The sequence below is a fragment of the Dermacentor silvarum genome, chromosome 2, assembly GCF_013339745.2.
Source record: "Dermacentor silvarum isolate Dsil-2018 chromosome 2, BIME_Dsil_1.4, whole genome shotgun sequence".
In the NCBI taxonomy this organism is placed as follows: Eukaryota; Metazoa; Arthropoda; class Arachnida; order Ixodida; family Ixodidae; genus Dermacentor; species Dermacentor silvarum.
Window position 1 is genome coordinate 123,631,735 of NC_051155.1, and position 144,179 is coordinate 123,775,913.

Here is a 144,179-nt window from a genome sequence, read left to right on the forward strand (position 1 = left end):
TTTTGCACCGCCGTATTTCATCATGTATGCGTATACATCATGTATGTATATCTTGAAGGTCTTGGCATAGTGGATGATTAGCGTGTTGTGTTGCCAACCGAAAAAAGTGACGACAAGTTTCCGTAAATCTTAGTGCATGAAAAGTTGGTTGGCGGGACTCAGCAATTACCAAAGCACTGGCAGATGCACGGGGAACGCCAAGACATATGCGAAGGCTTCTGGCCATTAATCTTTTAATTGTTTCTTCTAGATTACGCGATATTCCATGTAGTACAGGGGCAGAGTATGCTATTCTTTGTCTAATGATCGCCGAGTGAATGCGTAATAAAGAAAAGGTTGAACTACCCCATCTCACTCCAACAAATCGACGAAGTATGTTGATTAGGGAGTTGACTTTCTTCTCTAATGCTTTTATTTGGGGAGCCCATGATAGTCGTCTGTCTATAATAATACCTAAGAACTTGTGTTGTCGCACAAGTTGCAAACGCTGAGAGTCTAGCACGAGCTGGAATCTCATGAGGCATTTCCTTGTAAAAGGAAGTACAGCAGTTTTCTCAAGGGAAATAATCATACCTCTACTTCTCAAAAAATGATTAATCACTGTTAAGCCAGCTTACAACTTTTGCTGAACGGCTTGAGTACTCCTGTCAGATGCCCATATGCACAAGTCGTCTGCATATAGTGAATAATTCAAGGTAGCAGGCAACATATGGGGTAATTCAGCCATAACACAGTTAAATAAAAATGGACTGAGTACACTACCTTGTGGAACGCCTTGATTCACTTTATGCCCTGTGTTTTTGCCATCAGCAGCTTCAATATTGATTTTCCTGTCTCTTAAGAATTCCGCAATCCATCTCAGTGTTCGGCCAACTATGCCCAACTGAATTAACCCATGCAGTACGTGAGTGTGGCTGGCTGCGTCAAATACGCGCTTTATGTCTAGAAACACTGCAATGGTGATTCTTCCACAGCTCCTCTCATGATCTACGTATGTAACAAGATCTAAAATACATCCATCGTACACCGGCGCCTGCGGAAGCCCGCCATATTTTCGGGCAGTGCGTTGGTGTATTCTGTCCACCACTGAAGCCCAGCATCAATCATCTTTTCCATAAGTTTACAAACGCAGCTTGTTAGGGCGGAAAGAATCTAACGATAAAGGAGTTTTACCCTGTTTTAGTATCGGAAATTCGGAACCACTCGCGCAATTTTCCAAGAAGGAGGAAGACATTCCGATGTCCACGCATCATTCAGTAATTTTAATAAAGTATTTGTGGCTACAGGACGCAGGTTTTTCAGGGCAGCAAATGTGACCCCGTCAGGTTCAGCTGCTGTCCTCTGGCGGCACGATACAAGTGCGTTCTTTAATTCTTCTAGTGAAAACGGTTGATCTAAGTCATGATGATCGCTCTGATAGAAAAATTGATCGATGCTTTGATCGACTTCTTCGACAGAATTACTGTATTCGGATGTGTTTGCTGTTGCACTTGGGCGTGTAATAAGCTGACAAAACTCGTTTGCAACAGTTGTTTCCGGTACTTTCTGGACTAAAGCTAGAGCTCTGAATGGCTGTTGATGCGTTGCTGGTACACTTAAAGAGCGCAGAACATCCCATAATTTTGATTCAGGTGTAAAGGGAGTGAGTGAAGTGCAGAATTCCTGCCAGCGCTTTGTACCTACTCGCTCCAGCTGCCGACCCATACGATCATACACCTTTTGACATTCTCGGTAATCTTCAGGAAGGCCCGTGCATCGATATTTTCTGTCAGCTCTGCGTCGTATAGCTCTGAGCCTCTCGTATTCAGAGTCTACACCAGCGTAACCATCAGGAATCTTAACAAATTTTGAACAAAGGTTTAATTTTTCTTCTATAAGTGATAATAGACTGTCTGTATCACTGACAGCATCAGCTTGACTTGTAATGTGATATCGAAATGCCTGCCAATTTGTTATTTTTTAGAGCGCCGATAAGTCAAAAATCGTAGTCTAGGATGCTGTATTAGGATAGGAAAGTGATCGCTACCCCTTGTTTCAATGTCTGTTCTCCATGTTGCTCCACATGCAATATCGATGGAGCAGAGCGTGAGGTCGAGGCAGCTGGAGTAATTAAAACCCCGTAGGAAGGTCACTGAGCCGTCATTCAACAAACACAGACCACTCTTCTGAATTGCCTTTTATAGCTCATTTCCACGACGGTTGCAGTAGGCGCTTCCCCACATGACATGGTGTGCATTGAAATCTCCGCAATATATTACATCTTATGTGTATTTTTGAAAGAGGCCCGTCAATGTGGAAAATGAAATATTTGTAGAAGGCTGTAGAAAAACACTGATAATAGTGATATTTACTCGGCCAAACCGAACTTCGCATGCTACGTATTCTGGGATGTCTGACGCTGTAGCACTTAATAGCGCTGACGGCAGGTCTCTTCAAACACAGATCATCGCTCTGCTCAATCCTGAAGGTCGAGAGGATGTATAAACAACGTAGTTAGCTAGCCGAAAAGCGTTGTCTACACCGGCCTCTGTAATACATAACACTGGAAAGGGGAACTGAGCTACAGTTTTCTAAAATCCGCACACTTAGAGCGAAGACTATTCGCATTCCACTGGAATATGGCGACATTTTGATAACAATTATTCATGCCCCGTCTGCGCAGTGGCTGACGTAGCGTTTTGTAATATCACTTGTTCCATCGACAATACGGCCTTGACCTCCGGTAGGTTATTAGCCTGTGGAAGTGCGACAAGTATGGCTTTTAAAGCAGAAAACAACATTGGAATGACAAGTTCAGCGATAGACGCTAGCTGAGGGGGTCCCCTGTTTCGTTACATTTATGGTTGCGGTGTGCTTGTATTCTGTCCTTTGTTAGTCACGTGGTTGCTCTTCTGACGAGATCCTTCCTGAGGTTCTTGTCGAGCTTGATGTTGGCTTGGTGATGTCCCAAAACTTTGTCCGCGGTTTTGTGGTCCCCTTGCGACTTTCGCGTATGTCATAGAGGTGTCCTGATGCTTAGGCACTTGTGGCCGCGGTGGTTGCGCTGGCTTCATCGTATTCTTGTTTGGTTCCGGTGCACCACGCTGTTGGGTGCGACCATAGATAATGTCATGTTGATGTTGAAGAGCTGCTGCTTCATTCTGTGGGCATCCAGAAACTGATGCAGTGTGGGGTCCGTTGCAATTCACACACTTGGGCTGTCTTATAGACTTGTAGTCTTTGTGATCGTGGTATTCTGCACATATTTTGCAGCGCCTTGTTCCTCGGCAGTTTTTCGCTAAGCGACCAAATCTCTGGCAGTTATAGCACCGCCTGGCTGGCCCCAGATATTCCTCAACTGAATGACTAGTGAAGCCAAGATACACTCGCTCTGGAATTGGTCGGTCATAGAGGAATTGCAAAATCACACTTCTCACTGGGCGCGATTCCACAGTGCCATCTTCTTGGCGTATATAACGGGTCTGGCGTCTAGCTGATGTCACTCCTGCCTCTCTTAAATATTCTGTTAATTGTTCTTCTGTGTATTGTAGCGGGACATGTCTGATTTTGCCCGCATTTCCTATGTATGACTCCGGAATAAATGGCTTCACTAGTAAGCCAGCTACTTGCACACACGACAACAAACTCTTGGCTGAGGCGAGAGAACTCACAGTCACTGAGAAACTTCCGTCTTGGTTCACTCGGAAAGAACTTACTTTCTCCTTTGCTAGCATAACGATTTCTGAGGCGACCACATTTGGGTTTACTTTCCAGAACGTTTTCGTTTCTTCAACTGGTTGAAATACCACAGGAATACCCTCGAACCTTCTTTTCTTATATGTCACAAGAGTGAACGGATCTGCCTCCTCATGACATTCAATCTCAATATCTTCTTCTTCGTCGCGAGAGGAGTACGTCGATGTTTTCTCATTCATGTACTCGTTCTGATCTTCGACTCTCACATTTTTCGCACTGCTTGCTTCGTCCGACATGCTCTCAGCTTTCCTCGTCGCATCCAAGACGAGTGTCGGTGGTCGAATGTAGGAGACCCTGGCGGCTCCAGGCTGGCTCACAGGCTCGTCGGTTCCGAAGCCATGCTGCGGTAATGGCGGCCCTTGTCACGCTTGCACATCTTCGTTGCTACCTTGCCCCTCCGCCATGGTGGCAGTCGAACGTCAGCGCTTGGTGTCGTCGCGCCGCTCACCGGTATCATAGATCGCAGCCGACGATGTCCTCGAAGCCGTAAGAAGTTTACACGGCTGGCTAATACTGATTTGCAGGGGCACAGAAGGCAAAGCGTTGTTCTCCTATCACTTCGTCTCCTTTCAAGTCAAATTCTTGTGGATGACTGCAGCATGCTACCTCGTCCAGGTACAATTCATAAGGCTATTCTAACTATTATTGCATTTTTCCTCCTTTAGGCTTGCAGCAAGGGGAAATCAAGACCACATTATAGTCGCTGCTTGCTTGTGGCTTCTGAGGACATGTATAAAAGGGTTGGAAAATAAATATCAGTGTTTGAAAAGAATGATGTGTTTCGCTAACAGCTACATACATTTATATCCCACTCATGTTCAAGTTTACATCAGGACACTACCAGAAAATTTTTAAAAAATGCTGGAAAATGTGGGTAAATGTCACCAGGATGTTTCTCGGGCAAGCAACAGAAAGTTGGAAAAAAGTTACAAGGATATTTCTAGGGCGAACAGCAAAGAAGTAGGAAAAAGTTACTAGGACGTTTCTAGGTCAAACAACAGAAAGTCGGAAAAAGTTACAAGGGTGTTTCTAAGAAGTATAAAGATGCTCTGCTTTTAATGTTTGAAGGATGTTCATTCATCCTTTAAAGGAAGTTTGTAAATAAAATTCTAATTCAATATCGGTGGCCAATAGTCGACAGGATGTTGGTATGAAGTATTTAGGAAGTTTAAAAACGGTTTGAAAACTTTCATAGACCGTTGGTAGGTTCTAGTAACATTTGTCTAAAAAAATTAATTCAAAGTTACTAGAAATTTTTGTAAGGGAGGGGCAGCGCAACGTCCAGTCTTAATTGAATGACCAAGTCGGGGTGTACGCGGAGTCGGATCTGATGCGGCACAACAGCGTCGCTTCCGCGTGAGTAAGTCCATGGATCACACAGGTTTGGTGCGGAGTCTTGTGGATCGCCCTAAAGTGATTACAGATTGCACACTTATAATTCAGCAAAATCCTTGGCGCTCTCATTCTTGGGACACATGTACGTCAGCGCTAGGCATGCAAGAGCGTCAGCTTTTTCGTTTCCTTCAATTCCTACGTGGGATAGGATCCATTGGAATTATACGTTAAACTCCTTCCTCATTAGATCTTTGTGCTAGAGATTGCCTTGTAAACATCTCTCGAGTTAGGCCAAGATGTAATCGTTGTAATGCTGACTTTGAGTCCGTCAGCACCACGATATCTCATGCAGAATAGGCCCGTAGTTCTCGCAAGGCCGCGGTAATTGCGGCGCTTTGTACTGTTGTAGGCGAAACTACGCTATCCAGGTGGCGAGAACATGATACATCAAGGCAGGGTATGCACAATGCCGCTGCGCAGCTATCTGTTTGTGCACACGCCGGCCGGTCTGTGTACGCTTGTAGGTGGCTTTGATACACTGTGCTCAAGTGGTCCAGTACAAGGAACTTAGCTTCGGCAATTGGAATGGTGCATTTCGCACCATTCCAGTGGTCACATAAATGTGGTCACCGTCAAAATATTCCCCATTAGGCACAATACCCTGGTTGCACCTACTTTTGATTGCTGGAAGCACCCTTGAAAGTCTTCTGTTAAGCGCTTCAGCAGCGATATCCGCTTCCTTTTGAATTTTCGTCACATCCCCGAAATGCCGCCCCCGGAGACCAGTGCGCTCAGCAACTTCAGCTAAATGGCGTACTTTTTCGTAAGTTTCGTCGCCCTTGAAAACCCTTTGCAAGAATTTTATTAGCCGTCGTCTGAAGCGTTCCAATCAATCCATCATTCTTTTCGTCGCAGTTTTTGCTCAGGAGTCAGCAGTTTCGGCACCATCTTGGCGCAAGCCTTTTTCGTTTCCAAATGTTCAGTCAGAATCCGGTGAACGGCCGACTTTCCCAAACCAAGTCCTTCAGATATCATTCTAACTGTCATTCAGCAGTCACTGAGCACAACAGAACGAACACACAAATCGAAGAGTTCATCTTCGCGCGATTTGGAAGGGCATCTTGATTTTGCATCGTCCTTGAGGTCTTCACGGACTTCCCGAAAAACGCTGAACCTGATTTAACTGTTCTTTCTTTTATATCAGCTTTCTCTTTGCCATAGGCCTTTTGCAACATACGACGCATTTCTGCGCCATTCTTGCCCAATTTCACAAGAAAATTGATATTGGTCTTTTGTTCCGTCTGTTCGTCGAGCTCCATTTAGACCAAGATTAAAAAATGTCTCAGTTTCGACCGAAATTCGAAGCATCAATTGCGATAGCAAATTAGTAGAGAGCTATTCGGAGTAGGGATAGTAGTTTTATCGGCTGCTTAAACTTGGACACATTCGCTTACTAACTGAATTAACAAGTGTGGTGTCAGCGCGCACAAGCAAGCATGAATAGATCACACTCGGTGACCGCAGACAACCACTGCCAAAACGCTGGCAGCAAGCGCAGCCGCCGCAGCGAGCGAAGATTCGTGCGGTCTATCGTTTCAACGGAAACTGAGCGGCGAATGCACAGCGCATACAAAGGTCAGACCCGTGCGGAGATCGCTTTCAAGATACAGTGCGCGCGACAACACCGACAGCCCGTACCGGCGCAAAGTACAAGGGCAGTTGTTGGCAGAGTAGAAGCTGCCCCCCTCCCTCCCGCGCTGCCTTTCCGCATTCCTCCTTTCGCGTGGGAGATTGAGTGGCCAGTTCCCCTTGCGCCCGGTTGCAAGATACGCATTTGGTGCCGCAGCACAGCGTCACCCCTCTCCCTCCCTCCCATACCGCCCTCTCCGACCTTTCGCGCGACGGAAGTCGCGTTTGTTCGCCGTGCGTTCGCTCTCCGTGATAGCGCGCGTCCCCCGTGCGCTTTCACTCGCACATACGGCGCGCGGCGACGATTTTATCGCCCTTAGACTTTATACGGAACCTCACGGCAACGGTAGAAATCCGCTTGAAGTGTCGATCCATATAATTGCTATCTCAATAAAATGAGTTGCACAAGAAAGTGCAGGCATCAATTTCAGCCTTGTCATACAGCAGTCAGGTTCGTAATAGAGGTCATGAAACTGGGTCTTTTTTTAGTGGAAAGAGTGAGAGAGCGGCGCCGCTGCACTTTCTCCCACGTTTTTGATGACTCATTGCATAAACTATTGGGACAGACCTCGTATAGTCTCAAACAGATGCGTTGGAGCCTGAATTAAGTCACGCCCTAGCGAAAATTATAATAGAGATTTGCGATGAGCAGTAGTCGAACAAGGAATGTCGCTAAAGCCAACGTTTCAACAAGGGGACTAGAGTCTGCCAGTGCCAGGGTCGTCGGCGGCGAGCGGACCATGCTGCTCATCACTTCAAGCCTCCAACTGAACTTCTGACTTGTTTGAGTACATATTTGCATTAACTTTATAATATTTTTATGTGTAAGACATTCATAACTAGGATAGGGAGTTTATATTAGCCCATTACAATTGTTCATTAGTTTTCTGCCAGTACAATAGTACTGCATTGGGCACATGTTAGCCTAAGAACGCTAAACCACCTCGAGCGCCTGCATCGCGCCCCCAAGCAGTCTAGTCCATCCGCGCGCACATACACACACACGCACACTCACACGTGGGCTCATCGAATTCTATGACAGTGTCGTGGTTGACTGTCCGGCTTCTGATGAACACTCGGTCACCTCCTAATCATCTCAGCATGATTCCCAGTGTACGGCGTATACATTGCTCCTCCATCGAGAAACTCCTTCTCCTTCAGGGTCAAAGTCCAAGTGCACTCCTCGATTTCACCGACACCAACTTGCTCAACGAGCGTATCTAGTTCTGCACTATACCATGTACGTCCGGTGGTGCTGTGTGCCATTTGTCACGACTACGGATAATAATCTTTACTTCCCTCTCCTTAGTTCGATGTGGTTTAAGGTGCCTTCACCTGGGAAGCAGTTACTGCGCAGCATATATCCTTATTTTCTCCAACCCAAACAAGAATCTCTCTTGACTGTATACTAGTCGTGAGCCGGCCGAAAACTAGGTTCAGCTGTGCGTCCGTCAAATGTTTTCAAGCCATTGTATATGTATGCTTAGAGGTACACGAAAACAAATTCGACTTCTGCAGCCTTTCAGTGCGAGCGGAAGTCACGTCAACGCTCACTTAAACCTTTAAGAGCATGGCGGGGCCAAACGCTCTTTTGGGCGGTTTGCATGCGTCGATCCAACTTAACGCCAAGGTCGCTCGGAACGTCGCGGCGTTACATGGATGTTTTGCTACGTGATACTCTTACAGCCACAATCTGTATCCAAATTGCGTATCCCGCTGAAGAGTCTGTGGCTAGTGGGAGAGCAGGAGGACGGGCCGCTGAACGGCAGCTTCTTCGAGAACCGGTTGTAGAATAACTTGACAAGAAAAAGAGAAAAGAAATTTTCACTGAGCCCCTAGTCTAGACCTTTTCTTTCCATATTGGCATTGCCTACCAGGTCTCGCCAAGAACGTTACGGACGGGCTCAGCGAGAGCCTTAAGAAGAGAGAGAGTCCGGGAAGTGAGAAAGTCATTCAGAGAGGTTAGCTGCAGTGCTAGGTGAAATGTGCTGAGTGTGCTGATGCAGGACTCATTCGCATAGGATGCGTGTAAACTTCGAAAGTCTTCCCGTGGAAGCGAACACACTTGAAGACTTGAATTATGCAATAATTACTAGTTCGCTTGGTATTGAACAGTGTTAATTCTTAATTCATGATCTTGCCGAGAAATGGTGAGGCTCAAACCGGCAGCCGAGGCCGCGAGGGAAGAACCCGTTGTGCCGGTGGGAAACCGGCCCGGTGCGCTCGTAAGGTACACGCCTTCATTAACTGGGGAGCTTCTAATTGCAGCACCTAATTTTTAGAACTAGTGCATGTCTAGTTTCGCACAAAAATATCAATCCGAACTCTCTGTATATATGCTTACGGCTATCGTTTTACAATGCAGAAGACACTTATAGTATAAGGAACTGCTGCACCAAGCGTTATGCCATTTGGCTCAGCTCCAATCCATTATCATTTACGACTTTTGAAAAACTATTCACCGCACCCTCACCCCCACTTTAACACCGGTGTCACACAGCCACTTTGGATTGCGATTGAGCCGGATCCGGATCGAAATACTCGACGGCGATTCGCTTCCTCCCGCATCTTGCGCAAATGAGCCAAACGCGACTGAGAAATCCGATCCAGATCGATCGCGATCGAGAATACGCCGAGTGACACCCGTATAAGACGTCTGCCGGTGTGTGCAGCTGTCCCCAAAAGCATACGCACCGCAGGCTCGCCGAAAAAAGTGAATTTATTCGTAGTTCACACGCACAAACAGAAATTGACGACTGCACTGGAAAGTTCGCAATACCAAGTTCGAACTGCAGACCTCCATTTCAACTTAAGTTCATAGGAAGAAAAGCAAATCGGCTTTAAATGGCCCCTTACCAGGCCACATGGCAAATCTTGGTTATATGCTGATAGTTGTTACGTGCCCTCTTGGGAGCTTTCTACCGCAACAATTTTTGTCAAATTGGTTCATTAAAAGCCGAGATATAATTTTTTTTAGTGCCGGGGACTCAAGATTTCAGGAGGCAAGCGTCATCGCCAACATAGATACTCTCCACTTGCCCCCGTCTAGCCTCCGCAAACGAAATTCCTTCCCTGCGATATCGCATACCGAAGCTGGAGGATCGCGTAACGCATACATCACGGGCCCCGCCTTCTTTCTTTGTTTCTCGCGTTGTTGCTGCGTGACGCACTTCCGGTGACGGTCTAGCACGCGATTTTGCGCGCTGTACACGAGAACACCTGACTAGCGGTATAAGTCGATGCTACAGGAACACTGAGGCAGACGCAAGCGGATCACAGAGCATGATCGCGCGCTAGAACACGGTAAAAAATGACATGGTTTCACTCTCAGTGCGCGCGACTGCACGACGTGGGAACAAGCAGAAGAAATGGAAGTACATCTCTCTTGCTACGATGCGAAGCAAAACAAGAACACGTAGACATACGGTTTGTAGGTTTTATTATTTCCAATTCGTTATATTGAAGGCAACAGACCCAACAAAGAACTGATGTTGCGTTGAATATTTCTCAGTCACGTGACACTGTTGTGTGACCTCAGAGCACTGCGAACTACGTAGGCGCACTTGTGCGATTGACGTCGACTCTCCGGCTGGGAGCGCGGCGCCCGCGAGAGCCCTCGCACGGCGTTTGGTTTGAAAGTTCAGCTCTTTTCGCGGCGCGTAGCGGTTTTTTTTTTTTTTTGGCTACTCTCCTCCCACCTTTCCAAGAATTGTCATATCGTTTTTCATTGCTGGGTTACAGTGTTGTAAACTCGATAGTGTCGTTTTCTGGAAATTTCCGACTTTCAACAATTTTACAGCGTAAGCTGTTATGGGCTCATTCCAATAGCTGTTTCGGTTCGCGATGATGCCGCCGCCGTAACCGCTATCGCCGGAAATGCGATAAAATTCGCGATTACCGCCGGGATCGAACCCGCGCCCGCTGCGTGGGAGCCAGATACTCTACCTCTGAGCCTCGCAAGTGCTTGCTATCGGGCAGCGGAAAAATGCCCTATAAGGCAAGCGCTCAGGGGCAGACGACCCGAGCCTCCACCAGTATGGTGGCGCCATCTAGGTAAAGCACCTGCAAACGCAGAGTGCGCAGGCGCAGACAACGATATGAGACTCAGATGAGGCGCGCTATCAACGCGATCCCGAGCTGCCGAGCCTCCGCCAGTATGGTGGCGCCATCTAGTTAAGGTGCCTGCAAACGCAGCATGCCCGCCACGGAAATTGCAGTTGTAAGGCTTGATCGGGCTCAGCAGACTGCTGTGCAAGAGCATTACAACTGAACTGTCCGCCCGTCGACGCCGGGCGGACAGTTCAGATCGTTCTCGTCAAAACGAGGCGAACAGACTGCCGCGAAGACCCTGTTGTGCGTGGTGCCCAAATTGGAGCTACTCTTGAGCCGCTCCACCAGCTTACGCTGTGACTCTGCTGCGTGTGCCGCGGAGGCCTGTGACTTTTTTTAATTAAAATACCTACGGCGTAAATCGAAAATTCGCTACCAACAGTCACCAGGTTTTGACAATTTTCGTTTAAATGCAACAAACTTAATCAAACTTGGTGCAGTCGTTGCTGCGAAAAACGATATGCCTCCTTTCTCGTGTATTTAGATAGGAGCCCCCGAGCTAAAACTTCCTTTTAAGTCCCTTTTATGGCGCTAGCACCTAGCGACATTGTTTCTCAAGGAGCACACCGGAAGTGTGCCTCAGGCAACCGGCAGGTGAGGTGTCTCCGAAACCGTGAGAACAATAAGAACCCATCTAACAGGAGGTAAAGAGCCGCCAGGGTGGCTCAGTCAGCTAAGGCGTTGCGCTGCTGAGCACGATATCGTGGTATCGAATCCCGGCCGCGGCGGCAGCATTTCGATGGAGGCGAAATGCAAAAAAGCCCATGTGCTTGCGTTGTAGTGCACGTTAAAGAACCCCAGGCGGTCAAAATTAATCCGGAGCCCTCCACAACGGCGTGCCTCATAATCAGAACTGGTTTTGGCACGTAACACCCCAGACAGAACAGGAGGTAATAGTTCAAGTGAAGAGTTGTACAGCATAGATATGATATAAAGAGCACAAGTTTAGTTAAGGAAAGGGCCAATTAGCCGTCAGGTCTTTCTCATTATCATGATTACCTATCATCATCAGCAATGGCTCGAGCGTCGTCTTCTTGCACAACTGGTTCGTTGGCGCCCCTCCGCGCGAACGCGGTCGAGCCACTACTCAAGCGCTCGTCAGCTGGCTCCGTTGCCGCTCATCATTCCAGCGTAGAATTTCACTTCTATTCTGTCGTCGCAGGCCGCGTTTACCGGGGTATGAGCCATTGATCGTGTCCTAACGCGCCGACACGTCGTCATTCGCTCGCTCCTCTGGATGTGGTAGGAGAATGACGTGCGTTACCTAGGGGCTAGCGCCATTAAAGACACTTAAAAGGAGCATTAAGGTCGCCTGCGAAATTTTTTTAACAGCCGAGCTGTTTAAGAAAGGAGCCTACATGCAAGCGCTGTTTTAACAGCGCTTGCATGTAGGCTCCCTATGTTTAAGCTCTTGGTTGCGCCGCGTAGTGCGAACAAAAACTGCTCCTGGCGATGACGTCACCGCGCGTTGCAACCACCTCGCGGAGCGGCGTGTGCTTCGCCTCCTCTCCGTGCCGTGCACATGTTGCCTTGACATACACTTTAAGAAGTATTCCGGGGAAAACGGGAGTAACTGCACAGGTAGTCCAAAAAACGGCACTTTCGTCCCTCAAGGGAGTAACTGCAGGAGTGTGGGTGGCGTGTGCAAATTTTGGAGAGTAAGTGTACGATCGCTGGTCCGAAAGAGAGCAACGGCGAGGACGAACTGCAACAGTTACTCCCCATGCACTTAGCTGTTTTCGTCCGTCTCGTGGAGTGATGCGGCGAACGCGGTATATCATGAATAGTTGGAAGTTCGTGTACTGTCTATCTGAACTAGATGTAAAGCAGCACTTTGCATCTTCGTGAGAAAATTGCCTAAAATTTAAAAGGTGGAATCTGAAGAGCCGTGCACTTCGTGTGCGTGCACACCATATTTTATAAGTGAACAATACGCATTAAGCGCGCAATTAAGTCATAGATAGATTGCCAGATTTTCTTGGCCAATAGTACCTCAGGAGATCCTTTCGTTCCAAGGAGATTATAAACTTAACTGAAGCGATGTGTAGCTCAAAAGGGGCACGCTAAGTGATAGAAGTTGTCCTCTGTCGTCTTGCGTGCCCCGTTTGCGCTCGCTACACGAAGATCAGGTAATGTCTCAGTTTAAATCACCGTAACAATAATCGGACAGCTTTCTTTATGTAGTCGCTTAGATTTGTAAGTATGCGCAACGTTAGACTCTCCCGGCGTAGCATACAGCAAATGCCGAGTCTCTTCTGTTATTGCCGCACCTGCGTTAAGCTGGTTAACCTCAACTCGCTAACCTGCCTTGACAACCGAGTTGCCATGGTGAAGAGAAAACTATGAAAGAGGTTGTTTCTTTTTGTGCCGCAACTGGAAGTGCTGTCAGCTGGACTAAGTGCCTAGGCTTATGGCACGGCAGCTGGCCACAGACACCCGGCTATTTTTGCAACATAAATTGGAGCGTTATCCCTGAAAAATACCTTGGGGTGCCATTGCAACATTATCGTGACAGAGCAGAGTATTGGAGCGAAGAAATAAAAAGAGTTAAAGACCAGGCAGAAAAATGGGGTGGGCATAATTTCTCGATGTTTTCAAGAGCTAGTGTGTGCAATTTGTTTTTAGTTACAAAAGTGTATTATGTACTACAAGTATTATGCATGGCAAGAGTTTCGGTGCAGAAATTTCATAGAGTGTTTGCAGTATTTATATGGGGATCTACTTGGGAAAGAACTAGCCGATGTAACTTGTTTCATTCGTTGAAGAATGGGGGACTCGGGCTAACACATTTGTTTTTGAAACAGATCGTAAGTAGGTTCTTTTTCTTACGGGATCAAAGTGATATATTTCTGCGTACTGTTATTCAAGTGAGATTAAGTTCTTCCTTGCCTGAGTGGGTTGTTTCGTCAAGAAATGAACGAACACCAACGCCAATCGGATTTCTGAAGGAAGTTGTTATGTCATTTTCATTACTGAAAGCTCATTTTTCGAATGAATTTTTGTCTTCTGTGACGCGAAAGAAACTCTATCGGGATCTCGTAGATGTTTTCTTACCGCTTCCTGTATATCGCACGATATACAACTTAGGACCTGAACGGAATGTTTTGAAACGTGTGAAAAATATGCCTGTTAGACCTTCAGCTAAAACATTCTTTTTTCAATTGCATTCTGGCACTCTCCCTGTGAAGCCATGGCTACAAAGTAAAGGCATATTTGTTCCGTGGTCTGTTAACTGCATCATATGTAACAAATCGGAAACTATCGAGCACATCTTCCTGGATTACCATGACTCCGTTTTCTTGTGGGACGTTCTCAAACGAACTCTGAAAAAAGAACTGCCGATAAGCCCTTTCGGTATTAGTTTCTTGCCATGCGCAGACGCAGAGGGAGTGCCGGCTGACATGATAATGCTTTTGTGTATGAACAGTGTGTGGAAAACGCGCATGGATGTCAGGAATGCCCGCGTAGATGCAAGGTCGGCAAGGCAACACCTAGTTGAAAGTCTTACGTACACCCGGGATGCTCTAAGGCACATGATTGAACCACCAGAGTGGATTCAGGAGCTTGACGTTTTGGTGTCTGTGGTGGCCTCTTTGAAGACCTTTCAAAGTAGCACAGTCTAGCCAAATCATGCGTTAATATTGTGTAGCGCCAAGTGACCTGCTTTGTATTTGTACGGGTGTATGTATTGTTGCAAAGAAGGTAATAAAAAAAAAAAAGGCTGCCATGGTGAAGTGGTTAGGGTACCCGACTTGTAAGCGAGAGGACGTGAGTTCGAATCCTACTTGCCGGTGCGTTTTTTTTTTTCGCCCAGTAATTTTTTTATTAGCGAATAAATGGCTAATTTAATTAATTCCATCTTCGAGGAGCATCGGAAAGAATAACCGTTACTCCCTTGAGGTGCATTGGAAAAGAGCAACTGTTAGTCCTCCGCATGGGGAGTAATAGTTCATCCCCTCTCACTTACCCCCTAAAGGGAGGAATGGTTGTGGCAGATCAGTTCCTCCCCTAAAGGAGTAACCTCAATACCCCATTTCCTCCTTTTCTTCTTAGAGTGTATGACGGACGTTAAGGAGAGGGAAGGAGAGCATGCGCGCGCTATGCTCGGGAGAGACAAATGGAAAAGGAGAGCGAGAGAGAAAGAGAAATTGTAGCAGCACCAACGAGGCAACGCATAGAGCTACTGCCGACGCCGTCCGCGTTTGCGCCGAACGCTCGCGGTGTACGTGACTGCAGCAGGCGCCTCTGCGGCGGCTTGGCAGGTTTCCACAAGCCACGCCCCGGCAAGTGTGGAGCCGCAGCTTGGCTAGGGTGGCTAGAAGGGGAGGTGTGAATACCGGCGGCGCAAGCGTGACCCCTCAGCGCACCGATGCCGCAGGGCGGCGCTGTTGACCGAGGCGCGGGAAGGCACGCAACCGAAATGAGCGCATCGCCAGCCTCGGGTATCGCGCGCCGTCTGCGAGCGTCATGGTATACGTCTTTATCATGAAATCAACGTTTTATCAGCCCACATCACTACTCCTGTGAGATTTTACGGGCCCAGTTCGCATTGCGTCGATAAATTCAAACGCGTTTTTTTTTTCTTCTTTTTTTTTTTTTTTTTTTTGTCCTCCGGATCAGGATCATAGGGGCTGGGGGCTCTGGAATAATTTCGACCACTTCGGTTTCTTCAACGCGCACTCACACCTTACGGCACACAGGTGCCTTGCATTTCGACTCCCTCAAAATGCGACCGTCGCCGTCGAGGTCAGCAGTAATTACCCTATGCACAAACCTGTCCGTACGTACGACCTGTAAACTGCAGTCATTACCCGATTACTTCTCGACGTACAAACCATTTTGTGCCAGCGCTTGAAGACGTGTAGCATGTCCTTTCGACGCTCAAATAAGCAATTTACTATGATTGCAGACAGCAACAGATCTGATCATAAAATCGTTTATTTAAGTGAGGAAAACAACTATATGGGAAAATTTGATCTACAACACGCAATATTTCAGTGCTTTTAGTTTATTCTCAGTGCCCTGCTGAATGACACCTTTAAGCAAAAAAATGAATCCTTGTTACGCAATAAAAACGTACAACTGATGCTGTCAGGGCAGCAGAATGCTCTAGGCAACCAATTTTTGGCACATCACCAATTGATCAACTGCATAAACTTTGCCACAGCTTTGGCATGCAAACGAGTGAGTTCGTTTTCAATAAGGGCATTATTTGACCAGCTTGCAGAATGGTTCTGATACATATAAAAGGCCCCCAAGGTCCCTTCTGTTTGTTCCTTAGATTCCACAACGGTTTCGTTGCGAAGCTGCCCAGCCAAGTAGATGCTACAGCTGGCAAGTCCTTCTCCAATGAAGAACACTACCATTTTGGTTAACACAACAGGCGCAGCATTTCGTTCAATGCAAACTCTGCAGTCCAGTAACGAGCAATGTTTTGTTTAAACTTTTGCAGTGACCACAGTTCCAAAGGTCGCTTAAGCTCGATAATGAACAATTCTTCTGCGACTGGACTGGGCATTCCATCGCGCTGTATATTTACAGCCTCCACGTCTGCCGGTGGGCATGCATTCCCCCGTCTTGTCAATAGACAAGCGCCGCTTCTCTTGTAAGATAATAATAATAATACTTTATTCGTACTCAGAGAGTCGAATATGTAGTCCAGGCATACAGGGTTATAGTAGGCGGAACTGCCTATACCGGAGTGGTTTGCGTGCCGAACCTGGGACCCGTGGAGCGTGTGAGACATCTCTTCTTTTTCTTTCTTTCGTCAGAGTCCTGCTAATGTACTTTGGCAAGTTCGGAAGTACTGTGGGCACGGCATCTTCTGAGAGGGCAGGAATGTGACGTGGTATCAAGACTGCAGTTCCATTAATAAAGTCGCGAACGATAAACCTAAGGGGGGAAAAAAAAAAGGCGGTGGTGATCAGATTGAGCTAGCGTGAAAGGCCTCGTGAATAATACTAGGATGGCAATTGGCAATGCCACGACGACGCTGTGCAACACGCTATGTATCGCGAGAAACGCCACAAAACAGGCGACGAGACCAAAACTGACGGCGAAGGCACGGAGGCGAGGCGAGGCCGGCAGGCCGGCGCGGCTATGCTTCCCGCGCCGCAAGCGGTAGCGCCATATTTCCCCTGGTGGCATCGGTGCGCAAGGGGGTCCCGCGCGCCTGCAGGAAAGCGTCGCCGGTATTCACACCTCCCCTTCTAGCCACCCTAGCTTGGCCATGACTTCATCAGGAAATAAAGCTCGGAGCCACCACGACGGCGGCAGAACTCTCGTTGACTCTGTGGCAATTACATGTAGCCTTGACCAACGTTACAGATTACCTCTTTCTAGTAACGCTGGCCTTGACATGGGACTACCAAAGAAGATCCGGACACCCGAAGAAGACGCCGCTCATCTTGAAGCGCGTCGCGCGGCCAAGTGAGAATCTGCGCGTCAGAGGCGCGCAGATTCTCGCAGATACCGTGCCTAGCAGCACTTAGTATTTCCTATAGCCAAACTTAGCCAAGCCTAGTAAAACCTGGAAGAAGCCAGGTCAATCACCAGCTCCGCTGTTTACTCCAGCCTTGCACCACTAGTGCAAGCTGCCCACATTTTTTAAATACTTGACTACGAGAAATTTAGGTCATTTCAGCGTTTATTCTTTCTTTCATTTTTTCTTAGTGCTGATTCTCTCAAGGAAGGGGGAGGAGAGAGAATAGCACACGTTGTAGAGAAAGTTTGCCCTCAGTACACATCTTTTGTAGGATATCATGAACTTTTTTTTTTTAATGCGAAAGCATATATGGCTAATGGGGCGAAAAATCCGGCGTACTTGTCGGCGTTGGCGTGACCACGATGTCCGAAATGATTACGAACCCTTGACATTTAGTGTTAAGCAGGGCGAAGTTAATTAAGAAAGGCACTAAAACTCACGACCTTCGGTGGCAGTCGAACGCACGACCTTTGGTGTCAAGGCGCAGTTAATTAAGGTAGAGTTAAGACACACGAACCCACGACCTTCGGTGGAAGTCGTACCTTCAACTATCGTGGGAGTCGAACCCACGACCTTGCGTTGTGCGCACCTTGTGACTAACACCGTTGGTCACGTCGCGGCGCTTCTGCTGACGTGACCGCGGTGCTTTCGCATTCATCCACGTAGGGATCACTTAGTGCCCTTGAGCTTTTTTTTTTTTTTTTTTTTTGTCCACTGCAGTATGAAGGCAGCTTCCTGCGCCCTCCAATTACCCCCGTCTTGAACTAGCCGATTCCAAGTTGTGCCTGCAAATGTCCTAGTTTCATTTCGCCTACTTTAGGAAATTGTCTGAATTAACTTGCTCATAGCTGTGTCCTTCCACAATCGGAACGCCTCCAAGGGTATGGTCAGAGCCCGACGAACGAAACTCTTTCGCAAACAGAATTTATTTTTCGTAAAACCTGACAAAACATTCGTAAAATCGTACAAGAATCACACAAGGAAGATTCGGGAGAGTACGTTGGCAAGCAAACAGATGACCTGCCTTTCCCGCATCTCTTCCTAAGAGAAACAGCACGCTCCACTAAGGGGGGATATTCGAAGAGTCGAAAAGCCCTCCTTTACTCTCCCAATAAAGACGACGACGAGGAGCATCTGATTAACGTGGTGGCAGCACCGGCGTGCGATGGCCGCGCATCTTATGGCGACAACCCTGCAGGCATCGTGAAAAAGAAGCCAAGGCGTAAGTAGAGACATGCGTGCCGCGTCGAGCACCCTCTGGCCGTTCTTGGTCGCGGCGGCTCTCGTTCCGCTGGCGACGGCCACCTGGGAGCGTCAGCTCGAGCCCAAACTGTTCATCGAGGAGTACCCGCACCAGCTGGTTCGAGTGTTCCCCGCCGACAACATAACCGCCGTGCCGGGAGAGTACCTGAGGCTTCTCCTTCTTGACGGAGACTATGTGCTCGTCGGGGGCAGGAACTACCTCTACAACCTCAGCATTCACACGCTAGATCAGGTGAGACCGAGACCCAATGGTGCACTGAGCCTAGAAATTGCTCGCCTAGAACTCGGCGCCTCGGCGTTGCGCACTTTGTGACTGGTTTATATCGCAAGGATCGAGTATCATCTCTTCCTTAATTCCAGAATTGGGATACGGGGGACACCGCAGTCGAAGGCTTTGGATTAATTTCGACCACTTGGGCTCCACTAAAGTGACAGTTTGGGCTTGTTGATGATGAGTGCAAAAGTAGTGACTGGACACATTTAGCCCCGAGTCACGGTTGACACTTTAGTCCTCACCTGCAGCGCGCTACGCGGACGTCTACCACCACGTGGGCTCTTTAACGTGCGCGCAAGAAGCGGTGCACGTACGTTTCTAGATTTAAAATGCGGCCGGATACCGAAACTGCGATCTCGTGCCGAATATAGCAGAACGCCATAGCCACCTGAGCCACCGCAGAGGGTGACGCCAGAAAGAAGAAAACGCTATTTATTTGCGGCGATGCTTCGTCCGCATCGCCATTCTATTGGTACAACCGGTGATAATGAATGTGCAGGAGGTGAAGTGCGGGCGTGACCCCTTGAATGAGAAGGATGTGAGAAACTAGGCAAGGCCAGAGCGCTGGCCGCGTATACCGTGGGGCCTTGGTCCAGCTTTCCCAAGTAGCGTTGCGAGAGGCGCGGTGGAATGGTGATGAGCGTGCATGGGGGCATATCAAGTATGTGTAGAGAGCGTCGGGGTGGCCCCCACACATCTGGCAGGGTGGGCGGCCGCGAGGCTGATCAATGCGGTGCTGGATGACATCATTGGGAAGGGCCTGCCTGATGAGGGAAACATCATGACGGGACATGGAACGGTGCGGGGGAGGGAGGGTACGCGCGTCCTGACGCAGTACTTCGATCGAGGGTGCGCGCGACGACGCTTTCGGTGCTCGGCCCGCTGCGCCCTCGGGAAATAAGTGTCCGTCCATGATATGGGGGTGCCCGGTGTACAGGTTTCACGAGCTAGGGTATCAGCTTGCTCATTACCCGGGACCCCCCGGTTGACCAGGTACCCACTCCAGCAGGACGTGTAGGGAGGGGTGAGTCTGCATGTAGGAAGCTATTGTCGCTTGGAGGTGAGCGGTTGGATTCGAATGCCCGTAGGGTACTTCGGCTATCGCTGCGAACAGTAATTGTCTGTGTCAAGGGAGGGAAGGCCAATGGCTTCTGTTATGGTGTTATGGCGAGAACTTCAGCGTCGGTGGGGGATGGGACTGCTTCGTGATGACGCACGATGTTGTCACGTGGGCCAACAACAGCCGTGGTGGTTCTGCCCGCGGTATGAGCAGCCTCCACATACACGAGAAAGAATCTGATGGTTCTGATGATCACCAGATCCGCTTTTCAGATGCTTTTCACGTACTGCTGTTCTTGCTGTGCTGTTACCGAGGTCGTGCAAGCGCAGGGCGTCCCTTTTCGATGCAAGGACTGCGGGCTGCTCTCGCCACGCGCTGTCTGTTCCTTCCGAGAGTACAAGTGCCTCGATGTTTCGATGCTTTTCTGCTGGTGCTAAGCACCAGCATTTCTGCAACCGCGTAATCCGCGCGGATTTCCAGTTTTCCTCCAGAGTACGAGAAATCCCGGGGCATTGTCTCGGAGATCTCGCGGTGCGCGCTACGCTCGGGGTCGCTCTAGACGCGGGCCTTAGACGAGCATTGCTAACCGAAAGATAGAGAAAGCAAATTGGCAAGACATTTGCAATGGTCCGCATGGCGTGAAGCGCTATCCTCCAGATTGATCCAGGTCAAGGCGAGAAAACAAGCATGAAATGGCGCATTTCTCAGTGATAGTAGACAACGAATGACTCTTGTTTCAATGTTAGCAAGTATAAAGTTTAGGTTAGGACAGTAAGTCCTGGCAGTGTCTTCTTCTGCCCGTACGTTCCCGGGGAGTACCTGAATGGCGAGTGAGCGCGCCAAGAGGCCCGCGAGAGCTAAAAATGAAGTACTAGTTAATACGTGCATATTTGACCCTGCAATTTCGTATGAAACTAAAAGAAAAAAAAAACAGTTGACGCGACTGCATGAACTTAATTTTCCTTTTTTCAATTTTATAGCACAGCGAAGGCTCCTAAGGATCCAGTAGCGGGAACACTGTTGCGAAGGCGTGTATACCCACGCCATCACACGGTACTCGAGTTTGGACACATTATTGCACAATGAAGGACGACAGTATGGACATGGTCAGTGCGTTAACCGCCGAGCGGAACTAGGTCACATAAGCTGGTCGCGGTTAAGACCGCAGCGTTTATTTTAAGCGTGTACCATGTTGAAACCACAGTTATACTTTCTTTCGATCGCTTCTCTGTTGCCCACTCTTGAGCGATGATTAGATGTCCAGGGGTGGGACTGCCCAAAGTCATTTCAGAGCAATTTTTGGAGCAAGTAAAATTGCGTTTGGGAGCAGATTGGAGCAACTTGGAGCAGAGTAAATTTCATTTTGGAGCAGGCCAATCTGAATTTTGGTTGAATAATGGAATATGGCAGCACACTTCGAAACCACGATGAAACAGAATAAACCAACACAAATGGCGTAGTAGAAGCACGCTTTGTAGCTATAGCGTACTAGAATATGGAAGAGTGGGTCGAGCGCCGGCACGGCGTTTGTTTTCCTGTATAAAGCCGAAAACCTCAGTGTAACTACAATCGAACTATATACTCCCGCACCAATGCTCATGATGATAGCTGAACATGTTCTCAAATTATGTGGTGCAATCGACGCGCTAACAATTTCTTGGTCACCATGCACATGTTACCGCAGACCCAGAGAGCCGCAGTCAACCCTGGGTTGGTATAACGTAAAGCTATTCCAATCTGTTTATTGCGATATCAATTATATGGACACTCCAGGCGCATTTATGGCGTCGTCGTCGCCGTGATATTCCGATAAAGCCCAGGGGCGACAACATTGTCGCCGCGCGTCGTATGCTCAGTGTTGCCAGATTGGGCTATTTGTAGCCAAGTTGGTCTACTTAAAGTTTTGTTTGGCTGTGTTGGCTATGTGGCTCTTTTTTGGCTACACTGTTATGTGGATCAGAAATCGTAAAAAAATCGTGTTTCAAGACTCGCGGTACGTTTGCTGTTGGTGCAACCTTTTTCTGTTGGTTTCCACATGTGTGTCCATGGCGAGGCACGATGCGATAGCTTTTGTACTTTTGTGCTAGGATCGCATTTCTACATCCGCCCGTTACAGAGGGAATTAAGAGCACCATACGATCATCATCAGCATCAGTATAATCAAATTATGTGACATTTGGTGGTGTTTATACAATTCTTAACCTTCAAAATGTGATATGAGGGACACTGTACCGTAGAGCTTCGGTTAATTTTATACCTTAGCCACTGGGACAGCATGGTGAATGATTTGTATGTGATATTTTTTGTTCTGTGTGTTTTACCTATTTAGTCAGCCACGTTACATGGGCGTGTGCTTGATACTTCCATTTGTGATATTTTTTTTAACTTTTCCTGCTGTGCTGTGACTAAACAAACCATGTGTTTGTCTAGTCAAACACATGGTTTGGCCGTGTATTTGATGTCCTCAAATAGCACTTTAACTTTTAAATACAAAAATGTTACTAGTTTGTTTCCATGACTCATTTTATTGCAACTTTATGCTAGCAGAAATGATGGCTACTTTTTGGCTACAAGCTACCGAGGCCCGACTGCATGGTTGGCGACATTTGGGCTATAATATCCGTTTCTTGTGGCTATGTCAATCTCCGCCATCTGGCAGCGTATGCTGTATGCGCAAGTGAAAGCGCGCGAGGGTGAGCCGACGATGGCGGTTCAGTCTCGACTGTTTTCACAACAAATCCGTGCAGGGGCGGGGCCTCGCCACGATGAAGTATCACAATTTCCTTTTTTTTTTTTTCTACCTCTCTGTTTTGCGGTGTGACTAGGCACAACTGTGGCTGCTGTTAAGGGATCGATGGTATTCCTAAAATAACGCATCATTGTTTTGATGATCCAAATATAATCTCACTATCAGGGAGGGAGCAGTTACCTGACTGGAGCAGTATTCCTTTAATTGGGGTGTTGCTACGCTGCGCTCCGCAACACCCCAACGACCACCGCTTCGCGTCGGCGCAAGGGACCGCGGCGGAACCGACCGCGCCGCCAAAGAGGAAAAAAAAGAAAATGGTGATACGTCATCGAGGCGAGGCCCCGCCCCTGCACGAATTTGTTGTGAAAACAGTCGCACTCCTCAGTTTCGCGCGCGCAAGGGGGGAAGTGCGTCGTTTTCGGTCGCGCGCAAGGCACCGTGGGGGGAGGGGAGCGTTCTCCGGCGACTGCCGAGTATGGCGCGGGCCCTATCTTGGAAGCGATCTGCGATGGGAACAGAGTGCGAGTGCTCATAGCTTTGTGCACGCTGTTTTTTCACCGCTTAACTAGAGTTGAAGCGAGAGGCAGCACAAAGGTCAATTCGCTCGCTGCTTCCTCACTCCAGCGTTTAGACAGCCAGTTTCGGCGGTCATCGAGTGAAACATGTTCATGTTTGCTTGCGTTCGCGTGGCACCATGCTTGTTAATTTAGTTACTATCTTTACTTCGTAAGCTGTCTACTAAATTGCTATCGCAACCGATGCTTCGCCTGCAACTTTTTATTCCAAATCCGCAATTAGCCTTTCACGATGTCAAAATGTCTCAGGCCTCGCCGATGTGGGCATAAAGACAGATTGGAATATTTTTACGGTATACTGGCCCTGGGGACAGAGACGGCCGCCAGCTGAACTCACGGCAGCGTGCGCCTCCCCAATATCGTTCGCTCGCAGTGCCCTAGGCCCGATTTTCGTTATTTTGCGTCTCCGCTAGGGAGCGCCGCGCCGTTCGGCCCACTCAACCGTATTCTATAGTACACAATAATACAGCCGCCCTGGCCGTTCCGACAGCGCCGTCGCGCGGAATGTGAACGGCCGCACTCTTTTTCGGAGAAGGAATCCGCTCGCTGTTCACGACCACTGCCGGAGCACACATGCCGAAACCGTTCTGGCGCAGCGTGGCGCAATTTCGGTCAATTTTTTGTTTGGCGCATGAATCTGCGGTAGTATTAAAATGGCGCAATTGGCGCAGGAGTCCCACCCCTGGATGTCCAGCCAAGCGTACCACGCCAGTATAGTCGAATAGGTTTGCCATCAACTACTAGAACAGCGCCAGGTGTCACATGCAGCAGAACAGTTCTAAAACCCTTTTCACGGGGCCGCTGGAAGAGAACCTCCCAGCCAGGAAAAGTGTAGCGCGAACATTTTGCAAGCTTCACGCGTATCCGGCTTCAGCTACGCTTTATCCGGGATTACGCATCATCGAGGCCCGCATGTATGCGGTTCTACTGTGTTCCACACGCGGCTGTAGATAACGCGCCCAAAAACCTCGCAGGCAGGCAACATCAGCTGGCCGGCGTCCGGCTCGAGCAACCCCGTGTGCACAGACCAAGCAGTGCCGACCGACCTCAACTGTGCCAACTTCATCCGCGTGGCGCGGCACCTCTCGCCGCAGAGCCTCCTCGTGTGCGGCACGAACGCGTACTCGCCGCGCTGCCGCGAGTACAAGTACGACCCTGTGCATCGCAACTACACATGGAAGACGGACGTGGACGGCCAGGCCATCAGCCCGCAGGACCGCAACAGTAGCGCAGCGGTGCTGTTCGTCAGCAACAGGCAGATCGCTGGCCTGTCGGCACGAGCCGGCGTACCCAAGACACCCGCCGTGCTGGCGGCGCGGCCCCTGCGGACCAGGCCAGAGGACGCGACGCAGTTGGCCGCCGACGCAGAGTTCGTGGGTGCGTTCGCGTTCGACGAGCACGCTTACTTCTTCCTCACGGAGACTGCGCCCGAGAAAGACCACTGCGGTCCTCGCACCTCGGCCACGGTGGCCCGGGTGTGCGTCAACGACCCTGGCGGCGCCCCACCGCACGACTTCATGTGGACCACGCTGCAGAAGGTCCGGCTTCACTGTTCGCTGAACGGCACCAACCCGTTCGTCTTCACTGACGTCGCGGCCGTCAGCCCGATCATGACCCGCTGGAACAAGGCGTTCGTGTTCTACGCACTCTTCCGGATTCAAGGCAGCCCCTTCAGAGGGTCGGCCGTATGTGCCTTCGGCGTGGACGACCTGATCGCCAACATCAACGACGGGAAGCCCGGCCGCGAGAAGTGCCCGACTCAGCCAACCGTTGTCGGCAACGAGACACAGTTCTTCCAGAATAACAGCCCGCTGTCCCACAACGAGGTGCACAACTACCTCAGCGAACCCATGTTGGCACACGTGGGGTTCGACTACCACTACACCAGCCTCTGGATCGACCCGCAGGTACGCACCGTAAACGGGAAGCGCTACGATGTGTTCTTCATCGGCACTAGCCACGGTCACGTCATCAAGGCCATCAACGTCGGCCAGAACTCCATTTCGACTGTTGTCATCGAGGACATCATAGTCTTCCCCGGAGAGGACCCTGTCTTGGACCTGAAAATCGTGCGACGACCCGGCTTGGTCACTCTTCTAGTGACCACGTACCACGAGCTTGTGTCTGTGCCACTCGACAACTGCAACTGGACGGTGCGCACTTGCACCCAGTGCGTCGGGCTCCAGGACCCGTACTGTGCCTGGAACAAGGACACAACTAAGTGCGAGAGCCTCGTGGATCAGCCGGCGCCCAAGAACGCCGTGCAAGAAGTGGTCAGTGGCCACAGCCTCGAGTGTCCGGACGAGTTCGCCAAACACATGAACAACATGAAGTTCCCACACGGCAGCGACCCATGGACCATCGACAACGCGGCTACCAGTGGTCGCGGAGCGCCTCACCTGTACAGCGCGCATACACTGGGCTTTGCGATTACCTTCTGCATCATGGGTTCCATCGTCATTGGCTTCGGTGTCGGCTACTGGTACAGGCACAACCAGCGAAAGGACATGGCTTACTTCAACTACCGATGAAGCAAGGCCACCACTCAAAAGAGACAAAGACAGTTGCGTGCGCGTGTGTGACTACCAATTTTTTTTTTTATTTCTCGGTTTTGGAACAAGTCACATTAATGCATTGACAATAAAAACGCCCAGAAACTCAGGGCCAAACAATCCTCCCCACGTACGGTTACAAATCAAAAACATGCTTTTGCTATACCCAAAAGGCAAAAAGACAAGACTACAAAAGAATCTGGAGTACAGGAGTCAGCCTGTTTTTAAACTTGTGTGTACTTCGCGAAATCGCCAGGCCCGCCCGGCATGCCTTCATCGTTTTATTTCGTTTGACCAGACTACATTTTGTCGAGCCACGATCGGCGGGATGTCCAATTGTTCTCTCGTTTAAGGAAACAAGCGCGCCGTTTGTCCTTCGAAACCGTTTTTTTTCGCACAAGCGCGAAGAAGTTGGGAATAGCGCGCCTTCCACACGAAGGAAAACGCTACATCTATTACTTTTTGCCGCGAGTAAAAAGTGCTATGTGCTTCGGTCATTTGTTCTCAGGTGAACAGTATTTTTCCCGTGCTGTCACCGCCGAAACGCAGAGACCTCCGGCTTAAAGAAATTTGAGTTTGTCGGCGTCTTCCCCTCACTTAACGCCAGGACCGAGAGGGAGTTTGGCAATGGAACCTCCCAAGGCTGACGCATGTTTAAGTTCCGCAAGTAAAGAACAAAGAAACAACCGCAAAGAAGGAATCTGGAACGGAAAACCACCAGAGGAAGCAACTTTTTAGCCTAGGCTAAAATGTATTGGTACTTAAACCCACAAATTCTGGCAGTGTTTTTTGCGACCTCGTACCGGAAACAATCTTTAAAAGCAGTAACGTGAACTTGCGCGAACTGCCTACCCAACCCCAGTGTCTTGACTGCCCCAACCCACCGTACCAGACATCCCGAATAAAAACACTGCCTTACGAAAGGTAATTCCACCTGGTATTGTACTTTCCATTGTGCATTCCAAGCAAAGTGCCAAGTATGCTTTTCTCAAAATGATGCCCAGTGATTAGCTGGTGGCATCATATCGTAGAGAGGAATGAAACATTGGGAGCCACATCACATACGCACCTCCTGCTCACTGTCGCACAAGACAAGGCTGTCTCGCACACTCATTTCCAGTTTGTGTTATGTACAACGTCCCACAGGTGTACCAGCAGGCAAATATGCAGGCACAAGTTGTTACTCCGGTGAAAACATCCGCCATAGATTGAATGAACCTTCAACTTGTGTATAAATTATGTGATGTGGGCGTTGTGACAGAGTCGCTGTCAATGAGACCTCTTTCCCCTCTCCCACTGATGGACTGAATGTACAGGTGCGCCCAGAGTTACGAGGAACACAAATGATGGTAAAACAAAAGGTGGGGAGTAGGCGCCTTTGCCATCGAAAGACCGCAAGGTTCCAAAGTCCTTCCAGTAGCACACCAACTCTCAAGCAATAGATAAGGCACATTCTTGGCATCGAAGAGCGAAAATGACCATAATGCACCAGCGATGGTCGATGGAAGTGCGCTCTTGCCTCCTTCTCAACACAACCATTCGCGCGCGTCTCACTACTACAGCCCCTCACACAACTAAAGGAAAATAAATTCTGCAGTGCAAATTGTGGCCTGCACAGCGCCGAATGAAAGAAAGAAAAAAGAATGCTTCAAATATCAGGTAATAAATACGGGCGAGTCCCGTGACTACTGAAGTAGCTGCTAAAGATCACCGACGCAAAGGGGCTAAGGAAATTGACAAAGATGCAATTTTCAGAAGACGCCTTGACCCAAAAGGCACAGCTTTCCACAAAGCAAGGCCACAGCCCCTTGCCAAACAGGAAGGGCGAAGACTAGATCGAAAACACTCTGCTCATCACGGCTTGGAACACCACTCTCCGAGAGAGTTGCATCAGTTCGTCACTGGACCCAACCAGCAAAAGCCATACTAATGTGGGTTTGACGTGGCATTCCACTTAATCTAGAACGCAATCTCCCATTCCTCCCTGCACATGGCAGCAAACGAAGCTTCCTCATCGCGTGATCACAGACTTGATGGCAGACAAGGGAGAAAAAAATATTGGAACCACCCAGTGAGAATGCAATGAAAAAATTACCTGCAGGCTGTTTGGGCCATACATATATATATAATATATACATACATACAACCGCACGAAGGCGACACGTGACCACCTGCACGAATGAAGGCGCAGTGACGTACATACATATATTACAAAGAGGAGGATGGGAATTTTCTTGCTAAATGAGGTTGCAAACAACAGCAGTGATCCCTAGGAACCCATTTGCCTTGAATGCAGAGTCAAGTCAAACAAGCGTGCAGCATGTGGCTCCCCCCCTCAAAACACCCCAACCAACAGCACTCCTCCATAAACGAACAGCTCCCCCACACATCCCCCTGAAGACTATCCAGAGCTCGGGTTACGTGGGAGTCGGAACTCCCACGTAACCAGTCAGACACTCCACTGTGCTGACTGCAGAGCAACAAATGCTTCGGTCATGGCAGCACTGCCAGATGAGACGCTAAGAGCTGTAGTTGCTGCAGTGACAAGTTGATAGTCCAAGCTAGCAAAGCCAACAGACCGCTTCCTGGCTCTCGACAAGCTTCCGTGGAAGAGGGGCAACTGTTGCAGAGCTAGCCCACATTCTTCCAGCCCCCACCCACTTTCCAGTCATCCGCCACGAGACAGCACTAGTCCGGAAAGGAATAAAAAACCCAAAGGAAGAGAGGGGTACGTGTGTGTGTACATAAGCGCAGCCCCGGGAATACTTCCCCACTGTCATGGTCCCTAGCCCCCCTCCTCTTTGCAGAAGGAGAAACCTGCTTGTCCTGGCCATAAAAAAATTAAAAGAAAGACGCCGCCTTAGTGTGCGCGTGGATCGTTTTTTTTTTTCTTTGGCCACGGAAGGTCTCTGCTCTGATGCGTCATGTCGCATCGACGGACAGAACGAGTTTTTTTTTTCCTCCCCCAACCCAGCCCCTAAACCTTTTCTCTCAAAAAACACTTTCACTCAGTCACTATGCCTTGTGGAATTAAGTCATAATTTAGACACATCAAAGGTTGAAAAACAAAATTAAAGCTATACTTGCTTTTCAACAAGTTTACCACCTGAGCCCCTCGACCACGTGCGGCAGAGCTCTTGGCAAAAAGGGAAACAAAAGTTGTAAGTCAACTACAGTCAGCACCCCATTTCTAACCTTGCAGTTTGAACAAATCATCCCTTCAACCCTTCGAATGCCAAAATGCAGCTACCTTGAAGTCTGCACCACTCAGACGTACATACAAGCTTTGTTCATTTTGCCAATTTAAAAAATTCCTAGCTTTACTGTACACCTAGCAAAAAAACGAAAGAAGAAAAACAGCAAATCTACGAGATAAATCTCCGCCGACTCTCTCCACCCTTCAACATAGGAGTGGGAATAAGGTCCCCCAGAAATGCCAAGCTCAGAGACCCTCACTGCAACCTAACTGGGACCTTCTTCCTCCCTCCATCATTCCGACTTACGGTAGGTCGGTCGCCTTGGATACAGCGCACTTTCTGGCAGGCAAGGCGTGCCTGACGGATGTGCCGCACACTTGCACCACAAGTCTTGGCACCCCAAACACACAAGCTTGTAGGTGTTGTGTCCCTCTGGAGTGTGCTGACTGTACTATGTGGGCACCTGCCTCGCTCACAGCGCAAGTCTCGATTACGAGAGGCCCACAACACTGTTAGAGCACACTAAACACACACAAAAAAGGTGCACAGCCACAGAGCAGCACTGGAAACAAGACACCTATAAAATGCTACATAAAAGTCTAAGAAAAAGAATGCAAGGAACATCTATCACACTGGAACCTCGTGCACGTTTGTCCACTAGCATAATGCAGGTACCAGGTTTTTTTTCTAGTTTTTCCGAAGTGTGCTCGCAACACTAGAGGCACAAGGAGAGCCAGTTTCATTTCTCCGACTGTTGAAACAGTCCTCTTGTAACAAGCTCTCTCACAGCCTCTGGCAAATGTTGAAGAAGCAGGTGAAAGTTAAGTGTCCCTAAAGGAGGGTAACTGCGCTGCACCAAGAAAAAAAAAATTAACAGGAGCATATGCACCAGCATCCAAAAAAGATAACAGCTTTCGAAGCACAAGACATGACTATGTGTGGCTTACAAGTGACCGCGTAGAGCGCAAGATTATTAATAAAGCATTTCTGGCACATTGAGAGGTGCCTCTTGGTCGCACAGTGTACACTCCTGGCACACTGGGTAACTGGTTTATGATAGCATTCCATCCATTCCTGCATTGTTTGAGTAAATATTCAATGCTTGCATCACTATGTTCTGCTCGAAGCACAAACGTGGTTACCTCAAGTCAGTTAATCGCTTAACTCCTACAGTAGACACAGGAGCCTCGCAACTTGATTGAAAATTTTAAAAAATGGAACCACACAGCAGCAGCTGAAAGCTGCAACACCTTGCTTTTGGAACATCGCAAATAACAAAATGTGCAAAAAGTGCACAATCAACAAGGCAAGGATGGAGACTCAAGGACTTTCCATCGTTGCGTAAGCTGATGTACACGGGGAGATTTAATGGCGATGTGTACTTGATAAAGCTACGCGTGTAGTATTCTTGATTCCTTAGAACTTCAATCATGCAGCAAAGTGATGTACGTACTTGTAGCTATGGAGCATAGCTACGGAGCAATGCATGCCAATGTGAATCTCAAAAGGTGTAGGCGGAAGTTCAACACTTCACTCACTTTTTAAATATATGTGCATACCATTGAGGCCAAATCGGCAGCAGGAACTCGAGTCTATGCAGTAGGTCAGGATTACGTGGTGAAGACGTGCTACTGACGTATGACCCTAGAGCACAAAAAATGAATTCAATGCCTTCCAAGAAGAGTCTCACATAAGACTTGCAAGTGGAAAACACAGAAGCTCAGAACATTACTAACAAATGCAATAGGCATGCACACCCAGAACACACATACAGAATAAATAAAGAGAAGCGTAACCTTGCATTTCAGATGGAAGACAAGCCCACAACATCGGAATTCGCATACTCATAATGCGGCCTAGGGAACCGAACAAACTATGGAATAGTGTGTAAGAAGCACGTTAATACCGACAACGTGCAAGTAACCATATGCAGTAATATTGAGCCCAGTTTTTACAGGGCCCCCAAAGAAATAGCGAAGGGCGCAATGGGTCTTACAGAGTGCATTACTGTGACCATGAGATCCACAGTTGCAAGGCTATGCTGAACGTGGGCAGACTATTTGAGAAAAATGCCTTTATTGGTAACATGCCAATGAGCATGTTCAGGTTCTTTCCTGGTGTAAAAAGTTGCCTTTTCAATGTGTGTTCCAGGTACAAAGAAAAAGAAAATTAGAAACAAGCTTCTCTTGTGGCCAGCCGTGTTATATAATATTGGTCTGCAAAAACTGGCTGCTACTGCTGCCCAAAAAATCTGCAGTACCCCTTTCCCAGGCAGGAGAGGCTCCCACAAAGCATCCTCGTGCCCCAGAACAGTGCTAAATGTTTCAAAAGCAGCACTTCAAAAATGCCTAGGCATGGCAATTTGCTGCTGACTGCACAGGATGACAGATGTCTCATTTGCAAAAATAGGTACTGCGACTTTTTCCCATAAAACAAGGCTGCAATAGCTAGCACCTATACTAAAAGAGGAGAAAAAAAAAAACTTTACACACTTTGAGGCAAATAAAAGTAAAAGTGATGAATGCAGACTTAAACAAGGACAGAAAATGGGAGTAGGAAGAAAAAGAAAAACTGATAATGAGCAAGAACAGAGAGGTTTGGGAAAGTAAAAAGTGGAGTGACGTGCCTTAGCAAATCTGTCCACGCACCGCTTTGAACAGGAAAGGGGATGGGCTATCTTACAAGTACGCACACATAAAAAGACTATATACGTGTATGCCTAGACGGCAGCGGGTGGTGCAACGCAGCAATAAAAAAAATTTAAAAAAAAGAATGAGAGAGAGGAGTCAGCGCAGAAAAAACATGTTCGGGGGGTCCCCCTTTCCTCAGCACGACAAAGGGGTAGTCGCTTCTCGAAGCCTACAGAGCAAGGGCCGAGGCAATGGCCACTGCAGTACACACGGATCACAGCTGCTGAGTGAGATGGCAACAAACAGGGTGGGCGGGAGATGGCAGCATGTCAGGGGCAATGAGGCCTCGTTGCAACATACGTGCATCATCGAGAGACAAATAAAAGGCCCAAGCCTTCCTTTCTCCCATACCAAAGTTCCATTTGTTGCCCCTGTCGTGCAGCACCGATAAAAAACACTCTGGCTCTAGCCTCGAAGTTGCGGGCCTTCTTTTTTTCTCTCTCATGTGCCGCCCACCACTGGCTCAAGAAGAACGGCCTAGGCCGTGCACAGCAGTCGTGGTTGAGAGGGGAGGGAGATGCGCTGACAGCACTGACGGGTGGAAGAAGAGGAGGAGAAACTGGCGTGGGGAGGCGTGTTGGCTGGTGGAGGGAGAGGCCTCGCAGTGCGCCGCCCCTCAGTTGCCCCACCAGTCATTGGAGGCGCTGCTGTAGTTGCCCCCGTAACTGTTGGGCCGGTAGCCGCCCACAAACTGGCTGCTCGAGCTGCCGTACTGGGGTGCGCCGCCGTAACCGCCGGGCCCACCGCTGCGGCCGCCCATACCTCCTCCCATGGGAGGTCCACCCATGGGACGATCGCGACCTGTGCTGCCGCCGTACTGACGGTAGTCACGGCTGCCAAAACCACCGGAGGAATACCGGGAACTGCACAAAAGAAAAAAGAAATTGCAGCCAGTTAGAGAGTCCAACACTTAGTTCAGAGGAAGTAGCCACTTGACACTTCCACCTTATTCACACAGCTCACAAATACAATAAGCGAGCATGCTGTTTACTAAGCAGGCATCTTATCGAGTTTGTTATTAACAGGTTAGATGGTTACTGTCCTGCCGACGAAGGTCATCATCAACATATCCTGTGGGATCACAATCACGCCATGGCATAGATGGTATCGGCTGTACTGAGGAATGTTGTTTAGCAAGTTTACTGGCTGCATGTGTTTCAGGTGCAATAAGGGGGCACTTCTGTACGTGTAGATTTTGAATGCATTTCGTGCAGATTTGTTTGAGACTCTCGTCAAGAACTTGAAGTCTGAAGCAGTAATAAATGGCACGGACAATGACGAGCTTTGGAAAGGTGCCAATGAACCAAGCTCTTCAAATGACAAAGACTGAATAAATATGTTACTGTTTGCTGCTAGCGGTCATATTATTCTGCTTAGCAGTCCGAGTGCAGTTTAAGGCTTTAGTCAGTAGCCGTAAGCTTGCCTCGTGTAAGCCTCAAACCCTGCAAAAACTGGCCTTTTGCACCTGCTCCAGCGTTTTGAGAAACATTCCTTTTTAATAGCCTCGGGTTCCCTTTAACAAATGCAAATAAATCAGCAGTTTGCATGCAAGCATGGAGCCACGGCTCAGTTACACTGTAGAGATAAAGGGACAAGGTGTTACCTGCGTCCCCCAGAGCCACCAAAGCGGCGCTGGTTGGAGGAACGTTGCTCTGCCTGCACTTCCTTGGCCAGGCAGGCTAGCCAGTCCGGCAGTTCCTGCTTGGTTTCTGTTATCAGTTCCACAAGGTCCAGGGCCATGTTGCGGTTCTTCTCATTGAAGAAAGACGTGGCCAAACCTGCAGCAGCAGAAAAACAAAAATATCAGGATAAGTACGAGAAAATCTAGGAGTGTGCAATACCCAAGTATTACCGAATCGAATACAGATAAACGTGGATGTAACTGAATGTAATTTTTCTTTATATCCAGGTTTTCGTTACACATAGTTTTCGAATAAAAACTAGCATAGATCACACAAAAACAAAATGCAGACGAATGCAAATCCAAGTTAAGGGGGCGGACCCGGGTTCTAAAATGGTACAAAATAGGCGAAAAATTGATTTCCAGAAAAATACATTTTAGGAATCTTTGGGCCATCAAGCATCTGCCCTCAAATTATTAACACTGATTGCAATCGGTAAATAGGGAAGGAAAAAAAAAAAAGCTTTCAAAACGCCACGGGAGCCACGAAACTACTTGCAACAGGAAAAATCTGTTCAGACTTCCTGCGCACGCAGCCGCCAGCTGACCACCGCCTTCTTGGGCTTGTTTTGTTGCTGTTTTTTTTTTGTGTGCATTTTGCGCCAGCTCAAACTGAACAACCGCTATTGCTGCTTTTCCAAAGGGAGGTTCCGGTCTTCTGATTGGGCGGAGAGAGTGCGCAAGGCGAGCCGTATTGGGTGGCGAGCCGGTGCCACCCATTACGGCTTCGGTCTAGCCGTAATGGGTGGCACCGTATTGCGCCACCCATTAAATGGCTAGACCGAAGCAGCCATTTTGCTTTTTATTTTTGTTTTGCGTGCGCCACCGTCTCAGTCCTCCGTTGCTCCAAGTATTTGATGGTCGCCTGCTATGCTTGCGCTCGCGCACAGTGTTTTCGTCATGTGGTGACATGTCAGGAGACGCTCGCCTAAAGAAGATGCGTCAATCTTATCGAAAGAAACGAAAGCGTCCATAGAATGCACGGCTGAAGATCGTGGACGACGTTGCGCTGCCTGAACGGCCGGAACTACCTGTTGCGTCTGAAGCGGCGCATCTACCGACGCCATTTATTCTACTGGGCCTAGCTGGGGCACATCTGATATTACCGGATCGTCAGCCAGCGCCTGCAGCGGCATTCAAGACTGCATTGATACGGCATGCTATTCAGTGGGGCGAGTAGGCCGAGCACGCGAGAAGTGCAGCAATTTTGAAGAAGTGTCTGGCATCACAGTGCGCAATGGAGCGGAAATTCCAGCTGCTAGTCGCAAAAGCACCGCAAGTCACAAAATGAGCATTTAGACAGTAGCAGTGCTGCCACTGACGAACTGAGAGTTGGAGCAATTTTTGGAGCAGTGAAATCCCAATTTTGGAGCAGTTTGGAGCATCCAGATACAAATTTCGGAGCACTTTGGAGCTAATAAATGCCAGATGCTGGACACGTCCTAAGCTATTTCAAACACTTAAAATTGACAAGCGTAATTCCAGAAAGTATTTGCTTGCTGTAAAACAATGTTGCTCTGCCTTTAAATACACGAGTGTCCCTTTAAGGGGGGACGTGGGTTCTAAAAACTTTTTCTTTAGTTTTGGTTCTATCTGAACTAAACTTCACAGTTGAGATCAATGTTTCACGCTGATTTCAAATCTATAATTAATTTTTTTGATAGCTACTTTAGTTCAGAAAGTACTAAAATCTGAAAATGAATTTCATGAGTACTTCTTCGGGTTTTTTTTTTTTTTGAAATTTCTCCTTGTCAAAGGCAAAAAGTAAGAGCATGACTTTAATGCCAAAGACTTGCTCTAGGGGGTGATGCTATTTGTATTTGTTTGAAAGCATTATAAAGGTAAGAAAGGAGACCAACATTGACTGTGAATATATTTTTCTTATTTTCACTCATTGTTACTTTTGATTGTAATTTATAAAATGATGCTAGAGTAATAGAAATAGCATCACCCCCCCCCCCCCCAGATCATTTCATTACGAATTCACTGATACCAAGCTTCTTATTGTCACTCCACAACATCACAGAAAAAATCCCCGTAAGACCGAGTGCGGTGTGTAAAAACATCGAACTGAGAAAAATGCATTTGAAGTTTAGACAGCTGTAACTTTTTCTAGAATCCAGCTACAGCAATATTGTAGCTCTATTCAGCATTTTGTAGCTCTATTCTTCACAAGAATGACTATACTAAATATATGACTGGGTACTGTTCCATAAATCTGGGGAAAGCTTATTATATAGCCATGTACTGCCCCTAAACAGCATGAGAAACTACATTTACTTTACCACTTCATGTGCAAGTCTCAGTGGCCTGCACGCTAAATGAATACAAAAATTGAATAATAAAGTAGCCTTTCCATAGACAAATAAACTTGCACAATGTTCAAGTCAAAATTGATTCCCAATTTTGACCTAAATTGATTATAGTCATTCAACAACACTTCGCTCTGCCAGGGCTGTATATGCAGGGTCCTTTGCTACTACCAGCCTGGCCTGAGCATGAGACAGCATCTAGACAGTAATGAGCATCTAGACAGTAACGGGCATCTAGACAGTAATGCTACCAGCCTAGCCTTGGTAGCATTACTGTCTAGATGCTCATTTCGCGACTTCCGAAGCTTTTGCGACTAGTAGCTTGAATTTCCACTTCGTTGCACACTGTGATGCCAGAAACTACTTTAAGATCGCCGCACTTCTCGCGCGCTCAGCCGACTCGCCCACTGCCATATAAACGCAGTCTTGGATGCCGCTGGACGCTGGCTGATCATCCGATGACATCAGATGGGCCGCAGCTATGCCCAGTAGAATCGACGGTGACATTAATGTGCCGCTTAGGACGCAACAGGTGGTTCTGGCCGTTCCGATCGTGCCGACCGTTCGGGCAGCGCGCTGAATAGTACGCCGTATCAACGCGGTCTTGCACTAAATAGTATGCCATATCGACACAGTTTTGAGTGGCGCTGCACGCGCTGGCTGACGATTCAATGACATTAGATGGGCCGTAGCTATGTTCAGTAGAATCAACGGTGACGTTAGATGTGCCGCTTCGGACGCGGTGGTTCCGGCCGTTCGGGTAGCGCGCCTTCGTCCGCGATCTTCAGCCGTGCGTTTCATGGACACTTTCGTTTCTTTCCGTAAGATTAACGCGTCATCTTTAGACGAGCGCAAGACGAAAAGACGGCGCGTGAGCCGCGTGAACGCAAGCGTAGCAGACGACCACGAGAAACCTGGAGCAACGGAGGACTGATATGGCGATGCACGCAAAACAAAAATAAAAAGCAAAATGGCCCCCTCGGTGGTCGTACCAGCCAATGAGAGGCGCGAGACGGGGGGGGCTTGCCTTGCGCGCGCTCCGCCCAATCAGAGGCCCGGAACCACCCTTCGGAAAAGCGGCGAGAGCGGTCGTTCAGCTTGAACGGTGCCATTTTGAGCTGGCGCAAAATGCTCACAAAGAAGACAGCTACAAAACAAGCCCAAGATGGCGGCGGTCATCTGGTGGCTGCGCTGCGCCCACGGCACCTGCGGGACGTTTGAACAAAATTTGCCTGCCGCAGGTGGTTTCGCGGCTCCCGTGCCATTTTGAAAGCCGATTTTTTTCCTATTTACCAATTGAAATCAGGGTTAATAATTTGAGGGCAGGTGCTTGAAGGCGCAAACATTCCTAAAATGCGTTTTTTCCAAAAATCAATTTTTCGGCGGTTTTTTACCATTCTAGAACCTGCATCCCCCCTTCATTTAAATGAAGACAACAAACCTGTTCACACAGTGTGCTGTAAGTTTAGTGAAGCTGCTCAGATGTTGCCTTTTACATCGGATGATTTTTTTTCATTGACAGCTGACACTTTGTTATGTTTTCAGCAAGGCTCTAGCATCAGTCAGAAACACCTGGCCAGACAATGTCCAATGCTTCTCTGAGCCAGGCCAGCCTTGATGAGCCCCTCGTAACGTTCAGTCATCGCTTCAAACAACACCAGGTACTTTTCAACGGTCTGTTTTTACTCGTAAAGCTGAAGACTCTGTTCAGCAACTGGCTGATTCACAACTGGCGTAGACCGATTATTTCGACACCAGCAATTCAAACATGCTCGATTATTCGGATTACTTTGAGGCACCATCACTGGCCCATAAATTTAAGGTATAAGTACGACCAAAATTTCGGACACCTTAAGGTATATTCTATATAATTCGGACTCTGCCTGCACGACTGCGTGCTAATTTGACCTCCGAGTTGAGCGGAAATAGCAATATTTTGGTGTTAATACGTCGCTGGCATCGCCGCAGCATGGTGGTCGGCCATGTTGCAGACACCTCCTGGAAACCAAAACTAGCGAAGCCTAGTTAATCCAGCACCGGCCGCGCCCCAACCGTGAGGCAAGCAAACTCCGGTAAGCCGTTCGGGAGTGCATTCGGGTTGGCTCCACGCGTCCACCGCTTATTAATTGGCGTGTTAACTAGCAACAAGGTCGCAGCGACTTAAGTTGTTTAAGCGGCACCAACTACACCCTCGATGTCTCCGCCGACGAGGACAGTGACTTTCAAAAAACAAAAACTTCATTCGGCTATAATAGCGCGGTCGACTCCTGCGCGGCGATTTTGTAGCCATGCATTATACAGTATAGACCACTTATAACGTAACCGCTTATAGTGCAGGACCGGATATAGTGCGGTCTTTTCAGACTCCCGTTAATTTTCCCATAGCAGACCATGTATACACGTATCGCTTATAGTGCAGTTGCGGGAAACGAAATACCGGTTACAGTGCGGCTGCCTGGGAGTACGGAAGGCAGCGGAGACGGCGAACGCTCCCCTCAAACGGGCGCCCCAAGGATTGCTAGAGGAAGAAAGAGAGACGAAGTGGAGGAGAAGGACACGTGGTGCGAACGAACAGCCAGTGAGGCTGAAACCAGAATCTTGAGTGCGAGTAGTGAAATATCATGGCGCGCATAGCGAGTGAGGGCCACGAAACTGCCAAGGCCGGACAACGCTCGCTTCACGATAACGGCAGTAAACGAAACTTCAAGGAGCGGGCGGTGCCGGAACGGCACGGGGAAGGGCGCATGCAGAAACCACGGAATGTGAAGGAGGAGGGCAGCAGGGAAGCGGATTTCGCCTCGGCAACTCCGCCGCTTCGGTGGCTCCCCTCGCCCTCCCTCGTACCTCCCTCACTTTCGATGGTCACCGTGCGCGCTTGCCGCCGTGCAGGCGCCGCCGCTACAGCCGGCCCGGCGCCAGCTCCCCGAAGTTTCGTTTCCTGCCGTTATCGGGAAGCTGGCGTTGGCAGGCCTGAGACAGCGCCTCTGCTTCCCTCTGCGCCGTAGCCACAGCGTGCAAGGTCAACACGTAGAGGAAGCATAAAGGAGAAAGAAGGGTTCACTGCCATTTTCTACGCGTGGCTACGGTAACGTGGCTGAGACGTCGGCACGTACACGCATGTTTCGGCACAACGCAGTATCGGCGACCTTGCCATTTGAGAGAGGGTGAAATTTCCGCCGTATTTTCTTTTATTTTTTTTTTCGCACGCGACATTGGGGTCTCCAAGCTTTTACTCTATGGTGGTGCCGACGCAATGCCGGTCGGAGGCGCCGCCGCGTGATTTGGTTCGAATTAACGAGATTCGACTGCAAATTGAATGCAAACGTTCTAGCCGCATTCCTCGACTGTCGCACACGCGTGGCGGCTCGGTGTACATGTTTTGCATATGTGCGGGCCTTGAAAATTGTTGCTTTGGTTATACTTCGGATATTTGCGACTCCGGCGACTTACGTTATAAGCGGTCTACACTGTATGCCGCCCTTATCATCCACCATTTTCTGCCGGCTGATACCATATAACGCAGGCGGAACGCCGCTCTTATACCACTGAAGAAGCGCAAGGAGCGGCAGCGGAAAAGGCATCGCTACGAAATCATCGTCCTGTTGCCAAAGGTTAAAGATTCGGTGCATGCATTAATTGTACTTTCGTCTATTTGTGGCGACAGCATAACAATGGTAGAGATACGGACTGACCAGATCGTAGGCAAGCGTACATGCGCGCAAGACCCACGTTGACCAACTTCGGCTTTATTTTTGGACGATCCCTTTCTGGGATACTTTCACTTTCGCGACATTTCGTGCGACTAGCACTGGACACGTCGACGGATGATAGCGTTCCTGGCACACTACCAAGTATGCCGACGCTGACGCTAGTGATGCGAAATCCCACGAAAGCGAACGTATCCCCGAGAGTGGTCAACCGAGAATAATATCTTTTTTAGCCACTGCCGGAATAAATTCAGTTATTTTCTGGCGAATTTGCATATTTCCGGCTCCCAATTATTTGTACTTCTAGGCGGTTCCCATCGAGCCCGAATTATCAGTCACCGTTCGATTTACGAAGCTGCTTGAGTCATGCGCGCTACGCACGTCTGCGGGCCACTCCGGCCACACGTAATGCACAGGCACTAATTTTGGTGCACTTCGGCGCAAAATTGTGTATTTTTATCAGGATGGCGCAATCTGGCGCAAGAGTGGGAGGACTGCAGTAGTGCTACCAAGGCCAAGCTCCCAAAAAGGCACAAGCCAGCCAAGGACCCTGCATACAGCCCTGGCATGCTGTAGAACGAAGTGCTATTGAATGACATAAAATCAATTTAGGTCATTCAATAAGTATTCCATGCGTGCTTTTGACTTGAACACTGTGCAAGTTTATCTGTCTTTGGAAAGGCTACATTATTATATAACTTTGTATTTATTTAGCTTGCAGGCCATTGGAACCTGCACATGAAGTAGTAAATGCAGTTTCTCATGCTGGTTTAGGGGCAGTACATGGCTTTATAACAAGCTTTCCCCAGATTTATGGGACACTACCCAGTCATATATTTAGTATAGTCATTCTTGTGAAGAATAGAGCTACAAAATCATGTCATTAATATTGCTGTAGCTGGATTCTAGAAAAAGTTACAGCTGTCGAAACTTTGTGGCGATGCGAGACTCATGCGTCCCCCAGTGTTGTTTTCCCCGCATGGCCATGTCTCCTGTAATCCGGCTTTGCCGCGTGGCTTTACGGCGGCCGGTGTGGTCGCAGAGGATTACGGGAGATGGCACTAGCAGTGGTGCAACAGCCAAAATAGGTTTTGGAGCAATTTTTGGAGCAGGAAAATCTAAATTTGGAGCAGGTTACGGGGAAAAAAATTGTGTGTGTTGGAGCAGTAAATCCCAAATTTGGAGCAGTTTCACAAAGAACGCTTACTCATAAAACACCCTAAAATTTACCCTGCATAATAAACGCACCACCCAACTTTTTGCATTGGATTTGTGGGAGTATATACGGCAATTCACATTAGCAGCGTAGGTGAGAGCAGGGGCGTGACGTTCAGAGCGCGCGTTCAGTTTCGCCGTGCACGGTTCAATTAGGCCGCGCCTGGCGAAACTGAACGCATGCTCCGAACGACCTCGATCGCGCGTCAGCAGTGCACTGCGCACAACTTTTTCCGCCAAACATGGGAAAAGCACACATGCATTTCTCCGTGAGTGGTTCCCCTTCGTTTTTTCGTTCTTTCTTTTTTTTTCTGACGACGTGTCGCGATGTTCCGGCGGTAGTCGAAACATGCAGCAACTGTTTGACAATCTTTTGGTGTTTCGGCGGTGGCTTCTAGTTTCGGATACTATGGACGTCGGATAAAATGTCATTTGCTGTCGGATTATCAGGGTCCATTGTAACGAGTCCACTGTGTGTGTGTAATATACGACGAAAATCACGGGACACACAAAATTAGTATGTATATACCGATGGCTCTAAAGAGCCATCGCTAAAGAGCCATCGCATACGCAGAGCCATCTCATTGGCATTGTAGAAGTCTGCCACCTCACGGTTGCTGATAATGCGAGGCAACCTTTTGGCCACCCACAAAGCAGAGGCATCGCTGAGGCGGACTCGCAGCTAATGAACTCTACCGATGACACCGTTCCGGCTCTAGAAACCTTGTAACCAGCCGTTACTTGCCTTGAAGTCGGCGTGGCGAAAGATGCACTTAAAATCCTTGGCTTTCTGCTGCAGGATCGCACCACTTATGGGGACATTTCGTGCCCGCGCATCCAAAAACCATGTAAAAGCTGCCTTGTCCACAAGAGCATGCGTATATGTCAGCCTTTTTTCTTGCAACTTGTGCCCGACTCCAGTGTGTTGCGGATACCATCTGAACTAAAATTGTTGATAGGGAGCTGGCTGGGATGTTGAACCGAACAGCGACACCCTTCGTCTCGCCCATGGAAACCGCATCCACAATTGCAAGCTTGTCTTCCAAGAGACAGAACGTTGTGCTTCCTGACCGCAGAACTCATATTCACAGCAAACTGACACCACTAACAATGAGAGCACACCTGTCGCCAGACCGAGACAAGAGTAAGCTTAAACAGCGCCAAACCGAGCAGGCATAGTAGCGACACCTGATGTAACAATTCAGGGTGTCTAGAAAAATTCCAGAATGCAATTTCCCTGACTATTTTAGCTAAAACTACCTGACCTATACAACAGATGCCATTTTGTGGAAATGGCGTCCGTGAAGCATAAAAGCGTAGAAAAAACCCATTGCATTGCAGAGAAAAACATTTATTGCAACTGCCCTCATTCTCGAAATGCACTTCAATTACGATTTGAGAGTTTATTTCGTCCTGTAGGATGGAAGCTTCAAGTTGCGCTTCAGTGAGCACCCTTTGCTTTTTTTCTTGCAGCTCTTTAAGGAGGGGGGTTATCCTTACCTATTTTTCAGCCAAACATGGTAAAAGTTTGCCTGCTTGTTTACTTTCTTTTGATTTTTAAAAATGCAGTTATTTTTTCTGTAAGTTCATTATTTCATTACATAATTAGGAAAACAATGTCTTTTGTTCTTACTACCATAGACAAATAACCGCCACACAAAAATATACAAGTGACATATGGATCAATAGCAGAAAGCACGAGACTCACAACAAAGGAAGCACTTTTATTACTGGGTCAATATTTTTTACTTTATAGTACAGTAAAAGCTCGTTAATTCGCACCTCATTAATTCAAACTAAGTGGCACAGTCCAGCCTTGCTTTAAAGAGCCCCATGTATCGAAAAGCTAGTTATTTTGAACGCTAATCCGGCCCGCCACGGATAAATTGAACTGCGCGCCGCCGTAGCCAGCTCTGCTGTTAAGCGACACATGGCGCGACATACACCATCATCATCGCGTGTTTTTAGGGGGCAGCACTTACGTTTATTCGCAAATGTTCTGCCGCATCGTCACGGAGAGCAGGGATACGCAGTGCGTTCGGTGGCAACCCCGAGATCGGCCATTCTCTCCGTCGCCAGTGCAATCGCAACGTCTAAGCCTACGAGTGTGCCGTTGCTCTCTTTTGTTCTGTATGCGTCCGTCGGAGACCGACACTGCTCGCGTGCCGCTGTCGCCGCGCGGAAAGTAGCGTGCTAAAACGTTGAAGGAGAAATTGGAAATTCTGCGAAAGTGGATGCAGGGAAACAGAGTAAGAACGAAATCGTCAAGAAGCACGATATACCAAGAAGCACGCTGTCGACATACATCCGGAATAAGAGAACGATTGAGGACTCCTACGCGGCTGAAACTTTCGCCAAGGATCGGAAAAGGCTTAGTACAGCTAAGCACCCGGACCTGGAGGCAGCGTTGCTCACATGGATAAAGAAAAAACGGAGCCAGGATATCCCGTTGAGTGGCCCCATCATCGCAGTGAAGGCGGCCGATTTCGCGCAACGTCTGAACCATCTCTGACTTCGCCGCTTCGGACGGATGGTTTCACCGCTTCAGGGACAGACACGACCTCATTTTCCGTAGTGTGTGCGGCGAATCCAAAGCCGTAGACACGGAAACCTGCACCGTGTGGCGGAATGGTGCGCTACTAGACCACCTGAACAGGTATGCACCATCCGATAATGTTAATGCCGACGAGACCGCCTTGTTTTTTCAACTCTTATACCCGACAAAACGATCACTTACAAGGGGGACGTGTGCGCAGGCGCCAAACGTTGCAAAGAGTGTGCGACGGTGTTGCTCGGGGCCAACATGACTGGAACAGAGAAGCTCCCCCTATTTGTGATAGCGAAGTCACAGAAACCTCAACGTTTTAAGAACATCCGCACGCTGCCGGCCGACTATGCAGCAAATAAGCAGGCCTGGATGAAGGGCGAGCTTTTCAAGCAGTGGCTGAGGAAACTCGACCAAAAATTTGAACTCCGCAAGAGGCAGATTCTCCTCCTCGTCGACAACTGCTCGGCGCACAAGGTGGAAAACGAATCGACAGCCATTGAGCTCGTTTTTCTTCCGGCTAACTCCACTGCGGCTCTTCAGCCTATGGATCAGCGCGTTATAAAAATTTCGAAAAGCTTTTATAGACGCCACGTTCTCGAGAAGTTGCTCCTGTGCTCCGATAATGAGAAAAGCTACACCTTGACTGCGCTCACAGACCTGCACGTGCTTGTGCGTGCCTGGAATCAGGTAAGCACAGAAACAATTGCAAATTGTTTCCGGCACTGTGGTTTCGGAGCCCTTAACGCAGACGCTAATGAAGTTGAAGAGGATGTCCGCACACCAGTTCATGTACGGGAGGTGCTCGGCGATGTGGACTTCAGCGACTACGTGAATGTCGACAGCTGTGCGGCAGTCTGCGGTGCCGTGACCGATGATGAAATCGCCTAAGTCGTCTGCGAGGACGAAAACCCAGCAGTGGACGATGCCGACGCGAATGATGAAGATGATGTTGGTGAAACACGCGGTATGACCTTCGTTGGCACAGGTGATGGACGAACTGAATCACGCCCGGCTTTTCTTCAGTTTCGAAGAAGGCGAAGACGACGCTTTCCGGCTCATTCGAGCTCTGGAAGATAAAGCGGCAGCAATCGCTTTCAGAGGCAAAAAGCAAAAAACTATTACGGACTTTTTTTGCAAATAAATGTACCCAGAGGTCTTCTACCTCTTTCTTTTGTCATCATTTGTGGCCTTTTCTTAATCACTTTCGTTAGTTCGAATTTTGGTTAATAAGAACTCGTTAAGTGTCCCCATGAAATTCGAATTAACGAGCTTTTACTATACACTGAACTTCATTGTTTTGAACATGAACATGCATTGGTCACACAAAAGACAAAATTTAAAAACTTACAAAAAAAAAAACTTGAAGTGCTTCCTATGTTGTGTGCTCCGAACATCTAGCTTCAAGCTGCAAAAGGAATTATATTCTATCCGTAATAGCTACTGATGTATTACAGTACATGATTGCTGGGTGTGCAAAATATTTTGAGAAAATGAAGAAAACAACCAAATCTCACGCCCTATAGTGTTTCCTGCTGCTCTCTGTAGACGCTGTATGCACTGCGAACCATCTTCACCATCCTGTCGGTAATGTCTAATTCAGCTACACTACCTGTCGCCAAGGCCGCATCATGCACCTACTCTCTGTGCTATGAGAGATTCTTCTTTCAAATTCTCAACAAGGCACTGTTTGTTGACAGAAAAGCCTCTCTACCGCAGCGATTCCGTGAGATAAGCACAAGTTTCACAAAGAACTGCAGCTCCTTGTGATCATGAGAACATGTTTTCCCACAGAGTATCCAGCCTCTGTTACTCCCTGTCAAAATGTGTCAGTTGTTCCTGTGTAGTGATTTCTGAGTACACCTTAACGTAGGAGCGATGGGCTCACTCTGCTTGCAAGCCAGTCATTCAGTGGTGCTCAGTAGGCACTTCAAGTGCCAGAGTAAGCCGCATGGGGCCTGGCTTTAAAGATAATGCAAAGACAGGGTCCAAACAGCCTGCACCCACAGCCAATTTGTACTTCAGCGGCGCACCACCATTTTCTGTGCACAAGTCTTGACAAATGACATGCAGCATTTTTTCAAGTTCAACATTGCAAGCTGTGAAAACTTTTTGTTCTTTCAAAGCTCGTTTTCTGCCGAAAATCGAAGGTTGAATGCGGCTACATTTATTGCATTTTCCGGTATGCTTCATCAACTTGGCAATTTGTGTCTGCACCATCGAAAACTTCCCTTTTCACAATTCTTGACAGCTGTGAATGCAGAATGCTCTCTAGTGATGCTGAAAGGAATGGAACCATCGGTTTATCTGTCTGAAATTCTTGCAGAAAGGGTTTCAATTCCTCAGTCAATAGAAAGAGCGAAGGCAAGCTTTGCAGACAAGACCCGATCAGACACAGCCTCATCGACCCACTTTGAAGCTTGAGCCTGTTGGCCTCTGATGCGCTTTTTTCTTTACACTGCAGCACAAACACAATGAGGTGTGGCAGAATCTCCAGTGCCATACAGATTACACTACTGTTCTCCAGCCACTTCACTGCACAGAACTTAATGGGAAATTTCGAGCACCCCGTGAGGCTGACAAAGTCTGCATGACGTGCAGGAACACATCTGAACAAGTTGTAAGCGCTTCAAAGAAATATCAAATCCCAGCCAGATGCAACATGGCAAGCTTTATAAGCACCATTGATTACATGGAGGCTAGAGCTTCCTTTGTCGAGGACATGGCTCTTATCTGACTCGCAAAGCTCTTCGTTCAGAGACCGCAGACACATAAAATCGACATTTGGCCCGTCCATGGACACTTGCAGGACTTTGTTTCCTTTTATTTCCTGCACGGCTTTCTGAAAAGCTCACGCCAAGTCTTCAGTGCACGTGTGACCTAAGAAACAATGTGTAAGGTATCGAGTCTTCCCGGTGTCGTCAGCAGCGTCCCAGTACTTAACGAGAACATCCATTTGTTGTTTCTGGTGACCTTGCTTAGCAACTTGTCGAAACAGACTACCAGGTAAGGCAGAATGCCGAGTCTAGAAAGCAACATAATCCGAAAGTATGGTGCAACACCATGGCAAAGGGTGTACTATACTTTGTCTTTACACAGCTGAACTCTTGCAGCTCCCTCAGAAGTGGGAAACATTGGGGGAAGAAGTGCCGCAGAACGAAAAGATCCACGTTTCATTATGGTATTAAGACACCAAATTATTTCTGATTTAGTCACATTGTTCTTCAACAAAAAACACCCATTGACACTTGCACAGGAGCTGTAGTGTCACTGCAACTTCGGTGCGCAGATTCAGCGCTACTGCCAAGTGAGGAGTCTGTTGGGCTCTTAAAAAAATAGTTTTGGCAGGGAAGCACTTGTGAGAAAATTCAATGCAGCAATGTGCTTGTTGCTAGAGGCACGACTTGAAACTGCCTTGTGACCCATGCTGCTCAGCAAAAATGTTTTGCGGCAAACTGCACACATGGCTTAGTGCGAATCCAACTGGCGTAGTCTGAGACACTTGGGTTCACCCAGTCCATGTTAAACAAATACTTCTTGCCTCCTGACATCTTCGATGAAAAATATTTTGCAGCGCACGACACTGAAACTCGGGTCTGAAATGCTGCAGGTACAACGGATTTTTTCTCTCCAAAATATGATGTCACAGAAACATACAGTACGTTCATTTCAAATCACAGAAACACCTAGTCGCCGACATCGTAGCACACCACAATTCGCACCATGCAGGAACTCCAGGAAAGCGCAACGCTCACAATTCACACATCCCCAGTTGCAGTGTAAAAAACAAAAAGACGTCGCCATGTTGGATTTACTGCGTGCGGCTTGTTGTGGCTCGGCTCGACATGCTACGCGACCCTGCCTCTGCAGCCAGGACGCGCAAACTAATTTTAGTGGAGGTCAGTACACGCAAACGATAGCAATAGGTGACACCTAAAACACGCAGTGTTCCACTTCGATTTTGTAATTCTGGCTCATGACGTCTTGAAAGCATTGCCTTCAAAATTCACTACAGTAAAACCTCGTTAATTCGATTTCACGGGACCGAAAAAAAATGTCCGAATTAACCGAATGTCGAATTATCGAGGGTACAAAAAAAAAAAAAACAGTAAGCAAATGCTTACTTGCCAGTACACTTTTATTTACTGAATTAATGAGCAAATCCTGTTTCTGTTTTGCTCAAAAGCTGCGTGGAAGCTGCAGTTCTCGTCATCTCATGTTTGATTTGCTCTTGTAGCGGCGATGGCCTTGCGACTTCCTAGGCAGCGTGATCGTTGCGCGCGCCTTCATCCGAGACTCATTTTGCACTACAGCGCGCACATCCCGATTATTTTTTCGCCAGCTAGTCGCCAACAGATTATCCGTCACGATGTAGCTGGTGCTCTTCATTCTCGACAGCTTTGCACAGAGTCAAAACGAAACTACCGTTTGCCGCAACAACTACGGACGATACCGCAGCCGCTATCGGCGAGGTTATGGATGGCAACTCCGTAGTCTTGAAGGCACGCGGCCGGGTCGACCCGCACAATGAATCAAAAACTACTGTTTGCTACAACCGCTGCGGACGTGATCAAGGACGGCTATCTTGCAGTTCTGAAATCACGTGGCCGGCGCGGCGCGCACGCCGATTCAAAACGAAACTACTGTTTGCCGCAAGTGCTGTGGACGAAACCGTGGGGGCTATCGACGCAACCATGGATGGCGCTTACGCAGTTATGAAGGCACGCGGCCAACGCGGTGCTATGCGTGCCATAAAAGGCAAGAGTAAAGGCTTTAAAGGCAAAAATAGTTACGAAGCATTCTGGCATTGCAGTCATTAACGTACGATTTCCACTGATGACTATAGCGATGCGGACTCCGCCGCTTCGTTTCGGTTGGACGCTATCGCCGTTGTTGCTCTTTTGCACGGTACATTTGGGGTGCTCCGCGCTCGCCAAGCTCCGAGAGTTGTCCGAATTAACCAATCTGCGTACAAATACATCCGAATTAACGAGAGTTTGATTGCATTAAATACACGCGCCTGCCCGGACCTGAGGACGAGTCCGAATTATCCTACTTTCCGAATTACCAGGGGTCAAATTAACAAGGTTTCACTGTACAAAAAAAAAAAAAAAAAAATGTGCGGAGCGTGTAATTTGGACACCACCTATCATCGCTTTATGACAGTGTCATTCCCCCGATGGTCGGCCATTCCAAAGCGATCGGCTTTGCAAGTCATTAGTGTGGACAGGCCCCAGCCAAACTAGTTTCCCCCAACTTGTCTCGCCCTTGATTGACGAATTCTCCGACCATTTCCTGACTTTTACAGGTGGCTCAAAATTCTGACTTTTCCCGGTCGCCAGGCACCCCGCAATTACATAGGCAAAAGCTGCAAAACATGGCCTTCGTGATGGTTCGCCGGCCCAGCTGCAGCAATGGTGTGCCGGCTGACAATCTCGAAGACCATGTGAGAAAGCTGCTCCGCTTGCCGCGAAGCGGCGCTAGCCATTCTAGTGGCTCTCGTATCATCGCAGCACGCACTCGCCCACTGCGATCGTATGGATTCTTCTCGCAGCCTACCCATTATATTATATTTTTTAAAATTACAAAATGTACGCATTGTGCATACGAATTCTTACTAAAGTTACAGTTCAAGTTATTAAATGATCAGTGTCACAAATTCGTTACATGGAGGTCACAAATACATGGGTTTCTATGTGGATGGCGTTGGGATTGAGAAAAATTCGTAAAATCCAGGAATTAATTAAACAAAGGTTCATTACATACAGTTATCTGTATCTGGAAAACTGGATATGTATTTTTTTTGCAATACCCTGACATACACATCACAAGCTCTCTATGTAAAAGTTTTATGAAACTTCACTGAAAAAGCACATCGGAATTTATTTTCATGGAAACAAACTTGCCTTACTCGGATACTGATTGGGTCTTGGAGATAGAAATACTGTGTACGTGTTGAGCAAGAGAGAGAAAGAAAAAATCTCGAAGACTTACCCAGGTTGCCCACACGGCCTGTACGGCCAATTCGGTGGACATACTCCTCGATGTCACTGGGCAAGTCGAAGTTGATTACATGCTTCACATTTGGAATGTCCAAACCTCTTGCCGCAACCTGCAACATGCACAGCCCGTCTTCAACATGTGCAAAATAAAACTAGTGCTCAAGCCAAACACAAACTTTTCACCAGCATTTCTGGAACGGATGCAGCACAAAATAAGTGGCAACCGAAAATAAAGAGTTTAATTAAATAAATCAAATTATGGGGTTGTACATGCTGAAACCATGATCTGACTGTAGTGGGGGGCTCCGGGTTAATTATGACCACCTGGGATTCTTTAATTTGCACCCAACCATGGCATGGTACATGGCCAATTTTTGCATTCTGCCCCCATTAGCAACGAGGCAACTGCAGATGCAATCGCACTCATGACTTCGAGCTCAGCAGTGCAATGTCATAGCCACTGGGCTACCGTGGTGGGTACGAGGGGTTTGCTACAAGAAAATTACATGCGTAACTGCCAAATTAGGAGGCCTGTATATCGCCGAAAACTACCAGTACCAGCTACGAAAGAATGGGAACCAAGGCGCTCGATTTTATTCGTCATAACCACATAAAGCCAACAGACAACAAAGCCAAGGAAAGCATCGGGGAAATTAAGTGTAGTGGAAATTGGAATGTAGAAAATAATGAAGAAAAGGGAAATGAAAGTGGAAAAAAAGATAACTTGTCGCCGGCGGGAGCCGAACCCGCAACCTCCGCATTACGCGTGCGTTGCACTACCAATTGTGCTACGGCGACATACGTGGCCGCGCACAACCAGCACTTCTTCCTTAACGCATCTTTCTGTCAATGCGACACATAGCTGGCAAAGCTAGGCACAACCTCCGTAATTGCCATCTCAAAGGCCACACCTACTTGTGCCGCGCCGCACATCAACGATGCTTGCGTGTGGCGTGCTAAAGACCAGTGCCTCCACTTCTCTCTCACTGCAGTGCACTGCACTGTGCTCACGCATCTAGGCGTGGCCTCCAAGATTGCGTGAAACAGGCACGAGCCGGCCAAGCCAAGTTGGCACTTTCACGCAGCGGAGCCGCAGGGCCACGAGAAAGTGGCGGATCAGATAGTTTTGCTTTCACGGGCCGAATGCGTCGGTGTTTCTGGTGCTGTGCCAAGCTCTGCCGGTATACTTTGACAGGTTTGCGAAAGTGAAACTACAGTCGAGCCCGCTTATAATGAACCTGAGCGTCACGCGGCGTCCGTTCGTTATATCCCGCATTATATCTTACTGCATTTGCCGCCAGCACATGAGTCATCGTGCGTTTTGTCCGGCAGCATCTGATAAAATAACTGTTTCATCTGCATCATACATGTCCTGCTCCGTGTAGCTTGCAATAATGGCTCCATTTGCTACCAGCCAAGTGGCAATGTCTTGGTCGCTTGCTGAAGCCGCCTCACTGACAATCGATTCAAAAACGATCCCATGCCGCACTTTGAAGTGATGTAGCCAGCATTGCCTGGGCAGAAGTCGGGAAAATCTAGCAAGAATGCGAATTTCTTGGCTTTGCCCAGCATCACTGGCCCACTCATCGAAATGTTGCGAGTGCGTGCGTCCACGAACCACTTGAGCAGCGCATCCGCATAGGTGGCGTTCCGCCGGCACTTTCTGTTGTCGGCGTCGGAGCTGGCTATCTTTTTCTTTAGAATCATCGAGATTGTTGATTTCGACACGTACTTTTTCACCAACTTGCAGTTCTTTGAACCTTGAGATAGTTCCCTCAAAATGGATCGCTTTGTTGCCATGTCCAGCGCTTTTAGTTTCGTGACCACTGCAGGCACGGCAGGTTTCCTGTCCGCTAACATGGATGCAACTCAAACAGAACTAGGACCAAGCGATCGCACCACACACACACACACTGACAGGGCGAACAAAGCGCCGCAATTGATGGAGCAAATTTACACGTGCGACAACCAAGCAAGGAAGCGTGGAGACCAGTGTTGTTAGGTGGCGCAAAGTGATATAGCCAAAACAGAAGGATGTTTTCGCCCAAAAGTAGCCAACCATTCAGTCGGACGCTGATAGCTAATGTAGCCATTTCTGCTTTATAGCGTAAAATGACAGAAGAATGAGTCATGGAAACAAACTACAGTTAAGGGGAGACGCGGGTCGAAAAGTCGCAGTTTTCCGGAAAAGTTTCGCTTTTTTTTTTCCGGTTGTATTGGCATCCTTGGACTATAATCTTTTACTTCTGAAAATATCAAGCTGAAGTTCGCGCGAGAAATTATCTAAAAATGCTTCCAAGTGGGCAGCGGTGATGTGAGAAATGCGCGAAAGTCGCCAAAAATGGCGAAGTTCGCGGCGTCCTGTCGCGAAAACAACGCGTTGGCCGCCATTTGCAATCGTGCACGCATGCTGCGAAGGCCGTCCCCTTCACAATCCATTAGTAGCCAGTCTCGTAGCTTCACGCAGAATAAACAAAAAACAAGAAAAACAACGCGTACGTCACGCGTTTTGAATATCGCGGCAAACAGCGCGAGGCCGCCATTGGACGGCGGTGCGCTCCACCCCCCCTCCTATCTCTCCGGCAAAAGAGCGAAGCCTCGGACGTCGCGGTCGAGTTGTGCTGCGTTTCTCTGCATTTTTGCGTCATGGCAAGCCCCAAGAAGCGCAGTCTAGATAATCGAAAGTTCAGAACTCGCCACAAGTATCGAGGGAAACGGCGTCGGACGCTTCCCAAAGCGACGCTCCGACTTCGGATAGGCCTAACACCGACACCGAACACCGCGACAGTGGTTGTGAAATAGCCGCGGCCGTGGAATTCGTCAGTGCATCCCAAAGGAAGATTGGATTCTTCGAGAGTGAACATAGACAAGTAGATGCTGCTACTGCCAACACGCTGCTTTGCGAAATCGATGCGCTGACGGCACTTGTGGCGGGTGCGCAATGCCCAACCTGCCGCGAACGGAAGCTCGGCGTCCGAGAGGCAGCTGGAAAGCGCAAAGGGCTTTCGGCATTCCTTGAACTGTGCTGTGAAAATCCCGATTGCCCTGAATCTGCACTTTCGTTCACGCACACGTCGAGACGTACTACTTCGGCCGGGAACCAAGGGACGAGCGCTCGTTTCGACAGCGGCAGCTCGCGTGACAACTTTGCTGTAAACGTGAAGGCAGTTCTGGCAGCACGCGCTATAGGCGCAGGCCATGACCAACTTTCACGATTTTGTGCGATTCTCGGTCTTCCGAGCCCGATGCATCACAAAACATTCAACGGCATTTCCAAGAAGCTCCATGGTGCGGCGATGACGGCAGTGAGCAAAAACATCACGAAGGACGCAGTCGGCGGCAGAGATGTGCCAGTCATGTTTGATGGCACCTGGCAGAAAAGAGGTCATAAAAGCCACAATGGAGTGGGCACAGTCGTGTCCCTGGACACGGGGCTCTGCCTCGATTTTGCTTTCGAACTACTGCCATGCTTGCAGTATCCACAGGGACCTTGGGGAGGATGAAGAAACACCGACTGCTCATCCCACGCAATGGAACCTGCGGCAGCTGTCAATATATGGCAGAGGACCTTGTCTTATGAAACTCCACTGCAATTCACCAGCTTCCTAAGTGATGGTGACAGCAAGGCCTACACTGCAGTCTGCGAGGCAAATGTGTACTGTGACACACACATTGACAAAGAAGAGTGCACTAACCACGTTGCAAAGCGCTTGGGAACTGCGCTACGGAAATTGGCAACACCACTGCCACGAGGTGAAAAACTGAAAGATGCAACAATAATGAAACTACAAACATACTACAAGATCGCCATCACGAGCAACAAGGACAGTGTTCGAAGTATGTACACTGCCATATGGGCATCGTATTTTCATTGCTGCTCTAGTGATGGTGCCAGTAGCCACAACTTTTGCCCTGCGGGACCAAATTCGTGGTGCAAGCACAAGCGTGCGGAAGCACTGGGGGAGCCTGCACCGCTCCACACCCCACTGTTGACGAAGGCTCAGGGATTGGCAATTATGCCTATCTACAAGCGGCTTACAGAGGAGAAACTCCTTATTCGGTGCCTTCATGGCAAGACACAGAATGCAGCCGAATCGCTGAACAGCAAGATATGGCTGCTATGTCCAAAAACAAAGTTTGCCTCCAGAACAACTGTGGAGACAGCCACCGCTCTTGCTGTACTCTGGTACAATAAAGGCCACAGGGGCTTTGAAGAAGTGCTCGAAGGCATTGGAATTCTCCCCTCACGAGATCTGGCACACATGGTGACCGCTGTGACGTCATGCGCATCAGGAAGATGAACCTGAAGCAAACTACAGAAGCGAGGGCACACCGTCGCAACACAGCGAAGAGAGCTCGTGTCGAGGACACTGACCGCAAGAGCCGTGAAGGACCAAGCTATGGTGCGGGAGACTTCTAGACACTTACAGTGCATTCAGTGCAAGCTGCTTTTCATTGTGCCCCAATTTGATGCAAAAAGAATGGTTTCCTAATAAATGCCAACTTTCCAAACTTTCGAACTTGTTTTTCTCATTTTCATTTTTTTTGACAATTTCACGTTTTCCGGGCAGCCTTTTAGACACTTATACTTATTGTATAGTAACGAAACTTGGCACACATTCTTCAACACATGCAGAATGCAAATATCTATTTGAAATTGTAATGCCTACCAGCATTAGTTGTGAAAATATTAGGTTATTGTTTCAAGGGAGATTGAAAATAATTAGTCATTCAATACAATTTTTTTTTCTTGGTTCCAATATTTCTGTGACATATCTGGATAGATATTTGCACTTCACAATCTACCAAGAGTCAAATAGGATCAGACACAATGCTTTCACTGAAAGTTAAGTACATAAAAGAGTACCCGCAAAAAATGTAACTTTTTGCTATTGTGCATGGCATAACTCAATAACTATAGCAGCTATACAAAAAATGATTGCATATTTGAAATCTGCATGAAAAACTGTACTAATAACAAAATTTTCAAGTGTCTATGACTAGAAATAAAAAAAAAGTTCTTTCGAGGAGCGTCTCCCCTTAAACGTGCTTATAACGAACCTCCATATAACGAATTCCTGGATATAACGAAGTTTTTCGATTCCCCGCCTTTACTCCATAGAAGCACATGTATTTGAGACCTCTATGTAACGAAGTGGCAGCGGGAGACCCCCTCGATATAACAAATTTCCCCCTCCGACCACCTAGAGATTTCGCCCCAAATTTTGTCATTTTTGCGCGAGCAGCAACCGGAATCGCCTTCTCCGCCGCGACGGAATGCGAAGCGAGCGCACGTGTGCGAGGCCGCCCTGCATCCCTCGACCCGGCGATCTTGCCGCCGCGGGCGTGACCTTTCCCCCTCCCTTAATTCAAATCTGATCTTGCCGCTTGCTGCAGCTGGCCTAGCCCGCCAAGCCGGCACTCTCTCCTTTTTCAGCTGATGTTGCCGACGCACTGGTACACGCTGTGGCACGTCAGACTCGATGTGCGCGGACACGCGCTGTCAAACGCTGGCGGCGTGTGGAAGCGCCGCTGGAGAAGCGAGCGAAGTGACCTTCGTGCTGTTGTCTATCGCTTCAACGCAAACTGAGCGCCGAGAACACACAGCACGCAGAAAGCTACGAGCCGCCGACGCACCTACACTGCTAGACTCTGCCCCAACGCAGATCGCTTTCAAGATACGGCCTGCGCGACCTCGCGCCGCCCCGCTATCCCCCCCCCCTCGCTGGTGCCTCGAGCGCAACGGAAGGCGCGCTTCCTCCCTGCTTTTCTTGCGCACGCGAGATTCAGACGCGGTCGTCGGGTCCCCTCGCACGTTTTCACTCGCACATACAGCATACGGCGCGCGGCGACTGCGTTATCGCCCTTGGACTTTAGGGTACGGCCACGCTAGCAGCAAAAACACACAGCAGAAACGCGCGGCAACGCGTCATGGCGGCAAAAGCAGCAGGAATCGGGGGTCTTGCAGCGTGCCGCGCGAAATGGGTTTGATTTCTGCGGCACATGCCGCGTGCCGCGAGATGAAGAACCAATCAAGAGCGACGAGGGTGACGTCACGAAGCCATCACAACCGGAACGCCGCCGGTCCGCGCCGGGTTTTCAATCGACGATCATCGTCTCTCGCATGAAACAACGAGCGCTCGCGGTGTTGCTCGCTCGTTCGGAGTAAAGCCCCTATATATAAAAGTAGCGTCACGCTTTGAAGAATGCCGCCGCCTCCTCGCACACCCTGTCCGAGGCCGACGCCGCGTCGGTATTGGCCTAATGGCATCACGTGGACCGTCGAGCCCCCGGGCGCTGGCTGCGTTTGTTTACGATCACGCTCCATCGCCATTTTCACGCGAGAAGCGTCTACTGACTGGCGAGGAGCACGACGATAGCGACGAACACAGTCGGTGATCGTCGAATCTGATCAGCGGTGAAAGATAAACAAGTGCACGTGTTTCGAGCGGTGTAGGCGGCGCAACGGTTGAAAAAACAGCACGAAAGAGGAGAAACGAGGAGGAGGGAAGGCGGAGGAGGAGAGTGTCGCTACTTTTTATATATAGGGGCTTTAGTTCGGAGAGCGCGGGAGATCTTATCGGGCTGCCGCGCGTGCCACGGTGGCCTCGCAGCAAGGCGCTGACACGCGGCAACTTGACGCTCGCTGCATGACGCGCGCGTTTTTTTGCCGCTAACGTGGCCGTACCCTTATATACGGAATATCTCTGAGCCAAACCAATTTTAGGGCCACAACATGTCATGGACACCATCTTTTATATAGCAACTACGGATCCAAAGGGCCATACTTTTGATGGCGGAAACCGAAAATACGTCATCGTTGTCACCCCGGCACGTTGGGCGGCCAATGCCATCGTCAAGCCACCAAGCCAAGCGACATGTAAAGTCAAAATGGCCGCTCGGGCTGGCGCGGGGTGGCAGTTCGCAACGTATGATGCGGGAACGGTCCCACAGTTGCGACGCAACTGTGGGGTTACCAATGCATAGAGTTCTATGGGAGCTGTGCCGCGACCGGTCGAAAACGACGTAACAGCTGGGAAAACGCAGCCCCCGGGAACGTAACAGCGAGGTTCTACTGTAACACTATACGACGCTACGACCCCATCGTGACGCTCGCTCTTCGTTTCCGATGCCTCGCGCTTGTGCGAAACGACACGTGTCCGGTACCTGGTGTGACATTCCGAGGATGAGTGCTTCGACAAAAACGGAAAACGGGTGCGCGTTACAATTGAGGGCGCGTTAAAATCGAGTAAATACAGTAAACGTTTATTTTTCGAATTTTCGTGACGAACCTGCATATAACGATGAAATAGGTGGTGGTTCGATGGAGGAGTTTCTGAGTGCAGATAGTGCTGCCTCGTTCTGTGAAGAGATCTCCGACGGGGCGATCGTTGTCAAGGCGTTGTGCGACAGAGGCGACGACAGCAGCGGCAGTGACGACGATTTTGACAATGGCCCGTCTCACCGACCCCGATGTTCAACCAAAGTGCAATGTCGTCGATCGAGTCGCTCATTGATTTAATGGACGCTAAATTACAGCCGCCAGTGTTGGCGCAGCAGCAGAACGCGATGCACATGGCATTGTGAATCCGAAACTTCTGCGAAAGCAAGTACAGATTTCTATTTCAGTGCGTCTAACGATTGAGGCGCTATTTAGAATTATAAATGAACATTTCATTCTTCACAGCCTACTTTCTACAACGTCGATATCTTAATATCTTATTACAAGTGTCAAATTTGGTTTCGGAGCTACAAAAGTATATTTGGCAGTTTTTTTCTTTTTTTACAGCACTCCAGATGTAACGATTATCGGTTATAACGATGGGATTTTTCATATTTCTTGATATCATTAGTGGACTGCACTGTATGACCAACTATTTTGACATAGCCAAGCTACTCCCATTCATTGCAGAAGAGCAGCAACATATGATTCCCCCATGCAATCCATGCTACCAAGGATGCCGACACATCAAAGTACGGAGCTAGTAAGCTTACGAAGGCAGGGCTTGTCAAGACATGTGGCTCAGCACGCCACACATGGCACTGAGGGATCCCGAACACTAAATCACAAGATGCAAAAGGATACTAGACAATAAATACTCCTATTAAATCTCTAGGGGCATCATTCTTAAACCCCTTACGTCTCATTCCCGGCCAATGCAGCAACAGTTGTGCAACAACAGAGTGCGCAGCAAAATGTGTCGATACTCACAGCCGTGGCCACCAGGATCGGGGTGCGCCCTGTACGGAAGGACCAGAGGGCCTCCTCACGCTCCCGCTGGGTACGGTCCCCGTGGATGCTGGTCACCGGGTAACCCTCCTTGAGCAGGAAGTGCTCCAGCGAATCCGCACCTTTCTTTGTCTCCACAAAGCTCAGTGTCAGCGAGTCCGATGCAGTCGCATCTGGAAGACAAACAGCCGTCAAAATGTGACTACTCCAGAACCGGTGTTGCTTTAGAAGGAAAGCTACTTCAACCTCAGCTCAGTCAACCAACATCACCTGCATGTTGTGTGTGCATGTAAGGGCGTCATAGGATAGTCGTGCCGACACGCTTGTCTGACCAAGTGACTAGGGCAACTGTCACACCAGGTCGTTAGCATTACAATCAACGCCAAGAGTTACCACTACCACGCATTTTAGAATTGGGTTTGCGAATTATGAACCTTTAGCATTAATGAAATAGCAATATTAAAACATACCTAAACCCTCCCATAATTTGAGCACACCTTTTGTATTCACAGTGCACATTCAGTGATAATAGTGCAGCACTTCAATGCAATATACAGTGGAAACCTAATTATACGACTGAGGCAACCATGCAAAACTGTCGTAGAATCCGGGTGTCTTATAATCGAAAAACTAAGAATATCGGCAGTGACGCTCAGTCTTGCCCAAAAAACACATACAGACTGCCTGAATAAGCCCGTGGCCCGAACCTGCACTGTTTTCAAGGAAGGTAGGTTAAATTATTAAAAAAATTACCATATTTATTCAATTGTAATGCAAGTTTTTTTCTTAATTTTCGTTGCTTGAACTCGACCCTCGCGTTACATTCGAATAACAGCAAAATTGACTATTTTAAAACAAATATTCTAAATCCGGCGATTTTCAGCATTACGTTGGCAACCTGTCACTTTACATGTCGATCCAGTCTATAGACAAGTTGACCGAAGTCAGAACTTGTTTTTGGTTGGAATCGAGGCTGTTTTCGCTGTGCTTGTGACTGGTTATGATGCTGCAATACCCTACGACCTTTTGCGGTTCCACTCCGTTCATTCGCAATGTTGCGCATTCGGTATGACGGTCGCTTCGAGGGACGAGCAATTTTGATGGCCGAGCGAGAAGCTGGGAAAGTCCGCTTCTGCTCGGTGTCTTGATGTCAAGGAGTCGATTTGCGGATGGCGGGACCAGCGGCAGGCCTACTTTAAATGCAAGGCCAGTCGGGAAGGCTCTGTGCAGCACGAGGTGGCCTGGTACTGACCTCGAATGAAATGATTGTGCCGTCTTAAGAAGTACTTAAATCTTAAACAAGCTCAACAGCACGGAAGATGACAATTCTCGGGCAATTACTTTTGGAGATACAGTTGAATCTGTTAATTCGAACTGCCGGTTTATTCAAACTGACGCTGTGGTCTCGACAAAGTTATGTTTATTTCAATGGGCGAAAACGCTCGGTAATTCGAACGTGAAAGCATTTGCGACGGTTAATTTGAACATATCGCGGATCGACAATGCTCTCAGCAGCGTGCCAAATAACGCGGCGGCGCCTCCGACCGGCATTGCTCCGACACTACCATAGAGCAAAAGCTTTGGAGAGACCCCTTAATGCAGCGGCGGAGGCCCAGTCCGGCAAACGCTTGCTTCCCGATAAGGGCAGAAAGCGAAACTTCAGGGAGCGGGCTATGCGGCGGCAGACGCGCGTGGAGACTGTCAAAGGTGAGGGAGCTGCGAGGGAGTTGGGAGAGGGGGCGAGGGGAGCCATCGAAGCGGCAGAGTTGCCGAGGCCAAATCTGCTTCCCTGCCGCCCTCCACCCTTACATTCCACGGTCTCTGCGCCCGCGCGCCCGTCGCCGTCCGCTCCCTGAAGTTTCGTTACCTGCCGTTATCGGAAACTGAGCGTTGGCCGGCGTGGGCAGTTGCGCTCTTTATGCGCTTGTGCGCCGCGATATTTCACGTTCGCACCATTTGTGCACGTGCTATGGTGCTCGAATACTTCAAAAATACGTCCTTCCTTTAATTCGAACAAAGTTTCGGGCCCCTTTGAGTTCGAGTCATCGAGATTCGACTGTAGTTTCGCTTCCTTGTCTCTTCCCGGCACCCTCGAAGTATACTGCCGACAGCTCTCATGGCGCTGATTGCGAGCTTAGGACAGCGCCAGAAACACTTGTCGGGGATGCTTTCAGTGCAGAGTCACGCTAAATTTTGCGAAAGTTATTGCCCGAGAGATCACCCAAGAAAAGCTCCGTCTCCTCTTCAGACGACTATGATGAGTCAAGAGAACGTTTCCGAATTGCGATTCCTTGAATAAAGGTACCATTTCTTTTTCCATTCATCTCGTGTTACATTATCTAAATTTCGCGTGACTGGAAAGTTGCGTCTCGCGTTACGTTTGGGTAAATAGCGTATTGCACACCCCTTATCAGCCACCTGCAGTGTGTTTACATGCCAGCCTGCATCTGCTTATAACTTTTTTTTCCACGGATGGTACTAGAAAGGCGCCGTACAAGGCGGGTCGCTGTAAAATTGCGTTGTATAATGGAGGTTACTAATACATTATTTCTATGGGTGTTTTGCCGGGACCAAACCAATTCGTCGTAAAATGCGGGTCATCACATAACCGGGGATGTATAATCGAGGTTCCACTATATTTGTCTACTTCGCACTTTCAATCTTTATGCTCGCTTGAGATTGTCGTGCAGCCACATCTGTCATTTCCTCTGCACTCATTCAAACTTGATGCCGCCGTGTGTGTCAGCCATCCTTGCAGAAATATATTCTGCACTACAGACGACTTTCGTTAATTTAACTCTGATGGGATCGACAAACTTGGTCTAATTAAACAAGATGCAAAAAGATACGCCGAAAAAGATTGATTTATGTGGCAGTATATGCTTAATTCTAACACCCCTCAACTCTTTTGTTACTGTGGAAAAATGTGCCATTTTTTGTAGGTTTTCATAATTACTTTTTGCAATAAATATAGTTACAGCGCCATGCTATATATCAATACAAAGCTAAATAAATGTACTTTTCAAAGAGAATACATCTAATAGAAATATTAGCATGTAACAAGTGATGATAATTATTAAAAGCAAGATTAATTGAAAATTGCGTAGAACATTTCCAATGAGGGGCTCATAACATGAACGGAGAAAAAAGGAAAAAATAATCGGACATATACAGAATGTGTACAAATCAATTGTCTATAAAAGAGGCAAGCGAATTATCTAGCTCATGAAGCACATGAGTTGCAGTTTTTTTTTTCTGCCTAGTGGAAATTCTCTTGTTTCGTCAGGCGCCGCAATTATACTTTTTTCTGTACAAGTTTTACAAACACAATAATACAATGGATATCAGTAAAGAGAGAAGTAAATGAGCTGTTGAACCATGGATATATTAGGAAATTATGCGAAATAGCAGCTCGGGGGGAAAAAAAAAAAACATCTCCGAACAGCTGACGACGGTCCGGGCTGGTTTTGCGAGCCTCCTTCATACGAACTAAAATTCCACGATCTGATATCATCCTCAGAGTCACTGCTGTTAGAAACAGCAGAATAATCACTTGCAGACGTGACAGAATCACCAGAAGGACGTCGGTGGTGCGAAAGTCCAGCGACCAGATCGTCAGCAGTCTTCATGAATAAAAGAAAACGAAAAAAAAAAAAAAAAAGCGATGGCAATTTCACTTTCAAATAGTAAGGTCGCCGTTTCACCGTCGCGCCGGAACACGCATGTACGAGCGTGATGTACACATGACGTCTTGGCCAACTTTCCGACAACGGCAGAAAACGAAACTTCAGGGGAACGCGCCGGCAGGAGCGGCAGCGGGCACGCACGGAGCCAGACGAATGTGGGGGGAGCTACGAGGGAGTTGAGAGGGGAGCCATTGCTACCGAAGCAGCGGCGTTGCCAAGGCCAAATGCGCTTCTCTGCCGCCGCTGCAACCAAAGAACGAAGAACCAACTTTGCAACTGGGATGTCATCCGAGCCATGAACGCTGCCCTCGGTGACGCCGAAATGTCGCCCTGCGGCACAAGTTCCAATGGTCTCGGCAGTTAAAATAACTTTCCTTTTAAAGGCAGCTGGGTGCTACCATCGCGGTCCCGACATCGTGCGAGATAGACTAGCGAACGTGCCTATTCTTAGCGTGGTCAAAATGGCGCCCATTGAAAGCAGCAGCAGCCTACCGATGCCACCACAAGAAAACGCATACTCCGCTACGAGTCTTGATGATGATAGCAGTGAGCAAAAACGAACCCAAAACTGCAAATTTTAGGCTAAAAACTTTGGAATCCGCATATACCGTATTTACTCGAATCTAGGCCGACTCCGATTCTAAGCCGACCCCCCAAAAGTTCGAAGTCCGAAAAAAAAAAACTTACCTCGAATGTAGGCCGAACGAAAAAGCGAGGACAGCATTCGCAAAATGAAACACCATTTATTAAATTTGAACATGCCGAGCTCATTCTGTCACCATCGCTGCTAGCCTCGTCGCTATCTTCCTTACTGCTGACATCTTCAAACAGTGCGCTATATTCAGTACCATCCAGCGCATTAGAAATGCTGCATTTTTGGAAGGAGCGCACGTTGCGGCGCACGCAAAAACCATCTCCCGTGGCCCCCTCCAACGACAGACCGATGCCGAAGTTCCGCCCGGTTTGAACGTTTGACGATGCCTCTACGGCTAGCACAACTACCGCATTTACTCGATTCTCACGCTTCCTCGATTGTAACGCGCACCCGTTTTCCGCGAGGAAAAATTTGGAAAAATAGATTTCCTCCCGATGCACTGATGTTGCGATGAATAAAAAAAGTCGCAGTTTCGCCCGAAAGGCGATGCATCGAATGCGGTAGCAAATTAGTAGACCGCTATGTCACGCGCGCTCAAGCAAACATGAACACACCTCGCTCGTTGACCGCGGAAACGAACTGTCAAAACGCTGGAGACGAAGCGCGCCTTCGTGCTAGCATGCCTCTCGCTTCAACGCGGCGAAAACACGGCGCGCGGCGGACTTTACCAGTCGCAGATTGCTTTCAAGATAGGGCCAAGCCTGATCGTATCGCCGGAGTGGATCGTCGCAGATTACGTCCTGCTTCGGTCCACTGAAACCGTTCCGCATTGCTTTGCTGGCGAAAATCCTCTCCTTCTGTTTGCGCCAGTCCCGCTCGCAAGTTTCAGGATTCTCCGAACGCCCGTGATGCGGCCCGATTTCCGTCCGTCTCCGCACAGATGATCACTTTCCTTTTAAATGCGGCATCATGATGAACTCGGTACTTCATGCTGATAGATAGAGCAGACGCTGAGAACGTGAAGACAGACGGTAGACTATTGCCTAAGCACGTGTACTGCAGCACACGGAGGAAGCTTCCGCATGCTACGGTAGCTAGGCACGACGCGCGTGCGAGGCGGCCATTTTGAAATGCCGACGCAGATTTAGGGTCGTGTTGAAAGTGCGCGTTAGATTCGAGTAAATACAGTATTCGTTTAGAAAGCGGCACTATAGTGGCATCGCCCATTTGGTGCCATTACGATAACGCCACACCGCGCGCCGATGCTGCACCATACCGATACGACGCAGGTCAAAATGGCGACGTCGCTCGTGTACTTCAGCTGACTACTGGCGCGGCTAGTAGCGGCTGCGATACTGACTTTTCTAGATGGCGCTAACAATGCACCATATTTATCAGTTTCAGTTAAAAACTGGCGCGTTTTTTTAAATCCTCGAATCTAAGCCGACCCTAGAGTTTCGTGTGTGACTATTTGAAAAAAACTATCGGCCTAGATTCGAATAAATACGGTAATACGAGGCAGAAATTTTACATGGTAAAATTTAGAAAAAAACCTATTATAAGCAGGTTTTTACGGTAATTAAAAGATTTTTTTAGCGCCCCTCTAAGCCTTATAAATTTTCTATTTTAGGGTGAATGCGTTTTTTGGACTATTTTTCAGTCCCCACGATGTCCGGAAAATTGGGCGGCGACTGTAAATAAACTATTGCGGACTCTCTTCAATGTCGTTACATCCAGGTTTAACTGTAGTGCGTGGTACCACTTACCGTGAGGAAATTCAAGACTCCAGTGACTTACGTTATAAGTGGTCTGTCTACACTGTACATTGATTTAACTACCTGCAAACACTTCGATTGCTTTATTCAAGATTGGCTCTAAGCAGACGTGTTAGTCACTGTACCACATTAAGCTGGACATTCGAAGTCTTAATATCTACACATTCCTGGGTTATGCCGAACACCCAATTGTACAACATCCTCATGCCGTCCACTGAACATCTGCAACTACGATGAAATCTATTTATTTATTTATTTCACATACCCTCAAGCGCCAAGGCATTATAGAGGGGAGTGGGGTACATGCGAATAACAATAACAATGATAATCTCGATATAACAAACTTCAGGGGACCGCAGTAAATGGTTTGTTATTCTGAAAAGTCGTTATAGTGAAAGCCCCCAAATTTACCATTTTGCCCATTAACCTGTCACTTAAGTTGTCGCCACACGAGCTACCCACGAAGACGCCGCTGTTGGCTCTCTGCCGGCGCTGTTGCTATTGTCACTCTTATTACTCAGTGCTAAGCACTGAGTAATAAGAGTGACGCACTCAGAACAGGCGCTGACACTGAGAAAACTACCGACAAAAAGGAATCTCCATAGTCGCCTCCAAAGCTTGTTTGTTTTTCACATTCCTTGCCGTGGACACCGCAACAGTCTCGCTTGAGGCGGGTACCTGAACTATTTCAAAGCGTTGCGCACTTAAATGACACTGCCCGAAAAGGACAAAGTGTGACCGTGTGGCAACCCCAGCAGTACGGATAATACATTTTTCTGCACACATAGCGGCGTAGCTAGTATGGCCGCAGAAAGAAGCTCAAAAGACGGAAGAGATGTGCCGCCATTGCTAGGCGACACTTGTCTGGGTGGAGCATGTGCTCGCAAAACATGATGCGTCGTCGCAACACCTCAGCTAGTGTTCACACATTCCTGCACGCGTGACAATCGCGACTACGGGAACTTTTCAAAAAGAACGGGCTTGACTTAAGCTGACGCACTGTTGCCTTGGCGCGGAACGAAAAAGCGGGAGTCGAGAGCGAAAGTACTTTGCGGTGATGCCTGACTCGATACGCGCCTTCTCGCCTTGCTGGTCTCGCTGCTCTACTGAGTTGTGCTTGAAATATCCGTCTGCATGGGGCCTTCGGGCACACTGCGTCGCTGTAGAGTGCAAGAACACCATCCTAAACCAGGGACGGATCCATTGGAATGCACGCCGGTGGCTCATTTGCCATCTCTAGGACTGGCTGGCACGGAAAAGGCATGGGCGAAAGAACCTGTGTGCATATGCAGGCGACAGCCATTTCCCTTGTGACATTCCGCTTGTGTGATCGTCACATTGCTTTCAAGGCATTTTCCGAACTCGTGGAGAGATTATCGTGGGCGATTGGCCTTCCAACAACAGTGGATGCCGCAGAAAGCGGCATCCGCTTTCTGCGCCTTGTCTGCTAGCCTTGTTTGGCTGCCGTGACTGGATACACGGAAATGTAAGAATCCCCAGATTTTTTAATATTGATTAATAGTACTGAAGCGTTAAGATGACACGGAAACTTAATAAGGATTGTAGTACTGAAATATTTTTACATTGATACTATAAGAAGTCAGTGGGGGATTTCTGAAAAGTTCATTAAATGTTGGGTTCGTAGCCACGAGATTTTACTGTAATGTACCACAGTATGCGGAACAAGCCTAGACGGGCAACCTAGAGACGGGTGAAATCACTCACGGCCTCCATTTCTGAGGCCCGCTGCATTCAGCAGGTCCAGCAGGAAGGACCGCTTGTCGTGCTCTTCAACCCACACCACCTTCTGGGTGATGTTCTCCGACGTGCTGCCCACACGCCCCACGGCCAGGAAGATGTAGTTGTCCAAGAACTTGCGTGCCAGTTCCTGCAAAAGTACAGGCACAATCAGCATGAAGGCAAATTATGTGCACAGGTAAACTCAATTACCACACTTCTAACTTCACAAGCCCGCTTCACCACAACAACACCCATGCAGCCTTGGAAAGACAGCCCTAGATACTATACTTACATGCAGATCACCACATCGAAGTGTGAACATTCAAATATTTTCATTCGCGAATCCAAAAGAGGCAAACCTCAACATAACGAAGTTGTACTTGCAGCGCAACATTTAATTAAATTGCAAATTTCATTAACTTGAGGTTTTAAAGTTCAACTTAACATGGTGGATTTCATTATAGCTAGACGCCCCAGCTTTCCACGATTCTGCGAAAAATCACGGAATTGATGCTTTTTTGCGGAAATGAGATTTTTTAAAAAGTTGCTTTTGAAGCAGCAGCGAAACGCTGTTTTTCGCAGTTTTCACAAGATGGCGCTACAGTAGAACAATTTTCCGGACTTCGCTGGGACTGAAAAATAGGCCAAAAAATCGAGCAGTCCTCAATCAATCAATCAATGATGATACAGGGATCCAGTCAAGCAAGAATAAATGATCTACACCAATCTGGAGCAATGGGATGCATAAATATATCCGAGTCAATTTTCGGCTCCCAAAAGCAGGGTCTCCCCTTAAATGTGACATTTGTTAGTTTTCTAGATTTTCTCAGAATACTAATTTTGCACACCCAGCAAGACATTTACTATGATATATCAGTAGCTATCATAAATAGAATATTATTTTTGCAGCATGAAGCTAGATGTTTGGAGCACCCAACATAGGAAGCAGTTTAAGTTTCTTTGTTTAAAGTTTTTAAAATTTGTCTTTTGTGTGACTAATGCATGGCCATGTTGAAAACAATGGAGTTAATGAAACTACAGAAAAAAATAACTGCATTTTTAGTGAGGAGAAGAAACTAAACAAGCATGCCAACTTTTATCAAGTTTAGTTCATAAATAATGCTAATATTAATTACCACATCCCCTTCCTTAACTGCGTGCCCGATCGAGGATTTTGTGTGCGAAGCTTGGTCCCGAAGTCCGCGTCATCGATGCTCGGATTGCTTAGCCACAGGCTCCACAAACGGAGGGATCGGCCACGCTACTGCGATGTCCACGTAGCGCCCAAGGCAAAGGTGCCGGTCTGGCGCACTTGGCGCAAGATGCACTTTGGTGGGCGCAGACAAGTAGAATTCTAGCAAAATGGCGCAGTTGGACCACCACTGAACATGACTCCTGCTCCCCCGGCGCGAGAATTCGTCGTGATGAGTGCGCCTGGTGTCTCGTGCTCATCGTAGGCAGCTTTCACACCCCCCCTTTCATCTGCCTCGGACAATGCAATCGCGTCGTCCACTGTGAACTTGCAAACAGATTTCCTGACGTGTGAGGAGAAAGAGGCGGCAGATAAAAAGCGTGCTGCTGTGCAGCGAGGACTTGGCGCTATGCCGGCAAGCAATGCAGCGCGATCTTGAAGCTGCCACTAATACAAGTGACGGCGAAAAATTTTGAAGAAGGCCAAGAAGTGATCTTAAGAGAATGTGGAAAGGCGGCAAAGGAAGAGAGCACCTAAGGACATCTCCAGTTACGCTGCATCGTCATTTTAGACCAATATATGTGCTCAAAACTTTCCAACCTCATTTTCTCAAAATGATTTTTTTTTGGGCAGGTGAGGCTGCTTATTCCAGCCATATCGCTGTAACCGCTCATCAAATTTCCAGAAGGTTTTTTTTTTTTTTTGTGTACCCGAATAAATTTCCAGGGGTAACACAAGCCCGTTTTTCCAATATATTGTCTGTAATTTGTGATATTTAATCAAAATTTGATAAAATCCTAATCACCAATACTAAATTCGGTGGTCTGCTAAAATTTTTCAGCAAGAAAATAAAAAAAAGGGCTCTGTCTTGCCCTGAAATCTGGGAATCATCATAGTGAATTTCACAGTTCCAGCACCTTATGAAAATTCTCCAGGCCTGGAATGAGAAAACCATGTGCACCATTCTGACATTGCTGTAACTTGAGAACCAGTGAACGTAAATGCATGAGACTTCGTATTTCTATTAATGCCTATGCTACGAGTCTATCCTGAAAATTTCATTAAATATCTCAATAAACAAAAAAGTTGGTATCCGAGGAAGCTGAAGAGGTTTTAGAATTGGAATATTTACAGCTGTTTAGACGGCTGACACAGTATAATTCAACTTCCGCAGTTATTTTGTCGATTATGCCTGACGCAGCACTGTAATTGCCATTTAAATTTTAAGCTCCGGCCCCTTCACGTGCCGAGCGTAGCTGCGAAAGACCCGGCACAAAGATGACGTCACGATCGTATTGGCCATCAGAGCTTGTTAAACAACTCGCGGTGTCTCCCGCAGACGCTGCGGCTTGTTTCTGCTAAATTAAAGCAACTAGCGGTGTCTTCTGGCCAGATAAACTTTGATTTTCATATTCAGGGGTGAGAAACTATAATAATTCGTTGAAAGTTCACTTTTATTGAAAGGTGCTTTCGCTGCCCTTTAAGCCTAACTAGCTCTTGAACTTTAGAACAAGCACTTAATACTGGAGGCTTTTGAGAATGATAAATTCAAGATGTCTCGGAAGCAAATGTGCACTGGCACCTACCTGCAGTTAGGCCTACTTGATGATGCTTGTGATTGGGGAAGGCTTATGATAAGCCTAGATGTTTTAAGTGTGAATAAATTTACATTTCGTAAAAATAAAGTCTGAAGGTTGTATGTTAGAGTAAACACAATATGCGCTTTGCAATATTCTGCAAGTCAACATTCCCATACGCCCAGAATAACACTAGATGGTCCCATGCATTGCAACACTCACCTGCACTTTCTTGGGGAAGGTGGCAGAAAACATGAGTGTTTGCCGCTGGCCAACAGGGGGCATGTTGTCTTCGAGCACAATGCGCCGGATCTGGGGCTCAAAACCCATGTCCAGCATGCGGTCTGCCTCGTCCAGAACCAGGTACCGCACTAGCTCCAGGCTCACCTGCAACAAGCATCAGAGTTGCTCAATCAAGCTGCCTATCCAAAGAGTTATCTGCACAGGCTCCTGTACAATACAGTCTGACTCGTGATGCAAGCACCACCAGAATGCAATGAGATTGAACCGCCTTACAGATGCCCTGTAAATTATCATGCCAAATCTGCCAGCTTCTCACTAGAGCCAAGTGGGTATTGTTTCATATTACTCAGTTCACTTGCATAAAAAAATGCACTCACTCTCCCCCCCTAAATAAAAAATTTGCAGTAGGGGCGAACATCTTGAAGTACTGAGTACCAGAGAAGTAACTCGATATGTTCAATGTGCATTCTTACCGCCTTGATTGCTGCAACGATTAAAAACTGAGTGCACATAACATGAAAACTGGTGCAAGAAGAAAGTGCGAGTGGCCAGCTCAGCTCAGAACGACGCAAATAAGAGTCCTAGCCAAGCATTGCAACATGACACACACACAAAAGCTTTCAGTCTGGCTGCATGACATTGAGAGCACAGAATTACTATGTAATCTCGAGTAAGGGCTGCACCCATGTATGGGCTACCCCCCCAGCTTGGCAGCCCAAAATTTGGGGGAGGAATAAAACAAATAAAATCTAATTGAGAAGCAACTGGCGTCTGACGCCATCTTTTTATTCTTTGTGGTTAGTTTTCGCAGCCAGATGTCGGCACTGCGGTTCTATAGAATCGAGCAAGGTTCACCAAAGCATGCTAAATGAGTTTTGACTAAGCTTTTTTTAAGGGGGGACGCGGCTTTCACATCGCAAAAAATGGCTAAAAAATTGATTTTTTGAAAATAATATTTTCAGTTTCTGTAACTCTTATTCTATCTGATTCCGAAATATCATCACTGAAAACCAAGTAGAAGTGCTATAAAAAAATTGTTGCATCAGCCAAGGTGCCGAAAAATTGCGCGGAAATCGCGAAAAAATGCCGTTTTTCAAGCCACGACATCTTCGGAACGGCGCAGCCGAGCGCCGCCATCTTGGTCTCGTTGGAAAGCGCATTTCTCCGTCTTCAAATCTGCCGCTTCAGCTATCTCCTCCACACAGAAACAAGCACACAAAAAGCAAATGTTTGAAGCGTGGTTTGAAGGTCGTGCCGGAGCCACCGATTGGCCGCGCCCGCCACGTGACTCCAGCGCGGTTCGCCATTGGTCCGGTGTTCGCTCCGTGATGGCGTCGTCTGCTCCGCTTGTTGCGGTGTCCTCGCGAGCTCCGGACAGTTTCCGTAATTTCGACGAGTGTTAAAGCGGGCGCTACGTGGACATAGCAGTAGTGTGGCCGATCCCGCTTTTTGTGGACGTCTCAGACCCGCGGCTAAGCATTCCGAGCATCGGTGACGCGGACTTCGCGACCGAGCTTCGGGCACGGAATGCTCGGACACGCGGCTAAGCCTCTCGCGCGTAGGCGTCTCCGACTCGGCGATAAAGCACATCGCGCGCGGACTTCTCGGATCCTTGCATAAGCATTTCGTGCGTTGGCGCCTCCAACTGTGCGACTAAGCAAATCGAGCGTCGACTCCTCGAGCCCGCGGCTACGCATTTCGCGCGTCGGCACATCGCTCAACAAGTGTCGACTCCTCGGACCCGTGGCTACGCACTTCACGCGTCAGCACCGCGAGCGTCGACTCCTCGAGGCCGCAGCTAGGCATTTCGCGCGTCGGCACCTCGGACTGTGCGACTAAGCTAATCGAGGATCGACTCCTCGAGCCCGCGGCTAGGCATTTCGCGCGTCTTCACATCGCTCATCGAGTGTCGACACCTCGAGGGTCTATTCCTCGGACCTGCGGCTAGGCATTTCGCGCGTCGGCACCTCGGACTGCGCGATTGAGCTTACCGAGCGTTTGGACCCGCGACCAGGCATTTCGCGCATCGGCACCTCGGACTGCGCGACTTAGCACATCGCGTGCCGACTCTTATCGTAATGTCACGATATCTAGTAATAATACCTATCATACCACCCCTTCATAAAGAGAACCTCATCATGAGCTCTGTTCACTAGGCCACTTGGGCTGGCACAGACACCTGGCTGTAGAAGTGAGGCATGATACAAAAGTACAGGCTGGAAAGCACCTAGCAGCTGCATTGCTGCCTATCTATCAGTGGCTCTCCTAACCTCCATAGCCATTTTCAATGGAAGATGATTCAGAAGGCTGCTGAGAGCCTTCATTCAGTAACATGGTCGATTCTACCAAAAGAAAACAATGCCTCACTGACTGCACTATAGGCTGCTATCAATGAGGCAGTCTGCAGATACAACGCTGAGAACTTGTAGAAAGTAGGCTGTATTTTATTCATACCTCTAAATAGCGTCTCAATCGTTAGGCACGCTGAAATAAAAATCTGTTGCTTTCGCACCACAACCGCCGTGTGCATCGCGTCCATCTGCTGCGCGAACACTTTGAAACCCAGGCACCATGCAAAGGCGGGCAATTGTCTTTGTAGAGCAGCACAACGTAAACGATCGCCCCGTCGATGCCATACAAGACATGAAACCACCTTTTCATCGTCAGTAGCAGTGCTCCCAGAGTTCGGACAGGCTCAGAAGCATCGACACTGCTTCTAGCCTTCATGATCGTGGCGCTCCCGGTTTCATAATCGTCATATAATCCAATGCGCGAGCTCCAAGTCTTGCAAATTTGCAGCTTCGTCTCGAGAGACGCAGCTTTGCGCTTTGACGGCGCACCTCCCGCTGCTTCCGCGGTGCATAGGCCGCGCAGGCGCCGCTTGCTTATCATCTTCCTCTAGAACTACTGTATATTTATGCCCACATAGTTCTGCACCTCACTTGGTTGAAACCCAGGCACCATGCTCTTTGTAGAGCAGCAGTAAGAATGCCATACAAACATGAAAAAGGCAGAACGAAGGCTCAGCAGACCAGAGGCCACATGTCCAAGAAGCCCCACGTCACAAAACACATCAAAGATTACAACTTTGGTGCGTTTTAGAGAACTGAAGAGAAGGTGCAACTTTGAGAGCCGTTTTCTCAAAACTGTTTTTTCGCCTTTCTGCTCAGTTTCTGGAGCTGATTACTTCGTTACCGTTTAGCCCATTTTGATTGTTTTTTTTGTCACGTTCCTTGGACTACAGTGCAGGTCGAGACAGTCTCGCATTTTATCTTGACATTTTATAAATTTATGGCGTGGCTATTCGTTCACCCCGAAAGTGTGCTTGGTGCGAAGGTAACTTCAAAAATGACTATCTAAAAAATTTGTGTTGCGAAAAAAAAAAGTAAGACTGTCACGACCTTCAGCACGCATTGAGCTATGCATTCAATACTCAACGAGCCTTCCATCATGTTTTTTAAGCTCCCCAGGCCCTCCAGAAAGTTCAAGAGAGAAAAATTCTGCTCAATAAAATGTTCTCAAGGTATCACTCTGAAACTTTTATGGAAGTATCAGGGAGACATTCTAAACATTTGTGCCAATTTTCATCAAAATCCATGAAGAAATCAGGAAGTTGATTTTCAAAGCCACGTCCCCCCTTAATGTTTTGCAGTGCATTTCCTGGATGGGCTCTCTTTTTTTACAACAAAATTCCCACAAAATTGAATCTTGATTTCCCACTTGTCTTCGTTACTGTGGGGTTCAACTGTATACAAATTTCACCTTAAAGTGTGGATTCACAGCAGCGCAATTTCACCTTAGACTTCTTGGCAGCGTCACACCCCAAAGCATACTTTTTCAACCACCATCTCCCCACCCTTGCTTTCTTCCTTTCAGTAGCACTGTTAATTGGGGGTGCACACCAGAAAGGATCAATTCGATGGAAAGGCAAGCAGGTTGCCAGAGAAAACTATGCCCACCTTGCCGCGCTCCATCATGTCAACCAGACGCCCTGGCGTGGCCACCAGCAGGTGGCACCCTCGGTCCAGGTCCTTCATTTGCTGCACGGGATCGGCACCCCCGTACACAACGCAAGGCCGCACACGCGAGCGATACGCAAACTTGCAGGCCTCCTCGTAGATCTGGCAAGCCAGCTCACGCGTCGGGCTCAGGATCAGCGCCAGCGGGTACTGCTTGGGCCGACTCGAGTACCGGTGGGGCTGCACGGCACAAAGGAGGCTCAGTGAGTTACAGCACGACTTATCCCTGAAGGGTCAAAGTGGCATGCTGACAAAAAAAAAAAAAAAGCCTCTAAGACGAACGGACAACTCATTTTCCAATTCAGAGCAGTTCTGCATTTTCCCAAGTCGTTGGTCACTCTGCGACAGATCACTCAGTACCACTCCACGCTTGATGCAGATGCAAATAAGGATCCCTTGATAGATGCAAATGAAACTTAGTAAAATTACTGGTATTAGTACAACTGTAAACAACATCTAAACATTAGGCGGCATTAAGCTGCGGCACTGCAGTGGTTAAATCATTCGGCTTGCAAACAGAAGGTCATGTCAGTTGAAAGCACCCTCTGGGATGAAAGTTCTTTTCTGACATTAGTCTGAGGCCACCTGCGTGAACTATCTTAAAAGTGCTAAGCCGAGTGCACCACTCACCGCAGGCACGTTCTTGGGAGGTCCCTCCTCAAACACCTGGTTCAAAATGGGCACCAGGAAAGCCGCTGTTTTTCCAGACCCTGCAAAGCAAATCAAACCGCACGTCTCAGTGCCTGCCTGCACTTGCTTGGCCCACGCAAAGTAAGCCAAGCCAAGGTAAAAGTAAAGTTGACTTATCAGACAGCGTTCACAACGCAAGGGCATCACAAAAATAAGAGCAAGGCCAGTTCACACCAATGCTTCCCTGTTTATCTGTTTAAATTTGCTCAACTGAGAAACGTAGCACTGTATAAACCTCCCATGCATTTGACATCGTCTAAACAACAAAACAAAAATATGAATGCTGCATGCCCGCTCTTGATTGTAGTCTTGTTTGGCTGCAGTGCACCATCGAGTGATTTCACTAGAGTTGTGCAAATATAAATTATGGTCGAGTCCCGCTACAACAAAATTCACGGGACACGCGAAAAAGTTCGTTGTGGAGGAGCTTCGATGACGTGAAATTATGTATATATACGTACGCCAAACGGCAAAGCCGCACCATGCAACACCCGGGAAATCTTCGCGATGGCGTGGGGGAAAAGGTGGAGACCTACCGAATGCGGTCAATAAAGTGTCAACTTCACAAGAGAATGCATTTCGCGATGCTGTTACAGCATTTTTCGTACATTTCGCCCGACGCCTAACTCTAACCACTAGCGTCTTGACCTCTTCAACTACTTTTTTAAATTAAAAAGCAATGCAACGCGCGTGCCCGGCCAATCGCGAAACACTCATTTTGCTTTCTTGTCTTGCTTTAGTGCAACTCAGTTTGAGTAAGAAGGAAAAAAGACAAGCAAGACAAAGCAAGACAAGAATACGATGCACCAACTTGCCCAATCTGCAGTACTTCTGAACTCATTTTGCGGCACATGCACTGTCGTGCGGTTTGAATTATCACAATTTCATTGCATATTTATGACAAAGTCGACAAGCTTGCGCTAACCGAAAGTTTAATTTCCAGAAGTGGGTCAGCCTGGATTTCTTATGCTTCACGGCAAGCAAAGGCATTACGCGAGTCTCACAGTCCGTTAAAAGAGCCATCGCAATGTCATTGTCGTGAGCTCTGATAACTTTTAAGGTGAGGTCAAAAGGATCCATTACTTTCAAAGCAGTCGCCAGAGTCGGTGTGTCTAGCGGCTTGTCATTTTCCCCAGACGAGACGTTGGCACCATGTTGACTACAGCGGCTGTGGTGTGGTCCTCATCTTCAAAGCGATCTGCGATGTGGGCAAAGTGCAACTAGTGCCAGTAGAGTTGTGTGTGCTGTGCTTTCAACGTTTAGTTCGCGTTGAAGCGCGAGACGGCACAGAGGTCAATTCGCTCGCTTCACGGCAAGCAAAGGCGTTACGCGAGTCTCACAGTCCGTTAAAAGAGCCATCGCAATGTCATTGTCGTGAGCTCTGATAACTTTTAAGGTGAGGTCAAAAGGGTCCATTACTTTCAAAGCAGTCGCCAGAGTCGGTGTGTCTAGCGGCTTGTCATTTTCCCGGTGTGTCTAGCGGCTTGTCATTTTCCCCAGACGAGACGTTGGCACCATGTTGACTACAGCGGCTGTGGTGCGGTCCTCATCTTCAAAGCGATCTGCGATGTGGGCAAAGTGCAACTAGTGCCGGTAGAGTTGTGTGTGCTGTGCTTTCAACGTTTAGTTTGCGTTGAAGCGCGAGACGGCACAGAGGTCAATTCGCTCGCTGCTATTGCCGCGCCTTCTCATTCCAGAGTGTTCACACAGTTTCCGCGGTCATCGAACGAGATGTGTTCATGTTTACTATGCTTGGTAATTTAGATAGTATGCGAATGTTTACAAGTTTATACGGCCGATAAATTTACCGTATAATTCGGAATATAGGTCAACCCCCTTACCTTGAAGCAATAAAGTCGACATAAAAATAATTAGGCACAAAACTTGCCTTTTATTCATGGTACCGTTAGCGTGTACCGTCACTGCTCATTCGTTCGAGCTGTCTGCACTCTCGTCCGAAGACGACTGCTTTTCACTAGCTGCGTCCCACAACATGTCGTCCTCGGTGCCGTCCAAAGAGTTGCTGATGCAGCATTTCTTCAATGCCCGCACCACCATATCGTCGGGCAGCGAGCGCCAAGCCTGCGACACTAATGTGGCCACAGTGGCGAGGGGCGGCCTGCGCAGCCAGCCGGTTGGGGTCTTTAGGTTGTCGCCGGCCATCCACTGATTATACAGTTCATGAACCCGGTCTTTAAAGGGCTTGTTAAACACAACGTCGAGCGGCTGAAGCGTCGAGGTCATGCCTCCCGCAATGACGGCGAGCTCCATCCTCCCGTTGTGGAGCGCCTGCTTCACACCTGCGGTCAAGTGCCCGCAAAACGCATCCAAAACGAGCATGCTCACACCTCAGGAGTGCACCGGGCCGCCGATTTCAGACCGTCTGTATCCAGTTGACCATGCGGGCCTCGTCTACATATCCCTTTTCGTTCACACGAACGACAACGTCCCGCGGGAATTCCTCTTTCGGCAACGTCTTCCTCTTGAAGATTATAAATGGGGGCAGCTTTCTGCCGTCAGCAGTGCAGGCAAGCATCACTGAAGCGTGAATGCTCGTTCCCCGTTGAAAGCAGTTTCACTTCCTTCGCACCACGTTCGCACACTGTGGTGGACGACGGCATGTCGAACCACACCGGCGTTTCATCGACGTTGCCTATCTGTCCAAGCGCGTAGCCATGCTGCTGCCGGAGACGGATGACATAGCGCTGGAGTTCAACATGCTTGTTCTCGTATGCCTCCGGCAACTTCTGACAGATATATGTGTGCCGGCGAAGTGCTGAACCCTTTACGTTGCATCAAGCGGCGAACCCAGTAGATGGGGCCCTTGAACTGCCCTCGCGTTAGGCCCGATTCACGGGCAAGCTCGATCGCTTTGATGCAGATCAGTTCCGATGTCACTAGCAAGGATCTGGCGCGATGCACGCGGACGAAATCCGCCTTCAAGTTCAGGGCGCACTGCCTGGCGCCCGCGAAAGCGTCTTCCGAGCGTTGCACGCAGACAACTCTCCTTTTTGCGTCCGCCAATATTACGCTTTTTCGGAAACGCCGAAGTGCAGCTGCGTAGACATGTTCCCATTGACTTCCGCGTATTCAATGGGCACGTTAAGTTAAGCGCTCGAGCGCGCTCTAGCCAGCAGAGCACGCTCTTTTAAACTTAACGGCTAAAAAGCGACTTCCTGTGCGTGATTACGGAGCACGCTCTACGCGCTCCATCCTGGAGACGGTGCGCGAGAGCGCGCACCTGCTACGAATTCCGGAAAAATGACGTATTTCCGACTCTTTCCACTTATGCAAGTCCGTGCTCCTTGCCCACTAGTTCCTGCCGCCGCTGCGCAGCCGGGCGTCTGCTCTAAGGCACGATCGGGAACTTCGCGTGTTGGCGCGGTTTGAGCTAGAGTGTACTAGTTTGAGCTTATCACGAACCGAAAATGACGGCCCGATCATTACTTGCCAGACGCTCAGGTACGTAACCAAACAGTCGCAGTTTGGCGCCTTCTCGTCCGCTACGTTCATGTGTATGACTTCTTCAGGTCCTCATGGTATCATGGAAGATGTTGGGGCACTGCTCTTTGAATTATGTGTCCGTGTATCTGGGCGCAAGGTTGATCACATAATCCTGGATGCCTCGGATCATAAGGCTTTCTGTCCTCTTACGATCGGCAATGAGTCATCAGTCAGCATACCGCGGAGCAGAAATAAATCCTCTGATAGGGTACCTCTGAGAACAGCACGAACAGCTTGCATCGCATACATAAGCCGCTGCTGCTGCGTCCGTCGCCGCGCGTCAAGTTCTTCTAGCTCTTCATCGTCTATCAAAAACTGCAGGAGGGTGTTTATCAGCGGCGCCATCTTCAAAAAGCGCGCACAATGCGATAGCGGTCGCGGAAGCAACATAACATTTGCCAGACGGCGCGTTTGTGCGCCCGAAAGCAGTCGGCGAAAATCGCTGTTAAGTTAAGCTCCGAAGGCGTCGCGCACGAGCGCGCTCATTTGGAGTTCGGAGCACGCTAACTTAACGCACCCAATCACTTTCATCTTAAACGCCGCGGCAAACTGACGTCGAGTACCAGTACTCATTCTGCAGGTGGCACGAAATCAATTCCAAGAACGATAGCTGCACAAAAAAGAGAAGATGGCATCGGTTGAACAGTCGCACCCAACAGCGTTGGTCATGGGCGTCGGTCAAGATGGAGGCGATAACGATGCGGATGCCAAAAGGTCCACGGCTCCCACGTTGCCAGACGACAATTGAGATTGTGCCAAGGACTGGTATATAAGTCGACGGGTGACTTTTTAGTAATATTGTTTTGGAAAAAACCTCAACCTATATTGCGCACTATACGATACAATCCTTAGTTTGTATAGCTGTCTACTAATCTGCTATCGCAATCGATGCTTCGCCTTTCGAGCTAAACTCCAAAATGTTTTCCTTCTGCTTTCTGCCTCGGCAATCATATGTGCCTTCTCGAGAGAGAGAGAAATTTACGCTTTTTCGTTGGCGTAGCCACTTCGACCGGACACACCCACCAGAGAAAGAGGCAGCGATTGTGGTGATCCCATGCAGTCTCGCGCAGGCGTGTGATGACCACACGTGGCTATGGATTGCAGTGGCGTAAATCGGTACTTTGAACTTGATTTCATACGCGAAAACCTCGTTCAAGCAGACATACGATCGTCAAAGCTTTGGAAGGCCCTTCTAATTTGACTACTCGGCAGTTCCAATTTCAATTCAATGCCAGTTTTGTTCCCGAAAAGTTAGTTGAAGTGGAAAAACGAATAAAACGCCTTTGTTATGGAGATACTCTTATTGTTTTACTTTCTATGGGCAACTAACGGGGAATTACAAAATCTTCGTTGTGGCGGAAATTTCGTTGTAGCGGCATTCGTTGTAAGGGGATTAGACTGTATTACCAAATCAAATAGCGAACGTTCAAACAATTCGATTCGCTATCAATTTGGGGTAGAGAGCCGCACAGTGCCACATGTCAAGTGCACCATGAGATCCTCGTGCGCAATGCCGCCCAATTAAGTGTTTCACCGTATTTATTAGAATCTAGGCTGACTTCGATTCTAAGTCGTCCGAAGCCGGAAAAAAAAAAAAAAAAAATCTCGCCTCGAATGTAGGCCGAACAAAAAGCATGCACAGCGTTCACAAAATGAAACAGCATTCATTGAATACGAACATGCCGAGCTCATTCTGCGTCATCATCGCTGCTAGCCTCGACAGTGATAAGGAAGCGACATCTTCAAACAGTGCACTATATTCAGTACCATCAAGCGCATTAGAGATGCTGTACTTTTTGAAGGAGCGCACAATCAAGGTCCCTGGGTAAATGCCATCTTCGTTGCGGCACACACAAAAAGCATCACCCGTGGCCCCCTCCAATTAGGCACATTTTTCTCATCGATGCCGAAGTCCTGCCTGGCTTGAACGTTTGATGATGCCTCTATAGCTAGCACAACTATTCGTTAGAAAGTGGCACAATAGTGGCATGGCCTGTTCGGTGCCATTACAACGCCACGCCGCGCACCAATGCTAAACCATACCGATACGCCACAGGTCAAAATGGCGACGTCGCTCATGTACTGCAGTTGGCTACTGGTGTGGCTAGTAGTGGCTGTGATACTGACTTTTCTAGATGGCGCTAACTGTGCACCATATTTATCAGTTTCAGTGAAAAACTGGTGCATTTTTTTAAATCCTCGAATCTACGCCGACCCCCCCCCCCCCACTTTCGCATTGTTTTTTCGAAAAAGAAAAAAAAAAGAAACCTTGGCCTAGATTCGAGTACATACGGTGCTTCGTCAGCTCAAGACTGGGATCACACACACAGCACCCGAATGCTTCCTCAATGCGCAGAATGGCACCGCACCGACTGGGGCTGCCTGTCGGTACAAAGTTCGTCCAGGTTGACAGGATTGATCAAAATGATAACGCGATGGAGACGGAGGTGATGGCAACAAAAGTGGCGTTTACAGTCGACGTCCGATTTCCCGGACCCTCAAGGGACCGCGAAAACGTCCGGAAAAACGAATGCACGTGAAAACGCACCTTTTTGGTAGGTATTTTTCGCTGACGGAGAGGGTCACGGCCGGAGTACAAGATTCTCATTGCTATTCCGCCAATGCATCGTTTAGGTGGCTCTGAAAAGAGCCGTTTATAAAAAAAAAAAAAAAATACGACGTGGCCGGCGCTACCTCATAGGTCAGCACTTGGGCGCAAAGAAGTCGCTAATTTTCTTCTGCACGGTCCGCTTGCCCGCGATCATGTCTGCCTCAATTTCAGTCAACGTCATGTTGCCGCTGTACACCGATGACAGTGTCATCAGTGCTCGCGTCAACTCCGAGCTCGTTGGCTGTGTAGGAGCTGGCTCTTCGTTCTCGGTGTCAGAGTCGTCGGAATCCTCCGTAACTTGACGAATGATTTCGTCATCGGTCAACTCCGCACATAGCTCGAGGTCTTTGTCAGCGTCGGCGAAGCCCTCAAAGGTTATCCCGGCTGGAATCGACACGCCGGCAGCGCGCAGATCGTCGAAGGCAACGTCCGCGGATGGCAGTTCGTCACACACGCTGTCCACTTGGGGCGAGACGGCCGTCTCGGCGTCGAGTGTGAAGCCCGCGTGGCGAAAACAGTTCCGCAGAGTCTCTTGCGTAACCGCCTTCCACGACTCCGCTAGAATGCCGACGGCAGACCTGAGGTCAACAGCGTAGCTTTTCCCGCTGTCGGAGCAGAGCACCATGCGGCTGAGCACGCGTGATTTGTAATGATGCTTCAAGTTACGAATCACGCCTTGGTCCATCGGCTGCAGGATTGCTGTGGTGTTCGGCGGCAGAAATTCAATCTGTACAGCCTTTAGGTCCTTGATGTGGCCATGCGCAGCGCAGTTATCCACAAACAGCAGAACTCTTCGATTTTGCTGCTCGAACCTTCTGTCCAGCTTCCGCACGTACGCTTCGAATAGCTGCTGCGTTACCCACGCCTTCTTATTAGCTTCATAGAGAACAGGCAGAGTTACTGCCCCCTTGAAACATCTTGGATGCTTCGACTTGCCTATTACTAGCAACGGAAGCTTCTCGCTGCCTGACATGTTGCTGCCAACGAGGACAGTGAGCCGCTCCTTGCTGTGCTTGCCGCCGTGGCAGGGGTCACCAGCAAATGCAAGCGTTTTCTCTGGCAGCAGCTTGTAAAACAGTCCAGTTTCGTCGCAGTTGAAAATATCATTAGGTGGAAACTGCTGAAGCAAGGACTGCAGCTTTCCATCCCGATATTTGGCGACAACGGAATCGTCGACGGCGCCGCTTTCTCCGCACATCTTCTTGAACTTCAAGTCATTGCGGCTCTTGAAATTGCGAAGCCATCCATCGCTGCACTTGAAGTCCTTCACGTTCATCTGAAGCGTGAAAACCTCCGCCTTCTGCTTCAGGATGTCGCCTGACACCGGGATTTTCTTCGCGATCATGGCACTGAGCCACACGAGGAGCGCTTCCTCGAGCTGCAGGTAAACACCCTGACTCGCATTCTTCTTTCCAGCCCCGGTTGATTTGGCAGCCACTTCCAAGATCTTCGCCTTGTTTTTGATGAAGTCCGAAACAGTTTGCTTCGAAATTACGAACTCCCTCCCCACCTCTGCCTGCGACCGACCGCTTTCGGCTTGTTCAATGATGGCGGCTTTCTTCTCCATCGTGAGCCTACGAGGGGGCTTTGTGCGCTTCGAAGGCGCGGACGAAGACGAAGGAGCAGTCGGTGCCATCGCTGTAAACGGCGAATCTGCTCGACGAAAAGCGCAGCACGAAACAGCTAGGAACTCGGTGGATGCTGAAGATCGGGAAACGTGATCACTGAAGATAGCACACAGCAGCAAACGATCAACCGCAGACACGACCGCAGAGCTGGCAGAGCTGACAAAACAACACGTGAACGAACACAGTGAGGTTTGGCTTGGCTAAGCTACGGCTGGCAACGGATTGACACGTGCGGTTTCGTGGTTACGGCAGCCGCGGCGCGGTGCGGCGGTGCTGCTGGCCACACCTGCGATGCGAGTATGGTGGGTTCGAGGATATGAAAACAACCAAAATGGCGGCGTCGGTGGTGACTTTGGGTCGGCGGTTAACAGTAAAAAGTCCGGGAAATCGGATGGCGAAGGCTATAAGCGTCCGGAATTTCGGACTTTTTAATACATTGACTCTATGGGGAACTTGACGGTGCCACAGATGAGTCCGGGAAATCAGGCATGTCCGGAATTTCGGGCGTCCGGGAAATCGGACGTCGACTGTACTTCGTAAAATGTGGAAGCATGTGCAAAGATCGAGCCGATTAGCCACCGCTAGGAATGCAGATCGTGTTAGATACACGACACTTCACGCTGCTTCAACAGCCGTCAGTCTAACCAGCATGCATGACCTCGGGACCGATCACATGATGAGCCATCCGCAGAAACATTAGCGGCAAGAATTCTGGGGTGGCTTGCAGCTAATTTTCATTACGGCCCCACTGCCTAGGCCACTAAGTCTAATCATCGTCACCGGGTTTCGACTTCGGTTAGTTTTGTGTGAAAAAGATACGGATCTATTTGCCCCAGCCACGTGTCACTCAGAAAGCGAAAAAGCCACTTTGCAAACGAAAGTGGCCTCAAAAGGGGCCTTTTAAAAAATGTGAGGATGCTGCGGCAGCATCTTGAGAAATCCAGAAGAAATCTTGAAGAAATCTCGATTCAGCATTTCTTCTGGATTTCTCAAGCTGAGAGGCTGCTGCAGCAACCTTCTCGCATTTTTTGAAAGACCCCTTTTGAGGCCAGCAATGCTATGTCTCGGCGGAGCTCGGATGTCACTCGTCGCCCGTGGCCCAGCTTTGCAGTTATTATAGCAGTGCCATTCTTAAACGCCGACAGAAGCGGCTTGTTGCACGCAATCTGAGCATGCAGGAAGCAGAGTTAAACAGTCCAACAAGTCAACACAATCGGCAGCCAGATGGAGGAAAGTGGTGGGGAGGGAGGGACACAGGCCTCCCCCCTCCATTATAGTTCTCACAACGGCTCTGCCATCGCCCTATTTTGATTTTTTTCATCAACCCGGTTATAACAATGATCGGTTATAGAAATGGAATTTTCATGGCACTTGAATATTGTTTAAGTGGGTGCGACTGTAATCAATATTCGCACATCCCTAGATTTCCCCTTTTGAAGTGTGTATTGCGCTGCGCATGCGACTGCAGCGTCATGTAGTGAGTGTTCTCATGCGAGAAAAAGAGTGTCTATGTGGCGTTCAGTACTGACATAACGCCCATGTCTCCCACATAAGTACGTGGAAAGGGGAGAGCACGCGTGGGGATAGCGAAGATGAGACACTGCTTTACCCGCTGTGTAACTGCGCTAACCGTGTTTAAAGGGACACTAAAGAGACACGGGAAGTTGAGCTTTAATGGTAGATTATCCTATCACAATCACAGTCATACCATTCTTACGGTGAACAGATCTTTAATAAGCGAGAAAATAGCGAAAACTGAAGGATAGGTGCTGTATTCCTGAAGGTCCCTCTTTTATTCCAGCTGAACTTCCCGTTTCTCTTTAGTGTCCCCTTAAGGATAACTGCGCTTGCAAGGCCGCCAGTGTAACAAGAGAATACAAAATACTGAGGAGGACACGCTTTCCACAGAACTAAACAACCAGATAACGTCAAGTGCATATAAAGGCATTCGTGACTACACAGCTACAACAGAGCATTTTCTAACGTGTGTGTGCTTCACTCAGCGACTCGCTCGTGCAGATACTCTGGACAGCTCAAGATGATGGGTTGTAACATGCCGAAAACACCCAAGCGCACAAGCTCACCCGTGCAAAAGGAAAAGCGCACACCGTACCTGTCTGGGCGCAGGCCATCAGGTCCCGCTTGGAGAGGATGATGGGGATGGCGTGCTTCTGCACGGGCGTGGGCGAGGTGTAGTGCGCCAGCTCGATGTTCATGCGAATGATCTCCGTCAGGGAGCAGTCGTCGAACGAGCCGATGTGCTTCGGTGCATCATCACCAGTTGCCTCCACAGGAATGTCCTCATACTTCTCAAAGTTTATGCCTGTGTGTCCTTGTGAGAACAGCTCTCTGCACCACAATACGAGGGCACAGTGATGAGCAAAGAAGGAACCGGGTACACCGCGCACACACACCGCAATACCAAAGTGCACAATGGGCCCAAAACCAACAACTGTTGTATAGTTGAACCCTCTTATAACAATCTCGATAGTTACGCAAAACGAGGTCGTATCAGTAGTTCGTTACTGTAGAACAGCCCTTCAAGATACGCAAAAATTAACGACACCATAGCTGGTGTTGGCAGATATGATTTGACACCACTTTGGTCTGTAAATATGATTTTTAGTTCCTTCATTTTTGTTCCTGGCACTTTTCCGCATCTAACTGCCAGTTTCCGTTAGTGGGGTAGCAGGTATTGTAATGGTCAAGTTGACAAAAATGTTCAATTTTCCTATTTATTTTTCTTACGCAATCCTTGGACCTTCTTTTACCTCGTGGTGAAATAGAACAAAATATGCTGTAGAAATCAAGAAAATAACACTTTCCTAGTGTGCTGTCATGAAAAACAGCGAGCATATCTGGCTTTGGCAACTCTCTTTGACGCAGTACTGCCATCTTGGTATCACCATAAATAGGTGAGATTGAAGCTTAAGATGACCAGTGTCGTATTTTTGCACACAAAAAAATAAAAGCAAGGAATGCTACCGCAAAAAAGGGAAAGCTGGCATCGCGATTCGTTTCTGCGGTAACATACTACACACGGGGAGCTGACTGAGGCAGATATGAATCACTGATGTGAATACAAAGGACACAAGTGAAAGTAACAAACAAGCCGCTTGCTTGTGTCCTTGTTCTTCTGCACAAACTGCCATTTATAACAATGAACCCTGAAGCCAAGACAATGTGTACCTCTCTATCCGTTCGTCCCTAGGAAGCGGTCTGGTCCAGTCCTCGTCAGTGTCGACGTTGCGCCGCCCCCCATTGCGGCGGTCCCAGTTGCCGCCACGGTCGTCCCGACCCCAGCCGCCGCCGCCGCCGCCACCGCCACCATCGCGCGAGCCTTCGCGAGGGGCTGTCTCATTGGCCACTTCATCCGGGCTGCGCCAGTTCGAGCCTCCACCCCTGCAGCAAGCAGTGTCACTTGAAAGTTTGCAGAGAGCTACACAACACCATGGTTCAGCACAGAGATACAGTGGCACCTCGGTGATACGATTCTGCTTAATACACTTCTGGTATGTTTTTTTCTTCTTTTCCCGATAATCCAATTTGGTTGAACAACACGATTTTCAGATCTTGCGCTTTATCTTCCGTTTCCCGTGAAGATCGTATCAACAAGGATCTACTGTACATGAATTCCAGGAACATGAATTCCAGGAAAAATATTTGTTATTCATTTTAGAGGTATCCTAAATTTTCAGCAAATATTCAACCTTGTGTGCTGATTGCAAATATGCAATGAGCTTTTCTCCAATTCTATAAAAAGCTTCGAACACTTTCGAATAATAGACTTGGGAGCAAAGTTGCAAAACAAGACAGCTAAAATTAAGCGGTGTGTTTTTGAATTTCCAGAGAGTGCAACTTGTCCTTTCAATGTTTGCGTTTATGTTTTATACAAAGCTATGAAATTCTGAAGTTGCAACACTGCAGCTGCAACACTGTTGGTGATTTTTACAAAGATCTTGAAATGGTCCTAAAACTATATCATAGTGGCCCTGAGCTCGAAGACAGAGCTTGAGACAAAAAACAATTTATTGAGTAGCTGAAAGCGCCACTCCAAATTTGCGACTTGTAAAATTGTTTTTTGGGGAGTAAATGCAAAAATTGACAAGAGTGCAAAGATATACATTTGAAGCTACAAAAACAGGTAGCTTTCTTTTGAAGTAGCATTCAAGGATCGTTTTCAACAGGGAAGCAAGACGGAAAGATTTTCTTTCAAACCAGACCAAGATGGCCTGCCTGACTATGATAAAGGGTTTTGGAATAGTAAACAGCACAAAATCGGTCATCTTCAGTAATTTTATGGGTGAAACTGAGCAATTAAAAATTACAGCAATTTTCTTTCTCACTGACATGTATTGACTAATTTTTTGCCAGCAGGTGTGCCATGATATCAGATGAAAAAGATTACAGAAATTAAATCTCTTTTTACTTCGAAGTAGTGTTTCGCAAATATTCGCTTCAAGGGCACTTGTAATATTCGTGCTTTTCAAAGTGTTGGCAAACGGTCGAGAGTTTGTTTAGTCTAATAATCAGATCCGCTGGCAGCCATAGCAACCACCACGACAATGCTAGGCCTAGCTACTTTGATGTTCGCTACCAAGTGTCTTGCTGTTGGGTGCAGTGTTTTTTATTGAGACAGCTCGCCGCTGTTGGCGAACTGAAATGGCGCCGACTCGGCCTTTGTGATCCTCGCCAATGGCTTCAAAGCTCGTAAAGCATGGCGCGTTGCGGAAGTTCCCAAAAGTGAGCTTTGCCTCAACACAGTGATGTTATGTGGTGAAACAAACCAACAGTGGAAAGGGGCAATTGTCACTGGACATGGTATGTATTCCTTAATTATATATGCGTGCACCCGCCACCTCCTTTTTCAGTACAAGCACCGATATGCCTAATAAGTGTACTGGCAGGCCTTTAGAGCTGTTTTGGACGTGCCAGTGGCGTTTTGAGCCCTTGAGGGCAGTAAAAGGCATGCACTCATGTTTTCGGACTGCCCGATTTTTTTTGAACGTTTTCACCGCTCCTAGGGAGTCCGAAAAATCGGACGTTGGCTGTATATTATTTGTAGTCTTTTCATTAACCCTGCTTAACAACGGGCAAGAGAAACCCTGGTTGCCAGCATTTTTTTCTCACCACTGCCACGTCCAGACACTAAGTTGGAAAAAACAGTTTCGGACCTTTAAAATTTCTCATAACCTTCATTCTGGGGCTACCTAAAAAATGCTGATGCTTCGCCCGAAAGGCGAAGCATCAATTGCGATTGCAAATTAGTAGAGAGCTATTCGCAGTAGGGATAGTAGTTTTATCGGCTGCATAAACTTTGACACATTCGCTTACTAACTGAATTACCAAGCGTGGTGTAAGCGTTCACAAGATAACATGAATAGATCACACTGAATGACCGCAGACAACGACTGTCAAAACGCTGGCAGCAAGCGCAGCCGCTGCAGCGGGCGAAGGTTCGTGGGGTCTATCGCTTACACGGAAACTGAGCGGCAAATGCACAGCGCATACAAAGGTCAGAGCCGTGTGGAGATAACAGATGGTGTGGGCGACCGCCACAGCCGCGGGCAAAGTACGAGCGCAGTTGTTGGCAGAGTAGAAGCTGCGCCCCCTCCTCCCTCCCCGCGCTGCCTTCCCGCTTTCTTGCTTTCGCGTGGGAGATTGAGTGGCAAGTTCCCCTTACGCCCGGTTGCAAGATACGCCTTTGGTGCCGGAGCACAGCGTCGCCCCGCTTCCCTCCCTCCAATACCCCCATGGCCTCAGGCGACGGTTGCGTTTGCTTTCCGCCGTGCGTTCGCTCTCCGTGATAGCGCGCGTCCCCCACACGCTTTCGCTCGCGCATACGGCACGTGGCGACGATTTTATCGCCCCTGGACTTTATACGGAACCTCACGGCGACGGTGACAGAAATCCGGTGCCCATATAATTGCTATCGCAATAAAATACCGCCACAGATAGACTGGAGGCCCTAGGTTCGTACAACACGTACGAAGAGCATGCAGGAGCGGTGATAATATCTCAAAGGGAAAAGCTCAATATCACAACAGGCAGGGCCCTGCTGGTGCGCTTAGGGTATCCCCTACAACCCCAGTACATAAACGAGGAAACCACCCCAATGCCCCGGGGAAATCAAAATCGAATAATAGTTTCTCACAATACCAAAAAACATGAATCCTAAATATTATTAACCTAGAAGGCAGGCAAGGGCTAAGAATCTGCAAAAGCGCTTCGGCTCACATACCGGAACGATCTACACGGACGTAGCTAAAATACAAAACAGATATTGCCTAGCGGCTGTAAGCCAACGCTGGACCATAGCAGCCTCTACCAAAGCAAAATCAGCCAGTACGGCAGAGGCGGTAGCAATCGCCCTAGCCATCAAGGATTAAGACCGAAGAGGAGAGTCACGCCTTGGTACTCACAGACTCCCAAGTAGCCTGCCGCCTCTATTTAATTGGAAACATCCCCAAGGCGGCCTTAAAACATTCTGGGACATGGGTTACCATATGAATATCATACAAGAATATCATACAATCGTGTGGTGCCCAGCACACACAGGACTGGAGGAAAACGAAAGGGCGGATCGGCTAGCTCGCGCATTTGACATCCGAGCGCCGACGAGTCCTATCGACAAACCTCTAACGAACTCGCGTGACGTCTTAGAAAACCAGCGACGTGGCCGCCAAAAATTTAGTAATCCGTACCCAGACCTTACCGGGGAACAGGCTCGTGACTGGCGCCAAGTACAAACAAACAAGTACACAAATCTATACCGACAACACCATATAAGCCCCACACAATACGCGGACATCTGTCCATGGTGTTGTTGCTCACATTACGTGAGGGCCCCCTAATATTAATTCCCCCAAATTAGGGCAAATAACCAGAAACAGGCAGTGGGCGACCTGGCTTGCTAGCACGGAACGAGAGAGCCAACTGGCTCTCCTCGACCAAGCCCGGCAAGCCGCTAAGGCCAGTGGAGCCCTGGACTGAGAGCCCCACCCACTCACCCTTCAATCCCCTTCATGGAATAAACGTTTACTACTACTACTTCATAATTGCTCAGAAAGTTTATTTGCGAGAAAACTCATAAACACCGTTTCAAAACATTTTAACTATAATATGCCGAAAGAAAGCGATGCGTGAAAGACATCAACATTGTCAAATGTATTTCAATAAATAAGTCATACCTGAATTAATTGTGGTCTCATTCCAACAAATTAATCCAGACATTGCAAGTATCCAATTTGAATTATCTTGCATGGCACTTTGCGGCCAATTTTTCAACGGCAACTATTCCCTATATTCAATTCGAAAATATTCGGCCAAAATCATTATTGCCTTTGAACTCAAAATCCACTATTCACACAACCCTACTTTGAGGGCCCCTTAAGAGGTCAGAAACTACGGAATAGCACTAAAGAGCGGCTAATGCTCCAGCTTGCAAATTCATCTAATGTCTACAAATGGACAAAATTAACGGCATACTATACATCACATTTCAGTAGACAGCTAGGTAGACCCATCAGCATCAAGAGAACTTCGAACAATAACTTTGCTAATTATCTTCTAAGTTATATACTTTTGGCCACACGATGCGATTGCAAAATCTAAACTGAAGAGTAATGAAGTTGTGTCTGTTTTGCAGAAATCCAATGACAACAGCACTTTCAAGATATATGACCTTCAAATGCAATACAAGAGACATTGCTGTTCCAGTTAACAGCTTCCCAAAGGTGCACCTCTAACAGTTCAGGACAATCTTGCCAAAAACACCAAGGCACATTTTTGGCAACAGTACCATTGCCACTGAGCCTCTTTGACGAGGACACAGAACAATGTATACTCACTGGCGTGGTGGGAAAGCATTGTTGCGAACGGGGCCATCGTTCCTCTTGTTGCGGCCACCAAAATTTGAGAAATCGGCACCTCCACGGCCACCTCCACGGTCACCTGTGCACAGCAAGAGACACCCCCAAGCAGACCGTTTTGCACATCAGCAACCACTCACGTGTTGGAGTGACACGGCAACAAAAGGCAGAGTGGGAGGCTGCTTAAAAGAGAAATCACTAGACTTATTACGCAGGAAAAAATATGTAGACCTGCTTTGTTTCGGCCAACGAGGGCTGTTAAACACCGTGAAGAGTGTGCGCTTGAACACTTATGGCATTATTCCGACTCCCCCACTCACACCTACTCAATGTTTTTCAAAACAGATGCATAAAAAGGCAAGAAAATAGGATGTCACAGAAAGCCTGTACAGCTCGAAATCCATTAACGGCAAGCCTGTACGCACTGACATACTGTTTGCATGCGTAAGTAGTTCATGTTGTGCAACCACTGCTTCCCACTGCAATGTCACCCGCAGCCTGGTTCACAGGTGAATGCAAGCTCGTCTGCGTAGCATGCATTTTTACTAGTTTGATTAATAAAAGATGCAATTATCTGCTGCATACTCAAAAAACTAGCACTCGATATCATAATTATGCAGTTGACAGCAACTCAAAAAGATGGACAAAGTTCCGAGTCTGTACTTGCAATATAATTCTAGGCTCATTTTCCCAACCAATGGGATGTCAGCTCAGCTTCCGAAATGCATCTGCTTCGACACTTCTGTAAAGTACATAACTGAGGTTAAGGATGACGACGACACGCACCTCTGAAGCCGTCCCTTGCTCCCCAGTCGTCACCTCCCTGCTGCTCAGGGTACGATGACTTCTGGTTATAAGTCTGGGCGTTCCCCTGAGGAGGACCGGGCAACACAGACCGGTTGTTACGCAGGTGCGGGGGCACGTAGCGACTTGCACCTGCAAATTCATGGGGGCAGGGCAACTTCTCAAACTTTTGACAAAAAACAGTGCGTGCAACACACTACACATCTACAACATTGCATAACTTTCCTTCGTAGTCCTAGACCTTTTAAATTATTACGAAATAGAAATATAAAGTTGTGAGGCAACATTCCATACAAGTGCCCCCTCCACCCCCCGTTTATACTGTGCCTCAACCATCAGGACAAATCAGTAACTACTGCGCAAGCTCCATATGCCCTGTGCATTATTATACCCAATATGCATGCCAACTAGCAGCAATGTACCATTCATCCTCACCACTGCACATAAACGGGTGCTTACAGACCTTTCCACAAAAAGCTTAATGGGCACTGCCATTTTCAAGAATGGACTGCTGAAAGCAACTGCTGGTAACGCCGACACTAGCTGCTGGGAGCAGGTTCACGATCCTACACACGGGTGCTACAGCTAAATGAGCAGCTGTCTGTACAACTAGGGTCCAGTCCACAAAGCCCCCGATTTATTTTACAACACTCTACAAAAACATTTAGCAACACTATTAACACAACCCTGCAAGAAGCTGGGGTTTGCGAAGCAACAATATAACCTATCTTGCAATTGCCAAAATACTGCCGGCAACAAACGCATACCAGTTTCCTTCGACATCTTAGCAATGTATTAACAAGCATGTGTAACGCCGAAGCTCTAATGAGCTTAGAGCAGCATGAAGGGCAACTGTAATGCTCATAGGTGCATTTTATTCACCCTGCATTCAATGAACCAGTTCACTACAGTTCAGTGCAAGTTCTTTGCCTGTGCAGAACAGGCCCACCACTGCCTGAACGAGCCCTACACTACCATTTCTGCAAATGCAGGGAATTCTGTGCACTCAGTTCTGCATAAAGGCTGCACTGGGTAAAAACATATGGCAACATGTTGACAGCACCATGCTGCACCAGTGAAACAAATACGATGCAGAACCTCCTGTACTAGTTCAGTAAGTGCAGCATATCAAATGGGACTTGCACTGCAGGCAAGGGAAGGTTCAGTGTGTGATCAAGTTGTGCAATGGCCATTACACAAGACTGCTAGTGTGTGTTGCACAAATCAAATTATTTCTAGTGTACATGCAAGTAACAGGACAAAGATGGCTTACCGGTCTTGTTTCCTTGAGAACCGGAGTTCAAGTCTAGACCAGCAAACTATGGAAGAAAACAAGAAAAAAAAAACTCCAGAATGCCACAACTTACTGCATGCAACAAAACATCGTCCTACTTTAACTTACAACAGTTAAAAGCACCTTTAAATGCAGTGTGAAATTCAAAACAAAAGAATACAAAAAAAGTGCGCTTTGGGGGACAAGAATTCGAACCGTGAATATGAAACGAGAGAACACGTATGCGCCTCCGGCTAACGTTTAACAAAAGCGGCTCGCTCTCCGATCCGGCATTGAAATTCATGTCCCGCAATAACGCTGTTAAGGTTTCAGGTGCACTGCAACAAAAAAAGAATAACTGCAATAAAAAAAGAACAAAAGAGCGAAACCAAATAAAATGTTCATGCAAACTTTGGGGCATGACAATGGCATGTGCTGAAAACCAACCACCTGCCATTGCTGCCTCAGCCAATAGTGAACAAGATGTATTTTTTTTTTTTTTTTCTTGAGAGGAACCAAGAGCAAACTAATCAAAGACACCGGTAGCAACGGCTCGGGCGAAAGTGCCTCGCGAGCTGCCACGGCGATTCAGTCGCTACAAGCTAGTTCACTACGGGTAAGAAACGTAGTACAAATAAGAGGCAAGCAAACTGCAGGTATTCGGCAGCGGCGTCAACTAGCTCTGAGCTGCGCACGGAAGCGAGTAATTCCAAGCGGGCTTAACGTGTCACTCCGCAAGAAACACTCAAAATCTCGTCGTTACGTCGCGTTTACAACTAGACGCCGTCAGCGGCCGGCCGCACGCCAATCAGCGAGAAACGGGGCTCAAATTGCACCAAGGCGCGGAGACACCTCGAATGGAGCACGAGGAACGGGCGACCCACGACAACGTGCTCCCAATGAAACGGCTCACGCAAAACGAACAGGGTTAGCAGTGACAAACCACTAGAGAGTTTAGCGAGGCACACAAAGCGACGCTTCGGAGCGCTGAATGAAAGCGGAGCTTGCTAAGCCTGAAACCGGCAAGCTGCCGGTGTCACTTTTGGCGAACGCTCTAAAATGAGTCACGAAGGAGGCCCTCCCGGAAGGGCCCCTAGCCGTGTCAGCATTACCGATCACAGGGGCAGCCACAGGGGTTTTGGACCATCGGTGGAGCGAGGCGGGTGGACAGTCGGTCGGCAGCGGCGAAATTTTCTCTTCTCTTCCGACGAAAGCGAACAAAGGTGAATCGAGGGCACGGGCAGCCTGTCCGCGGGCTTGTCGCTAAGACTAGTTTGCTGTCGTCCTCCTCATGAGAGTTACGCTCTGATCACAAACAGTGGGTGTCACTCGTGAAAGAGAAAGGTTATTACATTGTTGCAGAGGACCCAACACGATGCAAAATCCAGAGGCACGGAAGGATTCCACAACGGTAAACTTTTATCCCAATGCGCCATCTTCTTGACAGAAACACCGTGCTAACGAGAGCTAACCCTAACTTGGAATCCTGCAGTTTGTTTTATGCCGAAATAATAAAAAAAACTGCCCGGTAGAAAAGGCCAAATTGGCTGAAATTTACCTGCTGCTCTAGACCCTTCCCATTTTGGTTGGATTCATTAATCATATTACACAAAACAAATGGATAGTTCACGAATAATACGTGCGACTCAACCACAGGAATAATCAGTTCCTCTTGCAACAAAGCAGAGGCCGCAGTGACGTCATGTCCTTCACTCGCAGTTGTCTTGGCCATATCCGTCTTGGAAAAGTACCGGCCAACTGTGGCGCTACATACCGAAAAACATTAACACTAAACTGCTAAATTTTAAAACAATAAAATATTCAAACTATTTTTTGCTTAATTTACTGTTATACGCTTTGCTTTGCATTAATATAACTTTTTTTAGAACTGGGCACGTTAAGGAATAGATGAATATGATTTTATTTTGAGAGATGGGGACATTGGCGCTACTGTCGCTACGAAAAATTGGTCTGCTGCAGTGCGCGGGTAAATTTGATTTTCCGAATTCGCTAACTCAAGTCTCGCCCAATAATGCAACAGAAAAATTTGCAGTTTATGTAGTTCTTTGTTTGTTTGTTTCTTTATTTATTTATTTCTTCTTTTTTTTTGTACCTTTGGAAGCATTCTAAGCATCGCAGAGAAACCAGGTCAGTGTTATATGCAAGTATCATTTACCTTAGAAGCGTGAGAAGCAGTCAGAGATCTTTGAATGCTATCGCGCTCCACTCTTAAAAGCGAAGCTTAAGCATCCTCCAATTAATTTTTCGTCGAGCTTGAGTGGAGTTCACTTTCCCAGCGGAGTCGGCTAGCGCGGCGTCTGTTTCGCCGCGACGCTATCAACCCGTTCCGCCAACCGTATCTGGTCTTCCGGTTTGTAAGTTTTCGTCTTCATCTCCCACTCATCTGGCGAAGGAGCTCGCCTAAAGAGTTCTCTCGGGGGAGGGTTCAGTTTTGTCACCCCACGGCCGCCTAGATCGACCCCGCCGCGCGCGCCGATCCAGGCGGCCGTGGTCACCCCCATAAGATGCGATCTTAGTCCTCCAGGGGGGAGTTACAATACTTGCAGTTTAGGGAGCCTACATAGGCTCCCTACTTAAGTTTGGTGGATATTCACCACCGGTCATTGCAGCTAGTCTTTTTGGACTAAGTCCGTAGTCTGTACTCTCCTGAGGTTAGTGGCCTGTATGCTTGTCAGTGTCTTGTGGGGGGATGGATATATTCGCCTCGATTCGCGGTAATAGATGGTCATTTCGTTAAAGGTGTGGATATCTTCATGTCGGTCAACCCGGTCGGGCAGGCCCACCTCCAGATTACTTGCTGCTCGGGTGACTAGGTGGGCGGCCTCATTACCAGGGTTGCCCGCATGAGCGGACACCCGCACCAAGTAAGTATCTATAAACGTTGCCCACACTACCCACACCAACTTCAATTCATTGTGTTCTTCGTTGATGATTCTGAACGCTCGAGGGGAAATGAAACCCGAGGTGTAGTTACGAATCGCAGTTTTCGAGTCGGGTATAATAATCTTGGTGTCCGGTATGGAGGTGCCCATGGCGATAAGGGAGAACAAGATGCAATGCGGGAATCGGTCAAAAAGAAAGGGGGAGGGGGAAGCACGTAAACATGCTGGAAAAGCCCGTCACACATCCGCAACCAACGTTACTACAGTATAGACCTACACCATGTTTGTAAACACCGGTAGGCACCGTCGATATATTTTAGGCCATATCGCGACGTCGCGTAGGCTCCGCCCACGTTCGCCGCCACCGCTTGCGCGCACGGATGGCGCTTTTTTTTTTTTTTTTTTAATGGGGTGGGGGTGGGGGAGCTAAAACCGCGATTTCATTATGAAGCACACAGTAGTGGGGGCACCCGATTAAGTTTGACTACGTGAGGTTCTTTATTGTGCACCCAGTGCACGTTCTTGCACTTCGCCCCCATCGGGATACAGCCGAACGAGACGCTAGGCCTAGCTCGCTGACCGCCGCAGTGACGGCCGACAGCGCTTGCGACCTGGCCTGCTGCTCATCATAGTGTGCTTATTTTTGACAACACGATTAACGTGGGCTTAAATGAATTGGTTTTGTCGGTGTCGTTGGTGCGAATAGCAAACGAAACGTAGTACTTGCAAGCCAGCCGAGCCGCCTCGCTGAGAGGGCCGGTGCTTGGTTTCCGTCTGCGAGACGAAATGCCGTCGTATCGTTGCTCTCGGTTGCGCCAGTGGTTTAGTACTGGGCGCTGCTTTACGAAACACGCGCAAATTCGAGATCTTTTTTCTATTAAGCACTATTTCATGTTAAGGACAAGCTGTAGCCGATTTATACGTCGCTGTGAGCGGTCATAGAAGCGATCGCCTCGGTGATGGGACCGGCGAGGTACCGGCTCTACGGCGACGCCGCCTGTGTAGGTCCGCGCAATGTGAGCTAGCTGTTGTACGCGGCCGTCCGATCGCTCCAACTCTGTACTAGCACTGTACATTTTATTTCGCGCTCGAAATTTATTTGACACGTTTAGGCGTGTTTATGACATCCACACTGCAATAAACGTAGATGTGAACGTGTGATAGGATATCTACACTGCTAGTGGCTCAATTCTTTCAGATGAAAACAAATTCGAATGTGACGTGCTTTGTGGGGCATCCGCTCGATGTCGAAATCTAGTTATTTCGCGACATCTGCCTTTTTTTTTTTGTCTTTTACTTGGCGTCTCTTGTTTGCTTGTTTTCAAATATGAATTTTCTTTAGTATTCCCACTGCCGACCCCTTAGTGGGTGCGAGCCATGACAGAGGTACATCATCATCATCATCATCATCTGCTCGCTCGACATACATTCAAGGCTAATCCTAATCTAGCTTTCCCACCGTGCGGCAAGAAATTGTGATGACACGCTAATAACGATCGTATATATAGGTTTGCTAATGCACGCCAATCAAAATAAAAGAGAAGCTTAACGGTAACGAAATGTTTTGCGCATAGTGGATGATCTGGTAGCAGAATCCAACTTACGCTTTTTACCGCGGCGGCCCATATTGCTTGCGACGGTTTTCATCAACAGGAGACCTATGAAAACTTTAGCCTCTTGCGTATATTTCGACGCAACTCAGCTCGTCCACATACTGCGTTTCTTTCATTCTAAAATCATAGAATAAAGACCTCACAGATGGAACCGCACAACCACCCGCGGAAACCCAGCGTCTGCTGTGGTAGGCGCGACACGGGCGGCGGCTCGGCGGCGGAGTGCCAGTGTTGCCAACCAATTTTGGGGAAATACCCTACGTCAATTAAGTTAAAATTACCCTACTTTACCCTACACAATTTTTTATTTTCCTACATTTTACCCTACGCCTAAAATATCACAGTGTAATAATAATAAATTACAGACTATAGGCACCGGGCAGCCGTCGTTGGTGACTGTTGCTGGTGCCTCTGGCGGCGGCTCGGAGGTTTTCGATGCGATCAGAACGGGACACCGGTCGAGCAGCGTCGGAAGTCTTTACCAACTTCTCGCCTTGCAACGTTTTTATATAAATACGCATTTGGTGCCACAGCTAAACGTCGTCTTCTCCCCCTCCCTCCCTCCCGTCCCCCCACGGCCTTTCGCGTGGCGGAAGAAGTCGCGTTTGCTCTCCGCCGTGCGTTCGCTCCCCGTGAAAGCACGCGTCCCTGGCACGTTTCACTCGCACATACAGCATACGGCGCGCGGCGACAGATTTCATCGCCCTTGGACTTCATACGGAACCTCACGGCGACGGCGACGGCAGAAATCCGCTTGGAGTGTCCATATAATTGCTATCGCAATAAAACACTACCGATAGCACTAGTGATAGTATGAAACCCACGTTAAACTTGGTTCCCCGTGTGCGTGGTATATGGTGGGGGTGGTAACTATGACAGGACTCTTCGTTATCGCAGTCTACCCGTCGCCGAGCTCTGCAGATGTACCCTACGCGTACAGCTGCTGGATAAAATGTTAGTGTCGCAAATGTCCTTGTTGAGCTGGCAACAGCGACCCGAGGTGCACTAGCTGTTTGGCGCGCCTGATTCTGAGCTAAATTCTGAGCTGAAGACCAGCATGGGTGAATACGATTGGACACTTATTGTTCCTGTTCATTTGTACTTTACGTGTTGGACTCTTAGTGCTTGTCGTGAATTATTTTCCTGTGTTTTGTGAATACCCATCTGAATTTTATTGTGATGTGTCTAGCCGAAGTGTGCACGTATGTGTGTAACTGCCTTGTGTAAAGAATATATTTTGTTGTGTTTTGACAACTGTGGGCTCTGGCTCAGTCTTTGGACAGCAACCGGCGTTCGCTGGCGCACCAGAGGCCCCTTACCAATTGTCCTTGCTTTCGTGGCATTATTTTCGGAAACTGATAAGTCGGCTTTGGAATTTGGTCCGGCGTTGGCACCTCGTTAACGGGGTGTGTGCCATACATACAAGGACGTACAAGGACTACCAATGGTACTATCGATGGTAACACTATCAATTGCATTATCGATAGTACTATCGATAATACTATCGAGTCTTTTTACACTATCGCTAGCTTAAAAAACTATCGATGCTATCGATAGTCAATTTACCGATAGTTTTGCATCACTAGCGAGATGGCAAACAAAATTGGAGGACGCTTAAAGGGCCCCTAAACCACCTCAGATATTTTTTGAACATTGCAAGTAAACAGGCGCATCGAGTTCAGAATGCCGTCACGATCAACGATGCCAAACGCTGCAGCGCTACGCGCCGCGGGCGCGCCACAACCCCCCCCCCCCCCCCCAAAAAAAAAAAAAAAAAAAAAACAATGCCGTCCTCCTCCCCTCGCTTTTCCGGTAACCCCAGCGGTCGTCATGATGTCAGCAGGGGGAATCTGGTGATGTCAACGGCGGAAACGATGTCCATTGGTCGAACAAGAATCTACGACTTCCGGTTTGTCTGGTAGCAGGTACGCGCGCTCCCTGCTCGTCCTCGCCGTGTTGCTCGGTTGTGCGCGCTTGCGAATTGGTTATTTCAGCCCGCAACGCAAGTGCCAAATCGCTCGTGTTCCAACACAGTCATTCTTAGCGGTCTGATTAGCTGCGCGAACATAGTGCGACAGTGTTGGCCTTTCCAGACGTGCGCGCAACACAGGGTCTATAGCGGCACGCTTCGCATAACACGCGCCGGCACCGCAGCAACAGCGGGTAGCCGCCGAGAAGCGTCCACGTTACCGGCACGCTAACTCGCCGCACGCCGTTTGCCATTCGCGGGCCGCCGTTCGACAGCGGTTTTGCTCGCGAGCGACGAGATTTCCTTGCCGTACGTAGAGAGGATGAGACCGGGACTCATTTGTGCGGCAGCCTCACCACCGCTGATCGCTCGACGGCGCCGATATCGTCGCTATATATGCCTTTTCCGATTCCCTTCAAAGCTAAAGCGGACGACGCTTTGAAATGAATTACCGACGCTCACAAGCCGCAATATTTTATTATCGTTGTTATCGCTCTTCGCAATAACTGTACACAAAGAAGAAAAATACGCTGATATTAGCGGCGCCGTCGGCTACGATGCGAGCACAGCCGAGCCGGTTGTCTCCCGTCGTTAGCCGTGCACTCAGCTGCAGCCGATGTTTTCGTTGCCGGTGGCAGAGGCGCGCAGCTTCGCGGTCGTCGATTGGCCCGTTGATTGTGCAGCGGGCGGGGCGCCGGCCGAACTGTCGTCTACTTTGGACACCTCTCGCGTGGCAGACTGGAGGCTGTGTCGTCCGCATATGTGCCGCTAGCATGGCTAGCGTGGACGTGCCTTAACCGGAAGCAGGCAGTGTTTTGAGAAGCGCGTTGGCGATGACGTTTGTCACGTGACATTTGGAGCAGCAATCGGCGAGGAGGAGAGACCAGCCGTAGCGAAGGAAAGAGCGAAACGAGCGAGGGCGGTTTTTCGATCATCAAACGCGTGTAACTCCGCTATTACGGCACCATTTCGAAAAATTCTCACGGCTACGCGTTCGTTGTAGACTCGTGCACAACTGCAACACCACAACTAAATTTCGACCTCTGGGTGGTTTAGGGGCCCTTTAAGCTTCGCCTTTAAGAGTAGAACGCGATAGCGTTATCGGGACCCGTTCGCATCGCATCGTTCGCACCCAGCAAGAAGGCTTCATTCACTGCAACACAGAACGTCGGAAAGCCAGCTTACAAAGACAAAGCTTACACCGATCCCCTTAAAGTCGGCTTCACTTTTAAACAGAAATGCATTGCTGGGAAGACATTTCTCCAGGGGCAATATAAGTCGTCTTATATTAAAATCTGAAGGCCCTAGGACCTTTTTATATTATTTTATTATGTTTGCTATTTGTTTGCACGCGTGTCCAATACGCATGGAAGGAGGAAATAAACTTTATTGAAGACAAGGGGAGGGGAGGGGGGGAGCCGAGGTCAGGCAGAGGGGGCTAGAGTGGCGTCCAGCTGGCCGCGACCTTCGCCACCCAGTCCGCCAGCCCGGCTTGGGTTTGAGCGTTGGTAGATTTTAGTACGGAGTCCCACGCCTCCTGTGAGGGAGCTTGCCGTAGCAGATTTCTTGGGGGAGGATTATTCCTACAACCCCATAGAATATGATTCTGATCAGCTGGATCTGTGCCGCAATATTTACATTTTGAATTATAGTCGCCTTTGGATAGATAAGATAGAATTTTGGGGGACATAACAGTAGATGTTTGCGCCCTGCGGAGATCCGTGGCTTGCTTTCTACTAAGGGAAGAATCCGGTGGTGGATATATCCGCCGGTCCTCCCTGTACGCGGTGACAATTTCATTGTAGCTGTGACTGGGTGTCGTTCCACCTGGTAGCGGTCCCGGACATGCCTCCACCGCCCGGTTAATTAATTCTCGGGCAGCACGGTGGGCCATTTCGTTCCCGCCATTCCCAGAGTGGGCCGGCATCCAGATAAGCGTAACCTTGCCAGCCGGTTCGCTCAGTATTTCGGAGGCTCGTGGGCCTACCGACCCTTGCATGTAACTTCTAATAGCTGACATGGAGTCCGATATTATGAAGCTGTATCGCGATGCTGCTATACCAAGCGCAATTGCGGCTTCCTCGGCTTCGTGAATGGAGCCTGCGCTTATTTTACGTGAGCTCACTGTCTGGCCTTCGTTGTTGACTGCTGCAATTGTGAACGTGTGAGCGCTCTCCTGTGCAGCGTCCACGTATATAGCTGGCTTGCTGCTAAGGCGGCGGCCGAGTGCCTCGGCCCGAGCCTTCCTCCTGCCTACATTGTTTTCTCCCATGTTTTTGGGAAGGGGGGGGGATGATAATTTTATTCCTAATGCTGTTGGGAATACGAATTCTATCCGTTATGCCGGCAACGGGGCGGAGATTCATGGCTTCTAGAATTTTGTGTCCTTGAGCAGAACATGAGAGGCGCCACAATTGAGCAGCCTTATGTGCTTCAATAATTTCTTCTATAGTGTTATGCACTCCGAGGTCTAGGAGACGCAGGCTACTTGTGCCTTTAGGGATTCCCAATGCCGTTTTGTAGACCGTCCTGATCATGGTATTGAGTATTTTCAAGTCAGATTTTCGGAGGTAGAGATATGGGCACGCGTAGGCCAGCCTTCCAATGAAGAAGGCTTGGACTAGTCTGCATGCCTCACTTTCTTTCACTCCCTGATTCCGATTTGTCACCCTTCTGAGCATATTACTGAGCTGTTGGACTGTAGTTCGTAGCTTGCTTAAGGTCACTGAATTCTGGGCCTTTTCTTGGATGTGCAAACCGAGTACTCGAATGGTTGGTACTATTGGTACCTGCGCGCCGTCGATTAGAATTTTATACTTGTCTATGGAGTTAGGGAGCTTCCTGCACATTAAGAAAAGTTCCGACTTTGCCGGAGAGCACTCGAGCCCGTTCTTACGAGCATGTCGTTGGACTTCATCTGCAGCCCTCTGCAGCGCTTCCACCACCTCATCTGAAGATCCAGTACGCGTCCATATGGTCACGTCATCCGCATAGATAGCGTGTCTTATGTGCGGGATTGCCGATAATTTTCTTGCAAGTGGATACATTGCAACGTTAAATAGAAAGGGAGAAAGGACAGCCCCTTGAGGGGTACCGCAAGTCCCTAGGGTGATCTTGTCGCTGCAGGCAGTGCCAAAATGAAGTGTTGCGGTTCGGTCGCGCAGAAAAGCCTTTATATAGGTGTGGGTTCTGTCGCCAACCCCTAGAGCTGAGAGACCCTCGAGAATAGCTCGATGCGCCACATTATCAAAGGCTTTTTTAATGTCGAGTCCCAAAATTGTTCTGGTTACTCCAGGGATCCCTGGATCTAAAATATCTCTCTGCAGTTGCCATAAAATATCCTGGGCTGAGACGTTGGGGCGGAATCCGACCATGGTCGCGGGGAAGAGCTGCTTCGTCTCCGTGAACTCAACAAGTCGACTCAAGACCACATGTTCCATCGCTTTTCCCAGGCATGATGTGATTGAAATAGGGCGAAGGTTTTCTAATTTAAGAGGTTTGCCGGGCTTGGGTATAAAGATTACTTTTGCGTCTTTCCATTCAGGAGGAATGGAACCATCGTGCCAATAATTATTAAACAGTTTGGTGATGGCGTCAATAGAAACTCCATCCAAATTCCGGAGCATTTTATTGGTTACTCTATCGTTGCCTGCCGCCGATGTGGTGCGTAGGCTGGCCAGGGCCGCACGAACCTCTGCTGCAGTAAAATCTTGATCCAGATCGGCATTGGGAGCACCTTTATACGGTTCATAAGAGTCACTGTCCATTTTGGTGTTTAGGTAAGTGGAGCAGAGAAGGTCCATCATTGGCTTTTCCCCACCTGGAAAGGAGTGTAAGATCTTAAGCATTTTCTCTTGAGATGCGCCCTTTGATTGGTCTGGATCGAGTAGGTGTTTTAGCAATGTCCAGGGGTTTTTGCTACCCAGCTGTCCATTAATCCTATCACAGATTTGATACCACTGCGATGAACTAAGGAGTGTCGAGTAGTCCTGAATCTCTTGGTCGAGTCCCGCCAGACGAAGTTTAAGCTGACGGTTATGCTTGTTCTTCAACCATTCTGCTTGTAGCGTTTGCTGTTGTTCCCAGAGGTTAATTAACTTGGAATCCGGTTTAGGGCCGTTTTCCTCGAAAGGAATCTCCGTTGTATGTTTATCGGCATCCCCTATCAGTTCCCTGACCCATCGACCTAGGTCCGTGATGCTAGACGGGGCTTTTCTATTACGTTCGAATCTGAAGAGATCCCACTTTGTGTGTTTCGTGACGAATTTTCTCTTTTTGGGGTACCCTTTGGCGGGGATGTCAATGGTGAGCATGTAGTGGTCACTGCCGAGGTTTAGCTCTGTATTAGACCATCTAGCACCGTCCGCATTTTTGACAAAGCAGAGATCTGGGGTGGTATTCCGGGAGATGCTATTGCCGATGCGAGTGGGTTGTTCCGAATCGGTGATGAGTGAGAACTCGTATCTGTTGGCGGCATTCATAATCGTGAGGCCCTTTCTGGAGTTACGATCATACCCCCACACCATATGCGCAGCGTTTAGATCTCCCAGGACGACTATTTGCGACTTTCCTGCCTCCCTACAAATTTTCCTCAGGAGGGTGACGAAGGGAATAGATTTGTCTTTTGGTGGACTATATCACAGGTAGTTGTTTTTTGCCCTTAGGGAGTGGCCGTACGCACGTATAGTGAAGGCTCGGAAGTTCCAAATCCACCTGCTCAGCCGCTATGTTACGCTGAATTGCAACGGCCGTACGGGGTTTGCTTTGCTCTGATGATAGCTCATTATAGGTGGCATATCCTGTCAATTTAACCAGGGTCTCCGTCTCTTGGAGTGCGATAACGTCAATTTTGGGGTCGAAATTAGCGAGGGCGAACTGCAGGGCTGCTCTCTTGCGAGAGAAAGACCTACAGTTCCACTGTATGATTCTAATTGATTCCGCCATCGTTGCCCTTGGCATATGGCTCCGCTCTAGTCGGAAAAGAGGTAACCATTTTGAGGCCTTTCATATTGTTGCTTTTGGCCGGGGGATTGGGGGTGAGAGCAATGACGGCAGCGGACGGCTGGACCTCCTTGCTTGAGTGGCCTGTTTGTGTTGCGGATGATTGTTTAGCTATCAACACCATGCAAGTTTCAATGGCTTTTTGCATGGTTTCCTGTATGACCTGCATGAGGTTATCAACCTCCTGTACGAAATTATTAAGGAATTCCTCAAGTTTATCCATACGTTTGGTGAGAGTGGTAGGACCGGAGGTGTCGGGGGCTGCCATTGAGGTAGGCTCTACTAACTTCCTCTTGGGGTTTCTCCCTTCAACAACCTCCATATCCTGGGAGTCATCCTTCCTAACGCAAGCCAAGATCTCTCGCGTGGCGGGCGGGGTAGTTGTAATTTTAGTTTGTTTGGATTTTAGAAATTTAATTTCTTCATTAGCTGCTGCAAGTTTATCATTTGTTATAGCGAGTTCCTTTTTGAGATTACGGATCTCTGCGGCAAGCTCCCTCACCTGTGTGTCCTCTGGTCTTCTTCCTCTTTCGGCGTCGTCCGGTGTTGACGGCTGCCTCAGCACTGATTTTCCAGGTTCCTGGTCTTTCTCTGTCATCGAGGCAGGTCGTTGTCTATTGTCACCACGGGGCCTGCTATTGCTGCGGTGTCTACTGCCACTACGGTGGTGCGCGCTGTTGGTGCGCGCCCCCGATGCTCCCTGGTTGATGTTACGGGTGACGGGACGGCTGCGACACAGAGCATCCCTGTATGCTGTGTTCCCATCCTCAGTATTTGATACTTCCATGAAGGGCGTCTCTGTTGGTTCTTTCCAGTTGCTTGTAGCCTCGGTGTTTCTAGTTGTGCTTTTTCCCTGGAATTGCTCATAAAAGCGGTACCGACAGGTACGAGCACCGGTTGGATGGCCTCCGTGGCACACGATGCAACGGGCCCAGCATGTGGCAGGTGTGCCCGGGGGAGGCGTTTCATGTTCCTCAGATCCACATCTGCGGCATCGCACCCTTCTTGGGAGAGGGCATACGTCCGTGCGATGCCCTGTCTTCCGACAGTTGAAGCAGGCTTCTACTCTTTCTCTGAAGGGGTAGACGTCGTGTGTGTCTCCAAAGTAGCGGACGTAAGCTGGCAGTGTGGCTTCTGCTACGGTGATGAGTACGTGTCTGGATGAGCCCAGTCTCCTGGCTCCAGCCAGTTTCAGCTCAGGATTGCGTTCTTGCAGCTCCTTGTATATCTTGGCGTCCCCTTCGCCAGACCACGCGTGGTAGAACACCCCCCGCGTTGAGTTATCCGGTGCCGGTACGTAGGTTAGCATACGGTAATCTTGTCCGTCAAATTTGAGGCTGTTGATGTCCTTGTAGGCCTGTGCTCTAGCTAACGACGGCGTGCTGATGATGACCGTATTATTGATGCGGTGCACCCTGATCTGGTCGTTCTTCAAAACGTCTTCTGCGTCGGCGTCTATTGCGGCGCAAACGGCTTGGAGGACGGCAGCCGAGCCGCAATCTCGCATATTTATAGCTCCCTGTGGGCGTATAACAACCTTAAGATGCTCCTCAGGCAACTTTGGGAGGGGTCTATGTCTTGGCAGCGTTGGCTGTCGCGCTCGATAGCGGGGTGGCTTCTTCGCGGTCTCCTCCGGGGAGGCTCCTTCAGTGCAGTTCGCAGACGGGGTGGCTGCTGAGGTATTTCGCCTAGAATATTTCCTCTGCGCTTCGAACGCCGTCCAGCTGCCATCATTTAACTCGTCTTCGGTAATGGCATCTCCCTCGACCGTGATCTCCATCACGTGGGGCTTGAGCATCGTCGGGCGACGCGAACGCTTCAGCTCTGGAGCCCGACGCCGCCGGCGTTAGGCCTAGCGTTGCAGCTCAGCCACTGTGACTTCGGGGGCGCACAGGAAGAAAAACTCGGACTTGCCCGCCAAGAAGCTATCCTCGGTGGTCCGGATGTCCTTCCGATGGCGTCCAGCAGTCCAGCAAACTCGGATGAACTCGGATAAAAACTCGGATGAAACCACCGCATTCAGGTCGGCATCCGCGCCGCGCGTTGGGAACCAGCTGCCGTCCAATACGCATTTTTGACCTGCCGAGGATGCCAGCGCTATCTGGATAAGATTTTCGCAAGTAGGCTACCCGAGTGAGCAGGTGTTTTTATGGTAGAAATGCAGGCAAAAGAGGTTTGTGTTTGAGTTTCCTCGTAATATAATTATGTTTTCTCGTACATTCAAATAACAGTTCGACGCCACCATGTCTGTAGGTTGTGCTTCAGTTGTACTTTACCATTTCTCACGGATTTCACTGTGAGAAATTCAATTTTTGTTCACCAAAAGCGTGCACCACAACGAAGGGCCTGCGCGGTCGGGGTGGTTCGGAATGGGTTTCGTTGGCCGTAATACCTTGGCGCCACGCGGAGGCACTGCGCGGTCGCGGTGACTGCGGATGTTTTTTTTTTTTTTCGCCACGGCCGACGCCCGATTTTCTGCAACATGTGCCCTTTAACGCTATCGCGTTAAAACGCGAGAGCTGAGAAAACTGCCTAAGCTGGTCTTATGTGCAATCTTCACGGAGATGACTCATTGTGCCAGGGATAAGGCGTATTTCAAATGCAAGTACGTGATATATAAATTGTGCCAGGGAGAGCAATACTCCAAATACAACAAATAATAGTTCTTGACGAAGGCCAGGTCCGGGGTGGTGTCTCTCGAGACCGCGTTTGCCATGCGCGTGGTGTAATGGGGGTCGGTGACCAGTTCTAGGGAGCTGTCAGTCGCTGCCTGCAGGAGTCTGCAGCCTTTGGGAATGCTTCTAACGTATACCCCCAGGCTTGAAATCACCGGCCATAACGAGCGGTGTCTCTCTCGCCTTGGACGACGCTTTGCTCGTGAGGCTGTAGAAGGTCTGCCGGCTTGCAGAGGCTTTTATTTTATATTAACAGCGAAGCTGTTTAATACCCGTGCCACATGGGCACCGAAAATGGCATTAACGTCCTAACGCCTTAAGATTTAATGTCAGTTGCGTGGTGCCACACGTGCAAATCAAATTCGTCATCGAAGGCGTTCGCCAGAACTCATTCGACTGAGAAATGCGTACTCTCGACGCCATACCATGCTCAGTGCGGTATAACTGAAGTATTTGAAACAGTCTCTACCATGTAAAAAAATATTTTATACATAACTTTAAACTAAAACGCTCCTACAAGGAGTTGTACTTGGTGAACTTCCTGAGGTCAGCGTTGGAACGGGTGTCGACGGGCCAAGTGCCATTTTGATTTTGGGCTTCGGATTTGACTTGCGATGGGTTACGTTGCTATGGTCGGTTGCAACGTTGTGAAAGACAGCAACAAACTAAAGCTAGCGACATCATAGTAGGCTTATTTCTACATTTCACTAGCCTTGAAGGCAGATTATACTTGTAAATGCATGTTTATCTTTTTATTATTACACTAAACTTGTTCACTTCAGAATACACTGTTATCGACATCATCGGGTCAAATGTCATGAAATTTGGACGTGTGGCAGCTCCGCCGAAAAAAAAAATGTCATTCAGGAACTTAAGGCCTCAACTACTGAAGGCCATTCTCTGTGCTCGTGTGGCACGGGTATAAGCCAGCCGTAATTTGTGGTTTGTATCAAGAAACTACCAAGAGAGAAAATAAACTTTTTTTCTGTTTCACGAAAGCTTCGTTCCACGTAGATTCCGAAAGGTGCGTCGGATATGCGTAATCTTTCTTCACTAGTAATCTACCTCTTGCCACCGAATGAATGAAAATAGAGCATTGAAAGATCTATTTGCCAGTCCAAATTGTTTAAGTGTTCTTGAGTGCCTTGTGTATATATATATATGATCCCGCCGACGGGATCTATGCTCAATTTCAGTAGTTCCTCGCAACAAATCCAATTAAAAGCTACGAGAGCTGCGAACGCTGTTTCTTGAGCAGCCAGATGTAGTGCCGTATAGTTCGGAACCCGTTGCTTCACTAAACGGCCTTGACAAGTGGTCTTGTCGGCAGGAGTTTACTTGGAAGCTTCTCTGCAAGTCGCAGCTGAGGTTTATTGCGCGAGTTTACTTCATTTTCTAATAAGATATTTACTGAGACTGTATGATACTGAAGATAGAGTTCTTCACTTGTTCGCGAATGAAATGATGCGAAGAACAAAAAATAAAAAAAATTAATGCAGCGATGTTGTATACAGTTTAATGTGTGTTTAAAAAACGTACAAGCAATTAATTGCTTTGACATGATAAGATCATGTGTAGTAGGCTAAGCGACAACACCGCGGAGGACTCCGTCCTTGGTAGCGCTTCGTCCTTCGCAAGAATGGCGTCCGCAGACTCGCTTGTGGGGATCAAAAGATGGCGCCACCATGCCGTCTTCCATAGAGTTACTGTATATGCTACCAAAGCTACCTTTGGTATGGCATATATAGTAACTCTATAGTCTTCCACTCTCTCTGCCACTCTCCTTCTCCTCTGTATCTGGAAATATCTCGAAGACGCCTACCTTTTCGGTGTCATTTTATGTGAAGCGAATTTTCTACCGCTGCTATCACAAAAGCTGATCTCGATACCCAATTACACTGTGTTTGTAGATGCTGCCGCTGCCTGTGCTGTAGCGCTCGCCGCTAACAAACAACAGGGCATGGACGGACACCTTTAATTTGTGTTTGTCCTCCTGATTGGTCGACGGAGCACTTTATCTTCGACAGTGCTATCCGGAAGCGCATTTACATTCGCACGCCCGTGCAGACGGTTGATTGCAGCGCCCCCTCATGGCGCTAAAGGGAACTACAGATCTAGGTACTTGCTGGGGGCGCGTCTCCGAGAACGCCCCTAGCTCCGCGAGTCTCTGCGCCTTTCGCGCCTAAATAAACGCATCACTGTTTTGATGATCCAAATATAATCTCCCTGTCAGGGAGGGAGCAGTCTACCTGACTGGAGCAGTATTTTTTTATTTGGGGTTTTGCTACGTTGCGCTCCGCAACACCCCAACAACCGCCACTTCGCGTCGGCGCCTGGCACCACGGCTTCAGCCGCGGCACCGGGGCACAAACGAAAGCAGTATCGGCTTGCGCAAGAGCGGACGCTCGCATCGTCGGCGGCTGGACGACTAATCTTGACACAAACTGCAAAAACAAGTTTCAAAATTTAAAAAATAAGTTACAATTACAGAGGTGGGATTCGAACCCACGACCAGTTTCCCATGCTGCCAACACGAACATTGTCGAACACAAAGCACTATTTAACCCATAGTAGCTCATTTGTGGCATTACACCGACGGTGGCGTCAGCTTTTCCAGTGGTGGAGCTCGCCCCCAATAGGTATACGCGCAAGCCCTAGGCGCGAAAAGTACCTAGATATGTTGTTCCCGTTGGCGCCGCGCTCGTGCGCTGCAGTCAACCGGCTGGACGGGCGTTCGAATGTAAACGCGCTACCCGGAACTGCTAAAACAGAGTTTAGCTCAGCGGCCTGGGGTGCGCATGTTTTAAGACTTCTGCTTTAGGCAGCTTTAGGGTGCAGCTTTGTCTGACGACAATAATCGCCATCATTCGTTTGGACATTCTCTGTCCCTTAATGCAAAGTTACCCGTGGTACCGTCCTGTCAGGAGCGCTATGAAAGCACGTGGAGTATAGAAAAAACGCTAGGTGATAGAAAAGCATCTGACGCAGCGTTATAAAAAAGAAATGTCCGAACAAATGGGGTTGCTTATCGTTGTGGGACCAAAACCACGTCCTTAAGGGTCCACCATTTTGGAGAATGCAACAAGGTTATGGCGGAGAACAACACAACTTGTTCCGCCTTACTAACGCCACAGCCGAAGCCAGAGTCACAGCGGAAGTCACAACCAGAGCCACAGCCGATGCCACAGCCGGAGCCCGGGCCACGTCAAGTGATACAGCGCAACGCTGTCGAGTGTACAGCGTGGGTTCCCGACAAATTGCGCGAAGAAAACCGGCAAGTGCTTATGATGCTCCGGTCTATGATGAATAGTTTTCGTATGCTCTTGAATAAGCTGCATACTCCGTCAGCGCGAAGTGCAGTGCAAGTGCTGGATGCTCTTAGTTCAGTGCTTGCAAGTCTTGAGTAAGCATCATGGCTCACCCGCAGCATTCGATCTATTCGCACTGAAGTCACAAAGGCCGCGGTTTACGATATACTGCCAAGTACGGCAACGTACTTGCAGAACGTAATATGCAGAAAAGAAAGGTAATGCTTAAAGGGACATGGGCACAAAATCTGAAAATTTTACGAAAATGCTGAAAATGAATCCTCAGTGTGTGATTACACGGAAAGAAGTAGTCAGCTCATTTTTGAGCCTGGGGGTGTTCAAAACACTCGGTGTTTGGATTACGCTATGACCTCATGGTGTAAAGACAAAATTCTTGCCGGAGATTTGAACTCTCCTCATACGTGTTGGGGTTTTCGAACAGTCCTATGCAGCAGAAGATTGTGGGATTGGTCAATAGACAACAATCTCTCTTGTCTTAATACTAGAACCCCTACATTTATTTGTGATCGGTCCCGCTAAGCCTTAGATTTAAGTTTCGTAAGTTCGGCTGTCACTAGTTCATCCTGGACAGCATTGGACTGTGCCACAAACAGTGACCACGTTCCAATAATGTTCGAAATTGCTTGTCCAATAATTCCATCATGCACTCAGGTCCGAGTATTGGTGAATTATAATAAATTTAAAACCAATCTAAATATACATTTGGCTTCCCATTCTGAAGAGCGCGAAGACACCAAAGCTATTTAACTTTGTGCTGTAATCAAAAGGACATACAAAAACGCGGAATTTGCATTGAATCTGCGAAGAGAGCATCTCATAGCCCTTGGTGGAATTCAGACTGTACGAGAGACCACCGACGACGAAAGGCAGTTTGGAAGCAGCTTCTTTAAAATCAGTGCCCGAAAAATTTATCTGATTACAAATTTCACGCTGCTGTATTTTAACGTACAGTGGCTCAGGCTAAAGAAGACTACGAGAGGAATCACTACGATTTCCTCTCAAATCCCAAAAACAAAAAAGCGCTGTTTAGATATATGAGATATCGCAAAATTCTGCCGTCACCAATTAATATCGACTATGCAACTGATCAGATGGCAAAATCTCTAGAACTTATTGCTAAAGACTTGGAGAGTAGATTAACTTCACCTATGACAGCTAATTTGCAAAACCCCGCCACAACGTAAGACTTTACTGAAGTTAGATTACCTGAACTAGCTCAAGTGATTAGAAACTTACCCTTCTCAGCTCCTGTCCCGATGGAATTACTGTTCATATTGTAATGACGAAGTTAGCACAAGCGTCGCTGTGGTCGCATGGCTCCTGAAGTGAGGAAGAGAAAGACGAAAGGATCGGTGTCGCTGGTTTTGCCTCGCGCTGGCGTTTGGCTAGAACTGCTCGGGTGCTCTTTGCGCTGGACATAACGGGATTAAACGCCAATAAACCCCATATCATTTGGTGGAGGTGCTGGGTATCCTAACTATCCTAACAACTCGCCCTGGAACTCCTCAGCCGCACTCTGCCCTCCGCTACCCCCACGACCATGCCAGACGACGCCGGTGAGCGACCCACTTCGTCAACTGTGCAAGTCACCTGCGGTGCCGTTCGTGAACGAGACCCGGCTGTGTTCAGTGGCACCGCTGACACCGACGTCGACGACTGGCTTTCGTCGTACGAACGGGTGAGCAACCATAACAAATGGGACGATCGGACAAAGCTCACCAAGGTTATTTTTTATCTTGCGGGTGTCGCCCACCTCTGGTTCCGCAACCATGAAGCAACCATTGCGACATGGAATGACTTTAAGACTGCATTCGCGGAGGTATTTAGCCGTCCTGCGGTGCGAAAGCTTCGCGCTGAACAGCGCCTTCGCCACCGAGCGCAACAGCCGGGCGAATCTTTCACTAGTTACATCGAGGACGTCATAGAACTCTGCAACCGCGTGAGCCGAACGATGGCTGAGGAAGATAAGATTAGAGAAATCCTCAAGGGCATTGATGACGACGCTTTTCAGATGCTCATGGCCAAGAATCCTACCACCGTTGCAGCCGTAGTCACATATTGCCAAAGCTTCGATGAATTACGCCGGCAACGAGCGCTCGCCCGTGAAACTGTTCCTCAAGTGGCCTCCCTTTCCAGTTTGGTGACTGCTCACGGACAGGCTGATGACTGGTCTCTGCTGCCTCAGATCAAAGCGTTCATTCGTGAAGAGGTGGCCCGCCAGCTCTCGCTGCTCCCTCTCACCCAGGAGCCTGTCCAACCTTTGTCCTCGGCCGTGCAGCAGGCCATCCGCGAGCAGGTTGCAGAGCCCCTTCCACCAGTCCAACAGATTGCTGCACCAGCTCAGATTGCTGCACCTTTGACGTACGCTGAAGTCGTGTCGCGTCCTAGACCAACGACACTCCCCTACTCGGCGCCGCCACCGCGCCCAGCGCTTCCCCCTGTCCCTCAAATGCCCCCTCAGTACTTCCGGCCGCAAGATCCATGGCGCATGCGGGACAATCGGCCGATATGCTTCTCGTGCGGTATCGCGGGACATGTGGCGCGCTTTTGTCGCCGTCGCCTGCCGCGCCAGGACGTCATCGTTGAGCCACAGGTACCTGCATCCCACCAGCATGCTTATTCGAACCCATCGCCGAACTTCTGGACCAGTCGTCAGAACTTCAGCGCCCGTCGTTCACCATCACCGCGTCGCCGTTCGATATCGCCGATGCGTCGTCGCCCGCCTTCCAACGAAGGAAACTAAATGCTGCAGCTTCGGAGGCAAGAGCTGCACGCTTGTCGAAATGCCCAAGACCTCTGCTATCGCCGCAAAACATTATAGAAATACAGGTTGAAGAAGCCGCTACATTCGCACTCATCGACACGGGCGCTGCAGTTTCCGTCATACGTGAGACTCTTTGCCGTAAGATTAGGAAGGTCGCCACATCACTTTCTGGCCTTGTACTTCGTACTGCCACCACGGAGCCCATCGAACCTTCAGCCGCATGCACTGCTAGGATCGTTATCCAGGACGTAGTTTACACAATTGAGTTCCTTGTTCTGCCTTCCTGCTCCCATGATGTCATCCTGGGATGGGACTTTCTGTCGCGCCACCGTGCCGTCATTAACTGTGCCCGTGCCGAAGTTGCTCTGTCTGTCGTTAACACCACTCTGCCTGCCGCCTCTCCCGCCCCCTTAAAGATTATTGTCGCTGCCGATACTGATCTGCCACCAAGCACTTCAACACCAGTCGCTTTGTTGTGTCCATCGGCGCCCGACGCCTCGGTACTGTTCACGCCTTCATCTGTTTTTCTTCACCGCAAATCTCTACCACTTCCATTCGCCGTTCTTGACGTAGCCGCTGGTACAACAATTATGCTAGTGGACAACCCGTTCCAATACCCGCTAACTCTGCTTCGCGACGAGTGCCTCGGCTGTGTCGAACCTATTGACATGTCTGAGTGTTTGGACGTGCCTGGCTCCTCTTCTGGCCTTTCGCTCGACGCCATGACACCATTTCCGAAAAGCTCCCGATTGGCTATCGAAGTCTTTGATTCATGCGTTGACGCCAACCTTTTCCTCGAGCATCGCGAGCAACTCCTGTCTCTCCTCGATACTTTCCGTTCTTCGTTCGACTGTACGGAACACGCCTTGGGTCGTACGAACAGTGTTTCCCACCACATCGACACCGGGTCCCATTCTCCCCTCAGACAACGCCCCTATCGCGTTTCAGCGGCGGAGCGTCGTATAATCAACGACCAAGTGAATGACATGCTCGAGCGTGGCGTCGTTCAACCATCCCAGAGTCCGTGGTCTTCTCCAGTTGTGCTAATGCGAAAAAAAGATGGTTCTATTCGTTTCTGTGTCGATTACCGCCGCCTAAACAAAGTCACACGGAAGGACGTCTACCCTTTACCCCGAATTGACGATGCACTCGATTGTTTACAAGGCGCTGAGTACTTCTCGTCATTGGACCTACGATCTGGCTACTGGCAGGTTCCCATGGCCGAATGCGATCGACCGAAGACAGCGTTTGTCACCCCTGATGGGCTCTATGAATTTACCGTCATGCCATTCGGGCTCTGTAATGCGCCCGCAACTTTCGAGCGCATGATGGATAACATACTTCGCGGTCTCAAATGGAACATTTGCATATGCTACCTTGATGACATCGTCGTATTTTCTTCAGACTTCTCGACGCCCCTCTCACGTCTCCACCAAGTTTTGACATGTCTTAAGAACGCTGGTCTTCAGCTGAATATCAAAAGGTGTCGCTTTGCAGCTCGCACCTTGACTATCTTGGGCCACGTTGTGTTCAAAGACGGCGTCCTCCCTGATCCTGCGAAACTTCGAGCTGTCACCGACTTCCGTAAGCCGACGTCACTGAAGACCCTCCGGAGCTTCATCGGCCTTTGTTCTTATTTTCGTCGCTTTGCGCGCAATTTCGCGACCGTTATCGCACCTTTGACGCGACTTCTCACCGTTGGCACCGACATGTCTCACTGGTCTCGTGAATGTGATGACGCATTCCAGACGCTACGCCAGCTGCTCACAGCTCCTCCGATTCTCCGGCACTACGATCCCCGGGCGCCTGCGGAGGTGCACACTGATGCAAGCGGCGTGGGCCTTGGTGCGGTGCTCGCGCAACGGAAGCCTGGCTATCACGAGTATGTTGTCGCCTACGCGAGCCGAACCCTCACAAAGGCCGAGACCAACTATTCAACCACTGAGAAAGAGTGCCTGGCTATAGTCTGGGATCGATAAAAATTTTATTCGATCTATCTCCTTGTGATCTTCTAAACACTATAAACTATTCATTAAACAACGCCTGGATACCATATGATTGGAAACTAGCTGAAGTAATCCCGATACCTAAAAAGCAAGGAGTAGGCAATAGAAAATATCAGACCTATTAACTTCTAATATGGTCAAGCTCATAGAAAGGGTATTACATTGTAGAATTACTATCTGGATGACGGATAATTTAATATTAAATCCAAATCAAATTGGCTTCAGAGTCGGTTGCTCAATATGGTGTGCCCATGCTGATTTCGAAAGCCGAATACAACTTGCCCGAAAAGGGAGCAATATTCAACTTTAGTGACATTAGATATAGCTAAAGCGTACGACAGCGTTGAACATTTAATTTTACTGAATATCTTACTAAGTCAGAATTTCCCAAAATATATTATTGCGTGGTTGCCAAAATTTTTGAGCTCTAGGGAATTTTATTGCTTTAAGGATGGCTGCTCCTCGTCTAAATACAAACAGACTCGCGGGGTTCCCCAAGGAGCAGTCTTGTCTCCATTATAATTTAATATCTTAATGAGCTCCATTCCAAATTGTCAGGACGTTCAAGTTTATGTTTATGCAGATTACATTACATTCTTTGCGGCCGACAATGACATTTGCGCTTTATACCAAACATTACAAAGATACATGAGAATGCTTGAGTTTGGCTTCAGACAATCTGCATGTCACTAAATGTAAATAAAAGCGCAATCTTGGTCTTCCCGCTTACGGATACGATTTCAATTTCGATATCTTATAAACAAGAACCCATCCCCTAGGTTGAGTCTCTAAAATATTTGGGAGTCATCTATGATAAAAAACTCAACTGGAGTCCACACATAGAAAATGTAGCAACTAGGGCACAACGTGCTTTAGGTCTACTGTGCAGACTAGCAACCGCCCATATGGGTTACGTAGGGATTCTCTGCTAATTATATACAAAATGTATATGCGCCCAATATTGGAATTCGGGTGTGTATTGTTCTCAGGCGGCCCTGCGTACAAAACTAAGCCTCTGGTTCTTTTGGAGCGTGAAGCCCTGCGCCTGTGTCTGGGACTCCCCAGGTTTGTTGCTATTAATGTTATCTATCAAGAAGCGCGCCTACCAACATTGCCCTGCAGATTTCGTATGTTAACGATCCAGACAGTTCTAAAATTTTACAGCTTTCCGCTAAGACGATCTGAATACGCGTTTATTGATGATCCAGACTCCTTCTTTCTTGCTCATTGGCCTCGTTTTCACACTCCACAGATCGTATTTGTTCAAAAGCAATTAGATAGTTTAAATGTGAAAATTCGAGAGGTAATTCCATCAACTGAATCAAATCGGAATATTAAGATTGAATTCGATGACATTTTCCCCAGGAACCCTAAGCTTCAATCAGTCAGGTTCTTAAATAACCGGTTGCAAGATTACCTTGCGCATGCACCATCAAATAACATAATAGCCACAGACGCTTCAGTGAACAATGATAAGGCGGGCGTAGGCATTTTCTCGCTTTCGCTTGGCTGGTCATTTTCTTTCAGACTGCCAGATTATACTCCCGTTTTTGAAGCCGTACTTTTGGCAATTATTTTAGCACTGCGGAAACTCTCTTTGAGTGAAATCAATGCGGCCATTACGAGAGATTTGCTTTCTGTCTGTTCTACGCTTGCAGCTTCATCCAATTCACCAGCTCTAAGACGTTTTTAGCATTAGTTCCTCCACAGTTAAATTTTGTAAAACTATTATGGGTACCAGGCCACTGTGGGTTGCATTTAAACGAAATGGCGGACTCATTAGGGCGAGCATCCCTGAGTGGACCAATAATATCGGTTCTTCCTGTAGTTGCGCACATAACAGCGATTAGATATCGAAAATATTCAATCCGTAGAGATACCATTGAATCAATAACACCATGGGCTGAATTTCAGCATCTCAAGTTTCCGTGGAAAAGTGGAAAATTCAGTGGTGTCAATCAAGACAATCGCAAGTGGTGAGCACCAGATTGCGCTGCCGTGGCGTAATCATGTTGCTGCCGAAGATTTACACCAGCAGCGAAGTAGAACACACTTGGTTACTGGAATATTAGCTGTTTTTGTCTGTTTGAGCTCTGCGCCACCAGGTGGTAGCGCCATACAATTCTGCAGTGGCGTATCATTCTGCCGTGGCGTAATCGTGTTGCTGCCGAAGATTTACACCAGCAGCGAAGTAGAATACACTTGGTTACTGCAATATTAGCTGTTCTTGTCTGTTTGAGCTCTGCGCCACCAGGTGGCAGAGCCATACCGTTCTGCAGTGGCGTAATCGTGTTGCTGCCGAAGATTTACACCAGCAGCGAAGTAGAACACAGTTGGTTACTGCAATATTAGCTGTTTTTGTCTGTTTGAGCTCTGCGCCACCAGGTGGTAGCGCCATACCGTTCTGCAGTGGCGTATCATTCTGCAGTGGCGTAATCGTGTTGTTGCCGAAAATTTACACCAGCAGCGAAGTAGAACACACTTGGTTACTGCAATATTAGCTGTTTTTGTCTGCTTGAGCTCTGCGCCACCAGGTGGTAGCGCCATACCGTTCTGCAGTGGCGTATCATTCTGCAGTGGCGTAATCGTGTTGCTGCCGAAGATTTACACCAGCAGCGAAGTAGAACACACTTGGTTACTGTGTAATGACGAAGTGAGCACAAGCGTCGCTGTGGTCGCATGGCTGCTGAAGTGAGGAAGAGAAAGACGAACGGATCGGTGTCGCTGGTTTTGCCTCGCGCTGACGTTTGGCTGGAACTGCTCGGGTGCTCTTTGAGCTGGACCTAATGCCAATAAACCCCATATCATTTGGTGGAAGTGCTAGGTATACTAACTATCCTACCAACTCGCCCTAGAACTCCGCAGCCGCACTCTGCCCTCCGCTACCCCCACGACCATGCCAGACGACGCCGGTGAGCGACCCACTTCGTCAACTGTGCAAGTCACCTGTGGTGCCGTTCGTGAACGAGACCCGGCTGTGTTCAGTGGCACCGCTGATACCGACGTTGACGACTGGCTTTCGTCGTACGAACGGGTGAGCAACCACGACAAATGGGACGATCGGACAAAGCTCACCAAGGTTATTTTTTATCTTGCGGGTGTCGCCCACCTCTGGTTCCGCAACCATGAAGCAACCATTGCGACATGGAATGACTTTAAGACTGCATTCGCGGAAGTATTTGGCCGTCCTGCGGTGCGAAAGCTTCGCGCTGAACAGCGCCTTCGCCACCGAGCGCAACAGCCGGGCGAATCTTTCACTAGTTACATCGAGGACGTCATAGATCTCTGCAACCGCGTGAGCCGAACGATGACTGAGGAAGATAAGATTAAAGAAATCCTCAAGGGCATTGAAGACGATGCTTTTCAGATGCTCATGGCCAAGAATCCTACCACCGTTGCAGCCGTAGTCACATATTGCCAAAGCTTCGATGAATTACGCCGGCAACGAGCGCTCGCCCGCCAAACTGTTCCTCAAGTGGCCTCCCTTTCCAGTTTGGTGACTGCTCACGGACAGGCTGATGACGGGTCTCTCCTGCCTCAGATCAAAGCCTTCATTCGTGAAGAGGTGGCCCGCCAGCTCTCGCTGCTCCCTCTCACCCAGGAGCCTGTCCAACCTTTGTCCTCGGCCGTGCAGCAGGCCATCCGCGAGCAGGTTGCAGAGGCCCTTCCACCAGTCCAACAGATTGCTGCACCAGCTCAGATTGCTGCACCTTTGACGTACACTGAAGTCGTGTCGCGTCCTCGACCAACGACACTCCCCTACTCGGCGCCGCCACCGCGCCCAGCGCTTCTCCCTGTCCCTCAAATGCCCCCTCAGTACTTCCGGCCACAAGATCCATGGCGCACGCGGGACAATCGGCCGATATGCTTCTCGTGCGGTATCGCGGGACATGTGGCGCGTTTTTGTCGCCGTCACCTGCCGCGTCAGGACGTCGTCGTTGAGCCACAGGTACCTGCATCCCACCAGCATGCTGATTCGAACCCATCGCCGAACTTCTGGACCGGTCGTCAGAACTTCAGCCCCCGTCGTTCACCATCACCGCGTCGCCGTTCGATATCGCCGATGCGTCGTCGCCCGCCTTCCAACGAGGGAAACTAAATGCTGCAGCTTCGGAGGCAAGAGCTGCACGCTTGTCGAAATGCCCAAGACCTCCGCTATCGCCGCAAAACATTATAGAAATACAGGTTGAAGGAGCCGCTACATTCGCACTCATCGACACGGGCGCTGCGGTTTCCGTCATACGTGAGACTCTTTGCCGTAAGATTAGGAAGGTCACCACATCACTTTCTGGCCTTGTACTTCGTAGTGCCACCACGGAGCCCATCGAACCTTCAGCCGCATGCACCGCTAGGATCGTTATTCAGGACGTAGTTTACACAATTGAGTTCCTTGTTCTGCTTTCCTGCTCCCATGATGTCATCCTGGGATGGAACTTTCTGTCGCGCCACCGTGCCGTCATTGACTGTGCCCGTGCCGAAGTTGCTCTGTCTGTCGTTAACACCACTCTGCCTGCCGCCTCTCCCGCCCCCTTAAAGATTATTGTCGCCGCCGATACTGATCTGCCACCAAGCACTTCAACACCAGTCGCTTTGTTGTGTCCATCGGCGCCCGACGCCTCGGTACTGTTCACGCCTTCAGCTGTTTTTCTTCACCGCAAATCTCTACCACTTCCATTCGCCGTTCTTGACGTAGCCGCTGGTACAACAATTATGCTAGTGGACAACCCGTTCCAATACCCGCTGACTCTGCTTCGCGACGAGTGCCTCGGCTGTGTCGAACCTATTGACATGTCGGAGTAATTGGACGTGCCTGGCTCCTCTTCTGGCCTTTCGCCCGACGCCATGACACCATTTCCGAAAAGCTCCCGATTGGCTACCGAAGTCTTTGATTCATGCGTTGACGCCAACCTTTCCCTCGAGCACCGCGAGCAACTCCTGTCTCTCCTCGATACTTTCCGTTCTTCGTTCGACTGTACGGAACACGCCTTGGGTCGTACGAACAGTGTTTCCCACCACATCGACACCGGGTCCCACTCTCCCCTCAGACAACGCCCCTATCGCGTTTCAGCGGCGGAGCGTCGTATAATCATCGACCAAGTGAATGACATGTTCGAGCGTGGCGTCGTTCAACCATCCCAGAGTCCGTGGTCTTCTCCAGTTGTGCTAGTGCGAAAAAAAGATGGTTCTATTCGTTTCTGTGTCGATTACCGCCGCCTAAACAAAGTCACACGGAAGGACGTCTACCCTTTACCCCGCATTGACGATGCACTCGATTGTTTACAAGGCGCTGAGTACTTCTCGTCATTGGACCTACGATCTGGCTACTGGCAGGTTCCCATGGCCGAATGCGATCGACCGAAGACAGCGTTTGTCACCCCTGATGGGCTCTATGAATTTACCGTCATGCCATTCGGGCTCTGTAATGCGCCCGCAACTTTCGAGCGCATGATGGACAACATACTTCGTGGTCTCAAATGGAACATTTGCCTATGCTACCTGGATGACATCGTCGTGTTTTCTTCAGACTTCTTGACGCACCTCTCACGTCTCCACCAAGTTTTGACATGTCTTAAGAACGCTGGTCTTCAGCTGAATATCAAAAGTGTCGCTTTGCAGCTCGCACCTTGACTATCTTGGGCCACGTTGTGTCAAAGACGGTGTCCTCCCTGATCCTGCGAAACTTCGAGCTGTCGCCGACTTCCCTAAGCCGATGTCACTGAAGACCCTCCGGAGCTTCATCGGCCTTTGTTCTTATTTTCGTCGCTTTGTGGGCAATTTCGCGATCGTTATCGCACCTTTGACGCGACTTCTCACCGTTGGCACTGACATGTCTCACTGGTCTCGTGAATGTGATGACGCATTCCAGACGCTACGCCAGCTGCTCACAGCTCCTCCGATTCTCCGGCACTACGATCCCCGGGCGCCTACGGAGGTGCACACTGATGCAAGCGGCGTGGGCCTTGGTGCGGTGCTCGCGCAACGGAAGCCTGGCTATCACGAGTATGTTGTCGCCTACGCGAGCCGAACCCTCACAAAGGCCGAGGCCAACTATTCAACCACTGAGAAAGAGTGCCTGGCTATAGTCTGGGCTCTTGCCAAGTTCCCACCCTACCTTTATGGCCACCCGTTTTATGTCGTCACGGACCGCCACGGTCTTTGCTGGTTGTCGACTTTGAAAGATCCCTCGGGCCGCCTCGGTCGGTGGGCCCTGCGGCTTCAAGAGTATGATATCCAAGTGGTCTACAGGTCTGGCCGCAAGCATTCTGACGCGGACGCCCTTTCTCGCTCTCCTCTACCCCCCGATACAGCGTCTCTCTCGGCACAGTACACCGCTATCTCAGCGCTCAACGTCGAGTCCATGCATTCGGAGCAACGGAAGGATCCGTGGATTGTTGCCCTTCTCGACCTTCTGTCGGATTCCACCGCCAATCAGCCCTCCCGCGCGCTCCGCCGTCAAACCTCTCATTTTACCGTGCGAGACAACCTGCTCTACCGCCGCAACTATATACCGGGTGGTCGCAAGTGGCTTCTCGTAATACCTCGTCACATGCGCTCTGACATCTGCGCTGCTTTTCATGCCGACCCACAGAGTGCTCACGCAGGCGTGCTGAAAACTTACGCAAGGTTGCGCCAACGCTTCTACTGGCGCGGTATGTACAGCTTTGTACTAAAGTATATCCGTGCTTGCGAAGCATGCCAACAACGCAAGATTCCTCCGCAACGCTCGACCGGCGCTCTTCAGCCTTTACCTTGCCCTGCGCGGCCTTTCGATAGGGTCGGCATCGACCTTTACGGCCCACTCCCATGCTCTACGTCTGGAAGCCGGTGGATAATCGTTGGTGTTGACCATCTCACCCGGTATGCTGAGACTGCCGCCCTTCCTGCCGCTACAGCACGTGAGGTTGCTTTCTTCATCCTGCGCAATTTCGTGCTTCGACATGGCGCTCCTCGAGAACTCCTCAGTGACAGAGGACGTGTCTTTCTTTCCCAAGTGGTCGAAGCTCTGCTTGCCGAGTGCCACGTCGTCCACCGTACATCAACCGCGTACCATCCGCAAACCAATGGATTAACTGAGCGCTTCAATCGCACGCTTGGCGACATGCTCACTGCATACGTCGCGTCGGACCACTCCAATTGGGACATGATTCTCCCTTTTGTCACCTACGCTTACAATACCGCGACTCAAGCAACCACAGGCTTTTCACCATTCTCTTTATTGTATGGACGAGAACCCTCGTGCACGCTCGATACAGTATTGCCATACCAACCTGACGCCTCTGAATATCGACCCATATCAGAAGTAGCCAGGTACGCTGAAGAATGCCGCCAACTTGCCCGTACCTTCACGACGGAAGGTCAAGCCCACCAGCGGAATCGACATGACACCGACCTGAGCTTTACCGCTTTCCGTGTCGGCTCCCTCGTCTGGTTGTGGATTCCGCCTCACGTTCCCGGTCTTTCGTCTAAGCTGCTGGCTCAATACCACGGACCCTACCGGATCGTCGCCTGTACATCTGCTGTAAACTATGTGGTCGAACCTCTCACGCTGTCTGACGATCTGCGGCGTCGTGGTCGCGAGACTGTGCACGTCAGCCGGCTTAAACCGTATTACGATCCCTCTATCGTGTCGTCACTGTGAGTCGCCAGGATGGCTAGTCTTCTCTCGTGGGGCCATTGTAATGACGAAGTTAGCACAAGCGTCGCTGTGGTCGCATGGCTGCTGAAGTGAGGAAGAGAAAGACGAACGGATCGGTGTCGCTGGTTTTGCCTCGCGCTGGCGTTTGGCTGGAACTGCTCGGGTGCTCTTTGAGCTGGACCTAACGCCAATAAACCCCCATATCAACTGCAATATTAGCTGTTTTTGGCTGTTTGAGCTCTGCGCCACCAGGTGGCAGCGCCATACCGTTCTGCAGTGGCGTATCATTCTGCAGTGGCGTAATCGTGTTGTTGCCGAAGATTTACACCAGCAGCGAAGTAGAACACAGTTGGTTACTGCAATATTAGCTGTTTTTGTCTGTTTGAGCTCTGCGCCACCAGGTGGTAGCGCCATACCGTTCTGCAGTGGCGTATCATTCTGCAGTGGCGTAATCGTGTTGCTGCCGAAGATTTACACCAGCAGCGAAGTAGAATACACTTGGTTACTGCAATATTAGCTGTTTTTGTCTGTTTGAGTTCCGCGCCACCAGGTGGCAGCGCCATACCGGCCACTCACGTTTACGGTTCCGCCCGAACACCCCAACGCCCGCGTTTACCCGATTACCGGACAAGCTAAAGCTCGCTAATAGGCAGGTATCCAAAGTTTACGCACATTCTCGTCCCTGGAAAACGTGTGCGACGGCATGTCACGACCAACGATGCTGTTATAACAGCAATGTCTGGGCATTTCCTTCCGCCGCGACGGACGCGTCAGAAGACGCACCACCTGCGTGGAGCGCCGACAGGGATAGCGTTTCAGACGAACCACGTGCGTAGATCGCCGAAAGGAGTTTAACAAACGCTGCAAGGGACAGACACCCCTGGAAACACTGCGGCAGCTGTGGCCTACCTTGGCCGCGGGTGGGTGTTATGACGTCAAATTTCAGCTTCTGCCGGCGGCCGCTTGGAGGCAAGGTGCAACAGAAAATCGTCAAAAAAGATGTTTCTCGTTCTTTTTTTGAAATCAGCTTGTTGTATTCGTCATTTTCAACTGTACAACTTTTGTTCCGACGCAAAAAACCACCCGCCAACTTTTCTGTCCGTATCCCTTTAATAGCCTGGCAAGGGAAAAAGAATGCAGGATCGCCAGTCAGCCTCTCGACTCTGTAAAGGAGTACGTTTATCTTGGTCGATTACTCACGGGGACACTGATCATGATAACGATATTTACAGAAGAATAAAATTGGGTCGGAGTGCATACGGCACGCATTGCCAAATCTTGACTGGGGCTTTTTACTACTGTCGTTGAAAATAAAAGTGCAAAATAATTGCATTCTACCGGTGCTAGCATATGGGCAGAAACTTGGAGGCTAACGAAGAAGCTCGAGAACAAGTTAAGGACCACACGAAGAGTGATTGAACGAAAAATTTTAGGCCTAACGTTAAGAGACAGGAAGAGAGCGGTGTGGATCAGAGAGCAGAGGGGGATAGCCTATATTCTAGTTGACATTAAGCGGAAGAAATGGAGCTGGGCAGGCCATGTAATGCGTAGGATGGATAACCGGTGGACCATTAGAGTCACAGTATGGATACCGAGAGAAGGGAAGCGTAGTCGAGGACGGCAGAAAACTAGGTGGGATGATGAAGTTAGGAAATTTGCAGGCGCAAGTTAGAATCAGCTAGCGCAAGACAGGGGCAATTGGAGATCGCAGGGAGAGGCCTTCGTCCTGCAGTGGACATAAATATAGGCTGATGATGATGACTGCAACGTACTGGTACCTCTGGCCCCTTGGTCATTCCAGGTGACTTCAACGCGGATCACCAGCTATGGGGAGGCGCCAAGACAGCAGAATGACGGCAGCCCAATGTATCGGCGGGGCACATACTTGGACTTGACTGATTTCAAAGCGCTTTGCTGCGCGCGCACACAGTGCTCACACTCGCTCGCTTTCCTCTTTTAGGGGCGAAGCTCCTTAGGGCGTGGGTCTGTCCTTCCTCCGTATGTAGCCACCTGTAGTTTTATGAAGTGTTCACTAGATGGCGTAAGTCCGTAGCTCTGGTTGGCATGGAGACCGCTATGTATGTATGTATACGCATATATACATGTATATGTATAGTATAACCGGAAGCCGACTTCCGCTTCCGTGTCCACTTCCGGTTTCGCTTCCGGTTTCGCTTCCGGTTCCGCTTCCGGTTCCGGAAGCCAGCTTCCGGAGAACGCTTCCGGCGTTTTTCTCTCTCGTCCGTAGCTAGGTGCGCTGCAGTGCACAAGGGCGTTCGTTCCCGACGCGCGTTCTCTTTCTCTTGTTACCGACGCGCGCGCTCTTTCTTTCTTGTCCGTAGCTAGGGGCGCTGCGGTGCACAAGGGCGTTCGTTCCCGACGCGCGCTCTCTTTATCTCTCGTCCGTAGCTGTGGTTTACCCGAATGATCCCCCGGTGCTTCGCCCACTCATCATCATTCACTTCGTGGATATGCTGTGATTTTTTTGTTCCTCCTTTCCCTTCCCCCAGTGTAGGGTAGCAAACCAGACGCTCGTCTGGTTGACTTCCCTGCCTTTCTTATCCTTGCTTTCTCTCTCTCTGTGCCACCTAACGCACGAATAATCGCCCCCTTTCGCGCCCATCTTCACTGTGAAAGGGTCCCGTAGCGGTCTGAATACGTCATTAAATGTTTTATTTCCTTTTAAATCTTAGGCGAATGCCTGTTTTATTATGACAAAGTACTAACTCTATGTAAATAATCGTTTGTCGTGATATTCACTACCTCGATAACGGAGCTACTTACGTAACTGAAATACAATTACCAACAATACAGTGGTGCCTATTTCATTTATAAGTGCCGCTTGGCATTGTCATATTATGACGATGGTGTTGTAAAACATGTAACAGGGTAAACTAATACCTATGAAGAAAAAAAATAAAATTTATTATGAAAACATAAAAATTAAATTATGGGGTTTTACGTGCCAAAACCACGATTTGATTATGAGGCACGCCGTAGTGGGGGAGCCCAGAATAAGTTGGCCCACTTGGGGTTCTTTAATGTGCACCTAGATCTAAGTACGCAGGTGTTTTCGCATTTCGCCCCCATCGAAATGCGGCCGCCGTGACCGGGATTTCAACCCGCGACCTCGTGCTTAACAGCCCAAACCATAATGCGCTACATAAAACCATCAAGCCACGATAAACAACACACATACAGAACAACGACAAATGTGCTACGGGACACTACTCTGAGAGCATCCTCAGGATTTTTTTTTATGATTTGGGGGAGCACAAGCTTGCGCCTTTGTATATGGATAATTAATCAAATATTCGTACCCAGGTTTATGTAGTCTACTGTCCGCATATATGTGTGCTACAACGTCGCATATAACTGTCAGTCCCACATAATTAACGAAATTACAGTTTATCTAAATTTTGCAGAAGACTATCACAATCACATCATAATAGACCACTACCGACGGGGTAGGAGCGCATGTCTTAATAATTACTTAGTGAAAATGACTAAAAAGCCTTCCTGGCTATTAACGACAGCACTTACTAGCTTCACTAGCTCCTGGCTATAGTATAGAGCTAGTAAAATAAATAGTAATTAAGCTAATAAACGCATACACTTACTAACTATTCACTAGCCTATATATACGGGGGCGGATCCAGGTTTTTTTCTGAGGGGGGGGGGGGGTCAGCTTCTTTCTATGATGATGATGTTGATGATAGTAGCCTTTCTTATTTACCGAAATTCACCGTTTCTGCTCACGGTAAAACCGCCTCGGTGTACCGTGGCTTGTGCAACGCCTATAGCGAAGCCAGGTATCGGTTTCTCTGAACTTATAGGAAAAGGACGTTGCCCAACACAGCCATGGGCTTGGCGGCTGTGTCTGATAATGTATCTAAGACTGTATTGGTTCTGATAATAAAATTTGGGAGGATCTGTTGCAGATTCCTCATAGGTGCGTAAGCGCGGGTCCGTCTTTGGAGTTTGGTTGGGACATCTTGATTTCCTTAAGAAGCTTCCTTGTTGTTCGGCTGAGACACCTTCATTTGCTTTGGAGGACTAACGCTTCCGCTACAACATGCGAACAACTAGGCTGGTTGTTTACGATATGCGAATCACCGCGCATGAAGACTCACGATGCCACCTACAAGAAAAAGAAAAACCACAGCATATCCACGAGGTGAATGATGATGATGGGGCGAAGCTCCGGAGGGATCAGCGGTAAACCGTGAATACTCCGAGTAATTCGCCCAGTATATGATCAAGTAAACACGTGAGAAACAGTGTGTGTATATATACAATACGTTTTATTTTCTTAGACGCTTCTTCTTAGATGCTTGCTTTGCGGATTCCCTTCATTACCACGGTTTTGTGGTCCGTGAAATGAAGGGATAACGGTTGGATAACGACGCTGCTTCGCGTTCGCGAATGCCTGAGTCTTCGCGCCGCCGCCGCGCTGGCTGTCGTGAAGCCGCGGCCTCGCGGGCTCTCACCGCGGGATTCTGCTTGCGAGCGCGCGCGCGCCGCCGCCGCCTTCCGTGCTCTCCGCTCCGCAGCCTTGTCTTCCATCCGGCGACTCCGAGCGAAAGAAAGCGCGCCGAGCGAGCACCCTTTATTATAACACCCCCTAGCGGTAACCCGTCACACTACATTGTAAGTTTTCTCATCAACTATACGAAAAACTAGCTCCATCTAGTGACATTATATGCACTTATATATAGAAAGATCGACACTTACGCCATCTAGTGAACACTTCATAAAACTACAGGTGGCTACCACTCACGCCATCTAGTGAACACTTCATAAAACTACAGGTGGCTGCATACTACATCGGAGCAAGGACAGACCCACGCCCTAAGGAGCTTCGCCCCTAAAACGATGTGGCGTAGTAGCCGAGAGCGCGAGCCAGCGTCTTTCAGGTAGGGAGCCTACATGCAAACAGCGCTTGCATGTAGGCTTCCTATTTTTAGGGGCGAAGCACCTTAGGGCCGAGCCTTGTGACTCGTTGTCCGTAGCTCTGGTTGGCATGGAGACCGCTATGCATGTATATATATATATATATATATATATATATATATATATATATATATTGTGACGTCTCGGTTGGAACGACGTTTATTAGGCCCGGGAGCTCGTCAGCGAACCAGCGCAGCACACAGGCGATGATGATGATCACATATACAGGCGAAGAGGAGGATAGGTAAAAGTGCGAGGAGGATGATGATAACATACAGATGAGGAAGATGTGCGTAATAAACGCCCACACTAATTTCCCCCCGACGTGAAAGCGGCCATCCTGGCCGGCCGTCAAGGTGTCGAGGCACGCCGCGTGAAGGGCTTCATGCGGGAGACGTGGACAACCACGGTATTGCGGCAACGGCGGTCTGCGGGGGCGTCAAGAGGAGTGACGCGATAGTTGACAGGCGAAGTCTGTCCAAGGACTATGTACGGCCCGATAAACCGTGGCTGGAATTTGTCGCATAAACCAGGGGTGCGAACAGGAGTCAGGAGCAGGACCTCGTCACCAGGTCGAAAAGATACAACGCGATGGCATTCGTCGTAAATATTTTTCCGGTCTTGTTGTCTGGCCTCTGTGTTCAGGCGAGCAAGCTGGCGACAGTGGTCGAGTCGGGAAATGTACTCTTCGCACGATGATAGAGATGTATTAGCCTTGGAGTTGAAGAATGAAACGTCCAGAAAGAAAGTAGGGGAGCGTCCATAAACGAGGTAAAATGGCGAGTAGCCAGTTGTGCGCTGCACGGCCGTGTTATAGGCGAAAGTGACGAATGGTAAAAGAACATCCCAGTTTTTGTGGTCTGGTTGAATATAAGCGGCGATCATGTCGGCAAGGGTGCGATGAAACCGCTCGGTCAGGCCGTTAGTCTGGGGGTGATAGCTAGAAGCTGTCTTGTGGGCTGTGCCGGAGGCTTGAAGAACTTCGTTTAGCAGTTGGGAAAGGAACGCCGTTCCACGGTCACTGAGCAGTACACGAGGAGCACCATGGCGTAGAATAATGGCTTCAAGAACGAAGTGAGCAACTTCCGAAGCAGAGCCAGTAAGCACAGAAGCTGTCTCAGCGTAGCGCGTCAGATGGTCGACGGCAGTCACTGTCCATCGATTGCCAGCAGTAGTGACCGGAAGGGGCCCGTAAAGGTCGATCCCAACAACCTCGAACGGGGCTGCAGGGCACGGAAGCGGCTGTAATTGGCCGACAGGAGCAGATGTTGGGAGCTTGCGACGCTGGCAGGGAGAGCAGGAACCGACGTATCTGGCGACGCTAGCAGAAAGGCCAGGCCAATAGAAACTGCGCAAGTCTTTGGGTCTGTCAGGACGAGGAAAGCGAAGAACTGCAGCAGTCTTATCAGGGTCCGGCTGAATGCCATCCCTGCTCACGACATGACCCAGGATCTTAATGGCTTTGCTGGCGAAACGGCATTTCTTGGTGTTCAGCTGAAGACCAGCGCGGGCGAGGCACGTCAAAACTTCATACAAGCGTTGTAGGTGCTGATTAAATGTGGATGAAAAAATGACAATGTCGTCCAGATAACACAGGCAGGTCTTCCACTTCAGGCCACGCAACACGGTGTCAATCATGCGCTCAAAAGTCGCAGGCGCGTTGCAGAGCCCGAAAGGCATTACGTTGAACTCGTACAGTCCATCGGGGGTTGCGAACGCCGTTTTTTCTTTATCGTCTTCGTGCATGGGGATTTGCCAATAGCCGGAACGCAGATCCAGGCTGGAAAAGTATTCCGCACCTTGGAGGGAATCAAGGGCGTCATCAATGCGCGGCATAGGGTAGACGTCTTTTCGAGTTATCTTGTTGAGCGCCCGGTAATCGACGCAAAAGCGCACGGAGCCATCTTTTTTGCGGACCAAGACAACAGGAGACGACCAAGAACTAGCCGAGGGGCGAATTACCTTGCGTTCCAGCATGTCTGCGACGTTGTCTTCGATGATTTTCCGCTCGGCTAGAGACACACGGTATGGGCGGCGCCGTACGATAGATGTTTTGTCTGTCAGAATGCGGTGCTCTGCAACGGTTGTTTGGCCCAACGTTGACGAATACACGTCGAAAGAATTGGCGTGCTTTTTCAACAAAGCCAGCAGCTGTTGCGTCTGCGCGGGTTTCAAGTCATTGCTGATGACTGCTGTAAGGGCGGCGGCCGAAGAAGAATCACCAGAAGATGGGTCCCCAGAAGAGACTGGTGTAAGTGGCAAGACGCAGACAGGCTCCAGATCGGCGACGGATGCAACGGTTGTGCCTTGCGGAAGGAGGATTTTTTCTGGAGTTGCGTTCGTGGCAGTGACCAGTGCAGATCCATTGTGGAATCGAACAACTCCTGATGTAAATGTTATGCCTTTAGTAAGGCAACGTGAAGAAGGGAACACCAAGACGTCACCATGGTCAATGTTGTCGGATAGGAGAGTAACTAGTTGGATTTGTCCTGGGAGTAGTTCCGTATCTTCCGCAGCGGTCAGGTGAAGTGGCGTGTGGGTTTCTTCGCCAAGCAAGTGTTCGGTGTCGGTAAGGTGTATCACACGCTGCCCACAACAAATAGCAGCAGAGGCAGAAGATAGAAAATCCCATCCCAAAATCAGCTGGTGAGAGCACGGGTGTAGCACAGCAAACTGTATGTGATGGAGAATGTCATCGATAAGTACACGCGCAGTACAGAAGGCAGCAGGTCGAATAGTGTTCCCTTCGGCTGCAACCAGCGTGGGACCATCGTAAGGCGTCCTAACTTTCTTCAGACGGGAACACAAATGAACATTCATAACCGACAAAGCCGCACCAGTATCCACTAAAGCATCCACGGGCACCCCTTCAACGTACACACGAATCATATTGGATGGGCGCGCTGGAGGAATTTCAGTCTTGTGTGTGTATGCAGTTTTTCCTCCGGAAACTGCATCGCTTAGTTTTCCGCGCGAACGGTAGAGGTAAGGGAGGCAGGCCTAAGTGGTGACGATGAGCGGCGGTAGGGTGATGGAGAACGGCGTCTGGCCGAACGGTAAGCGCCTCGTGCATCAGGTGATGCAGGCGGAGATGGAGAGCGCTGCGAAGGTGAAGAGTAACACCGCCCTTGGTAAGAGGCCCCACTGTAAAAATCGCGCTCACACATATCGTAGCCCCGACGCTCGTCTTGCTGGCGCTTGCGGCAAAAGCGTGATATGTGGCCGCGATAGCCACAATAATAGCACGTAGGACGAGACGGACGCCAAGGGGGGTAGTAGGGGGTGTTCGGTGTACCGTGTGACAGGGAGGTCAGATGGGCCGATGAAGGCTCTGGCGGTGATGACGGGAAGTGAACCGTGGGCGCAGTAGCAACCGACGCGTAAGTTGGTAGCGGCAACGGAGAAGTGACGTGGCCGACAGGCTTGGCAGCAACTTGCGCGTATGTCGGTCGTGCGGTAGTTGGTAACGCTTGAGGGACAGGAGCTTGTGCTGGCACAGCGCAGGTCAAGGACGCCAGTTCTTCCCTGATAACGTCTAGCAATGACATACCAAAAGGTTGGCTGGGATACGTCGAAGGTGAGGTTAACCCCATCGATTGTAACTCTTCGCGTATGAGCGTGCGTATCAGTGTACGTAGGTCATGGTTCCCCGTAGAATAGGGCATCGTCAATGTCGGGCTGTAGGCGGACAGACTCGAGCTCATCGAGGCGCTGACAAGTGATTACGACGTCAGCGACGGTAGCCGGATTCTTAGTGGCGAGTGCATTGAAGGCAAGAGTTCCAATGCCTTTGAGAATGTGGCGTACCCTGTCCCACTCCGACATTGAAGAATTCACACGTCGGCAGAGTGCAAGGACGTCCTCGATGTAGGAGGTGTACGACTCACCCAGGTGTTGTTTGCGAGCATCGAGGCTTTTCTTGGCTAGAGTGGACCGAACAGCCGGTGTGCCGAACACTTCACGAAGCTGGTGCTTGAAGAGAGTCCAGTCGGTCAATTCGGGCTCGTGGTTAAAGAACCACGTCTTCGCCACGCCAGACAGATAGAAGGAGACATGGCGTAGTTTATTAACATCATCCCAGTGATTGGCGGAATTGACTCGCTCATAATCGTCCAGCCAGTCTTCGACATCCTCTCCGCGAAGACCAGCGAAGAGATGGGGGTCACGCTGGGCGCTGTTGACTGATAAAGGAAGGAGGCACTTGCGAATGTCGGAATGGAGGCAATAGGGGCGCCAGGCTGCACGTCCTGCGGCATGCTAGCTGACGGTGGGCGCAAGCGGCGACCTGAACGAAGCTCCAGGAGGCAGACCGGACGGCCAGAGGACGTAGGACCGAAGAGCACACTCCACCACTTGTGACGTCTCGGTTGGAACGACGTTTATTAGGCCCGGGAGCTCGTCAGCGAACCAGCGCAGCACACAGGCGATGATGATGATCACATATACAGGCGAAGAGGAGGATAGGTAAAAGTGCGAGGATGATGATGATAACATACAGATGAGGAAGATGTGCGTAATAAACGCCCACAATATATATATATATATATATATATATATATATGTGTGTGTGTGTGTGTGTGTGTGTGTGTGTATAGTATATGTACGCCACGCTCCGGTTTCCGGTAGCCGGAACCGGAAGCCGGCTTCCGCTTCCGGAGAACACTTCCGGTGTTTTGCCCTAATGATCCCCCGGTGCTTCGCCCACTCATCATCATTCACTTCGTGGATATGCGGTGTTTTTTTCTTCATGTTTTGTTTCCCACGCGATGTCATCCTTTTACACAAGGTGCGCATCTGCTCCCGTTTCGTTTACACCGCGACGCCATCCTAGGCCCGCGCGCTGGCTTTGGCCGCTGACGTCACGCTCCCCACTGCGCAGCCGCGGCTCGAGGTTTCGCCCGCTCCGCTAGAACGGCCACTCAGACAAACAGATCCGGTGGGTTTGAGCCTCCTATGCTTAACGTACGACAATAAAGCAGTGCGAAGTTATAACGTCAAACTTGTAGCGTAGGAACGGCACTGTGCTTGTACTGGATATTGTCAACGTGTATCACAATGAGCGTCACAGTTATAAAAGTTGCCTATGCGTAGTTCCTAGTTTAGTCGTTAGTTGTTGTTATTTATATATGAACACTTCAGCGAGATATCCTTTTCATTAAGCAGGTTGGTCTCGGAACCACCTTATTAATTGTGAAACGGAAAGCTGCGTACTCCTCCCGAAGAACAGATGAGTTGTAAGAAGAGTGGGGGAAGATTTACTCCTTTGAATAAGTTAGACACAGCCCTCAACTCTTAAAAATAAACAGTGCACAGTTTAACAGTTTAATATTTTATTACGGTTTATCACGGAGAATGAAAGTAACACGAGAATAAAAAACCATAAAAAACTCACTGCTGCATTTGTGCACTGTTTGCTCCCTGACAATCCCCGAGTTTCCTGACCATCCATGCAGGGCAACAGCGAGAGATGAGTGGACCTCGGTTTGTTTATATTTAATTGACAAAGGCTCATCATACATTCGAGGTACGGGCTGGGTAGTTCTTTCATTTTTTTGTTGAAACACACGAGACAATTTATGTCACATACAGGTTGAGCAACAACATGGCATGAAGTTTTTGGTGTAAGACTGGCTGGAACTCGCGTGAAGCAAGAAAATCATGAGCCATTTCACTCTGTGAAAGTGGATGACGAGTCAAGCTGTTTAGCACACGACGCAGAGGCCTCCCCATTTCTACGACAGAAGAGAAGTGAAATTCAAAATGGAGAAGGGCAACTCGTATTTTTGGTTTTTTATATATAGATTCACGGGGACTTACTTTAAGCAAAATAAAACCCGTAAAACAAAGAGTGTAGTTGTACGTTTTTGTTTGTATGCATTTTTACCTTTGCTGTCTTCAGTGTCTTGAAACGAATACTTAGACACAGGAGAAAAAAAAATGACCAGGATGCTTAGAACATTTTAAGAATGTGAAGGCGAAAGCCTAGTTGTACCCATAGCGATGTGGAATGAAGCTCTGAGCTCACGTGGCGACGTATACAAGGCGCGCGAGCGCGCTGCGTGCGTGCTGCCGCCGTTTCCAGAACGTTTTACGGGCGCCGCCGCTGACATTTCCGTTCTCCTCCCCAATGCCACCACCGCGCTTGCCCTCAACGCTCCTATATAAGGCGCTGCTGCTGACATTTCCCTCCTCCTCAGCGGAGCCGTTGTCCTTTCCGTCAACGCCCTCCCGCGGCAACGCTGATATTTCCCTCTTCCTCCCCAGCGCCGCTGTTGCTCTTTCCCTCAGCGTGAGGTGCAGTATGGGAATGTTGGCCTTATGAGCGGCGTCGGAGCCAGCTATGGAAGACGACGACGAACGCGCGAGTAGTGGCTAGAGCGCGAGGCAGGCGCGGGGCGAGTTCGCTAACTTTTTCTGTACCTTACATAGCCAGTACACCGACAAATGTCCTTTCTGTGGTGGTCACCCAAACCTCTACCATTCTACGTGGGAATGCTCCAAACCACCCGGCTTACCTAGAATACCGCCAACCCCTCCCCATCCTAGTGGGAAGCCGCTCTTTCCAGCACAGCCTTCGACGAGTACAGATTCCGAGCAAGCATGTCGAAACTACGCACAAGGACGGATTTCACCGATCGCTCATAAAATTCTACACAAGAAGCAAAACATTCCACTAGTTCACCTAGTCTGGACACCTGGGCATGCGTCTCTCCCTGGCAATGAGCGCGTTCATGCGACAGCCCGAGGCCTAACCCTCCAGGCACCGGTGGAAGACCAGTCCAACCCAGACAAGGTGGAAACGATACCGCTTACATACACGCATATACTACAACATCACAGACTATCCCGTAGAACATTCCCTCCACCACACGTGAAGCTAAACCGTGCAGATGCAGTGGCTTGGCGCCAGCTCCAAATTAACACGTTCCCCAGCCTTTCTCTCCGCCACACTTTTTACCCTAGCCAGTACCCCGACAAATGTCCTTTCTGTGGTGGTCACCCAAACCTCTACCATTCTACGTGGGAATGCTTCAAACCACCCGGCTTACCTAGAATACCCAACCCCTCCCCATCCCAGTGGGAAGCCGCTCTTTCCAGCACAGCCTTCGACGACCAGCGATACCTGATCGACCGGGCCAGCCGGATAGCAGCAGCTAATAGGGCCCTGGACTGAGGGCTCCACCATCTGGGACTTCGTTTCAAAACATCAAATAAAGTTTTCTTCTACTACTACTACTACTACTACTACTACTACTACTACTACTACTACTACTACTACTACTACTACTACTACTACTACTACTACTTACAGCGACCTTAAAACATAGAGATTTAAGGTTTTCGCCTTAAAAATGGCATTATCATTTTCTGTGACATTGTAGAGCCAAATTCCGTGCAGTCGCTATGCGGCATTGAGGGCAGACAGACGAACTCCGAAGGACAAGGCGACATATTAAGTTGATCTATTTACTGTTTAAGTTGATCAAGATTAGATTGTACACTGGGGTACTCTGACAGGAGACAACATAAAACTCAAAGATGGCGTCGTCTCAGCTTGGTCCGGCCCTGCGCGCCTCTGCTTGGTCCGGCTACATTGTACTAGAAGATTTTGTAGTGGGCTCAAAGGAGGCGCGGCAAGACGTTCCTCCTGAAGTTTATCCGGCGTGAGCGACTGCAGACGGTGAAGTTCTTCCTCGGACCTATGGTCCTTCGACGCATTCTCCGCTTTTGCACGCCCGCTTTCGCTATCTGTGTTCACGTTGTCTGTATTCACGTTGCTGCTGTCGGCGCCTCTCCGCTTTTCACTGGCGTGAACGCGCTACGCCGCCCCCCTGGCTTTTCCAGGTAACGGTAAGAGGCACCCGATGCCTCTTACCGTCGCCGTCGCCGTGAGGTTCCGTATGACGTCAACGGCGATGAAATCGTCGCCGCGCGCTTTCACGGGGAGCGAACGCACGGCGGAGAACAAACGCGCGTTCTGCGCCGTGCTCCCTGAAGGGCTGCAGAATTAAGCGTCTCTTTCCTCCTTTACAGTCACCATATACATATATATATATATATATATATATATATATAGAAAGAGAGCAAACGCGACTTCTTACGTCGCGCGAAAGGCCGTCGGGGACGAGAGGGAGGGAGGGGAGGCGACGTTTAGCTGCGGCACCAAATGCGTAATTATATAAAAAAAGTTGTCGCAGCTTCACCTGAAAGGCGAAGCATCAATTGCGATAGCAAACTTGTAGAGAGCTATACGGAGTAATGATATTAGCTTTATCAGCTGTATAAACTTGGACATGCAGCAGCATCGGCAACACGCAGAACTGTTGTCGACGCCATCGGCGTTTTGTCCGCGTTCGCTCAAAATGCGTGCGGCGTTGGTGACTGTTGCCGGAGCCTCTGATATAAATAGGCACTGCGTGCCGCAGCTAAACGTCGCCTCCCTTCCCTCCCCCACGGCCTCTCGCTCGTTGGAAGAAGGCGCGTTTGCTCTACATACATGGTGATTGTGAAGGAGAACAGAGACGCCTACTTCTGCAGCCCTTAAGCGAGCACGGCGCAGAACGCGCGTTTGTTCTCCGCCGTGCGTTCACTCCCCGTGAAAGACGCGCCCCTCGCGCCCTTTCACTCGCACATACAGCGTTCGGCGCGCGGCGACGATTTCTTCTCCAAATGACGTCATACGGAACCTCACGGCGACGGCGACGCCGACGGCAGAAATCTGCTTTTGAGTGTCCATATAATTGCTATCGCAATAAAACGTTGCGAGGCGAGTAGGTGGTAAAGACTTCCGACGCTGCTCGACGAGTTTCCCGTTCTGATCTCGTCGAAAACCTCCGAGCCGCCCCCAGAAGCCCTGGCAACAGTTCCCAGTGCCGCGCGCGTTCGGTGCGAACGCGGGCAAAACGGCGACGGCGTCGACAACAGTTCTGCGCGTTGCTGGTGCTGCTGCATGTCCAAGTTTATACAGCTGATAAAACTACTATCCTCACTCCGTATAGCTCTCTACTAAGTTGCTATCGCAATTGATGCTTCGCCTTCCCGGTGAAACTGCGACATTTTTCTCTCGTGCTCACAACTAAGAGATGATATAATACTCATATTATCAGCAGCTAGTGTAAAAACTAGACCGAGTTCCAGGACGTTATGGCTATAGCAATGAATGTTAAAGCAAAAAATAAGAAAAAAGTCTGCGTCATTTTTGAGCAACCACTCGCAGCAATGCCGGCGATTGCGAATCCATAAAGTCGGACTCATGCAGTAATTGGCTCGTGTGCTGTGCACCGAACAACACCATCATATATGATATACAGTGACACGTACACGGGAAAGAAAAAAATATAGGAAACTGAATTTATTTAATAATCCTTCTTGAATTCGACCAAGTACAAGAAAACAAACAGCGAATCAGACGCTCAGTCATCCGGTAAAGCGTCCGCGTACGCTCAGTAAAGCGACACACAAACAGAAAACAGCGCTGAGTGCTCGATTTGGCCACGTTGAGACACGTGATCAACAAGTGCGTGATGGCCAAACTGCAGTCAAAACAGGGAGATTGTGAGATATAGCTTGCATAGGATGTGCGCTGTACTGGCAGTGCACGCCTGTTATGTTGCGTCATGCATCCGTCGGAACGCCGGAAACGTTTCAGACTCGCTGTGAGTCAACATGTACGTAGACGTGCCGGGTACCCCTATCTCTGCCGGTAAACGCGCTGGTACTACAATCCCTTTCGCGCAGCTAAGGGCCGGAGTACGTATTTAGGGCCGGGAATTGGGTACTCTAAACAAACGCTGCAGCTATATAGCTGCTCAACTCCGTGCAGGTCTTGGGGAGTCCGTGACAGGAACAACGGAACGATCCGATTCCAGTGCCATTCCTTTTGCCCACCTTCTTCAATGGCAGAATAGGCACACCGCCGCCGTCATGGCCAGAAAATTTGCTGGTCGGCCAGCTCCAGGCGGACTATGACAGCAGAATGCGATCGTGTGAACGGAATCATTGCATTACACAATACCGGCTCACAAAACCTAGGTGACCCCAACCTCATCTGGGAACCACTTGACAAAGTTGTGGCGAACCGACCGAATGCACGGAAGTAAAGCTTGTTCTATTCTATTCATTCATCTAGTATATTCATTCTATGCTGCTTTATTCATTCATTCGCTCTCCGATGTGAAAGAAGTGGTTTCTCGATGACCCCGAACATCGCTTGATTTCGACTGAGTTGAACGTCGCTGACTTCACGGCGTTTCTGCCCCATGTCGGCGCCATCGGCGACTCTATATACTTACAGCGACGTGAAGAAGACTTTGAGTAAAAGAAAACTCATCTAGTCAATAAGCCCGCATTGAGTGATATCGCTGGAAATTATCAGTATAGGCAATATTCAGTTCCAGCTCTATAGGCACATAAGGTCAGCTGGTTCAGTGAAACTAGTTTCTATTGGACATAGGAACAGGTGGTGTCTTTCTGGACGTGCCATCATCATAAATTGAAACGCGAACAGAAAGTAACTGATCTGAATGCATGTTTAGTGTTCTAGTGCAAAGTGCAACCGCTCTGTAGCCGGTTGCTAAGCGCCTTGCATGTAGCCCCGAGTGTTCGTTTTGGAGTATGAATTGTCACTGTAACAAATGCAAGCGAACCTGGAAAACACGACAACGCATTTACGCCGTTTTCGATTTGTTAGCGTTTGAATTTATGCTGACGGTATACCTCAGCAGCTTACAGCAACACGACAAAATAAGTAACATCATAAATTTGTTACACAAATAGAAAATACAATTTGCATCTCACGATGACATGCTCTCGTGCTTGGACAAATAACGACACAGAAACGCTTTTTTTGTCGATTTTGTTGCGATACCCATGGACTTGTAGGTCAACTTAGCGTCAGAGTTGCACTTTACCATCGGCTGGCATGGGCGACGACGTGTACGGTGGGCGACTCAAAATGATGACAGCAGTGCAGTATGTTAGGGAGGCAACTTAGTAAGGCGCATGTCACTCAGTCATTTTGTCGGGTGCGTAAGTTGACACCAGAATGACCCTGCTACTTGCTCAGGATAAGCGCAGTCGTTCCATCAAATGACGCCACTTTAACAAAAAACAAGCTTCAAACTTACAGTACAGTTTTCCTTTCATTCGTGTTTCTTTCTCCGTATGAGGTCTGCCGAAACAGCGAGAGCACAAATTATATGCAGTTAAACACAGGTTCTCATAACGTCAGCCAATCGGATTTCTTCTCGATAAAGACCACTGCCAAGTCGTTTCACCCCGAACAGCCACGATCATCATTATGTTAATGCTGCATCCACATTTTTTTAATCATGCCACTAACCATTACACTTGTGGAACGTTGCTCCATAATCCAGCCATCTCCGATGACCAGGGACTGTATGACAGAGGAATGTGCCCCCGCGAGAAATAAAAATAACGTTCAGGAAAACGTTTTAAGAAATTTGGTTATTTGTACCTAGGTGACACAAGAACGAGTAAATGCCAAAAATGCTGGAGTCAGCCACTGCGTGGGTCATTGAAATACGGAGCCTAATAAATGCTTCTAAAAAATGCACACTACCTTTAAGGAACTTCCATCGAAACTTGATATGTGCCATAAAACAATATTGCGTTGGAAACCGGAGAAAGGCTTGCCTCTTACGAAAATGGTAAAAAACTGGAGAGGATCCACTTTTCAGTGGGACAATTTAGTGCCTCAGTTCCTTGCGCCTCGATTCAATATTTGATTCCAGCACCAACAAGGTCCAGAGAACGTTATGTAAGGAACCACCGATAACTGAGAGACATGTGACATGACATCAGCAAAGATGACTACTGCGAACTAACGCTGTGTTAGGCAGTGGCTGTCAGGAGAATACCTAAGTGCAGCAGAACCAATTCGCATGGGGATGGAGGCGGGTATATGATTCAACTGGTCCCTAAATTTGGTATGAAATAATTGGAAAACAAATTGTCGCAGCGATATAGAACGTTGCCGTCCATCAGTCAACATAAGCTTCACTTGAGGTGCTTCGCGACAATGAATCTTTCCTTCTTTACGCGTAGGGTAGCAAACAAAGCTCATACATAGTTAACCGCCTTAACTTGCCCTTTCCGTTTTCTTTCTATACAACGTGTAACTTACCTTCGGCAACCGGGCTAAGGTATCATATAATCCAAACAACACCGGAATCCAATCTCAGTGCCTTAGGCTGCTCACAAGACCAGTGGTGTCGTCGTAGAAGGAAAGAGGTCGCATCTATTTCCTGTGGTCCAGTACGTTTCACATGCATCACTGTCATGAAGGCGCGTGATTCGCACAATCGGAGCAAGCGCAAGGGAAACGAGGCTGTATATTAGCTGCGCACGTCCACATCTTCACGCTTTCAAGTTAGTCACTCTTTTTTTCATTTTTTTCCCGCGAGCACTGTTCCGACAGACAATCGGTGAACTCGCGTAATTTGTTCCCCTACTAAATGTTCAGCAATTACGCAAATGGGTTGGTAGGTCAGTCGTGTTAGGGGCAACTTTGCAAAAGTTAGTCACATTACGCCACAGACAGGTTCTACACCACGTGCGCATGCTCGTTAGTGGTGAATCTCTAGAAGAAAAAAAAAAACACATCGATTGCGCCCAATTAGCGCGGCGAGGAGCACACGGATGTGAAAACGTCCGCTAATTGTGGCGTTTGTGAGTGTCCTTGTCACTTCACACGGACACACATACACAAGGACACCGAGGTATGGAGAGCTGAGTGCTCCTGAGTTTACATCACACGGGGCAGAACATCCCAGCATCTCGTGCCTCACGTATACGGACAGATGAACAGACAATGCCACACCTGTTTGCTGAAGTCACACGCACACACGCCTTCGTTCCACACAGGAGTTGCTGTCTCTTGGAGCAGTTTGCTCCGAGGAACCGATGCGGCCAGCAGTCTATTTAATGCATACACAGTGACGCACTGGATAAGGCGGACTACCCTGCGCTAGAAGCAGGATGATGGCGTGTATACGATGGCAATGTGTTCGGTGGGAAAGCCAATTTAGACACTACCGCAGCCCGGCCATGAACTTAGGCGTGAGCAAGACTACACATCCGCCGAGCGTCAGTGTTCAGTCTTCGCGCGATACTGTCACACTCAACAACTTTTTTTCCCCCATCAACTTTCAACTCTGCAGTGTAAACGAGAGCTCGTACTGACGAGTCAATCGACGAGCCTCAGGCGTTAGCTGCTTGGTCGACGTTGCCGTGCAGTTCTCATGTCGTTGCTCACAAATGGCGTCCTGTCGGCGTGATTGCGACATCACGACCGGTAACGCCACGCTCAGCCGTCCCTGATCCGTCGTATTCCTCAGCAGTGCGCACTCACATAAATTTTCACGTAACAAACAAACTTCGGTACACGATCCAAGAGTCGAACGTATGAGCGGCAACGTCGCCATGGGCGTAAAGTTTCCTTTCCTGAGATTGTTCCGCGGGCTTTGAAACAAAACACCGCTATAAACTTACGGCGAAGCTGGAGAGTTTTCAGTGCTTCATCTTTCTGTTCCTGTACGTCGAGAGAAACCTGCGGAGTACGAACGACTGCTTCGACTTGGCCTCATACGTCCTGAGCACGTAGTAGAGGTACGCCGCGATGCACGTAGTGCACAGGATGAGCAGCACGAAGGCGCCCACGCTGGCGGCTAGACCCGTAGCCGGAAGGCAGACGCCGTAGATGATCTCCTCGTAGCGACCGGTGAAGATGGCAGCATTGTCCCTGGTCACGTTGGGCAGGAAGGCCAAGTCGACGCCCGCGATGACTCTCAGCGAGCCGCGGACACCCAGCTGGTCGGACGAGCCGACGGCGTTGCGCTTGGTCTTGAGCGAACGCGGACCATTAGGGAAGCGGCCGCTCATGAGCGTCACGGAAGCCTGGATGGGAACCTTGGAAACGTGCGTCGGGTCTGCGGTTGTCGTCGTCGTCGTCGTCGTTGTGGTCGACGGCGTTTCGGACTTGTTCGCGTCGTGCGTGGTCTCGGTCTCGGCCATAGCAGGAGGAGGTTCTGACGCGGTTTCGGAGACGGTGTCGACCCTGTCCTGGAAGATGTCAGGGCTGTTTGCACCCGGTCCAATCTTGGATATCGGGTACGGGTAGTGGGGTCTCGGGTGTCGGTACAGCTCACCAGTGGGGCCCGCCGGTGCCGGAGGCCGCGGTCTGATGGCACTGAACTTGCCGCCCCCAGGGGCGTTGCCGTCGGTTTCACTGAGGTCCTCTTTGACAGGGATGTGGACAGGGGCTCTAGAAGGTGGCGAATACGAGAAGAATACCGGCCTTGCCGAACTAGGATCGGGCGCATCGACCTTGTTTCCCTCAGAAATGAAGCCTTCCTGCGGAGGTGTCTGCGGGTACGGACGCACCGGTGGAGGCATGTTGAACGTGTCTCGAGACGTGGGCGTAAAATACCCCTCCCTCGCGCTCGTTGTCGTCGCTGTTGTCGTTGTGGCCGGCGTATTTGACGTCGTATCGTCGTCGTCTTCGTACTCGACCTCCGTATGCGTCAACGCGGACTTCGTCGTCGTCGTGGCAGGCTGTTCAGAACGTGGCGGCTGGACTCCCGCTGACTTGGGACCTTCGTAGTAAAGGGGCCGCATAGTGGGCTTGTCTTCAGGCTGAGCGGTGGCAGTGGATAGCTCAGAATTACTCGAGGACTGTTTCTGTGCGATGGATTCGAATTCCTTCCCGCTGGTTGTGTGAGAATCGCTTTCGTGCTGTGAAGGTGTCGTGGAAAACTGAGGTGGGTCCGTGGTGACGTCCTTGAGCGGGCCTTCCTGGAGTAACTGCTCATCCGCCTCTTCGTAAGAAGGGCGTCGGGGCATTACTTGTAGGTGGGGGCCCAGGGGCGGGTACGACAGATGCGGGGGAGGAGCCTGATGCACGGAGGCAATGTTGAGGGGGTGGAACTGGCCCGTGTGGACTCCCGGTGGTGTCGGTGGATCTGGGAATAGGTGCAGAGAGAACACAGCGCATGCTCAAGTTTCGCATATAAAAGCGCACTGCTGTTCCACTGCATAGCGTATGCATTTGACACCAACGCATCTTTGCACGAAAATTATGTTGTTCAAGCTCACGCGACGCAGTGAAGGTGGCTTTCTTTAGTTGCCTTGTCAGGTCTGTTTTGCTTAGCGCTGTTTATTTATGGATAAAAACGGCTTATTAGTGCTTAGTAGTGAGGATCAAACAGCGAATATCCCAGCAACTTTCGGTTTGCAGATGACATTGTCCTGTTCAGCAACACTGGGGAACATACCCGCCGTGGTTGCTCAGTGGCTGTGGTGTTGGGCTGCTGAGCACGAGGTCGCGGGATCGAATCCCGGCCACGGCGGCCGCATTTCGATGGGGGCGAAATGCGAAAACACCCGTGTACTTAGATTTAGGTGCACGTTAAAGAACCCCACGTGGTCCAAATTTCCGGAGTCCCCCACTACGGCGTGCCTCATAATCAGAACTGGTTTTGGCACGTAAAACCCCATAATTTTTTTTAATAATTGTAACAAATGATTGAGGACCTTAAACGAGAAAGTCTACGAGTATGGTCAGATATTAATATGCAGAAGACAAAGGTAATGCTCAATTGCCTGACAAGGGAACAAGATATGCATTAGAATTAAAAGAGCGCGAATTGCATTCTGCCGATGCTTACATATGGGGCAGAAACATGGAGGTTAACAAAGAAGCTCGAGAACAAGTTAGGGACCGCACAAAGAGCGATGGAGCGAAATATATATAGGCGTAACGTTAAGAGACAGGGAGAGAACGGTGTCAATCAGAGAGCGAACACAGATTGCCGGTATTCTAGTTGACATAAAGAGAAAAAAAAATGGAGGGAGTTCACTCGTTCTTTGCAGATCGATTGGTGTGATGAGAAAATCACCGCAATAGCTAATCGCGGAGGTCACCCACGTAAGAAAAGTGTCGTGAATACGGGTCACGATAGACGAAAAGGCGCACGTCTAAAGGACCTCTCCCAACGAGCCCATCGTTTTTCTATAGTTTCAGGGTTCTCAAGCATTGCTTAGTGCTCACAGTAATGGTCAGGCAGGACGTTGACCGACAGCAGGGGAAGACCAAATGGAATCGTATGACGCTGCACCGTGGGCTGGGTGACACTGCTGCTCTGCTGCTGAGGTGGGGGCTGCGGTTGGTGTTTGACCGCGTGTACGGAACTGCCCGCGGCCACCCCTTCCCGTTGTGGATCATGGTGCTGTTGTTGTTGTTGATGCTGCTGCTGCTGCTGCTGCTGCTGCTGCGAGGGCGCGTTCTCCAGCTTCTGATCATGCTGGGACGACGAAGCGGCGTAGTGCGGCGGCCTCTGGTGATGTGGCGGTCTCGGTTGGTGGCGTTCAGGTGGCCGCTGGTTCTCCAGGTGATTTGGTGGAGGAAGGTCACCACCGCCTCCCTGCGAGCAGACGCGCGCAGCCGGCCATAAATTAACGCGATCAAAACCGCCGAAGACCAGCTGGAACTGTCTGTGCAATTTTCCGGACCAACTCGCAAAGTCGCCGGCAGCTGCTTTTGACACAAAATACGATTGATGCGCTAATGATTCATGGTCGTGACATGCAGTAATGGCATGCCTTGCGATATGCCGCGCGCCACAATGATCGAGCTTCAAGCATTGCACTCGAGCTGATCCAGCTTGAAGCAAGCATTCTTACGCATTGCACATACCTTAGAAGACGAAATGTCTCATGTATTACAAGATGACTAGAGACTCGGAGCAATGACATCACACTGGTCAGCTAAGCGACCAATGCGAAACAAGCACTCTATATATGGTAGCTGGCCAGTGTTTTGTGCTGTCGGTCCAGTAACGCGGCCGTCACCAAATCTGCAGGTTCCAAGCCTTCTGTGACCTATTGGTCCACATCGAACATTGCTTAAGATTACCTCCGACAAAGTAGTGACGCTGCTATAGCAACTTCAGCGCCCCGAAGCAAATATATATATATATATATATATATATATATATATATATATATATATATATATATATATATATATAATCAAGCCCCACATGAGGACAAGAAGTGGCGCCGGTGCTGTCAATAAATAAATAAATAAATAATGATATTGATGATGCAGCGCACTTAGACAAGTTCACGCGCACACGGAAACGGACTATTTGTTCTTCTGGGTCTTGTTGACGCCTCACTGCTGTCAGAGCGCGTGCGCTTCTCAAGCGACACTACAAAACGGCAGGTCTTTGAGCATTAAAGCAGTAGTTGCACTCCAGCGCCTGTGTATGTCCTTTTTCACGTGTATGCGTGAACTTGTCTGTTTCAAGTGCGCTGCTTCATCAATATCATGGCTCACCAACTAGCCCATCGGTATCTATTAAGTAAATAAATCATGCCTCACACGTGGGTCTAGGCGGATCTGCACGTACAAAATCGAGGACTGTCAATCAATCAATCAATCAATTAATCAACTGGAGAGAACACGTACGTGGGGCGGGTGCTGCTCGTGGGCGGGGCAGTCGTCGGGGCAACCGTGACGGCATATCTCGACCACGCACTGTATCTGCACCTCGATGGTGTCCGGGAACTTGAAGGCGTAGAAGTGCGAGAAGGCCACCACGCTCGCCTTGCCGCTGAAGTCGCGCACCTTCATGAAGGCCGTGAGCATCTTGGGTCGCAGCACGCAGCCGCGGTCGTCCGTCAGCTGGATCGGGCCGCGCAGGCCGTCGTGCGCGGCGCACGACTTGACGCGCATGTCGAACTGCTTGTCGCGGTCGTTGATGGCGATCACCATGGTGAGCGGGCTGCCCAGCGGCACGATGCTCGACACCTGCTTCGCCCACGGACCCTTGCCTGCGCGCGTCCAAGTGATTTCAGACTTAAGAGGCTTACAGGTAGACATTAAAGATGAACATCAGGTGAGGCTGTATTAGTAAACTGCGCTTCTGGCGTATAGCCAAACGACTACTGTTCATGTCAGAGGACGCTTAGTAAGTCTTAACGGAAGGGAAAAAGAATTTAAAAAAAATGACACGTGTCGAAGTTTCTGTGTCAGATCGCCATAGCGCCGTGGATATTGAGTGCATCTATTCGGGTATACAGTTGGTCGCGTATCACTAAACACGTACTCTGTTGAATTTTAAAAGAACGAAGGACTCCGACTAGCAAGTCTAGATAACGTTCGTTGCGCCAGAACGGCTGCAATACAAGAAAATGCTTTGCAATCAGTGAAGTCACAGTGACTTGCCGGCGCGAATTGTTGTGGCGCAATGTTAAAAAAAAAGAAAAAAAAACGGGAGGAGGGGGTACAATTTAGGGCTTCAATTTCTGCGCTAATAAACAGCCTTTTCCTGCAACAGAAGTACGAATGGGAACATATTTTCGCAAGGTATACTTCACTATAGATACACTAAAACACTAAGCGGTACCCCTTGAACGTCCCAATGTAACTGAAGAGTCATGAGCTATGAGAGACGCGTTTGAGAATGGTTGCTGGTGAATTTTGATCACCTGGGGCGTCCTTGACGTGCGCCCAAGGCTTGGTACACGAGCGCGTTTGTCATTATGGCCACAATCTGAGAATGTGGTCATTGCTGCTGGGGAATCGGAAGCCATGGCACCGTGCTCGGCAGCAGAGTGCAAATTGCCACTGAGCTACGCCGAGTTGTGCGAAACAAAGGCACTTGTCACAAATTCTTTTTCCGGGCACGCGCT

The 144,179-nt window shown here is 49.0% G+C and overlaps 3 protein-coding genes and 1 pseudogene across 4 annotated transcripts in view; 2 read left to right on the top strand and 2 right to left on the bottom strand.

Annotated features, from left to right (window-relative positions):
• Nucleotides 1–18,587: 18,587 nt before the first annotated feature.
• Nucleotides 18,588–25,841, top strand: LOC119441732 (semaphorin-1A). The gene is made up of 2 exons (XM_037706340.2): nt 18,588–18,848; nt 24,249–25,841. The coding sequence occupies exons 1-2, from the start codon at nt 18,588–18,590 to the stop codon at nt 25,803–25,805; spliced, it is 1,818 nt and encodes a 605-aa protein (XP_037562268.1). The 3' UTR covers nt 25,806–25,841.
• A 2-nt stretch (nt 25,842–25,843) lies between these two features.
• LOC119441731 (putative ATP-dependent RNA helicase Pl10) lies at nt 25,844–92,316 on the bottom strand. 2 transcript variants are annotated; one of them, XM_037706339.2, is made up of 14 exons: nt 92,172–92,316; nt 90,614–90,659; nt 89,323–89,472; nt 88,516–88,618; nt 83,855–84,067; nt 82,779–83,014; nt 72,863–72,942; nt 72,173–72,412; nt 68,193–68,357; nt 65,187–65,349; nt 57,388–57,578; nt 49,168–49,285; nt 33,317–33,491; nt 25,844–32,576 (listed from the first exon to the last, which is right to left on the bottom strand). In XM_037706339.2, exons 1-14 carry the CDS (start codon nt 92,214–92,216, stop codon nt 32,330–32,332), a joined length of 2,172 nt encoding a protein of 723 aa, XP_037562267.1. In that variant the 5' UTR covers nt 92,217–92,316; the 3' UTR covers nt 25,844–32,329. The 2 variants fall into 2 exon arrangements, with proteins under 2 accessions (XP_037562267.1, XP_037562266.1); XM_037706338.2 differs by having other exon boundaries at nt 91,966–92,301.
• LOC119441733 (uncharacterized) lies at nt 52,698–53,986 on the top strand (annotated as a pseudogene).
• A 42,595-nt stretch (nt 92,317–134,911) lies between the features above and the next one.
• Nucleotides 134,912–144,179, bottom strand: part of LOC119440347 (uncharacterized) — a 73,688-nt gene continuing 64,420 nt past the window's right edge. Inside the window, exons 4-6 of the mRNA XM_049662878.1 lie at nt 142,954–143,318; nt 141,532–141,904; nt 134,912–140,443 (exon numbers count right to left, since the gene is read on the bottom strand). Coding sequence (XP_049518835.1) covers nt 138,993–140,443; nt 141,532–141,904; nt 142,954–143,318 — 2,189 coding nt within the window. The 3' untranslated portion in view covers nt 134,912–138,992. The remainder of the gene's footprint in view (nt 140,444–141,531; nt 141,905–142,953; nt 143,319–144,179) is intronic.

Bases quoted from the DNA above. Each gene is read 5' to 3' on its own strand.
- LOC119441731 (XM_037706338.2), bottom strand. From the start codon at position 92,049: ATGGCGCATTGGGATAAAAGTTTACCGTTGTGGAATCCTTCCGTGCCT. The intron at 33,492-49,167 runs GTAAGTCTTCGA...CTGCTGCTGCAG, and splicing joins AGGCCGTGTGGGCAACCTGG to GTTTGGCCACGTCTTTCTTC. The intron at 32,577-33,316 runs GTAACACCTTGT...TCTTTTGTGCAG, and splicing joins GGTGGCTCTGGGGGACGCAG to TTCCCGGTATTCCTCCGGTG.
- LOC119441732 (XM_037706340.2), top strand. From the start codon at position 18,588: ATGCGTGCCGCGTCGAGCACCCTCTGGCCGTTCTTGGTCGCGGCGGCT. The intron at 18,849-24,248 runs GTGAGACCGAGA...AAAACCTCGCAG, and splicing joins GCATTCACACGCTAGATCAG to GCAGGCAACATCAGCTGGCC.